This window comes from Prinia subflava, chromosome 5 (genome assembly GCF_021018805.1).
Source record: "Prinia subflava isolate CZ2003 ecotype Zambia chromosome 5, Cam_Psub_1.2, whole genome shotgun sequence".
In the NCBI taxonomy this organism is placed as follows: domain Eukaryota; kingdom Metazoa; phylum Chordata; class Aves; order Passeriformes; family Cisticolidae; genus Prinia; species Prinia subflava.
The window spans coordinates 60416727-60550723 of record NC_086251.1 but is presented as its reverse complement, the minus strand read 5'-3'; the positions used below and the strand labels follow the sequence as shown (position 1 = coordinate 60550723).

Genomic DNA, 133997 nt, shown 5'->3' with positions numbered 1-133997 from the left:
GCAGCTACTGAAATCTCACAAAATCACAGAATATCCTGAGGTGGAAGGGACCCATCATTGAGCCCAATTCCTGGCCCTGCAGAGGAAAACCCCCAAAATCCCACACCTGTGCCTGAGAGCATTGATCAAATGCTCTCATTGAGATCTGTCAGCGTTGGGGCCGTGACTGTTCCCTCAGGAACCAGTTCAAGTGCCAGACCATCGTCTGGGAGAGGAACCTTTTCCTGCTATCCCACCTAATCACAGAATCACAATCTAGTTCGGGTTAGAATGTACCCCAAAGATTATCCAGGTCTAACCCGACTGCTGTGGGTCAGAACACCATCCACTAGACCTGGATGCTCCAAATCCTGCCTGACGTGGCCTTGAACACTTGCAGGGTGTGAAAAATGCATATTATATGGTTCTACGCAGATATTTATTATATGTATTATGCTAGGTTGTAAAGTTATGCTGTATTAACATTTCAATAAAATAGTAAATGTAGTAGTGTAATTAAAATCAAGCTTTAGTGGTTAAAATAGAAACTATGTGTGTGAGATATTCTTTTTTTAGCTCAAGAAAAGGAGAAGAGAATCAAGAAATTCTTCGCACAGAGATAACAATTACAGAGACCCCTAAATTTTCCAGTGGAGAATTTATGGCTCTCTTTATCAACAGAAATGAACTTTTTCAAGCCTCAAAGGCGCCTAGAGATTAACAGAAAGTTTTTGACAAGTACCAAGCGAATTCCTTGTTTTAAATAAAATATGCATAATCATGAGGTTACTCCTCTTAAGGAGTAAATTCTCTTTTAACAGAGTCCTTTTCCTGGCTCACTTTTGTCCAAGAAGAGGTACCCAGCCCAGGCTGTAACTCTTTGTCTTATTAATTGTCCTAACTCTAAATTGTTTAACCTTTATTATTACATTTGTATTACTATTTTTATAACCATTTTATTTTTATTAAACTTTTATAAATTTCTAAAACAAGTGATTGGTGTTTATTACAAGGGGATGGGGCAGGCACAGCTTTTCGGGGCAGCCTGTGCCAGGGCCTCACAGCCCTCACAGCCAGCAATCCCTTGCCAATAGCCCATCTATCCCCCATTCCAGCACAAGGAGGAAGCAAAGCACAACCATGTGCTGCCAGGGAGGTGGCTTTGGGTCACCTCACAGCCACTGCCACTGCAGCTGTGACTAGCAGCTGCCAAGGGTCAAAGCTGAGGCTCTCCAGCCTCTGGCAGGGTGGCAAAGCTGAATCCTGCCCCAAGTGCCACCGCTGTGACTCCAGGAGCTCCCTGTGCAAGCACACAACAGCAGCAGCCCTTCTGGTGCTCTACAGACTTGAAAGGGCACCTGGAGTCCAAGCACTCTGCCAGGAACCAGGACCTCTGCCAAGAGCCCAGGAGTGACAAGGGCTCATTTCCTCCAGAGGCATAAAGGCTCTGCCCAGGGAGCAGGGCTCTGGGAGCAGGAGCAGCATGGCCAGCAGATATGAACTGTATATAAATTACCTGTATCTGTATCTAACTTTAACCAGCTGTGTTACACAAATGTACTTTTATATGTTTATATATATGTGTATATATGTAAAGCTTTGTTTTATATACTTTTGCAATATTAGGCAAAAATCTTGTATAAAAATTGCGTGAGGATGCAAACCCTTTATCAAGTTGCCTGGTGGGGAATCCCCTCTCACCATCAGAATATTCCTCTGGTTTGAAAACCTTACACAGAAGCCCACGCACCTTTGTCCTGCATGAAAGTTTGGTGCCACTCCCTCTCCTTGTTCTATAGAGACAATGGGAAAAGACCCTGCCATCTGCTGATAAGGAGCCCCAAGAATTCAAATTCTTAGGTTCCGCTCCTGCACCCTACTGTATTCAATTCAATTACCATCCCCAAAATAAAAAAGAAAGATACATAGCTATGTGAAGCAATACAAAGAGCAGTATAGTGCATTGGGCCACTCAGGCATTAGAAGAAGGCCCACCAGTTATAGTCAGGAATGAACTGGGAGACTGGCAGCCAGGGTGGAGGTTGGTCCTCACAGCCCAGGGCTATGCTGCCGTAAAAAGGGACAATGTCATCAAATGGTGCCCACTTAAGTCCATTAAACCTGAAATTCAGAAAGAAACTAACAAAAACTCTGAGGTTTTGATTGCAAGGCCCAAGCTTGAAGCGTCCCCATAGTCCATATACCTGGGAACCAGAAGAAGAAGACAGATTGATCAACATTACAACACTGACCAAGAATGCCTCATTGGTGAGACTAAGCAAGGGAAATACTTCTTCTTGCTTTTGTTTTTAGTACTCTTAGCCACAACACGGGCAAAACCAGAATCTTATTCTCACCAGCTGTTTAGGTGGGTTCTAAGATTCCAGGGTAACGAAACAGTGATAAAAGAAAAAATTACAGCAGATGCCCCATCTTGGGAGTTTGACATAGGAGACATATTTGGTCCCCATGTAACCTATTATTGCTGCCCATCTGATAGATCTGTGTGGCTGTACAGGACTTACTGGTGCCCAGCCTCTAACCCTGGGAAACCCTGGTGTAAGTACCCAGGTTATGGATATTGTGGGTACTGGGGGTGTAAAACCATTGTAACTAGTGAGACTGAAGGCGGTTGGCGACCGAGCACGCCCGATCAATTTTTAAAGGTCACCCTTGCCCCAGATGGCTGTAGCTCACCTTTGATAATAGGATATTACACCTGTGTAGATAAAACCAGACAATGCTGGCGTTACAAAGTGACAGTTTTACAGCCAACTGACCCCGGATGGGCCTTAGGTTGAGCATGGTCAGTGTTTATATCAAAAACAAGCTTTAAGAATGTACAAATAATCAAGCTTCAATCACCTCCAGCATTTCAAGCAGTAAGGCCCGGCCTAGCAGTCAAAAGCCCCCCTCAAAGCCTTTTAGGAGCTTTTCCGGCCAAGCCAGACATCACCGGTCTACCACGCCCTGTGCAAACCATGCTCTCCTCGCCCAGCCTTTCGTCTACCTATTCACCCTGTTATGCTGGAAAACCCGACGTAACCATGCAGAGCCCCTTGTTTCGCATGCTAGAAGCTGCCTTTTTATCGCTGAATCAAAGTAGCCCAAGCCTGACAGACTCCTGCTGGCTGTGCATTGATGCACAACCCCCTTTTTATGAAGGAGTTGCTTTAAACACATCACTGGGCTACTCAGTCTTAGACAACACACCTCAGTGCAGATGAGACACCCCCTGGAGAGGAATCACCCTGGACCACATTACTGGTCAGGGCGTATGTTTTGGAAACATGACCCTAGCTAAGCAGAGAGGTGATCTCTGCACAGAAGTAATTACACCCCCAAAGAGGTCCAGTGGATGGGCAATTCCTTCTCCATCAGCGATGTGGGTTTGCCACCAAACGAGGGTCAGTCCATGTGCGTATCTCCCAGCATTTAACAAATCTGCAGATTTCTGCGTGCAAGTTTTTATCGTCCCCAGGGTCCTATATCATTCAGGAGACAAAGTGTACCAGCTTTGGGAAGAACCCCACAGACTGCAGAAAAAAGAAATCTTCACTGGCATAACGCTAGCGATGCTCTTTGGTCTCGGAACCGCCGGCACAGTTACCGGCGTCTCAGCCCTCGTCACCCAGCACCAAGGATTCTCCCAGCTGCAAGCCGTGATTGACGAAGACTTGCAACGCATTGAAAAAATCTCTTTCCTGGAGAAGTCTGTTTCATCCCTCTCCAAAGTTGTCCTACAAAACAGGCGCAGACTTGCTGTTCATGCAGCAAGGAGGACTTTGTGCAGCCCTTAAAGAAGAATGCTGCTTTTACGCCAATCATACAGGAGTCGTCCGTGACTCCATGGCCGAGCTCAGAGAGAGACTCGCCCAAAGGAAAAAGGACCGAGAGGCCAAACAAAACTGGTTTGAATTGTGGTACAATCACGCTCCGTGGCTGACCACTTTAATATCTTCCTTGATAGGACCCCTCACTATAATAATACTTACCCTGCTTTTTGGTCCCTGCATACTGAACAAATTAGTTGCCTTTGTTAAGGACCGCTTGCAAAGAGCTAACATTTTGTTTATCAACCAACAGCAACTGCTTTTATGAATCTCAGCTAGCGTTAACCTCATAAAATTTATACCTGTTCATGTTTAGACAACAGTTATGTGTGTTAACAATTTGTTACGCACCCCGCTGTTACCAAGTTCTATGCCCATGTTTTATACCCCTTCTACCTTAAGATGTACCCTGTTAATCATGACGGGGTGGGGGGAAATGTGGTAGATAGGGTTGCTCTCAGAAGAAATCAGGCTGTCACAGGCAGAGAGGGTCCTTTCCACCTTGTGACCAATGTTACCCAACACCCCAGTTGCTCCACCCAGTTCCACCCAGCCATGTCCATTTGTGGTTGTGCCCAATCTGGCCTATCAAGAAGGGCGTGGCATAGCCAACCCAGGTTATATAACCCAAAGCCCTGTTTCAATAAATGCCATTTGCCGTCCACCACATCAGTGTAAGCGTGTCTGTGGCCTGAATGGCTCGAGTGAGGTCGGGCTGCCGTGCCGGCTCTCGGAACCAGGTTGTCATGCCTTCCCCCAGAAGGCAGCATAGGCCCAGCAGCACAGCTGGCACTGCAAATGCAGGAGCTCCTCAACTGCATCCTGGTGGGTGTAGGCTTTTCCACCTACACCTTTAAAGATGGTTGTGATACCCCTCCTGAACACCCCTGCCATGGTGGCTCAGGAGGGATTTCCTGCTGGATATCTTGGAGCACCTGCACCACTCCCTGGAGAAGACAAACCTTGCCCACTTTGTTGTAGGCAACAAGAGGCTTCCTGTGGAGATCAGATTGTGGCCAGACTTCGGAGTGGTTGAACCACCAAGGCTTTTCCAGCACCTGGTGCATGATCCAGGTGCCCACACTGAGGCCGTCCATGATTACTCTGGTCTGCCACATGGGTTCAAATGACTCCTGTTCTGCAGCCATTGAAAGAGATCTGAGGCACAGGGCTGCCTGATGACAGTGTATATATGAACTGTATATAAATTACCTGTATCTATACCTATCTTTAACCGGCTTCATTACACATATACAGATTTTTTTATACGTATATGTAAAACATATGTTGTTGTGGTGTGTTTTTTGTTATGTTCCTTTGCTTTGTAATGTGCTTTGTAGCCCCCTTTCTATTGTATTGTAGCTTGTCAATACCCCTAATGGTTTGTCCCATCTCTCCTATAGTTGGTTTGACCCTTATTCTCCTCCACCTTGCTGTCAATCTACCCTTGTGCTTACCCTTTACCCCCTCCTACCAAGTGTCAATCCTTCCCTGACCCACCCCTGAGTCCAGAAACTTCTGTTCTACTCAGTGTTTCGATTGGTTAAGATTGTATCTTCCCTCTCTTCTCCCTGATTGGTTTAAGCCTTGTCATCCCACATTGAACCCCACCTCTGTTGCTTTGTTATTGGCTCCTGACCCCAAATTCTTCCCATACTCATTCCCCTTAAAAACCACAGCACAGCCTCTGTTAGAGGGCCTTGCCTCTGCTGTTGGCTTGAATGGTACCACATTTTCTGTTTCCCCAATAAAGGATCCTCAGACCTGCTAATGAGGCCCACTCCGTTCCTATAACGTGCCAATCATCAGGTGACTGCTTGGGAATCTCAGGGCTCCATGAGTAGTGTCGCCCCTGCAGGAGCTCACACCTTTGGAGCTCCTGCAGCACGCTGCTTTGCCACCAAGAAGGCGTGCTGTGATGTGACAGTATGTATGTAAAACTCTGTGTTAGCAAAGTTTAACAACATTAGCCAAAAATCTTATATAAAAGATTGGATGAGGATGTGTGGGAGCACCATGTGGAGGACCTGGCACAGGGTACCCAGGAGCCTACTGATCCTGGCTGGGGAGCTCTGGTGCTTTCATAGTTGCTAGTATTGATTATGTTTGTTCCTCTTTGACCAGAGGTGGGACGGGGCTTTCTGCCTGCCTTGTGAAGAGAGCCCCTGGGGGCCCATTCCCTCCCAGAGGGGCTGCAGTTGGTGGGTGCCACGGCTTTCATTGCTGGGCCCACTCGGAGCCCCTGAGCTGGAGTGAGGACGAAGGGCAGGGCTGGCCTGGCTGTGATGCTTCTGGCATCTGTGACATCAGGGGAAGGTGTCACAATGGGGGCAGCTATGAAAGGTCCCCGCAGGTATCGCTGGCCCAGCACAGCCCGGGGAAGTGGTGAGTGCACACGTGCTGGGGAGCCTGGGCTGGGCCCTCTGCAGGTGTCGCTTCAGCCACCACAAGCTCCCTTGGCAGCCCCACTGAAAGCCTTGTCTCTCCCCTCCTGCAGACCATGGCGTACAAATCAGTCCTTGCCCTGGTTGCGCTGCTCCTCTTCCAGTTCCCACAGCCCGTGGAGAACGGTTTGGATGAGGAGGAGCAGATGAGCGCTGAGAACCTGGAGCAGGCGATGCCGGAGCCAACTGAGCCTGGATGGGGACCCGTGCTGGCGGCAGCCCTGCAGCAGGGGACCTACTGGGCTGCTGCTGAGCTGCTGTTCCTGCCTTTGTACCTCTGGTTCAGGCACACAAGGACAGCCGTGAGGCAGAGAGCAGTGGCCCGGCAAGCTGAAGCAGAGGCGAGAAGGCGCAGGAGAGAAATCGAGCAGAGAAGGCTTCGGTTTAAGAGGACGGCCAGAGACTTGAAGGAAATGTGGAGGATCGTGAAAACGATGAAGAGGAAAATGTCAGGCTGATTGGAATGAGTAGGAAGGTGAGCAGGATGGGGAAGGTCAGCTGGGCAGGCTTTTGGAGGAGCACAGACAGTGGCCTGTGTGAAGAAAAGCCTCCTGCTGGAGATGCTCTTTGGGCTGGCCAAGGCGAGCCGCACATCTTTGTGAGCAGGCAGCGCACAGAGCTGTGCCGGGGCAGAGGCTCAGGGCTCCTGCCAGACCCTGCCCCTCTTCACTGCATCTCTAAACTATATAAATGTATCTTGTGCATCTCTAAACTGTATCTAAAGTAACTGCATCTATTACTGCTTTTCCATGCAGAGGCCTTGCACTTGCTCGAGGATGGAGCCATTTGAAGGAGGATTGGGCGGGATGGATGGAAACTGATTGAAAATCTTGATTAGTTTAGAAATAATTTAGATATTTTAATTACTTTATCTGAAAATCACTTTAGGGTATAGTGCAACTATTGTACAGTATAATAGTTATCATAATAGGAACTAATATTGATCCTGTTAGAACAATTCTACATTCTACTATATAATAATTATAATTCATAGTAATAATTACTGCAAATTCTGTGAAGGAACCACAGTTGAAGTATGTTAAATTTTTATCATAACCAAGTAATTTTTCATAATCTTCTGTATTCAAAAAACTTCATCATTGTATTAATTAATTTATCATTTAGAACAGTATAGAAAAGAATTGTTAATATAAGGATAGTTCTAATTATTATTTGTATTGGAGATGTTTCAAATACATGATTGTTTTTACAAAATGACATTGACTGCCCTCCCTTCTTGGGAGACTCAGTTCCCTCTGGGACCTTCAGTCAATGCAAAGTTGCAATAAAGGCGGTGCTGGAACAAACGCTGTGTCTGTGAGTCTCCACAGTGACCTCCAAGGCCATCCAGTTGTACCCCTCTGCCATGGGCTGGGACACCTTTGGCTAGGCCAGGTGGCTCCAAGGCTCATCCAGCCTGGCCTGGAACACTGCCAGGGCTGGGGCAGCCACGGCTTCTGTGGGCAGCGGGGCCAGGGCCTCATCGCCCTCCCAGCCAAGGCTTCCTTCCCCACAGCCCATCTCAGCCTGCCCTGGGGCGCTGGGAATCCACGGGCCCTGGAGCTGTCCCTGCAGGCCCTTGGACACAGCCCCTCTGCAGGGCTCTGCTGGGCCCCTGCAGGGCCTGAAAGGCCGCAGGAAGGGCCCCTGGAGAAGGCCTTGGAGAGCTCTGGGGCCAGGAGTGGCACCATGAGGGCAGCGAGCGGGGCCTGGCGCCTCCGTCCTTGCACAGGGAGGGCACAGGGCGGGCGCTGAGGCCCTGCCAGCCGGAGCAGGGAGCTCTGGAGAGCGGGCGGCAGAGAGCCGTGGGCTCCCGCAGCTCTGCACCCCTCAGGGCTGAGGCAGCTGCCCAGGCACAGCCGGCTGGGGACACGCGGCCACCCCGGGGCCACCCGCAGGGGACCCTGCTCTGGGGCCAGGCCAGGCTGCAGCAGGGAGCGCCCCATGGGCTGTGCCCAGGGACAGGGCTCTGGCAGCAGGGACAGCAGGGACAGCAGGGACAGCAGGGACAGCAGGGACAGCAGGGCTGGGCACAGCCAGAGGGGGACACACGACTGCAGTCACAGTCAAGGGCACAGAGGAGCCTTAAGGCAGCCTTAAGCATTACACCAGGGCCACTCTGAGTGGCTGAGCCAGGGTGGGGACAAAGGGTGGGGCTGGCTGGGTTGTGATGTGCTGTGACACCTGTGACATCACGGAGAACGTGTCACAATGGGGGCAGCTCTAAAAGGCCCCAGCAGGTAACGCTGGCCCAGCATTGCTTGGGCAAGCGGTGAGTGCGCACGTGCTGGGGAGCCTGGGCTGGGGACAAGGGCTGGGGCAGAAATGCCTCACCCGGGGCTGGGTTCTCCCCCTGCATGCAGGGACAGCCCCTGATGGGACAGCCTTGGGCAGCCCACGGTGCTGCTGCTGCTGCTGCAGGGGCAGAGGGACTGGCCTTGCTGCCTGCCAGCTGTCTGGGGCCCTGTCCTTCCTGCCCTCGGATCCCTGAGCATCCTGCCCTCCCTCCAGCAAGCAGTACTTCCCTCCCTCACAGCCCCACTCAAGGCCTTCTCTCCATTCTCCTGCAGACCATGAATTCCATAATATTCCTTTTTGTGCTCTTGAAGAGCCTCATCCAGTACCCGCAGCCCGTGGGTGATGTCTGGGATGAGGAGACCCAACTGCGCATGGAAGTGCGTGCAAAGCAGCTGGAATGGGAGAGGATTCGGCTAGAGCGGGAGGTGGAGCAGCTCACCCTCAAGCAGGTGCAGCTCTTGCAGCCCTTGGCTGTTGCTGTGCTCGTGCTGCTGGTCTTGGTGCTCTGGTTTATTGGGTGGAAAAGTAGCCTGAGGAGAGAGGAGTTAGAAGAGGAAAACAATGGTGCAGCTGAAGAGGAAGCGAGAAATGTGGAGGCAAATGAAGACGTTGGAAATGAAGAAGACAATGTGAATCGGGAGGAAGACAACAATGATGTGGCAAATGATGTCCAAGAAGAAGGAAATTATATTGATGATAACGTTGGAAGAATTCTAATGGAGCGCATAGAGTGGCCTGTACAGGAGCTGCAGGCAGGCTGCGAATGGATAACTGGCCTCATGGATAACTATATAGCTTACCTTGGAGAGGTCTTATCAAACAGTTTCTACCCAGTCCTGCAGCCAGCCATCGGGGTGGGCAGTGCCTTTGAAGGCTGGAGTCCCCGTGAGCAGGACGTTGTGTATCAGGTGCTCATCCCCATGACTCCTCCGCCAGGCCACAGCTTCCACCTGGAGCTGGACTCTGCAGAGCACAGGCACGTGAGGAACTTTCGTGTCCGCGTGCAGCTGGAGTGCACCTGCACAGGAGAGCAGCAGGGGGAGAACCTGCTGTGCTTCCTGCACCAGCCCGAGGAGGAGCTGAGGAGCAGTCAGGAGCCCAGCCTCCTGGACACCCTGTGCATCGGCTCCTACCTGGATGTGCACAAAACTGCCCGCTGGTTCTGCCAGCTGGTGAGAGCAGTCTGGCCAGCTCTGCCTCACTCACACAACTGGCACTTAACGCTGCTGCCCTCCAGACGCTCCTGCCAGTTCAAGGTGACCAATGGCATTGAAAGCTTCAGGATGGAGATGCTGTTTGGGGTGAGGAGAGATGACTCAGACATCTTTGTGAGCAGCCAGACTGCAGAGGCCTACACCCCAAGCACAACCTGGCCTGAGACTTATGTTGTGGCAGAGACCAAGTTCTTCAACCACATCGCCAGCCAGGCCCCACCTGACAGTCTGCACCTCAAATGCCTGCAGTTCTTCACCCGTCTTCAGCTGGGTTGTGATGTGTTTTCCACCTACACCATGAAGACCATTGTCATGCACCTGCTCAATGTCGTGCCCGTGTCATCGTGGCGCAGGGGAGATTTTCTGCTGCGACTGCTGGACATCATCGAGAGCCTGCACTTATGTGTGGAAGCAAAACACCTCAACCACTTCATTGTGGGGAACCGCAGGCTTCCTGAAGAGATCCGTTTACCCCGAGATGTGCAGACGGGTCAGACGTGCAATCTCTTCCATCAGCTGGCGCAGGAATCGGCCGCCCACAGGCAGGCCATGAGTGAGTACCAGGTGCTGCGAACGCGGTTCGAGAGAATCCTTCTCGGGGAAGACTGAAGGAATGCAGGCACGGAGTCATGGCTATGAGAGCAGAGCTGTGCTTGGGCTGCTCACACCTGGCAGCGGAGAAGCACCTCACAGTCCAAATTTGGTGCTTTAAGGAGAAGAAAATGTCTGCAAAGGCTGTGGCGAAGGTCCCACAGCCTCTCCTGCCGCCTCAGCAGGTGGAGGGCATGGGAGGATTTATTCTCCCTCCTTGTGTCATTTTCCAAAAAAGGGCACCCAGATCTGCATGAAGCCCCGCCTATGTATGGACTCTCCCATTCCAAAAAAAGCTCATGAAGAGACCACACGCCGAACATGCAGGGAGGGCCAAAGTCACCAAAGCCCACCTGGAACGTGCAGTTGTTCCCGGCCTTTGAGAAAGGCTGAGATGTGGACTGTGAAAAAAGCAGGAATGTGGGACAAAAAAAGAAAAAGAAAAAGAAACAGGGCAAAAAAGACCAAGAGGAAAAATCAGCACTGCCTGACCAAAATCAGTCAATGGATGGAGTCTCTCCTTGTCTGCAGACGGGACACCCTTGGATCAGCATTGGACCAACTGTGTTGGGGCTGATCTGAAATTTTGTATATATAAGAACGTAGATTTTTTTTCATACATATATATATTGTGTATAAAGATTATATACTCTAAAGTTTACCAATTATCATATAGAATAGTAAAATAACAAAATAGTAAACTGCTATAAATAATATAAAAGATATGAAATATGTAATTATTATATAATGAAGTAATTCTAAGGAGTTGATTATGTAATTACATAATAATAATAGTAATAGTAATAGTAATAGTAATAGAGCACGTATTTAGTGTCAGTATCTGTTGTAACCCATATTAATGCTGTATACTTAGGGCATTTATGAGTGGCAAGCTGGAAATGGCTTTGCTCTTGTTTCAATAAAATGGAATATTGCAGAATCTGGAGCATGCAGGACTTTATTGATCTCGGCCAGACCTGTGGTATTGATGAATATCACACGTTGTGAATCTGAGCCTGTGAACTGTCTCCTCAAACTCAACCAAACTCACTGTGCTGAATTGGCTCTAAACACAAATTAAACGCAGCCACCTCCAGCCCCTCTGATCACAGAATCACAGAATGGCTTAGCCTGGAAGGGTCCTTAGGAATTGTCTTGTTCCAGCCGTGCTGCCAAGGCCAGGGACACCTTCCACTATCCCAGGTTCTCCAAGGCTCATCCAGCCTGGCCTGGAACACTGCCAGGGCTGGGGCAGCCACGGCTTCTGTGGGCAGCGGGGCCAGGGCCTCATGGCCCTCCCAGCCAAGGCTTCCTTCCCCACAGCCCATCTCAGCCTGCCCTGGGGCGCTGGGAAGCCACGGGCCCTGGAGCTGTCCCTGCAGCTTAGAATTAAGTATATTTTTTAAATTTTATTTAGATAACATTTTTTGTTGGTATCTATTAATACCGTTTAATTATTATACGTACAAGCTAGAAGAAATGTAATACTAGAATTTTGCTGGAGTGGAGTGTGAAAAATGAGGTTCACTGTCTTGGTAAATTTTAAGAAATAGGTTTAGTAAAAAAATAAGACAATTAGTAGACAGAAAGCAAAGGGTTAATGCAGTGGACCTGGCACCTTTACCATGCAGATGTCTTGGCAGTCAGCCAAGAGCACACTTTCTTATCTTGGAGAGATTCTTTAAATACTTTTTCTATTACATTGGCCTGTTGCATATGCATGAATTATTATGCATATTTATCTTTTTCTAAGAACAGTTTAGCATGGCCACTCCTTGGGTCCACCTTTTTAGAGCATGCATGTTTCTTGGCTGTGGTTTTATTATCAGCTCCAGTTTGGGCTGTGGTCCATGCTTTCTTCAGACAGCAAGTGCTGATAATTTGGCATATCAATAGCACGGTCCTGTTCACTTGTTAATTGGATGTTATCCCAACCGAACACTGACAGTTCAATTGCAAGCATAACTCTATACCATGACTAAGCAAAACCATAAAATCTATATCCTTGCAGCAGATTTATTTTAATATTATACATATAACATTCATTTTAATATTTGCAAAAAGCCAATACTGTAATACGTATCTATAACAGGAGTATTAATTTATTAGTCACGAGGTACTAATTTTTTTAGCTTTACAAAAACATTACATTGTAGTGTAATATATGAAATATGTGATATGCATTTTATATCTGATATATAGCGCGGGAGAATTTTACAATAATAATGCACAGGGGTACATTTTAGTCTATTTTATAAATTGTATATTGCATAGTTCATGTAATGGATGCCACAGAATATATAATAGCTATACATATAGGAATTGATAGAAACTCTAGATATTGATATATGGGTACAAATGATACTTTGATTTTGCCATGTATTTCAATAAAGTTGCCATTGCCATATTATTTCATCTGTGACGTTTCACGTGTCTATGTCAACCCTGGGACTCTGGGGCCACCATGGTCCCAGCCCGTCCCTGACAGCCTGAGGGCAATGGCTTCATGTTGGAGTCTAGAACATCCCTCTGGCCACCCTGGAGGGTCTGGAGACCGGACAGGGGGGTCTGGGATCTGTACAAGGGGCTCAGCCAGCCTCACACAGAGCCCAGGAGGACACTGCCTCTGATCCCTGGCCATGGGAGTGAATGCCCACAGTGTGTGAAGAATCACAAGCTGTGAGAATTCAAAATAAGTAGTATTTAGTTTATCATAGAATGTAAATGTAGATTCTAGGATTTTTAGTATATGGGGTTGAAGACACAAGATGGAGGAATTGGGGAGTGGCCCCTGTGCTCCTTGTTCTTGTTCTCGTCCCCCATCTTTTGCTGAGTTGGATTTTAGAGATTGGCTTAGAGTAGAAATGACATGTTAGCATAGGTAGTAGGTATTGGTACAATTTTGTAAATAAAAAATACGTCTCGGACAGTGGTTGGGTCAGGGGTACTGTACATAAGGTGTGGGGCTCTCTGATCCGCCCAGTCCCCCGCATGTCCTGCTCTGCTGGAGATGCCTCACAGAGCTGAGAAAGAACTGAGATAATGTACCCTGCCAGGGAGGCCTGGCAGAGCTGAAAAAGAACTGAGATAATGAAGAATAAACAACCTTGGAAATGTGCACTGGCAGACTCAGCTTGTCTTCTCTACCTCTGGTGTGAAACACTTAGGGCAAAGAGAAGACGGAAAACCTGATTAACTCTGGGAACAGCAACCCAGGGGAAACTCCCAGGGAACAGCAACCCTGGGGGAAAAACCTTATTACCTTGGGGAACAGCAACCCCAAGGAGAATCTCAGGGAAAGATAACCTTGACAGCTTCACTCGGTGCTGCCATGGTCCCGCCCTGTCCCTGGCAGGCTGAGGGAAATGCTTCATCGGTGCCGCCATGGTCCCGCCCCGTCCCTGGCACTCTGAGGGCAATGGCTTCATCGGTGCCGCCATGGTCCCGCCCCGTCCCTGGCAGGCTGAGGGCAGCGGCTTCACTCGGAGCCGCCATGGTCCCGCCCCGTCCATGGCACTCTGAGGGCAGCGGCTTCAGTCGGAGCCGCCATGGTCCCGCCCCGTCCCTGGCAGGCTGAGGGGAATGGCTTCACTCGGAGCCGCCATGGTCCCGCCCCGTCCATGGCACTCTGAGGGCAGCGGCTTCACTCGGAGCCGCCATGGTCCCGCCCCGTCCATGGCACTCTGAGGGCAATGGCTTCACTCGGTGCCGCCATGGTCCCGCCCCGTCCCTGGCACTCTGAGGGGAATGGCTTCACTCGGTGCCGCCATGGTCCCGCCCCGTCCCTGGCAGGCTGAGGGCAGCGGCTTCACTCGGAGCCGCCATGGTCCCGCCCCGTCCATGGCACTCTGAGGGCAGCGGCTTCAGTCGGAGCCGCCATGGTCCCGCCCCGTCCCTGGCAGGCTGAGGGCAATGGCTTCACTCGGAGCCGCCATGGTCCCGCCCCGTCCCTGGCACTCTGAGGGCAGCGGCTTCACTCGGTGCCGCCATGGTCCCGCCCCGTCCCTGGCAGGCTGAGGGCAGCGGCTTCACTCGGTGCCGCCATGGTCCCGCCCCGTCCATGGCACTCTGAGGGCAGCGGCTTCACTCGGTGCCGCCATGGTCCCGCCCCGTCCCTGGCAGGCTGAGGGCAGCGGCTTCACTCGGAGCCGCCATGGTCCCGCCCCGTCCCTGGCACTCTGAGGGCAGCGGCTTCACTCGGTGCCGCCATGGTCCCGCCCCGTCCCTGGCACTCTGAGGGCAATGGCTTCACTCGGTGCCGCCATGGTCCCGCCCTGTCCCTGGCACTCTGAGGGCAATGGCTTCACTCGGTGCCGCCATGGTCCCGCCCCGTCCCTGGCAGGCTGAGGGCAGCGGCTTCAGTCGCGGGCTGAGGGCGGCGCGGCCGCCCCGATGGCCGCCGTGTTCCTGGTTACGCTGTACGAGTATTCGCCGCTGTTTTACATCGCCTTGGTGTCCGTCTGCTTCCTCGTCACCAGCGCGCTCGTCCTCGGCTGGTCAGTGCTCTGGGGCCGGTGGGGCTCGGCCGAGGGGGCCTGGGCTGTGCTGAAGGGGGGCAAGGCCAGGCCCACGGCAGGGGCTTCGAATGGTCCCTTCCAACCCAAACCCTCCTGGGCTTCTAAACGAGCAATAAAAAGAATTTTAAAAAGGAATTATACGTACTTCTGTTAAGCTCGTTCCTCTTTTAATAATACCGAAGTGTTTTCTTAATGTTTTTGGTAATATCATTCATAATATCTGCCAACAATACGTTTGTATTTACTGAGCTCTGTGTGTGTGTCCAGGGAAGGGGACAGAGCTGGGGAAGGGTCTGGAGCCCCAGGAGAGGCTGAGGGAGCTGGAAAGGGGCTCAGCCTGGAGAAAAGGAGGCTCAGGGGGACCTGGTGGCTCTGCACAACTCCCTGGGTGCAGCCAGGGTCTTTTCCAACATAAATGATTCTGTGAATCTGTGAACTGATCTCCTCAAATGTCTCGGGGGGTGGTGAGTGAAAGAGCTTCTGATTGTGTGTGAGGGGATGCTGCAAAAATGCCGCTGTTGCCTTTTACAGAAACAGCTCCGTGAATGTCCCTAACTCTCGGGAGTGGCTGTAAATGTAAATACTGGTACTTGCCAAGAGCAGAGCATTGTTTGGCAATCAAAATCTTTCATGTAGGAATTGTGGCTACACCAAACTTGTGTGGCTTGTGGTGAAAATAAAACTTGAGTTGTTGAATTTCCCCTGATTGCAGATATTCCCCTGAATATCTGCAAAGTGCTGGTGATAAAGGTATCTTTAAAAAAATGATGATACTGAACCATGATTTAGATGAATCTTTATCATCTGTCCCTAACCACTGATCCTTTTGCCAATTTAATCATTATTTTTGTACTTGTAGTAAACACTGACAATCCCCTGTTCAAAAGGTTTTGAAATAGTTGTGTGCTACAAGATCCTTACATGTGCACACCTGTCCACTGGAGTCTTTGGGTGCAGGGTGTGCAGAGGACTGTCCAGAGGCATGTTTTTATTCAGGATCAGAGATTCCAGCTGCACCTGCACTGTTATTGCAGTTTATGGAAATATATGCAGTTTTTTTCTTTAAACAGGAGTATTAAGGGCCTGTTAATCAAGGAGGAGCCATAGCCAGGAGCTCAGCACATACAAGCAGGTGAATGTGTGGGCAGCTGCTCAGAGGTATTTGCTGCTCCCTTGGAATTCTCCTGTGCCCTGGCCATGACCAGGAGCCTCCAAGGGATTTCCCCATGCCTGCAGCTGCAGTTACAGCACAAGTGCTCCTGAATTTGCTCAGGAAAACAGCTCAAGTCCTTCATTTGCCACACAGAGCACTGTAAATGCAAATGGTGTCACCGGAGCACAGAATACCTGATCTGTTGCTGCAGTGGCATTTGGGCTCCCCCATAATTTTCAGCATTAATTTATTTAATGAAGTGTTTGTGGTGCTGTCAGTCAGCCTGAAAAACACCAAGTGTTCAGGAATGTTCACGTTCTCATTTGTCAAGCGTGGCAGTGATAGGAGGAGCGTCTGTTCCTGTGGCCAGCCCTGGATACCTGTGGCTCTGCTCACAGTCCAAGCAGGTTAATGCACAGGCAGCTTCCAGAGCCAGTCCCACAGGTGCCCTGGGCACTGGGAGGAAGTGGAATTTAGATCACCTGCTTACCTGGGCATTGTATTTTTAGTTGGAGGAGAATGCTCCTGTTGGGAGGAGCTGAAGGCTCAGCACCTGTTGGAAGTCTGGTTCTGCAGAAACATTAATTCATTAACTAAACCCTTGGAAAATCCTGCTTTTTCTAAGCCAGTGCTGCTCTGAAAAATTAATTTTCTCCTCTGCCAGCTAATGATCTGGACCGTTGGATCATAAAATAAAAACTGTATTTTTATTCATCCCTCTTACACTTCTTACACTTAAAATTTAAGGGAAACCACACCTTGCTGTGGAACAGAAAGGCCTTCATGCCTTCAGCTGCTGCTAAAACAGTACCAGAGGCTCTTTTATCTTGCTGCTTTTCATGAGGATAATCCTGTTGCTTTCCAGCAGCAAAGAAAGCTTCCAAGGAACAGGGATTTTCCTTCACAATCAGGCAGATTCTGGTGTAAAACAGGACACACCTTTGTGCGCAGCTGCAGAGTTTGGCTCCGTTGAGGTTTGGATATTGAAGAAAGGAAAGAGCTGTCTGGGGAAACCAGGGAAACCTCTGGTTTCTTTGTGAGATGTTTAACTGGAATATTCCCCTACAGCCCCAGGGAAGTCACTGTGGGTGTTTTCCCCTGTAGCAGAGAGAGCTGACCCTCTGTGTGCTCAAATCAAGGAAGGCAGAGAGCCTTGGGTGATGCCACTGGTGAAACACAAATGTTTCTGTGAAAGGAATGGCTTTGAAACAGGCAGAGAGCAGCTGGAGATTGGATATTAGGAAGGAACTCCTGGCTGTGATGGAGATGAGGCCCTGGCACAGGTTGCCCAGAGAAGCTGTGGCTGCCCCATCCCTGGAATTGTTCAAGGCCACGTTGGATGGGGCTTGGGGCAACCTGGGCTAGTGCAAAGTGTCTCTGCTCACGGGAGGAGGCTGCAATGGTGCCCAGCTCGGCAAGACTCAGATGGGAGGAAATTCTGGCCTAATCCTTTACCACTAGAGGGCACTGACAACTCTCATTAATTTTATTCCCTTTGTGGATACCCAGAGCAAAATATTCCCACTTTAAAGATTGCCTGAATCCCTGTGCAGACTCCCACCATCTGACAAAAAGCTGGAGTCGAAATGTCAGGATATATTCTCCATGCATCCTACCAGATATTCGGGAAAGGCAAGCTACCCCTGTTTGTTCTGCTGTTTGTTATTTAGAGCTGACAAAAAAGAAATCAAGTGTGTTAACACTAACATGAACCCACTTGTTCTTCCTGTTTTGTGTCTCCTAGGTTTGGTTTGGGTGTTCCCGTTATTCTGAGGAACTCAGAAGAGACAGATTCCAGCACAAGGGTATTGAAAAAGCGGATGAGACAAGTGAAGAATCCTTTTGGGCTGGAGATCCCTAATCCTGCTGCAGCTTCAGTAACAAGTCAGTGGATTTCTTATATGATTTTTGTCAATTTGCATGCTGAACTTGGTATTTTCCATTTTCTGCCTAGAATCATAGGATGGTTTGGGTTGAAAGGGACCTTAAAGGTCATCATTCTTGCTCTCATCCTTTTTCTCTATCATAATTCTTTAGAAATACACTTCCATTCCAACAGAAATAAGCTTTTACACGTTTATAAACGTGGTGTTTTTAAAAGTGAAATGTTTGGATATGGAGATACAACTTAATTCTCATTAATGGAACACTTCCTGCTATTACAGATCTTTAAGTAACTAAAACATTTGCACATTACCAACCACTGTGGGCGTTTCTATAAATTCCATGGAATTGTAGAATTGTACAGAATTCATTATGGAATATGTGCCACCCACTTAAATCCAAGCCCAGCTCTTCAGCAGTGTTTGGAAGTGCACTATTTTAAATAAATAGATAAATAAATCATCACATTCTTTTTCTATCTGTTCTCCAATGGCAACTGAATTTAAGGATCTGTTTGGATCAGAGTTCAAGCCATCCCTCTCATTCCTGAAATCACACACACAGCAAGTGGAATTCATGGCCCTCTGCATCTCTGGGGAGCAGTGAGCAGGGCTGAGCATCTCCCACCCACACGGATGTGTGGCCTCACAATGCCTGAGGAAAGGCTGCAGCAGATTTCCCCCTCCCTCAACATAAACCCCCCCCAACACAACAAATCCAACAATTCAGGTAGCTGGGATTTTTCAGGAGCTTTGAGCACTCCTGCTCCTCTTTGTGCACAAAGTGTTTAGAAGTTTACAGTGTTTGGAAAAAGAATGGAGAGCATAGATAGCCTTTTTCTACTCCTTCTGCATGATCAAGAGCCTCATTCTTTGAGACCACAGAGAGTTTTGTAGATGAGTGATCCAATTAACACCATTATCTCAGGAGGGAATGGACTTTGGGCTAAGGCTTGTGCTCTTGGATCTGCCAGTGAGTGAGTAAAGTGTTACCAGAAGTTAAAATTTACCGTTCATAAAATGCATGTGGTATTTTTGTGAGCTTAATCAGCCATTTTATCTCGTAACACCCACTTCCTCCTCCCCACTGACTTCCATAAACACTAAGCTGAATCTAAGTCGTTAGATTTGTTTACAGTGATAAATAATTGTTGTTATTTTATCATGTTTATCATTTTAGAGGTGACCTAATTTCAGCCTTTCAGTACCTGAAGGGAGCCTAGAAAAAAGAGATTTTTACAAGAGTCTGGAAGGAAGGACAAGGAGGAATGGCTTCCCACTACCAAAGGGCAGGGATAGATGGGACAGTGGGAAGAAATCCTTCCCTGTGAGGGTGGTGAAACCCTGGCACAGGGTGCCCAGAGAAGCTGTGGCTGCCCCTGGATCCCTGGAAGTGTCCAAGGTCAAGTTGGACAAGGCTTAGAGCAGCCTGGGCTAGTGGAAGTTGTCCCTGCCATGGCAGGGGGTGGAACTGGATGAGCTTTAAGGTCCCTTCCAACCCAAGCTGTTCTATCATTTCAAGGTTCTATGATAAAAATCTGTGACACTTAAGTTATTTTCTGCTTGTAGCTCTTCAAGCATCTAGACCTGGCTATTCCAGGATTCCTTCCTGTGGTGAGTTAATGAAACCCCTCTCCTCTTTCTCCCAGGGGGTGTAACACTCACACCTGACTGCCTGGAGGACTGTGTCCTTACCTGCTACTGGGGCTGCAACGTCCAGAAACTCCACGAAGCGCTGCAGAAACACGTCTACTGCTTCAGAATAAAGACTCCTCAGGCATTAGAGGATGCTCTCTACAACGAATACCTCTACAAACAACAGCACTTGTATCCTTTTTTTGACTTGTTTTGACAAAATGTGTTGATTTTTTTGGCACAGGGAGCGTTGAGGCTGGTGAATGCGCCGCGGATTTTGGCACAACTCGTTTGTGAGCAAGCACAATGAGAAATATTCTTTATGCAAACGTCACATTTGTCTGCAATTGCAGCCGCTGATTATTTTCCTTGACACAGACAAAGCATTAAAAAAAATGACAAGACAGAGAAATATTGTCAGTTACCAGAAGATGCTCAAGTTGTGGATTTTGGCCCCGTGCCTAGAGCTCGCTATCCCTTGGTAGCACTGCTGACGTTAGCAGATGAAGAAGACAGAGAAATATATGATATTGTAAGTAATATCAGAGTACATTTCAGGGTCATTGTGCTTAAGGTCTGAATTTTTCAGGAGAAAGGCTTGAATAAAGCAGCTGCACTTTCCTACTCCCTAGAATTTGGTCCCTCACTTTTTTATTTTCTAAAGTAAAGCAGTTCAAAGCCTTAATTTCTAAACCTCAGTCTTTGAAGAGGCAATGGAGAAACATTGCTTACTCTTTACTTATTCACTACAGCATTTAAAAGATGCTTGTGATTTCCCCAAAGCTTCTGCCTTCCAAAGTCCCTGTGGTGAGAGGAATAAGGGTTGGGGCTCTTTAGCAACCTGTTACTCTGATTTCTGAGATCACATGGGCCTGTGGTGGAGCTCTTGCACTTATGTGGGCTCTTGGATTCTATTGGCAAGGCAGGAGGATTGTTTTTTGTGTCTGGCACAGATATGGAGCTGATTGCTGACTTGGCTGTTAGAAACATAGAAATTAGCTTTCTGTTCCAGGTCTGTGTCATGGTTGTGTCTCACAGGAGCCAACTCCAGGGCACTTACAGGAAGGGCTGAAGGTCTGGCTTGAGGCTGAGATACTCAGCTCCCCAAAAAATGTCTCCTCCTAATCTCTTGCTATTAAAGCAGCCATGTGCTTGCCAAGTGCTGTTTAATACCCTTTATAAACTCTAAATTGATGATCTCTGAATGCTTTGAGACATACTTTATCTCTTATCTCTTCACTGGATTGATAATCTGCTTGCACCAACTCCTTGAACAGTAGCACAACTGAACGCAGAGGCAAATTGCCCAAATCCACTGAACACTTTTCCATTATTTCACCTGCAAGCTGTAATCACACCTGTGCCTGAGAAATCTGTCCCTTTTCCAGGTGATGGCTGTCCCTGGCTTCTTGACTTTAGGACTGCCCTCTTCCCTCCTGTCCCCACTTGAGATGTTTTAATATTTTAATATATTTTTATAGGTTCAGATGTCAGATTAGTTGAACATAAAGAGACTCTAAATGCAATATTTGAATGTATTTGACATTAGCATGGGCATGAATTTGTAACACCTCTCTTCTGAACTCTGACATAGAAGAAAGGTGTGGAAGGAGAGTGAGGGAGGTATTTTTCCTCTGGTTTTGAAGGAGAGGAACACATCTAGAATCCATAAATCCAATCTAGGAGTAACTCCACCTGAACTCCTTGCCAGACAAATGTCAGAATTGTGCCTGGTTTGTTGAAACAAACTTATAAAATAGAAATGGAGTGTGGAAATGGATCTTTGCCAGTGTGGTATTACCATTTTGAATTATTTGGGGGGGTCTGTGTGGGTGTCCATCACTGTGGATGGTGTTCCAGTGTCTCTTTCCTTGGGGAGGGCTCTGATTTTCATCCTAACTGGTTTTGTGGCAAGATCATCCCTACTTGGATTTGTGCCACAATTTTCCTGTAGATCTAGAAAATTAGCATGACCATATATAAAGTTACAGAAATTACTGGAAGATTGTCACGGATAAAGTGGAAGCTTAGATCTCAGGCACTGTGATTTAGAAAAAAGAGACCCTTTTGCCAAGGAATAGTGAATTCAGTTCTTATAAATCCATATGTGTAGGTACATACACATTTGAACTCTGTATTTAATTAGCCATGTGTGGATTTTGAAGTGCAAGTCTAATTTGCCTTTAAATTTCTTTTTAAAACAAAACAGCTTCTATATTTCATTTCTCTTTTGACAGCTTCTGGGAACTACAATAATATTGAATTTCACTTTCTTTTTCCCAGCTTTTTAGAGGCTATTACGTCATTTGGGCAGGGTGGGGGTTGTCAGGCACAGCTTGGAGTGCTTGTATTTCCAGAGGAGTTATCTAAAGTCAGCCCATGGGGGCTCAGAATCCTTTCCAGTGAAATTTGTCTTTTGCCTGCTCAGATTACAAGCCGATCAGTGACACTTCTTAGTGATTTTTGGAATCCAAGAACTGCAGTCTGTGCGTTTGTGAGGGAAGGGGCAGAAAGTGGAGAAGACTCCTCAGGTGTCTTTCCAGTTTGGGGTGTAATTCCATGAGGTGGGAGCAGCCAGAGCAGGCCTCTTCTATAAACTGGCCCAGAAGAGCTCCATAGGGGAGCAGGGTGGGAAGCTGAAGGAGTACAGAATATTGGAACAAGGGCTCTGTTGTGCCACATCCTGTTTATACCTTGTCCAGTGTATTTTTTTTTCTCTTGATCAGTTCTTGAAGTCAACATTGCTGAATTCCCGATTGTCGAAGGAATTAAGCGGGTCAGAAGCTGTACCAAAGTAAATCAGAGAATCATGGAATAATCTGAGTTGGAAGGGACTTTTAAGATCATCTTATTTCACCCTTGGCATGGGCAAGGACACCTTCCACTGTCCCAGGTTGCTCCAAGCCCTGTCCAACCCGGCCTTGGACACTTCCAGGGATCCAGGGGCAGCCACAGCTGCTCTGGGCAACCTGTGCCAGGGCCTGCCCACCCTCACAGCCAGGAATTCCCAGTTCCCAATATCCCATCCATCCCTGTCCTCTGGCAGTGGGAGCCATTCCCTGTGTCCTGTCCCTCCAGCCCTTGTCCCCAGTCCCCCTCCAGCTCTTCTGGAGCCCCTTTAGGCCCTGGAATTGGCTCTGAGCTCTCCCTGGAACCTCCTTTTCTCCAGGGTGAACACCCCCTGTTCTCTCAGCCCAAGTGCTAAGTTATTAAACTTAAATAAAATAGAAATGTTTTTGTTTGTAGATTGCAATGGTGGCTGTAATTCACATTCCTGATGAAAGCTACAGGCTTTCCTGCCGAATTCTGTACCAGTATCTCCTCCTAGCTCAAGGTCAATACCATGATCTGAAGGTAAGCCATGCATGGAGTCTGGTTTCACGTGAATGACAGTGTTAACTTTAGCTTGTGTAGGCTTTCAGGAGCCTAAATTAGTACAAGACTTCTATTGTCATGCAAAGAACTGGATGGTTGTTAAAATTATTTTATCAGTTAAGTAGTGCCACAGGAACCTACTGTACAGAAATATTTTCCACTAAAACATTCAAGATTTCTTGGAGAAATTACCTGCTTCTAATCCAGGAGTCCTAGTGTCCAGTTAGTAAAGCAGTAGGAAGAAAGTCACTGTTGAATGCTGCTTTTTTCCAGAATATTTATTTCCTTTCTTCAAAATTCTGTTTAAATCAGGAAAGCCTCAGAAGAAACTTACTTTTTAAAAATTCCTTTTTCTTGCACTATACTTAGCAGTCATGCCCAGAAGAATTTGCGCTTCACGTAAAATAAGACAAAAATAGGAGTAGGGGATTGGAATATGAGCAAGAGCAGAATGGGTTGAGTGAAGCAGATTTGACAGCGTGGTGGATATAATTTTGGTAGGAATGGATAGAAAATCCCTCTAGGCACAGAGACTGATGGACCAGAAACAAACCCGAGCTGCTCAGAACCTGAGCACTTCTGTTAAAGTTCATGCATGACGTTGATTTGATGCAGCCAAGGTCTGAGGACTTACCTTTAATATTTTCCCGTGTTTTATGTAATTTCATGTTTCTGAAATGCCTTTAACTGGAGGCTGGGCAGCTGCCAGGACCCACACAGGGTCTGGCACTGTGAATGGATCCAGTGGAACCAGCATTGCACCTGTGTGTGTGCAGAGGTGGGGAAAAGTTTGTTCACTCCTAAATATTTGTGTTTATGTGTATTTTAGCAACTCTTCATGTCTGCAAATAGTCCTGCACCCCCCTGCAGCGATCCCTTCCCTGGTGAGAGCAGCACTGACAGAGGGCTGCTGGAAAAGGCTGGGCTGGCTGCAGATGAACCAGAATTGCAGGAAGAAAACAGCAAAGACTGTGTTGTTTGCCAGAACGGCCCCGTGAACTGGGTCCTGCTGCCCTGCAGACACACGTGCCTGTGCGATGGCTGCATCAAGTATTTCCAGCAGTGCCCCATGTGCAGGCAGTTCGTGCAGGAGTCTTTTCCACTTTGCAGCAAAAAGGAGCAAGATGAGGATGAATCGACCCATGTCTTGCAAGATGTTCTTCCTGGAAGAGTTTTTTAACGGGAGTTAAAAATAAAGGACCTGGGGTGTGTGCACTAAGATTAAATGTGGAAGCCAGACTATTTATGGGAGGATATGTAGCGTTATCTTGTAGGATTTTGCTTTTTTTTGTTGGGTAATTTTCAGCTTCCTTATTTTTCCTCGCTCCATATGCTCGCAGGAGCGCTGCTTACCCGTGCAATGTGGACAGGAGAAGTGCGTGGGATAGCTCTGAAGGATGTGATTTTATTTATAACTGCTTCCTAGATTTTCTTGGAGCACTATTGGAGGCTATTTTGACTACTAAATTTAGGCTGTCTACTAAAAAAAGAGTAAAACTTGCAAGTGCAGTTGCACAAGGCTCATTCTATATTTATTGTGTTTAAAATACTAGAGCCGTGTATCGTTTTAACTCGGTATAATTTAGGAACTTAGCACTTTACAGAATGTACCATATGAAGGAAAGTAAATATTCTTCATCGTTAACCCTGTGTGTGTTTATTTTGTAGCTGAAGGTTGGACTGTGGCAGGAGCTGGGGGTTGAAGGTGTGGCTCAGGACACTGTTTCTGCCTGCTTTGAAGGATTTATGTGTGAGGGACTTAAGCCAAAGCCCTTTGGAAAGATTTTTGTTGATTATCCTTGAACTACATGTTGCTGACACTTTCAAGTGTGAGCCCCTGTGATGGCATCTTGAGACACAGACTTGCAGTCTTGTTGGCAGTGCCTGTAAGATCTTGTTCTCCATTCAAATGTTGGTTAATCACTCTCCAGAGTGGTGACAGTTTTGTGGTGCTTTGAGGGATTTCCAGCTCTTCTCATTTGCATGGTCAGCTTGGATGAGCAGTAACAAGTTAACCAGTTACCCTTATCAATAGGAAGTGTACCTGCTCTAACAAGGGAAGAAGCTGAAGAATAGCAGAAAATTATTTCCTTTCACTCCAGTGGTGTGTTGTCAAAAGCAATAAAAATGGCTGTTGAGAAAAGAAAGTGGCTTGTTTCTTTAAAGAGACAAATGAGCTGTCTCACATCTGCTCATATAAGGGAAAATGCTCCTTTAGAACCTGTAGAAATGGGGAGTAGCTGCTTTCTGTCCTCCCTTTTGTTCCCTTGCAGCTTTTCTCCACATCCAATTCCAGGACAGCTGCTCAGGCTCAGGCAGGGAAAGCCGTGCTCCACGATCCTCAGCTCCACTCTCCTGCAGCTCCAGGGCACACACAATGTGCTGCACACCTCCAAACCAGGGAAGGAAGCTTCCCCTACTCAAAGGTATTCCATCTTCACCTTTCCATCCTTCTTTTTTATTATTGTTCGCTGTGACCCTGCTTCCAAACTCCTGGCAATTACCTCTGAGGAAAAGATTGAGGTGGTGCTGTTGGGAAGAGTAATGGTTAGTTGTAAGGACAGATAGGAGTGGGGAATTGATGTCCGTAGCCACAGATTTCCAGGCAGTGATCAGCAGGCTGGTTGTAAGATAATTTATCTGCTCTGCCTAAGGTGACCACCCTGGCCAGGAAGAACTTGGGAATAAACTGCTGGACAAAGCAGGCTGTTGTTTGCACTGTGTATCAATGATACCCTGAGGTGTCTGTGGGGATGGAGCAGTGCTGATCCATGGCAGCAGCTGCTTCCACACCAACAGCTCCCCCAGCGTGTGGGACAGTGGCTGGGCAGCCTGTTATTCCAGAGGAGCAGGTTAATGCTGTGCTGGTTCAGCCTGGAGCTGGGCACTGATAATTAGCAGGGACTTGTTTGCCCGTGGAGATGATGAAGGGAGGTGTTGTTTACTGCTCAACCGCACTAGTCACCAATATTTAATCAATTAATTAAAACCTCCCATCAAACAGCGTGATCCAAACCTGTGGGCTTATTTAATCTCACAGTGAAATGGTATTCAAGTAACCCCACAGAGAGCTGCCTGCTCTGCCTCATCCTTCAATCGATGCCAGTATTAAATAATAATGGTAAGCAGGATGTAGCTGTGCAGAACTGCCAGGCCATGTATTTACCATTAAAGCTGTCCCAGCTTTTCATTTGTTACTTGCTCTTTTAATAGAGCAAGATGATTTTCCAGAGATGCTTAGTTGCTTTCTCTGCTCTAACAAGCTTCCTTGCTGGCCCAAATGAAGGACCTGATGAGAGGTATAAAAAGTACAGTAGGTGCCTGATTACATTTGCCCTTCTTCTAAGAAGCCATGCCAAAATACAGACCAGGTGAGAAGGAAAAGGAGCAGCTCTACGGCTGCCCAGTGTGTCCCTTGGTTGTCTTAAAGCAGGGATTCAAGACTCTAAGAGAGAAATAAAACCTTCCTGTGACCCACAAAAACCCAGTGTATTGACAGAGGCTGTTCTGCTCTGTCGCCCTATTGTAATAGAGGTGATATAACATTCCTTTTCTGATCATTATAGATGATATTTATGGATGTGGTAACATCAAGGAACATGGGAAGATTTCTGGCAACAGCACTGAGTATTTTAGATTTATAATATTTTTTTTGCTGCAGTAGAGTTTGGTTTGATTTGATTCATCAACCCTAATCAGAGCTGAGGCTTCCAAATGCGTTGATCAGACAAAGTGGTGCTATTTAGGGATGTCCCAAGGTGTCTTTCCAAGTGCCAATGGACTGTGACATGGGCATCTTCCTTCTGTCAGGAAAGTTGCTGTGTTGGGATCTTCCTTCCTCCTCATCTGCCTCCTCAGTAGAGGGGAAAATGGTCACAGGGAAAATCCAGGTCAGCTCAGGTGTCTGCTGTACAACTCCCTGCCAGGAGGCTGCAGCCAGGTGAGGGTTGGTTCTTCTCCCAAGAAACAAGGAATAGGACAACAGGAAACAGCCTCTTGTTGTAGCAGGGGAGGTTTAGATTGGATATCAGGGAAGATTTCTTCACTGAAATGGTGGTGAGGCTGTCCACAGGCTGCCCAGGTACATTCTTTTGTTCAGCTTTAAGATGAGCTTCTGCATGAATCTGATTTAAATGCCTCATTTACATGCTAACATCAAACTTCAAGTATGGTAAAAGCAGACAGGAATTGGGGGAGTTTCTCCTGCTGATTTGCACGTTGCTGGGGCTCCCCGTGCCCTGAGGAAACTCTGCCAGGTCTGCAGGTGGCATCTGCCAGGTGAGGGAGGTCTGGGGCTCACATTTGTCACTTGGAGGTCTCTGCAGCCACCAGTCACCACTTGCCCAGCTGTCCTCACATCCAGAGTAAACAGGGACTGGCCTCTGTCACTGCAGCAGACGTGCAGCTCCTGCAGAGGCTGTCCCTGGTGTCCTGTGTGTGTGGCTGATGTAATTAATGCCAGGGATAGCTGAATTTCATCTGCTACAGCAGAAGTCCTCTAAACTGAGCTGCTAGAAAGGCTTGGTGTTGCCTTGCTGGAATATGCTGGGTAGGAAAAAAGAGAAAATCAGGATTAGGGGTTTATTTCTGGATAACTTTGGTATTACTTCCATTCATGATGGCACACAAGGGTACAGGTGCAAACCTGAGCAAAGCTATGAGGCCACAACTGAGCACTAGAGAGTCCCAGGCTTTGCAGGATCTGCCAAAACAGCCCCAAAAACAGGGACAGGAGGAGAAGAAAGTGTCTGCTGAACACTTCCGAGTCACTTGGGCGGCTGTGCAAATTATGTGTTGCTTTTACTCACTTGTGCCTGTGAGCAATGTGAGTAGAGAGACAGGGGCTTGTAGTGCAGTGTGGATATACCTGTAAAAAGGGGCTGCCACTGGTTGGGTTCCACAAATCCATGGGAATGTGCAACACCAACATAATGGGAGTGATTTAAGAGTAAAAATACTGTATGCAGACACAGTCTTAAATGAATCCATCAGCAGAGTTTGATGTCCAAAGTGAGGAGTCTTTGTGTTTCTCCCACAGAGTTTTGGAAATAAATGACATTATAAATTCATGCTGAGTTACTGAGCCTTCATCAGGCTTGGGAAACCCAAAAAAACTCCTTTTGTTCCTTCTCCCTGCACAGTCCTCAGGCACAGAAAGGGCAACACTGGGATGTTTGTCACAGTTGTGACATGAGGATTTGCATTTCTGTCACACTTCTGGAAATGTTCAAGGCTGGACTGGGTGGAACTTGGAGCAACCTGGTCACATGGAAGGTGTCCCTGCCCATGGAAAGGAGTTGGAATGAGTTGATTTTTAAGGTCTTTTCCAACCCAAACCATTCTGGAATTCTCTGATTCCATTCTTTAGAAAACACCTGCACTACCTAGATCCTCCTGAGATTTGAGTGAATCCCAGAACTGCTTCTGTGGGACCACCAATATCAGGACAAGTAGTTGCTACCTGTGTTTTCTATCTTCAATCTGCAGCGACCTTTTATCTGCAGAAGATTTGTACTTAAAAAGCTTTTCTAGGTTTTAAAGGTTTCTAGTTTTCCAGCTTTTTGTCTTCATCAACTGAGGGGCTTGGGCAGTTCCTAACAATTTTCCCTCTCCCATTGCATAGCCACTTCACATGTAATACTTCCTGACAGATTTCTCAGTAGTAGCTCAGTCAGGGGCTGGTGAGAGATCTAATGCATCACTTCTCCCTCTCCTTGTGCTATTTATTCCAGTGTCTATCAGCTCCTCAGGAACAATACTTTGACAAACAGGCTGGAGGGTAGGATTGCTGACTTGTGAATTATTTTGATGGTTACCCTCTTCTTTTTTCGCTGTAGCTCTGCAGATGCTGCTGAGTTTGGAGGCAGAAGAGAGCTCAACCAGAGGTTATCAGGCATCAGTCTGCTGCCAGCAGAACTGAGATACAGATGTTGTCTCTTCCCTGCTCATGTGCAGCACAGACACCGTATTTGGTTTGTTCCAGTTCCTGGGGGTCCTCAAATTCAAGGATTTTCCCTGTAGGGAAAGACTGCAAGCTCAAAAAGCACCAGCTTGGAGAGAGCCTGGGGTGGGATATTGCTGGCAGCAAGGCTGAGGATGATGATGGCAAGTGAGGAGCCCTGAGGGAGTCAATTGTCTCTGCTTGCCAAGGTGAGCACATTCCATTGATCAAAGTAAGACAAGAGCAGTGATCTATGGCACAGCACAGCTGGAAAAAGAATGATTTGCATTCACCAGATGCTGCCACATGTGAGACAAGGTTGCTGCTGCCTTTCCTTTCAAAGCTAGTCTCCTTCCAGGTGCTCAGTACCAAACCCTCCTCTACTGAGGCAGCTTGAGTGACACAAGAACTTACCTTTACATTTTGCTATAGGAGCAAAAGGAGTGTTTGCCAAAAGCTGGTGGATTCCCATTAAAGAAATGACTACAATTTTCCCAGTCTTTCAATCTCTTAAGTGTCTTTCCAGAGACACAAAAATGTGTGAATGAGTCTGCCAGCTCCAGTTTTCCCTTTTGGCACCAACTTCTTAATGAAAAAGTCTCCATCAAATTTCACAGCGTTCAACACTCTGTCATTAGGAGGGCTTGGGCAAGATGCAGAACAGCCCTCAGAGGTCTCAGTGGATCATCTGCATTTCCATCTATTCCAGCTGTGCCCACACATGCTTGTTAGTCCGTGCAGCCCTAGATGTCACTTCCCTGGATTTTGCTGAAGTTGTTTGGAGCCAGGAGCAGGAGCATCAATGAGGGCTGTTTTCTTCCACGTTCATCTTCTGTATTTGGATCCCCTTCCCTTTCACCAAGTGTGAATATTGAGGTTTTGATGCTCCACCCCAGCACCCCGGCTGCATCTAAACCCTCACCCAGCCTGGAAACTCCTCCTCCCTCCTTTAACAATATTCTTAAATTACCCTAATTTTATCAGCTGCTCCATTATCAATAACTAACTAGGAAAACTGCCACAGTGTCAGTGCTGCTGACACGTGTCTTGAGCTGGAACCAGGCTTCCAAAGAGAGTTGCTTGAGTGGTTAGGGCAGCAATTTCCTCGATGGTGCATGCTAATGCACATATCCAAGGCTGCCTTGGAGCTGCTGGAGCCAGGCACTCGAGCAGCTCCACTGCACGGTGCCTCCTTGGGGATCAGTGTCTTGTTCCATCTGCTCCCAGTCCTAGAACAAGCTGCTCTCAGTGCCGGCTGGAAATGGTTGGAAAAATCCGAGTGTTGTAGGTAAACATGAGGCTGGCTATGGGATACAGCCATGCAGGGAGTTATTGGGCTGGCAGGTATTTTTGGGGTGGTGCTGTGCATGCAGAGGGCTCAGAGCTACTCAGGGCTGCAGACCCACACCAGGTATGAGTAGAGTTCTTCTCTGTGCCCGTGCCAATGGCTGGAAAGGGTGGAATGGGACATGTCTCGTGTGCCCCACAATCCAGCACCGATAACCAGGCTGCCCTGAAGGCCAACATGCACAGAGATCTCAGTCCTGCAAAGGCACATTCTGCAAATACTCACTTGCTGTTGATGGGACAATCAGGTGTTGCAATATTTATATTCAAGGGGTTGTTTGAAACTGGCAGAGCCCAGTGAAACCTACAGGAAATCCTTCACATCCCTTTTTGCATCCCCTTCTCCCTCAGCTCCTCTTCATCACCATTTCTGTTGGCATCTCCAGGCATGAGAGCAGCCTGTGATACATTTGCCAGGGTTGGTTTTTTGAGGACTATTAGTTAAGCTGATTTATTTTGTTGGCTCTGTGTCCCCGGGGTCCCTGTGAGCCAACCCATCAAGCGTGCAGGGCAGAGCTGACACTGCTGGAGAGGCGATGTCCGTGCACTCCCAGCATTTCAGGGAGGACATGGGATCTTCTCTCAGCAACCCTTGACAATGGCTAAGCAAATACAACATGAGCAGCCCTTCCATGCTAACCAGTATTTCCTAGTGCTCCTTTCTCCAGGTGTTTGCACCCAGATGCTGCCACTCCTCCTCTTCCCCTTTCAGATCTGTGGTTGCACTCAAGCCAGAGGGTTAAATGTGTTTTTCCTCCCAGCCCTCATCCTCCATCACCCAGTGATCAATGCCTCTGGCATCAGAGGATTCACCCTGTGCTGCTTTCACCAGGATTTGGGCTGTGCAACACTTCATTTTCTACTAACAGGGCCTAAGAAGCAGTGGTTGTACATCCACACTGAGAGCTCATCCATGTGGATTGTCATGTTAAGGCTGAAGGATGATCTTTAAGGTCCTTTCCAACCCAAATCCTTCAAGAATTCTGTGATTTTTTAAATGTTTGCCTCATCCAGTTTGGAAATACAGACCCATATAGGTTTTATTGTTTACTTTTTTAAAAAATATATACATATTTCTTTTTGGTGTGAGTTTGCTCTTCAAAGGGTGTGATTTTTGTGTGAATTTTACAGCCCCACTGCAGCACCCAAGGTAAGGGAAATGCTGCCATCCCAGTGGCCAATTCCCACTCTGTTTAGGAACAAATGGAAGTGATGTTGTGTTTAATTATCTCAGCCTGCTTACCACGGTATTTTCACTAATATTTGGGTTTAATGAGCTAGGAAATCTGGGCCATTGTGTGCTGGTGGATACACTCATCCTTTCTTCAGCTAAATATGTTATCAGATAGCTTCCACAGAGATGAGCAACTGCTTCCTTTGAACTCGAGAATCGTCAGAATTCACTAATTTGCTTAGACCACCTGCTTGGCTAATATTACCACAGGCCTCTTATTTCCCCTCAGAAATGGTAAACAGAAATCTAAATGTTGCTGTACTGACCCTGGAGAAGAGGAGGCTGAGGGGAGACCTCACAGGGCGCAGCTTCCTCCTGAGGGGCATTGGATGGGCAGCTCTGGTCTCTGCTCTCTTTGACAGGGACAGGGAAGGGCTGGAGCTGTGTCAGGGCAGGTTTAGGTTGGATATCAGGAAAGGTTCTTCCTCCTGAGGGTGCTGGGCACTGCCAGGGAATGGGCACAGCCCCGAGGCTGCCAGAGGTCCAGGAGTGTTTGGACAATGGCCTGAGGCGCAGGGTGGGATTGTTGGGGAGTCTGTGCAGGGCCAGGAGTTGGACTCAGTGATCCCTGCAGGTCCCTTCCAGCTCAGGATATTCTGTGATTCCATGGCCCACCCCAGCCCAGCATTTGGCTCTGCTCCAGCCCACAACAACACAGACAATGCACAGCCCCACTCACAGCCTCTGCTTCCTACCCAGGGACTTGCAGCCCAACAGAAACGCTCCAGCTGGATCTGCAAAGATCCCAAGGTCCCACAGGAGTTACCAGATAAAAGAGAATTACCATATAAAAGAGAATTACCCTGCTTCTCCACTCAATCTGCCTTCTGTTTTGCATGGAGTGTCTTTGCTCCCCGGACACGTGGTCTGCACTTTGGATTCTCCATCCTCAGGGAAGAGAGTTGGCCACGGGGGTGTTGGGAGTCCCCCCACTCAGTCAGGGAAGGAGATTTGCTCACAGCCAGCCTGTGGAGCCTTCCATCACACGTATCTGCACGGGCACCCGCCCTGCAGAGCACGGAATGCAGCAAGGAATTTCTTCCACGGGTCACAGATCTGTTTTTTAATTACCATAGAAACCTCCAAACATCAGGCGTGTGCTGTTACGTCAGGGTCTCGCTCCTCCACAGCTGCCTCCTTGGGACAGTCTGGGGAACAGGAACTGTGGGGTCCTAAACGGCAGGTGATTATTTTTGGATTAATTAGTAAGCATGGTCTTGGTGTCTCCTGGAGCACAGGATGGAAACTGTGGCTTTGGTCCTTTTACTCTTTTCATCCATCGCTTCCTGGTGTGGGGAGGCACCATTTCCCACCGCCCTGCCCAGCCCCACAGAGGGATGCATTCGCAGCTTCAGCCCTAAATATCCTTCCCATCGCTGCCGTTCCCGCTTTAGACATGCAAAACGCAAAACCTGGGAGGCGTTCTTGGCACTGCCAGCTTGGCAACCCTTAAATTCGCGGGGTGTGAGCGCTCGGCGTTCCCGCCCGGAGCTCCCGGAGCCTCGCTGCGCGCTCCCGTGCGAGGCGCGCTCCCGGCGCGGCAGATGGGGCATCCTCACGGCTCCGGCCCAAAGCACGCCCCGGCAGCGGAGGGGAGAGGGGCTCCTCGGTGGAGCATTTATGGGGATGGAGCCGGAGGATGAGGCAGATGGCCGGGGTTTGTTGGCAGGGAACTCCTCTGTTTGTTTAATTAGTCACCAGACAGACTGAGAGCTAAAAGCAAACTCCGAGTGTGGTGAGATGGACCATTTGTCTACCTGGTGATCCTCATCTCATCATCCTGCAGTGGGATTGATGCTGCAGCACACGAGACCAGGTGTTCCCAGAGATTTTGGGTGGTCTCTGTTTCCCCACTACTACTTTTCCCCCAAAAGGGGTAGATTCAGACACGTGTTGCTTTAAAAAGCAACTAAAGATGCACAAACATGGGGTTTTCCTTTCTGCAGCCCCCACTAGAGCACCAAAAGCCACTTGTAGGGGATGGATTTCTAAAGCAGCTCCAAGAGAGCTGGAGAGGGACTTTGGACAAAAAGTGGACATTCCGGAGTGACAGGAATGGTTTTCACTGCCAGAGGGCAGGGTCAGATGGGATACTGGGGAGGAATTCTTCCCTATGAGCATGGGGAGACCCTGGCACAGCTGCCAGAGAAGCTGTGGCTGCCCCTGGAAGTGTCCAGGCCAGATTTGATGGGGCTTGGAGCAACCTGGGCTAGTGGAAGGTGTCCCTGCCCATGGCAGGGGTTTGGAATGAAAGGAGCTTTAAGATCTGTGATGCTGTGACTCACTGGTGGAGGGGTTCAGCTCCTCCTTTACCATGATCCTGTCGTGTCTCCCTCCTAGACCATGTCCTGACACCTGGGCATGCCTCCCAGCTCTGAGCTTTCCTGTCCTCCAAGTGATGAGGACTGGGAGATGCTGCAAAGGTAGAATCATGGAATCATAGAATTTGTAGGATTGGAAAAGCCATCTAAGTTAATCATTGAGTCCAACAATTCCCCCAGCACTGCCAAGGCCACCACTGACCCATGTCCCCAAGTGCCACATCCACACAGCTTTTAAATCCCTCCAGGAATGGGGACTCCACCACTGCCCTGAGCAGGGTTACAGTGTCCCTTGTTCCTGAGAATGGATCAGATATTTTGGGGAAGGGATTCCTAAAGGGACTCTGAGATAGCTGGAGAGACTCTTTGGACAACAGCCTGGAGTGACAAGACAAGAAGAAATGGCTTAAAACGGACAGATATTCCCACAAATAAAAAGCCCACAGATAAGAACACTTTACACCTTTATTTTTGCTTTCTAAAATGTTTGATTATGCTCAGTATTTGATGCCTTCTTGCAAACACTTGTGCTTTTTATCCCCCAGTTCCCTTCTTATATATACCTCTATCACTCACCCCTTGCAATGGGATGGAAATAAATGATGAAAATCATAATCATGAAAATATATTAAGAAAATGAAATTATGAAATTATGAATTATGACATATATTATGAGAATAATTATCATTATCAATGGTTTTAAAAAAAAAGGAAAAAAAGAAAGGAAATAAATGAGAAATGGAAAAGGGAAGTAAAATCTGCACAGGAAATGATAACCCAAACATAAACCCCGTCTCTGCACACTTGGTGCTTGACGGGGTTAAATCCATGTATATTTAACACGCATATCTAACTCTGGGCAGAACTCTGGGAAGAAAAAAAAAAAAAAGTTTTAAAAATCACCATTTGGGGACGAGGCCACATTCACCAGAGCCCCAAAGCGGCGCTTTTCCCCCCCAAAAACATCCCCCCCCTGCCATTACCCCGCAGCCCGCTAGAGGGTGGTTTCCTCCAGCGGGAGCGGGGAGGGGAGTGTGTTTTCCAGCGTTCCCCGTGCGGGAGGAGCGCCCAAAATTCCCGGGGGGAGTGGCGGAAGGCGCGGGGGGGACGGAGGGGACACACGGGGGACACACGGGGGACGCGCGTCCCCCTCGGGCTCCCCCCTCCGGCGCGCGCCTCGGCCCCGCCCACCCTCCGATGACGTCACCCGTATGCAAATGAGCGACATGGGGGAGCGGGGGCCCGGCGCGCGGCCGGCCTCAGTCTCGCGCCGCGGAGCGCGCGCGCGCCCCCCCCTCCCCTCTTTCCCTTTTCCCTTTTCCCGCCTCCTTCCCTCGTTTTCCCCCCCCTTTCATCCCATGGACATGGCACGGCCACCTTAAAACGCCGCGCCGCCCCCTCCTCCCCCGATCGCCGGGGCCGCTATGAGTCAGGTGAGTGTGTTTTCGTACGGAGTGTGTGTGCGGGGGAGAACTTTTGGGGCGGAGGGGGTGTGCTGGGTGATTCCCCCCCCATCCCAAATGGCGGTGCTGGATGTGGGGGGATCGCGGTGGCGGTGTGGGAATGCGCGTTGGATGAGGAGTGGGAGGAAGGCAGCGGGCTGGGTGCGAGCCTTCCTCTCCATCCTCCTCCTCCTCGCCCTCCTGCAGCCCCCCTGACGCCCCCTCCTCTCTCCGTTCCAGGTGTGAAGCCCCCGCCGGGAGGAGGTCGTTCCCCTCGCTGGCTGCAGCCCTGACGCTGGGATTTTCCTTTTTTTGGCTTTTTTTTTTTTTTTTTTTTCGGCCCCACCACCTCCCTCCTTCCCTCCCTCGCTCCCTCCCTCCAGGAATCCAGCGCTGCACCGAAGCCAGAAGAGAGGGAGCAAAACCCAGCCCAGGCCGAGAGCTGCGTCCAGAAACCAAACCCGCCCTTCGCGTCGCAGAGGAGATTTTTTTTTTTTAAATCAATATTATTATTATTATAATTATTTTTATTTTTAACACCCCTGACCCGAGCACGGTGGCGGCAGCGGCGCCGGGGCAGGGAGGCTGTCCCGGTTATTTATTCTCTCCCCGCAGAGCTGTCCCTCCGGCTCACCATGATGTTCCGAGACCAGGTTGGCGTGTTGGCCGGGTGGTTCAAGGGCTGGAACGAGTGCGAGCAGACTGTTGCGCTGCTCTCGCTGCTCAAACGCGTCAGCCGGACCCAGGCTCGCTTCCTCCAGCTCTGCCTCGAGCATTCCCTGGCAGACTGCACCGAGCTCCACATCCTCGAAGGGGAGGCCAACAACCCCGGTGAGTGCTGGCGTTCGCTGCCACCCTTCTCGGGCGGTGCTCTAATGCCGTCGGAATTTTAAAAAGAAATGCGCCCGAGAAGCGGGCGCGGTTTGGGAGCCGGCGGCTCCCGCAGCTCGCTTGCGGGAAGGGCTTCTCTGCTCGCGTTTTATTTTCCGAACGGGGCTTGGCTTATTTCAGTTTGCTTTTTCACAGCAAACTACTCCGCTCCATGGCGTGGTGTAACTACGGTAGCATGAATGATTGGTGGTTTTTTTTTTTTCCTTTCCCCCCCGTGCCCCCCCTTCCTCCTTCCATGCAGTTTCCTGTGAAATAAGTAAGTCAGGTCACGTAGAGTCTGGATTTTCTAGGCTTCTTTTGGGCAACGTGGCTTGCTTTGCTCTCTGCAACATGCAGAAGCAGCCCATTGCTACCTCAGACGAACTGTTATTGTATAAAGGTCTGGGCAACTGGGTTATCCTATTTTTTTTTTCCTGTTAAATGTGGCAATTCCTATTTCATCATTCAGATCCTGTTTGGACGCATTTTTTTCCTGCGGCTCTGAATACCCCCTTGTGTTTCAGCAGAGCTCTAAGAAAATATGAGTGGACTGTTTCATGTTACTGAGCGTGCAGGGTGCAGGACAGAAAATGTGCGTGGCTACTGAAAGTGTATTTTTCTTTTATTTATTTGCCATTACAAGTTGCTCAACTCTTCCAAAGTAAATGGGAGTTGGAGCAGGATGGGAATGGCACAAGCGCTGTGCGAATTGCACCGGGTGTTCCCGTGTTTATTTATGGGGGGTGTGTTACAGATTGTGTCTATTCCTAAGTATGGATGTACAACAGGGATGCAAGTTGCTTAAAGTGGAGTTTTTGTAACGCAGAGGGTCAGTAGGGAAGGCAAAATGTCATTTAGTTGCGCAGTTCTGTTTCTCCAGCACCTCTCAAAAAAAAAAAAAAAAAAAAATCCTAAACCAGAAAAATCCCGCAACCCATAAAAAGCAAAGCAACGCCCCCATTCCTAAGCCCCAAAATCCCTGGGGACTGGAAGCTCTCGGGTTTTGTGCGTGGCAGAGCAGTGCCGGGAGAGGCTGCACTCCGTGATGGGTGGAAATCCTGCGGCCGGATCCCGAACAGAGCCCCCGGTGTGGACGGGGCGGGAGGAATGCAGGGTCCTTCTCCAGCTGTTCCCTATTAGAGCACCGAGCCGGCAGGATTTGGCAGCTGCCTGTGCTGCCATTTGATGACAAGGTCCAGCCCAGCGCCGTGTTCCACCGAGGACGGATTTAAGTCCTTCTGCAGGAAACCGAGCCTGGAGCTGCTCCGGCGCAGAGGGATCGGGGCTGGCTGCAGGGGAGCCAGGCTGGAATTGGCCGTTCCCTTATATAGCTCGCAGGAATGAGAGGGAGGAATGCTGCCGAGTGCGTCTGGGCGAAATACTGCTGCTTTTATAAACAGCTGAAGGGATGAACCTCATCCATCCCTTTGGGTGGGGAGGCGCCGAGGGGGGGGCGGGAGGGAACACATTCTCCAAACTCGGCTGCTCCTGGATAAATCTGCAGCTTCCCGTGCCAGCTTCAGCACAGGTTTGCTGCGATTCCCTCTGCGAGGTGGTGTGAGCAATGTATTTTTCATTTTATTTTTTTTATCAGCGTCTCAGCTTCTCGTTCCAGCTGTGGGTTTGGTAGTAGCTGTGTCTCCTCAGTTGGCCAGGGAATTGGAGGGGGGTGATTTGCCTCCCGCCATCAGGAAAGGCGAATTGTGAAGGAAAACAGGGCTCTGAAGTGGTCCTGGACACAGAGTCACGTAGGGCCGCCTGTGTGGTGGCATTTTCTCAATGTAAGCCTGGGTGCAAACCGGGGTTGGGCCCTTCCCGTCTCCACTCGTGCGAGCAATCCCTGCCTGCCCCTGTAATCCCTTTGACCTTGCTTGGCACAAGGATTTCTCCTCGTGCAGAGCTTGGCATCCAGCCTCCTGCCTGGCCCTTGCTGCGTCGGTGGAGCTGCCCGAGCTCTCCCTGCCGTGCCTTCCAAAAATGATCTCTTCCTCCAGGGCATTTGTAACTCCAGTGCCAAAACCTGGATCCGTTGAGTTCCTCTTTCTCACCGAGCTCCCCTCTGTATGGCTTTCCCATGGGATGGACATATCCATGCATCCTGCGGAGCAGGACATGCTCTTTTCCAGGCACTCCTGTTGCAGTGCAGGGAAGGTTAGCTGAGATTTGTAACCAGGCTCAGTTAGGAAATATCTTCTAGTCTCCTGTGTGAGTGCTGCCTTCCTAAAACCACCTGTATTCCTTAAATCACTCCTGCTCCATGCCTGTTTGGCAGTCTGGCACTTGTCACTTGCCTGGCAATGGAATCACACCAAGCCCTGAACAGCAGCGTCGTCATCAAACCTTGCGTTACTCGTTACTCTTTGAGTCCTGGTGTTTGCATTACTAATTTGGGCTTGAGTCCTTCCTGGGCTGGGGCCTGAGCAGGCTCCTGGTACATTTTCCTGGTGTTTGCTGACTTGGAAATAGCGGCTCCCTGCTTGCAGGTGCCCCACTGGTATCCCTGGTGGGGGCTGTAAGGCAGGGCATGTTCCCTTTCCGTGCAATCCGCTGTCTGGGAAGGGATGTCACCAGCTGAGTGCAGCCTGCTGGGCTAACGTACTGGAGCAGTGTTGGGATTACACTGGGTCCTCGTGAGAATTGGGTTGTTTTGTACGTGCAGGACCTGTTGCTTGTGCCAACCCTTTGGAAAGGAGGAGAACTGGAATGTTACCCCTAGGTGATGGCCCTTAGGAGGAGTGGCAGCCCTGCTGTGGTCCATGGTGGATGGGCACCATCCTTGGAAATACCAGCACCAGCAACAGAGGTCAGGAGGGGTCCCAAAGGGAGGCCAGAGCTCAGAGATCCTCTCTGACTGGTGGTGCTGGGCTCAGAACCTTTGGGTGTGTGGACCAGGCTGGATCAGGCATGGAGGAAAACCCATTTCAGCAGAGGTGTCCAGGTTGTTTCTTGCCTGGTAGATTCAAGATGAGAGCTCTGATGAATGGCAGATGTGGTGGGAAAACTCAAGGAAGAAAAATAACTCTTTTTAACTAGTTAATTGCCACACAGAAGCAAGTGTATTTAGTTCAAAAGAGTTATATCTTGGTTTTTTTCCAAGTGTGAGGGTATTTTCATGATGACAGCCAAGCTGTCCTCCTCAGTACTGCAAACCCAACATGGCTCTGCTACACACAGCTGTGTAAGACCCTCAGGAAGCCCTGAGGATCCTCCTGATTCCACATCCCTCCCTAAGCCTGGAGGGGTGGATGTAACCTTCAGCTGTCTTGCAGGAAGCTGTGCTGGTGTCAGGGAGCACAGAGAGGTGTGGGGGCTGCTCAGGTGGCTGCAAGACTACCTGCAACCCAGTGCTTGCTTATAAAGGGAAAATAGGAGGGGGAAGCAATCAGGAAGGACATCTATACATTCTTCATTAGGTGAAATGTCCAGCTCGGGGTTGTCCTAGGCAGTGGCTTCCCTGAGCTTTAGTGGTTTAAACTGGTGAAGGGTGTGGGTTGTTGCTCTTTCAATTTGAGTGTGGATGGCTTGGTCTGCTGAGAAGGAGGAAAATATGGAAACCATATTATCTGTGCACAGAAATAGAAGTTTCAGGTATTGCATAGCACTATTTAAAAGCCTGCTATAACTTCCTTCCTTCCTTCCAGCCTGGCCTTGCTGGGCAGCTTCAGTCCCAGCTGCTCGGAGCCGTCAGGACATGGTGACCTCCTCTGAGCTGCCAGTAAAGGTCAGGCAGGAGTGGGGTGAGAATGGGACCTGTGCTCCTCCTGGAGCACCCAGGGGTGCTGGGTATGGCTGCTCTGTGGGCTGCAGACCCAGTGAGGAGATGTGGGGGCTGTATTTGTGAAATGTGGTCTGTAGGCTTTGGGCATTGGGTGCAGAATGTGCTTCTGCTTTCATCTGCTCCAGCAATCCCTCTGCATTTTTCTCTCAAAGCTGTCCCACATCCCACCCCACCAGCCCTGGCTTCCTCATTCCTGAAAGGTTGACAGAAGTGCCCAAAGACTCCTGTAGGTCCTCCAGGTGTCCAAACACCCACGTGCACTGATGGAAGCAGTGACAGCTTTAAGCTCTTGGCCTTAAAGAACAACAAGCTTTCTCTGGCCTGTGCACAGGACATTAACTGCTCCATGTGTTAGGGCCAAAATCTTTATTTCATTTCAGCAGGCTGTTAGGTATCACAGGGGGAGCATCAGGGTGACCTAGATTCCTCATCCTGGGAAGGACTGGCCAAAGGAAGAGACAAGGGTTGCAGGGAGCTGTAATGTCTTTTATTAGACCAAGTGATGCAGTTGGAAAAAATGGCCAGGCGTGAAGGTGCACCAGCTCAAAGGAGGGCTTGTGTGGTTGTGGGGTGGTTTTTTCCCAACTGTACCAGCTGGTCTATTAAAAGGTATTACATATTCCTGCAGACTTTGCTGCTTATATCCTCAGCTCCCTGTGGCTCCAGCCCTGCATCCATTGCTGCCATCCCAGCCACAGTCTCCCAGCCCATCAGGAAGCTGCTACCCCTGCACTGTGCAAATTCTGTAGTTCATCCCCAGTGACCCTCACTGATGACAAATCATCCCAGTGCCCAGTTTGAAGGTGTTTTCCATTTCTTTTTTAATTTTTTCTTGGCTTACAGTTGCATTGCAATGCTGAGCTCTGGTTTGAATGTCCTTGGTCAGTGTGAGGACATCGCTGGGCTGTCACACAGTGGGACTGGAGGAGCCAGGAGGAGGATGGGGTGTGGAGCTCAGCCTGTGCTTACTGGAAATGATAGGGAATTCTAAGTGCAGGGCTGGACATTGGCATTGTGTGGTCATTCCACAGACTTGTCTCTGCCTGGAGAGGGATGTGAGCAGCCCTGCCAGCTCTGCCCATTAACAGTCAAGAGCTGGGACTCCCAAATGGAGAGATCACAGAAGGGTTGGAAGGGACCTGAAAGATCATCTTGTTCAAACCCCTCAGGCAGGGACTGCTGCCACCACACCAGGCTGCTCAGAGTTCCATCCAACCTGGCCTTAAACACTTCCAGGGATGGGACAGCCCCAGCCTCTCTGGGTGACCTGGGCAAACCTCAGATCTGCTGAGCTTTTAACCTGCCTGCTGGTGCTTGACCTGCTGCCACACATCTTTCCCAGGTTTTGTTTGCAAACTTGAGGGCTAAAAGCTGTCAATGCTGGGATTTTTGAAAAATACCAAGGGGAGGGGTACAGAAGTACAGAGTGGTGTTAGCCAGGGGCTTTGAGCCAGGCTACACACCCAGTGTTCTCTTGTGATTCAAAGCTATTTTTATTTTTAGGGATGCTTTCCAGAGTGGCTGTGGGAAGCACTGCAGGCTGGAGGAAGGTCTGTGGTGTGGCATTACAAAGATTCCCCTTTGCTGTCCCCCTCACCCCAGTGCTGGGACCCACAGGAGACTCTTCTGGGCTTGCACTTTGCTCTTCTGTATTTTCTCCTATTTCCTTAGAAACTCCTTTCCTTGTTCCTGGCACGTGTCCCTTGCAGTAAGAGGAGTAAGGAGATACTCCTGTGCTTGCTCCCAAAATTTTGGCAGCACGAATGACAAGGTTTACTCCATTGGCAGAGCTAATGAGGGCCAGGTCTTTTGGATGGGGGCTGGCAGAGCTTGCCAGGGTAGTAATTTTTTAGGTAGTAATGCTTAAAATGAGAAGGCAAATGTTAACTTATGCTAACAGTCTGTTTGGCTGCCTGGAGCACGTTGTGGTGCAAGAGGGTTACTCATGGGTGGGCTTCTTTCTCCCAGAGACCTTTCCCTATTTTGAGGTGTTCTTTTAACCATTTTCTCAGGTATTTTGTAGCTCAGTGAGGGGCCTCATGCCAGTGTTAATCTCTCCACGGACTTCAGTGGGAAAAATCCCATTGTTGGAGTGCATGTGAAAGATGCAGGAAAGCATTTCATGCATCATCACAGACCTGAGCTGCAGTTCTCTGCCTAGACCAGCTTGTTCCTTGATTCCTTCTGTGCAGGTATCTTGTGTTTGTGCTTGGAAAAGCAGCAGAGCTGAGGTTCTTTCCCACCAGAGTGTGTGCAGGGAGGATGTTGGTGAAGGAAAGGAAGCACACAGAGCACCACTGTCAGGATACAGACTGATGGGAGAGGTCGAGGACAGCTTTAGATCAAGAGTTGAATAGGAACCAGCTGTAGAGCCATCAATTAAAATAATCTAGTTTGTGAATACACTTATCTGCAAACGAGATTAAATGGATGAGTGGGGAAAGCGCTCTGCTCGTAGCTTGGGCTGTTGCTGGTGGGTGATCCTCTGCACAGTTGCATCCTTTGGTGTGTTAGACCTCGAAAGCTGAGCAAAGCTGCGTGCCCATTTCACCAATTACGTATTTGCAATTAGGCCAGTTGCTTTAAAAGTCATTGATGCTCTGGTGAACCAAATTTTCCTGCAGCTTCCCTGAAGCAGTTGAAGATTGTAGATTATGGTGCAAATTCCCATCTTCATACAATTTCTCAAGCTTAGCCCTTTCTTTTTCTCATGTTGCATCAAAAAACCACCTTGATTTCATCTGTGGCCCATGAAAGCCACTTCTTACTGAGCTGGGAGATACGTTTGCAATCAGCATAACTGGAATAACAATTAGTGTGAGCACCACCTTTATTTTAGGATGCATCCGTCAGTGCTTCAGTGCTCCGGCGTCGAGCTCGGGTCTAGTGTTACCACAGACAACTGCAGGGAGAAAGGGCACCCCTGGCACTGCCACTGCACCCCAGCCCTGGGGTTTGATTCCTCAGAGAGGGGAGAGGCTGCTGGACTGCAGTTCTGGGGCTCCCTCCTGATCCACCTCAGTTTCCTCCTCACTCCTTGCCCGGTGCCAGCTGAGTGCAGGAGCCCACACCAAGCACAGGTCGTTGTGTTTGAAGCCTTTTTTGCCTGCAGGAGCACCCCTAGGGTGGTGGGATGAGCCCTCACATGAATTGTGTGTTTGTGCAAAGCTACCTCTGGGTGTGCGTGTGCCCTTTGTATTCCCTGTTTTCACCAAATAAACAAGACCATTACTATTTTACTAACTCTTGGTTACGTAAGAGGGATCTAAAAGAGGCTGCAGGTCTGATGCAAGGGATCCCCAGGCTTGCACATTCATCCCTTTTCCCTTAAAAAATGGTGTGTTTATCCTTCCAGTGCTCTGGTCCTAAGAAGAGACACAGAGACTCGCAGAGGTCGTCACTGAGTGCGAGTTTGGCAATGGCAAGCAGCCAAGCCAGTGGCTTTCCATCTCAGCCCAGTAATTACAAATAAAGTTGAGGTTGGAGTGAGCAGATCCGTTCCTGACTTCCTCTTCCGCAGCAGATGCATTAAGAGGAAGGGCAGGATCTCATCAGAGCAAGGCTGGGATTCTCTGGTGGAGAAGGTGTTGCTGGCTGTTCTTTGGGAGGGATTTTGTGGGCACAGGGGGTTGTGTTTCTGGCACAGTGGGGTTTGCAAGCTTGATTTTCTCTGATGGAGCAGGCCATGGGATGGTCTCATCCATGGCATGACAGCCCTGCAGCTTGGTTTGCTCTGGTTCTGGGTACTGAGCAGAGAATGAGCCTGGTCAGGGGGAGTGGGCCAGCTCCAGGGACAGCAGCCCAGGTTGTTTTGTCCCTGGCTGTGTGAGGCAGGTGCACGGGCTGCTGCTGGCTCTCCATGCACGAGACAAACACATCTGGCCAAAGCAAGAGGAGCTGGGGCTGAAGGATTTACCAGCACCCATCAGATGTTCACAGTGTGGGGTTTATTGATGTATTTCCATGCAGTGACTCCATGGCAGGGCTGTGTCAGGGGTTCTGGTGAAGGTTCTGAGTTTTAGCCTGGTTTCTGTGGTGGGCTCTGGGCAGGTGTGGGTGCAGCCCCTCAGCTGAGGCGTCCTGGGCTCAGCACTCTGCCTGGAGCTTGCTGAGCATGCCTGTGGGTTTCTCTACCGTTCTGCCCTTGGCAGACTTCTCAGGGCATTTGCAGTGCTTGAGCTGCAGTGCAAACACTTCTTTGTATTCTGTCAGAGTAATCCACGGGGCAGACAAAGGTGCTACCACAAATTGGGGGTAATTTTATGTTCTGGACAAGGGATTGTCCAAGATGGATCACACAGATGGATGATACTGATGGCTCTGTTTTACCAAGGGCTGAGCCAGCTCCTGCCACAACCCCTGCAAACCTTCCCTGTTACTTCCAGGAGCTGAATGTGGCCCAGCTTGTTGAGTTATCATGCCTGGAGATGTTATTTTACTTAAAATAATGTTAATATTGAGACTGTTGTCTGCAGGATTCAGCAGCTCTGCTCCACTCTTTGCTCTCAAGCAAGGCTGCCCTGCTTTAGAAGCATGGGGGGCTTCAAAAAGCTTCTCTTCTGTTACTGGTCCTCACAAATAATTAATTCCAGATTGCCTTTTTTAAAATACAACTTGTTTCAGGCAGGCCAAAAACCTGCTTTTCTTTTAACCAGTTAGGTCTGCTGCTCCTTGGCTGTGTTGTTGCCTAGTGGGGAATGGGCATGGGTTGTATTTAGAGTTTTAATTGTTATACGAAGACATTGAGTGGGTGGATAAAACAGGGTTTAACCAGGTTTTGCCGGAAGCAACTTAAAACCCACTTTCCATGCTGCTGCATATTTTCCCTTTTTTTCCCTGTGTTTTTAACCCTGAACATCACAGATCAGTTCTTGTCATTGGGTTTTTCCTTTTGCCCTCTTTCCTCTATCCTCCATCAGCAATGGGAATTGAAGAAGGAAGAAACTGGGGAGAGAGAAATGTGGAGGGAAAAACCCACAACTTTTGTTGTGGCGAAACTTGGCTGATCTGACATTTCCAAGCAGAACGTGGTTTCTGCAGCAGCTGCAGTCTGTGTCCATGCATTTTCCTGCTTTTCAGTTTTCCTGCTGGGGTATTCCTCTTGTTTCTCATGCAGCAAACATCAGTGTAATTTTTCTGCCTTTTTTTCTGACTGTTCCCCAGTGTGCTCAAATTGCCACAGGGTCAGCTTGGTTCTGGGTAGGGTTTTTTTTAAATCTTACAGCTGCAAAGAAGTGTATTATTAAAAAAAAATACAAAGTCCCCTGGCTGTTTCCCTCCAGATAATGCAAACATAGATGAAATGTTGAGTTATAACTACCTGAGTGACTTTTTAAGATAAGAATTGTTATTGACTGGTGGTATTATGTTAAACTGATAAGAATTCTTTTTAGAAGAGGAGGGAGAAAAAAGCCTAACAAACCCTTCAGTAACCATAACAACTTACTCTGCAGTGCAGGGACAGCACACAGCTCCTTCCTGACACTGCTGCTGGGGTCTTCAGGGTGGCACCACAGGGATCCCCTCCAGCAGCTCCTCAGGGAAACCTCCCCAGGGCTCCAGGTTGTGTGTGAGGGATGCCCGAGGTCACTTGGCTGCTCCTGCTGCTGTCAGCTCTCTAAATTTTCATCATCTGTAGGGAATTTTAGCTGGAGAGTTGTGCTGAGGCTCAGTCTGGTGCTGGGGAGGGGAGGGGTGGTTGCAAGGGTGCAGGAAGGATCACAGACCTCCAGAATGGCTTGGGCTGGAAGGGACTTTAAATTAAAGCTCACCTTGTTATAGCCTCTGCCATGGCAGGGACACCTTCCACTATCCCAGGCTGCTCCCAGCCCTGTCCAGCCTGGCCTGGGACACTGCCAGGGATCCAGGGGCAGCCACAGATGCTCTGGGCACCCTGTACCAGGGTCTCCCCACCCTCACAGCCAGGAATTCCTTCTCAATCTCCCATCCATCTCTGCCCTCTGGCAGTGGGAAGCCATTCCCTGTGTCCTGTCCCTCCATCCCTTGTCCAAAGCCCCTCTCGAGCTCACTTGTGACTCCCTGGAAGGGTCTCTGAGCTCTCCCTGGAGCCTTCTCTTCTCCAGGCTGAACAGGGATGATTTTGAAGGTTAAAGGAGGATGCTTTCAATGGTCCTTGCTTAAGAAATGAGGCAAGGAAATCCCTTCTTTACAGTGACTGTGCTGGCAGGGTCAGGGCAGCCCTTGGAGCTCTGTTGGGAGCTGGATCCCATCTCTGTGTCCTGGCAGAGGTGCCAGCTCCTGTTTCAGGCTGTTACAGTAGATCAGGAGTGTGGTGGGAACACCTGGGGACTCAGAGCCTTCCTTGGCCTGGCTGAGCCTCATGTTTGCATGTGCTGCTCCTGGGAATTCTATCAACTTAGAGCAGAATTCACATTTTGGTCACCTTCTGTTATTGAGACTGTTAAAGGTAAAGAAAATCACCAAGAGCAACTGTTCGTTGGATTTTTTTGGTTTTTTTTTTTTTTATTACCTTCTCCCTCCCCATCCCCTTGCACTTGTATTGCCTGTGTGCTGAGGGTTCCAGTTTTCATGGAAAATAAGCTCACAGCTCATTGGGGGGTGAGCCTAAAGGTGAACAAACAACCAACAGCATCCTGGAAAGTGCAGAGACGCTAAAAAGAGAGAGGATAGGCCTGATAAAATACTCCAAATATTTTAGAATTAGAGATGGGAGGGAAAACAATGCATTTGAGTCCACAGCAGAAGAGGCAAAGGTGTGCAACTTTGTGTGTCTGCTCAGGAAATCAATTACTGAAACCTGCTGGGTTAGGAGTCATGGCAGCAGCAGGGAAGCTGTGCAAAGGTGTCTGCTCAGCCCCTGCTTGCCAACCTCTCCTCACATTCTTCTGGGGCAGCCAGTTGGATGCTGAGTGCTTTTTGTAGCCGATGTCAAATCTCGGTCAGCCGGAGAGCCTTTATAAATAAAGGTGTCCGCTGGTATTCAGGCATATGTGGATAATAGCTGCTGTAATTCAGCTGTCCAGCCTGGCTTCCCAGCTTTTATAAATGACTGATCAGAGATTCCACTGAGAATGAGGATTTAAAGGGATGGAGCTGCTGGAAGTGGTCTCTGTGCTGATGAGTTTAGCCAGTCTCTATCCCCGGGACAGGTGGCCAGCATTGCCCTGCCTCCACTGATGTCCCTGGTTTGTGTTTCACACAAGGCAAATGTTGCATTAATAAAACTTGTGTTGTGGTTAGATGGCAGGGCTCTGCAGTCGTTTTTTGCAAGCTGCACTCGACTCTTTGAGTTTGTAATTTTTTTTTATCCTTTTATTTATGGGAGCGAGTAAACACTCGGAGATCTCTCTGGACAAGCCACAGCAGCTGGAGGATACTGGTTTCTCTATGGAGTGGGGGAATTTCATCAGAGGAGCTATTGTTCCGCTGTGTTCTCAGCATTTTGGCAACTGTTCTTTAGATTAACCCTACAGAAAGGGGAGGGTGCTCTCTGCTGGGCCTGAAATAATTGCAAAAATGTGGGCAGATGCTTTTGCATTGTTGGAAATCGATCCTGGTTGGTAGTGGGGAAACATGGTGTGGGATTAGGGAATGAAGAAGCCCAAGTTCTTTAAATCCCTCCTGAAGCCCAAGTTCTTTAAATCCCTCCTGAAGCCAAACTGGATGTCAGCATTGATGTTCAGTTGGTTTCTGGTTTTAAAAAGGAAATAGTTGGTGTCCTCTCCCCCTGCCCTGAGCAGTGATCTCGGGGTGTGATCTGGGGTGCAGCCCACACCCCTGCTGAGCCACTGCACAATCCTCACTGCCTGCAGCATCCATTCCTCTGGCCTGGGCTGGGTTTTGCCAAGGTTTTGCTAGCAGGGTGGTTTCTGTGAGGAGATACCTGAAGAGGCATCTGCAGCTTCCCTGGGCAACCTGTGCCAGGGTCTCACCACCCTCACAGCCAAGGATTTATTCCCAATATCCCAGCTAACCTGCTGCTAGCAAAGAACCCACAAAATGAGTTAAGGGGTTGGCTTGAGACAACCAGACCAGTGTAAATTTGGAGGGATGAGCAATCTGGACAGGGCTTGGAGCAGCCTGATAGCAGAAGGTGTTCCTGCCCATGGCTGGAGGTGGATCTGGATGGTCTTTAAGGTCCCTTCCAACCCAAACCATGCTGTGATTGCTCATCCAGCAGCTGCTGTGGTCCCTTGCAGGGCACCCAGAGGAGAAACAAGCCCATGATTTGTGGCTAAGGGATGATGAAGCTCCTCACTCACCCTGCAGCAGCTTCTCCCTCTGCCAGTGCCTGCAGGGCTGATTCAGCCCCCAGCTCTGTTAGTTGCCAGATCTGCAAAACATAACCAAATTTAGGGGTTTTTTAATCTTATGTGCCTATTTTGATTCAGTTTACCCATGCAATTACACTAATTTGCTTTACTACATGCAAAAAGATTAAAAATACATCTGGCAGAGAGGATTAAAAGCTGGTAATCTGGCTGCTAAGAAGCACACGATGCTTTAGGATTTCCTTTCGAGGTGTGTGGAGCTCTGGAACAAGAGCAAATGTGATCCTTTGTAGTTGGAGTTTTCATAGGGAGAGCTCATTAAAGCTGGTGTGATTGTTTGAGTGAGCGAGAAATGAATGAATTTAAAACATAAGACTAAATCCTACCGCATTAAAGCAGTAGTTGTGATTTAAGAGCTCGTTTTTGGTTTGGGTTCGTGTTTTTTGTGCGTGTAAACCTGGAGCAATAGGGTTGTCTTACCTTTTAAGGGATTTAACAATTCTCTGTAATTTTCTTTTAATGTTGCAGAGCTTAAAAATAATGCAAGGTCAGGCTGAGCGTAACTAATTCCAGTGTGAAAGCAGAGGAAAGCCTGTTTCTCCACAGACTTACAATTAGTGTAGCAATCCTCCTCAGTACAGCCTTTGAGAGGGATGCAGCAGGAAAAGAGACTGCTGGAATCTTGATAAAAATGTGTGCTTGGGGATTTCTTTTCCTTTTTGTTTTTTTCTAAGGAGAAGGGGGAGCCCTCTAAAAACCGAACTTTAATTTAGTTTTGCTTGCTTTCACATGGGCCCCAAGAGGGTTTGTGGTGGGCCAAGGTGTGGTGAAAGTGCCCGTGGATCTTTTGGGGGCTGGCAAACCCTTCTGGGGGTTTTGAGTCCTTATCACTTGGTTTATCTGGGTTTACCCATGGCAGGGTCCCAAGGATGCAGAGAGCTTTTCCCCAGGGTCTGAGTTGGTCTGTGTGAGCTCTGCTGCTCTGTCCCAGTTTGGTGCTGGGATTTTGGGGGGAATCCCCTTAGTGCTTCACAAAATCATCTTGTTGCACAGTCTGACTGGTGTTATCTTCGTCACCTTGATGAAAAAAACCCAAACTTGGCTATTTTCACACAGCTCTGGGTGTGCTGCCTGTCCTGGCCTCCTGTGTAAAAAGAAGCCCAAAGCATTATCCTGCTTTTCCTGCAGCAAGCCCACAGCATTCGTGTGACAGAGCCACACCTGGCTTTGGTCAGGCCCCCCTTGGGGATCCCACAGCGTGTCCTGGCAGCCTCGCTGCTGTGACAACAGCAAAGAGGTGTCACCGTGTCACCTCGCTGCTGCAGGGGATGCCCTGGGCCCTCCGCTGCCATCATCAGAGAGCTCTTTCCCTCCTCGTCCCTCACCACATGTGTTAATTTTGCTTTCCGAGTCTGGATGGCTGCCACAGCCCGTGTGTGTCCCTTTTTTCCGTTCATTGTGGTCTCCTGCTGCTGGAGGTGGCACTGTGAGGGAAGGGGAGTTCCCATGTCCTCACTCCCTTTTCCCTCCCCTTCCCTTGGTCCCAGACTCCTGTTTTCATGGCGTGGAGGCTGCTGGTGGTGGCAGTGAATATTCTGTGTGCCCCAGGGGAGACACTGAGGGCACCAAGGCCCCGTTTCCCTCTTGGCTCCCAGAGAGTCCCGGGGTTGTCCCATCCCTGCCAGGGATGCAGGTGCTGCTCCCAGGGCTGCCCTGGCTCTGCCCTTGGTGGGATGCAGCCAGCAGCTCCCATCCCCTGGGTGCCAGCTGGAGCTGTGCCCGCCCTGGGCATCGCCTTCCTGCTGACAGAAATAAAAAAACCTTTCCTCTCTCCATCCCCTACCTGCTGCAGGATGGGCAGGGAGAGGGGGCTGTGGATATCTCTCCAGGATTTGGGCTGTTTTCCCTCTCCCTCAAAAGGTCTGCACCCCCTGGTTTGCAAACACTGCCTCACTCCACTGAGGTTTGGGGGTTTTTGTTAACTCCTTACGTGCCCGTGGCTGATAAAATTTGGCCTGCTGTAGTAGAAATCCCAGTCTGTGCTGCCTTTTTTTTTTTTCCTTTTTCCCAGAATCCATATGTTGCAGCTTTCAGAAGAGAGGAAAGCAGCATTAACTTTTCATGTCTAGCGGCGCTAATTTAAGGGGTGAGAAATTGGCCTGGGTCTGTTTTTTAAAGAACTGAGCATACACTGATAGTGCCAGTGTTGGTACTGAATAACTCGCTAAGCTGAGGAATGCACCAATATCTAAAATTAAATCTGTTCTTAATTGCTGGGTTATAAATGGCAGCGTTTTCTCCAAATGGAATTAATTTATTATTTTTCATTTGCCGACACGAGTCTCAGCAGCACAAACCCCACATTTTGCATTAATACAATAATAAGGCACTTCCAAAAGGTGTGTTTGGCATTTGTAACATACAGCACAATCTAACAAACCATAAACTATGTCAAAATACTCCTAAAGTGGTAATTAAAACTTTTTTTTAAATGTAGAATAGATTAGTACATTCCAAAATGTGACTTTTCAATGAATCTCTTTCATAAAAAACATTGTTTCTTGCCAAAACAAATTCAAAGGCATTTTTGTAATTTCTGCTGGGGAAAGGAGGAGTGTTTATCCAGCCTTTCATGTTGGCTGGGCTTTTTGACTTTTAAATAAAACTTAAAAAAAGGCACTGTAAAAAAAGAAGTGCTTTTTGTCTGAATGTGCATTAAAGTGTCTCACTCCTGTCCTCTGTGGAGCAATGTGCAATGCAGGCTGGAGCAGGGTGTGCCTTGGGGTGCAAGGCTGTCTTTAGCATCCCATCTGAAGTTCAGTGGTGATGGGATCTCTTGGCTCGTTGTGTTTGGGGCAGACACAGATCCCAGAGTGGTTCTGGTGTGGGGTTCCCCCCTTCTGCAGCCACAGGCATCTACCAGTGCACAAAGAAAAACTGCTCGAGGTATTTATAGCTTTTCCTCCTGATTTTTTTTTTTATCATTTGAATTTTGGACGTGTTTTTGACAGCTTTTACCTGCTGAGTCACCATTCATCCTCATGCACGGGAGCTGCTCCTGACGTACTGAATCCCCGAGCAGCCCTGAGCAACCATCATTTAAAAATAAATCCTGTCAGGGAAGTGGGCATTTTCCCCCTCTTTTTTTTCCCCTCATATCACCAGCTGCTTTTCCCACTGTGTGTGTGCTCTGCGGGTGTTTTATAGATGTGATGCCTTCACGTTTCTAAGGATGGCTTTACCATTTAGCACATCCCACCACTGCCTATCCCATGGAGGAACTGTGTGTTGCAAGCAGATAAGAGTGCAACTTCTGGAGATAACTCTATCTGATCGTGCACTGAGCACTCTGCTTCTCCTGGGATGGAGCTTTTTGGTGGTGAACCACAACTTGAGCACAAACTGATTCTCGTAGCTTGGCTTTATGGATACAGATCCTTGCTTGCTCCGCAGCACGGTGGTGTTACTTCTGGTGGATGGGAAGGGACAGTGTGTCTTTCCAAGGGTAATCCAAATATCCAGGTTAGTTTTCTTGCCCATTTACGAGGTTCAGATGGGAGGTGTGTTCATAGCTGGTTTTGCAGTGTTGCTGAGTGCTTGATCTGCGTCATGTGCTTGCAGACAGCCACCTCTCCAGAAATTGCTTGGAAAGACTTTGGATGTGTGCAACAACACTCCTTTAGGGTACTGAAGCACCTGCCTTCTGGTGCCTTCTGCCCTAAAATGCTTCTCAGATTTGCTTTGCTTTATTATCTCTAATTTTGTGCATTGGGTGGTAAATGACAAGAGCATTGTTAGATCCTTCCTGTTTCTGTGTCCTCACATTCCTCCAGCGTTGATGCTGCAGGTGGAGAATTACAGGAATGGTTGGGTTGGAAGGGACCTGAAAAATCATCTCATTCCCACCCCCTGCCATGGGCAGGAACACCTTCCACTACCCCAGGATGCTCCAAGCCCCATCCAGCCTTGCTTTGGACAGGGATCCAGGGGCAGCCACAGCTTCTGTGGGCACCCTGTGCCAGGGCCTGCCCACCCTCACAGGGAAGGATTTCTTCCTGGTGCTTCATGATGTGTGCAGCTCTTCTGCCTGGGTAGTGTATTCCTTATTTTGTGGGTGCTCCCACCTTCCTCTTTCAGGGGAATTCACTGCAGAAATGAAGTGTTCAGTCTATTTATAAATTTCAGTCTCTGTATTAATCCATCCGTATATTTATTAACCCTCCAGGTGGTTGCATTTCACTGTAATACAGCTGCTAGTGGGACGTTAATCTTAGTGAAAGTCTATTTTAGCTTTCTCCTGATAGTGCAGCCTGCTGTCGTCCTGTGGGGCAAATCCTCCCTGAGGAAGGAGGAAGGGAGGCTATTTAAGGAGGAGCAATTTGTGAGGGAACAGCTGGAGCTGAAACCGAAGCCAGGTTTGGGAGGAGGAGGCTGGGAAGGAGCTATTTCAGGGAATGGTTTGTCTGGCCACATTGGTCTTGGGCATGGAGGTGTCCACCCACTCCTTTGTGTTTGATCAGCACTTGTTTTGGCACAAGCTGTTTAATGTGTGGCTCATTTTTTGCATAATTCAACTTCTCCTGCCCTGGGGAGATGCTGTATTGGTCAGCCAGTAAAATTCTTGAGCTCACATTCAGCAGGACAGCCCGGGTTCCCATGTGGAACCCATCCCTGGAGGTGTCCACCATCCTTGGAAATGTTGAAGAGTTCATTCACATCATGACGGGATGTGGCACTCATCTGGTCTTGCTGAGAAGGTGGTGACAGTCAAAGGTGGGGCTCTGTGATCTCAGAGGACTTTCCCAACCTTTCTGTGGTTCTAGGAGTGGGGTTTACATGTGAATCCCATGGGATATTTTTGCCTCTTGTCCTTCCCCCTGCAGTTTGTCAAGAGGACACAGAAGATGAGAAGCTTCGTGCTTTTGCTGCTGTTCAATCTGAATGAGTAATTCAATAATGAGTAGCTATCAGTTCATTGCTTTCATATTAAGGAGAAATCCTGTGCTTTTAAATCCTTTTTCTAAGGATTGGATTGTGAGGTAATTTCTAATCTCGCACGACTAACGGGTACTTGAACATAAGGCGTCCTTTTATCAGTGCAGTCTCTTTTGTTAGAGCAATCATCAGCATATGGTTTTGGAGGATTTAACATCTCAGACACATGGTGACACTTGCTTAGTCCTCTCTGCACATGCAAGTCTAAAAATGGCTTTTTTTTTTTTTTTTTTTTTTTTTTTTTGTGAGTATTTGAAGCTAGAAAAGAAAACAAAAGGCCCACTAACACCAACAGGTTTTGCAAAAGAAGGTTTCTAAAAATGCATCTTGTTGAGGGGAACATGTGTGTCTGGGCTATAACATAGAACTTGTTGACATGTTTTGCTAAATTTGCTCAGGGTGGTTTTTTTATTTTAGCAGTTGGGAAAAGCTTGTAAAACTGGGGAATGTGTGCAGTGGTTTTCCCTCCTTTCTTAGCCCTGCTGCTCCTTGTTGTGTTCTCCTGAGGCTGGCTGTTGGGTGGGTCCCAAATCATCTTCTTGGCATCTTGAGGGGGATCCTTGTGCACCCAGCCTGGGCACAGCTTCCTTCTTCCATCCTACTTCTCTCTGTTTGTTTAGGGTGGAGATTTTGGGACTGTGGATTTTCCTTTCCTATTTATCAGCCTACAAAGGGACTAGAGGGCAAGTGCCTTGCTGTGTCCTGCATGCCAGGGAGGGAGAAGGGATGCTGCAGCCCCTCTTCTCTCAGGATTTAGGTGTTTTTGGCAGGCTGGAAACACTAAATCACTTTAGGGATGCGTTTAGGGAAATGAGGGCTATGGTGACATGGGCTCTGCATCCTCAATCCTGAGCAAAAAGGGGTTTGTGGTTTCAGGAAAAGCCTTAAGAGTTGTGGGGTGGAACTGGACAGCTGGCTGCTGTAGTTCTCCTCCCTCTGTCCAAAGGATTTTGGTTTCTTCTTAGCTATCAAATAGAGGATGAATTGGGCTGTGCAATATTCCAACTGTTTTGGCAAAATGAGCTTTTTTTACAGTTACTGTTCGTCCTTCCTCTCAGATGTCCCTGTGGCTGGTGATGTCTGGTAATGAGGAAGAAAAAGCAGAGAAAATCCTGCTTAGGGCTAAAGGACAGTGTTGTGTCCCCAGTGCCAGAGCCAGGCAGTGGAGCATGGCAAAGGCTCACTCAGGATTCATTATGGCCACGCATTTCTCTGCTCTGGCTTTTCTCCCATCAAAGTAGAAGCCACAGTAACATCTCATTTTATTGTGTTGCCAAGAGAGGAAGCATTTTCTGTCTGAAATAACAGCTGGAGCTCCGACTTGGAGCAACCTGGTGTAGAGAAAGGTGTCCCCTACCCAAGGCAGGGGAGTTTGAATGAGATGGTCTTTGTGGTCCCTTCCAGCTCAAACCATTCTGGGATTCTTGGGTTAATTTTCCTTTTTTTTCCAGCCCACCACGTGTTCTGTGCATTTATTTCTTTATTCTGGCACACACTGGTCCACGTGCAAGCCAAGATTCCTGGAGAGGGTTCCCCACTGACATCCCAAGAGCACCAGGGTGCATCAGCCTGCATCAGGGCATTCCAGGTGGACCCCACCTCTCCCTCCTTCTGCTCAGGAGAGGGGTCCCCTCTGGCTGTGACCTGGAGTCTTCTGGAGACCCTTCAGGAGAGCATCAGTTGGGGAGACCCTGTGCAGCCAGGGGGGATGGTTAAATTTCAGATTCTGTCTCTGGAAGTTTTCCAGAGATGTGTGGATGTGGCTCATGGGGACAGGGTTCAGTGGTGGCTGTGCTGTGTTAGGTCTCAAGTCTTTTCCAACCAAAGCTGTTGCACAGTTCCAGTGTGGAAGTGGGATGGATGGGAATTCTGGGGGTGTTAGGTGAGGAGGTGCCTGCCCACCCAGGCTTGTGTGAGATGGCTCCAAGGGGACCCTTTGCTGATTGTGGGACCCCAGACTGGGAACTGATGCCCCTGATCCAGACCTCCTAGGGGTGCTGCCGTGCTGGTTTTGGCAGGCAAATGGGAATGCAGGCACTGTCTGGTGGGTGCCTGGGCTGCTCCCCACATCCAGGACTCTGAGAGAAGCTGAAGGGAAGAGTGGGGATGTGTTCCTTCCTCCTCTGGCACGCACACATCCCAGAGGCTTGGCTGCTGTTCCAAAGCTCTCTGGCTGTTTTAAATTTAGGAGCTGGCTCCCGCAGGCACAGGAGAAGTGGCTGTGCCGTGGGGCAGGAATGGGACAGTGCTGGAGCTGCTCCTCTTGCTCCTCCTCCCACCAGATCCACTGCCCTGGGTATTTCCACCTCCCCTGTGGCATCCCTGCTCCCGAGTTAAGTCATCAGGAGTTGCAGGACCTGGGGGGAGATATTCTGATAGTGGGGGAAGAGAAAAGCAGTGAGAGCAGCTCTTGCAGAGTCTCAAAATCAGTGACTCACATCCCTGCATCCCAGATATCCAACCTTGTCCTGTACTTGCACTCAGGTGGTAAAACCTGATCTTACAGGCTCAAAAAATCGCATTGGCATGGACTTGGAGAGCACACAAGCACACAGCTCCTGCCTGGGCAGGCACAGGTTGAAGTCAGAGCATGATGCTTGACCTTTTGTGTGCTCCCTATTGCAAACACACTTCACTGCAGGTCTGGGGAAATGAAATTTAAAAAATACGTAGGGTCAGTGCTGAAGGCAATCCCCGTGGGATAGTTTCATCTTTAGCTCAGGTTTGTTTCTTGGTCCTCTCCTCCCTCTGTAAGAGGAGCTGGGAAGATCAATGGATTCACAGTGAGGTCTTTGGATGGAAAATGCTGCAGTTAGCACAAAGTGTGGTGTGGGCACGGTGCTGCACAGCACTCGGATGGTGCCTTTTAACCTGCGTGTAGAAATGTGCTGATGTCTTCCAGTGGGGCTTTAAAAGGCACCTGTACAGCTGGAAGTGTAAATGCAGGAAGAATATTCAGTCTCCAGCTTTCAAAGCAAATCTTGTCTTTCCCATCCTTCTGTATCAGAGTCCTCATCATGGACTAAACCATCCAGTCACTTTAAACTGACAGGGCAGGTTTCTGTGAGATGTTAGGAAGGAATTCTTTGCTCAGAGGGTGGTAAAGGATGCCCAGAGAAACTGTGGGTGCCCCTGGATCTCTGGAAGTGTCCAGGGCTGGGTTGGACAGGGCTTGGAGCAACCTGGGATGGTGGAAGGTGTCCCTGCCATGGCAGGGAGTGGAATGGGATGATCATTAAGGTCCCTCCTAACCCAAACCATCCTGGGATTCTGCAGTCATGCATTACAGGTCCCTGCTCAGCAAATGCATTTGGAAGACTCTTTATTTTTCCTTACCTGACAGTCACAGAGGATTGCAGCTCTTCATCAGGAGCCCTGACTCCTCTTCTGTCATCAGGCAGGTTTAAGTAGAAGGAAAATTTCTTTGGTTAGGTAAAAATAAATAAAGCTCCACCTGAATTTTTCTGAGTTATTTTCTTTTTGGTCAAGAATAGCTTGGAAACAAGAGCTGAGGTGTCTGAGCTGAGTACAGTAATTTATTTGGACGGAGTATAATAATTTATTTTTAGCACACTGTGGAAGCAGGAGGCTGCAGTGGCTTTGCCACCCTTCATGTGAGTAAAGGAGGGAGAGATGGAAGTGGGGATTTCTGCTTTGGGGAGTGCCTAGACGTGGCTATCTAGGCCAAAAATCGTGAGCCCCCTGTTCATGCTGCATGCAAAGAGCTTTTGTCTCACCCATGCAGATGTGGGTGAAGGGGGAGATGCTCTGCAGACCCCCCTGCCCTGAGGTTTCCTTGCTGAAGGCTTGGAACAGCTTTTCAGCAGAGGTGGGAATTTATTCCTGTAGGAACAGGGCTCTCCTTAACAGGAGATCTTTGAAAATATGTGTGTGTGTGTTTTTCTTCTGGAAAATACTTTCATATCCTCAGATCCTCCAGCCAGAAGGGAGCATGCTGATCCTCTGGTCTGGCCAGACAGTGTCTGTCCCTCCTTCCCAGAGCTGAGCTCCTGCTTTCTGGGCGAGCTGGATTTGATTTCGGCATTTTCCATCAACTCCCTGAAACGGGGTCAGCTCCTGCCTGCTGTTCTTTGCAGTGGGTGATGTGCTCCCACACACATTTCCAGCTGATGTGGCTGGAAATCCTCTCTCCCATGCCTAACCTGGTACATGTCAGCAGCATTGCAGATTTTACCCCGAGGTGAAGGCAGATGGCTCAGCGCTGAGGAGGAGGATGGTTCCTACGTGCTCTCACTGTCCCTTCTCCTGCCCAGTGAAGGGACAGTGATGGTAGCAGCATCCCTCCTCCCTGCCCATTTCCAGTGGGTCCCATCTGCCTCACCAGGAGGGAAAATGAGTGGATTTTGTGGGGGTATCCCCCGTGGAGCGAGCGCCGGCCATCAGCCCGTGGAACACACCAGTTGCACGGACTCCAGCCGGGGCCAGCGGCTTCCCTGTGCCAGGTTGGGTGATAAAGGCCTCCTTGTTAATGCACATTGCCTTAAGCTGTGTTTCCACAGCTTTCCCTCTGTTTACCGAGTGTTTTCAGACATGTAATTCCACCGGATCTGGCTGCTTACGGAGAAGGCTGGATTATTTGTGTTTCACAAATAAGGCCAGAAAACACAAGGGCTGGAGCACTGAAAGGCAGCTCTGCATCACTCCTGATGGGGTTTCTTTTTTGGTTCCACTCTCCTGCCTTTTCCTTTTTTTAACTTATTTCTAACCATAGGTCCCTTTTTCTCTGGCCCACGTGTTCCCTGTTATCCATGTTCTCTCCTGTTCCCTTAAACTGTTTGTGGCTCTACGACTGGATTGTTTTCCTCTGGAAGAGACTCTTACCTGGACTCCCTATTCCCCTTTCACCTGGAGGGTCCTTTTTCCTAGTGTTTTTTTTTTTTTCCTTTCATATGGTAAAACCTTCTTTTGAGAAGAGCTGGGATTATGTGTAATGAGACCTGGGTGCCCTTGAGGAAAGAGGAAGTGATCTGTGGTGAGCCTGGGATGCAGGAGCATCCTTTGGGAAAACCCCTTCCTGGTTGTGGGATTGGTAAAGCTGCTGTTGTCTCAGTGAACTTTTGTCTTCTCAGCTCTTCTTTTTCTCCTCCTGGCCATAAAAGCATTGGAGGGGCTGGTTTGCACTGGCACCTGTGTGAGCTGACAGCTCTGCATCCATCTGCCCTCACAGGGCACAGCATCTCTCCCTCCTCTCCAGGGGAGCCCTGGGGAAAAGCATCTCTGTAAAGGTAAACGAGCAGTTTGGTTAATTAGAGCTCGCTGGACCTTTTCCAGCTGGATACCCAAGGAAGCAGGGGACGGCTGGTGTCCTCAAGCCAGGCACCTGGACCACAGCTCATAGCCAGACACTGCAGGGATGGTCAGGCTCTGCAGGGGGAAAAATAAACCCTGGAGCCCATCTTTTTCATAAAAAGGTTTGTAGTGATCCTTTTGTGGTCCAGCCTGTCCTTAAAGCACCTTGCAGGAACAATTAAAGCAGTGCTGGTACAAACACAGCCATATGTTCATGTGAACACGGAGGTGTCATTTCCATCAGCAGAAGTGTTGGGAGGAACATCTGTGAAGGGGTGGGAGGGATTTCCCAGACCCTCAGCACTGCAAGTCCTGTTCCTGTCAGACCCGTGCGTGGTCTCCAGGGCTGAGCCAGATTCCTCATCTCACTGAGATGCTGCTCAAAAGGATTTAAAAAAAAAAAGAGCATTTTTGCCATCTGCATGGCTGCTTGGGACAGCCGACGTGCACAGGAGCAGCAGGGCCTGTCCCTCAGCCAGGGAGTCTCAGCTTTCCTGAGCTGGAAAGAATTGCTGTGGGTAAACTCTGTGGAGTCTGGGTTTGTGTGGCGGTGCAGTCGGTGAACAGATGCCCCTTGTTTGGTGGAGCTGTGGGTGAAAACCTGATGGCTTTCCTTTGGTTGTAGGGGACAGGGCTGGGGATGCCCCAGGGGTGTGAGCAGCGTGGAGCTGCTCTTGTTTTAGGGCCACAAAGATGATAAAAGGGCTGCAGCACATCTGCATTAGGAAAGACAGAGAATTAGGATTGTTCAGCCTGGAGAAGACTCCAAGGAGACCTTGGAGCCCCTTCCAGGGCCTAAAGGGGCTGCAGGAGAGCTGGAGGGGGACTTTGGAAAAGGGCCTGAGTGACAGGATGAGGGGGAATGGCATCCCATTCCCTGAGGGCAGGGTTAGATGTGATTTTGGGAAGGAAATCCTGGTTGGGAGGGTGGGGAGGCCCTGGCACAGGGTGCCCAGAGAAGCTGTGGCTGCCCCTGGATCCTTGAAAGTATCCCAAGGCCAGGCTGGATGGGGCTTGGAGAACCTGGGATAGTGGAAGATGTCCCTGCTCATGGCAGGGGTAGAGTGAGAAAGCATCAGGTCCCTTCCAGTCCAAACCATTCTGGGATTCTCTGTTTACCTGCTCTGTCTCCTGAGTCTCTGGGACGCTGGGTGCTGAAATTGGGGAGCTAAAGGTGGTCTGTGTGCACCTTGTCTAACTCCTGCCATCCCCATGTGGTTGTGTCCCTTAACTTGCCACCTGCAGGATGCCACATCGATGTGCTCAGCCTGATACGGAATTTCTGCTGGGATCATTGCAAGGGGACGTGTGGGAAATCCTCTCAGTAACAAGGTCTGAAAGTGGTGCTTCATAAACTCTGATTTTCCAAAAGCCCAGCATTTTTGGGGACTTCCTTGGGTCCTCTCCAGACCCACTGTGCTGAGATCTAAGTTTGGGAAACTGACCCCAGAAGCAGGAGAACAATGGGAATCTCTCTGGGCTGCTTCTTTTCTAATGGAAAACAGACTCAAGGACTTTGTGTCGTGTTCTGGGGGAATTAAATAAACGTTTGAAGCTGTGCTTGCTCTCTGTTTGACTTTTCAGCACAGCAATTAATACCACCCCCCATTTTAAATGTATCCTTGGAGAAGAGCACCCACAGTGCTGAACTGTGGGTTTAGGGATGATGGATCATCACAGCCCTGGTGGTTTGGGTTGATGAACTTGGCAATTCTGCCTTTGTTGGTCAGGGCTGAGGCGGGGTGGGGATGGGACTGATCCCACAAAATAAGGAATTCTGAGCTTTGTATTGTCAAACCATCACACAGCTGTGAACTGGTCAACACCAAACTTTTATCTGCTCACTCATAAAATTGTGGGCCAAACTGTGAACCAAGAGAGAGGAACACAAACCCCAAGTCTTGCCCCGGCTTGCTTTATTCTGGCTGTATGCACAGCTGGATCTCAGGTCACATCCCAAGTGCAAGGAAATGTTCAAGTCCATAAAATATTTGCCACCAGAGGTGTGTTTAGGAAGATGTGAACCCCGGGTGAGGGTTTGGTGCTGGTTTAAATTGTGTAGAGCAGCACATGAGCTGTGTAACCAGCACAGTCTTCAAGCTGCTTACATCCAAGAGGCTCCAGATGCTGATAATAAGCAAATTAGACTCTTAGAGTGTTTTCTTGAATGGCCCATGTGATGTTTCCAATGGCATTTTATATTTCAGGCTCCTTGGTAGGACAGTGGTAGGATCTAGAAATATCTGAGGCATCAACAGTGTCTCTGTCTGTCTCCCTTTTCCCATCCAAAGATAATAAGAGCAGCAGGGCTGGCCCTTCCCCCAAAGCTGCAGGGCTTGTGTTGCTTTTCCTTGCATATTTTGGCAGGGAAAAAATAGCCTTGAAGTGTGGTAAAAGACAGAAATATGCTGGAGCATCAGGAATCCAACCAGCCTCTTTGAGGATGTAGAAAGAGAACAGAAAGATTTTTTTTTTTTCCTTCCTTTCTAAAGGTGTTACGAGCAAAGCTGTTGGGTTTGGGGATGGAGGATCATAAAGCACTTTCCTGATCTGGAGAAATGATTCAAACTGACAGCTTTCAAGAGGAAAACAAAACTGGAGAAAAGCTGATTTTTTATTTTTTTTCTTAGAACTGCTGCTTGCACAGCTTAAAAACAAAAACCTGCATTTGCCTCGCAGTTTTGCTGACATTATTTCTCAGGCTGTGCATTAATGATCTGAAGGGAGTGGTAGCTTCTTCACTATTCCATCGGTTTTTAGACCCATTTTTGCTGCATGGGATGGTTGTTTTTCCTTCTTTTTGTGACCATTTACAGCAGAGTGGTCGCTGTGCTGATGGAGGAACTGGCTGTGCCCTAAGGGAGGAGGACCAGGAGCCTGGTTTGGGCTGCCACAGGGCTGTCAGGGTGTCCTGGGGGGCAAGAAATGCAGGATTTCAGTCCCTTTGTGCACGTGCTGGTGCCAGGAAATCTTTCAGCTGTTTGTACTGAAGGTATAAGCATTTTTTACAAGGCATGAGTGATTCTGGAGCTGATGGTGTTGCTCAGCTGTGCACACAGGGCGTGGGGAGACACAATTCCCAAGGCTGCTGCTCCTGGTGTGCCTGTTTCGGGCTCAATGTGGATATTTTTTTTGGCTGATGCTCCTGGGGTGCCTGTTTCGGGCTCAGTGTGGGTGTTTTTTTGGCTGGTGTTCCTGGTGTGTGCCTGGTTTGGGTTCAGTGTGGGTGTTTTTTTGGCTGGTGCTCCTGGTGTGCCTGTTTTGGGCTCAGTGTGGGTATTTTATTGGCTGGTGTGCCTGTTTTGGGCTCAGTGTGGGTATTTTATTGGCTGGTTGCCTGTTTTGGGCTCAGTGTGGGTATTTTATTGGCTGGTGTGCCTGTTTTGGGCTCAGTGTGGGTGTTTTTTTGGCTGTCAGCAGCCTCAGGTCCCCTCTGCCTGCTCCTGGGTTAGGCACTGGTGCTGTGCCACGGCTCCTGCCGCTCCCTGCCAGCCTGGCCCGGCTCCAGCAGCACGGAGCTCAGCCCTGGGGGGGATATGGGATGGACTGCCATGAAGGAATCACTTTCCTGCGTTGTTTATTGGATATTCTGGGTTTTTTCTATGACTGCATCTGTCACCGTGACCCCGGAGTGGCCCCACTCGAGTAGTGAGTGCAGGGATGAACGTCAGCTCTTGGAGTGACCAGGAACTCCCTGTTCTCAACAGAAGCAGCTCTGATGTAAACCAGTGCTCTGCTGGGGTTTTTTGGGAAGAAAAAAGAAGAAATACATGATGTGTCGGTGATGTCTTAATGGGAAAAGAAATTATTTCCAGTTGCAAAGTGGAAGGAATCCGGTGCAGAGCATTCTAGGGCACTTCTTGCCCCCTCTCTCTCTCTGTTTCCCTGCAAACATTCCTGGTCCAGGTTTTCTCCCAGGCAGCTCTGAATCGCGCCTGTCTGCAATTTGTCTTTCTGCAGAAGGATGTTTTTGCCAATTTTAAACCAGATCTTCAGTCTCTCAAAGCTGAGGTGGCTTCAGACGCCCACAGGTTTTGTTGGATTCTTTTTTTTTTCCCCCCCGGCTTGCATGCTTCCAAAAATGAGTGGGAATCCTTCCAGAGATGAGCACTGTAACTCCGAATTTTGGAGAGCTTTTTTTTTCCTACTTCTATACATATTTTCTCTCATTAGTGGTGGCAGAGAGCCTGCAGGTATTTATCACAGCATCAGCCATCCAGTTTCTGTGCAGCAGCTCCCAGCCTTCACATAATGCTGGGAAGCTCAGGCAAAGTGTAGGATGTAAATACAGAATGAAATTCAGGGCAGATGAAATAAATAAAAATTAAGAAATCCCTATTATTTAAAGCATTTTTTTTGGTAAGGAAATAATGAAAATGAGACTTCACATGATGACAACCTGTGTTAGTGTAAAAACATAACCACGATGAGTTGCTGTGCTTCATATTAAATATTCAAGTGCTGCTTGTTTGCTGCCAGTGTTCCAGTCACGCTCCTGGGGCTGGGGAGTTTATAGCAAAGGATCTGTAAAGAGGTTATTGAAGTGCTGAGTTTTCCTCCTTTTGGGTTAAATTGACCAGTTCTGTGCCATGGCTGCTCCCTTAAAAGCAGAGAAAGTCATCAGGGGTGAGACAAGGATAGGGACCCCCAGGCTGAGGAAAGAAATCTGTTGCTTCTAAACTCTTGAGACTAACCAGAAAAAAAAAATTAAAAAAATAATTAAAAAATTTAAAAGCACAATACAAGCAAATTAAGCTTTGATCCCGTTGTTTCCTCCATACATATTCTGCAGTGCTGAAGCCACCTTGTCATTCCACTCTTCAGTTTCCACTTGAGCAAAGTTTAACACGTTGCTGCAGAAGATGAGCCTGTAGTAAATATAATGATTCATCATTCCTACCGTAGTGAAAAAGGGAGGTGGGGAATGTCTGTCAAATTCTCCTGAAGTCCTTGAATCAAATGTGTAGGGATTTTTGAATAATCTCGGAGTTACCAAATAAAAGCGTTAATTTGAGTGTCAAGATGATATTTAATTGAAAAGCAAGCAAAGGGACAGATTAATTTTTAGGCAACTAGCAAAAAAAAAAAAAAAAGGTATAAATACAAAATAAGTTTAAACTAAAGTAATTGGAAATTAATTGAAATTTAATTTTAATTAGGTGCCTGAAATTGGATCGTCTGGATCCCTGGGGTTCCTATCTCTGTCTCTTCCCTTTTTTTTCCCCTCTGTAAGGCAAGTGTCAATTAATATTTTAAAAGTGCTTTAAATAACTTCATGTCTGCAACCTATTGCAAGTCAGTGGGACTCAAGTGCTGAAAGGTTTGGGAGCCAGCGGGCAGTTGTAGTTACAGAATAGCTGCACGGGGAAGGAGGCACTCAGGCCTTTGTGTGCCTGAGATGTCTGGTTTTCCTTAAAAGCAGAAGGAAAAGGAACCTGGCTCTGCAATTCTGCTTTGAAATGTCACCTGAAGTGGCTTTCTCCTGGCTGCAGAGAGGAGGATATGAGGTCAGACCTCTCAGAGGAGATTTTGTGTGTTTTTCACTGAAGCTCTGGACGTCTGGAGATGCCACGTCTCATTTTTCCTGACATCTCCAGCTGTGACAGCACCTTAAGGCTGGGCAGTGCTGCAGGATCCATCCTTTGCTTGGTTTTATGGAATCACAGACTGACTTGGGTTGGAAGGGACCCTGAAGACCATCTGATTCCACCCCCTGCCATAGGCAGAGACAATTTCCACTAGGCCAGGTCACTCAAAGCCCCATCCAGCCTAGCCTTGAGCACTTCCAGGGATGTTTCCACCTTAGCAAGAGTCCTCTTGGGCACCTAGACAGGCTTTGGCTCTCCAAGGTGTCTTGCCAGGTGCTGCCTCTCATGAAGAGCTCCTGGGGCTGGAGGAAGTGCCTGAGCATTCTACTGAATCTCTCCTGCTCCAGGGAATTCACGTGCCAAAACACCTCTTGAGGTGTTTTTTTACTTTCTTGAGAGTTTTTGACTTTCCTGGGAGGATCAGGACTCTGCCCTGGGTGATTTCACCGTGGATCCTGCCCTTGACAAGTGAGGACACAGCTCATGCCAGGCACTGGGCTGATGGAGGGGTGAGGAATGTCCTCAGTCTAGACAGATGGCTGTGGCTCAGGAAGCAGGAGGATTTTGGGCACAGCCTCAGCAGCTCCCTCAGGGCAGGGCTCAGGTGCACCCAGCCACAGTGGGAGGCTCGTGGCTCCTTCAGGCAGCCCAGGACCGAGATGCTCCAAAAACAAGAGGGCCCAGGAAAAGGCCCTGCACCTTTCCCACCCTCTGTTGCATGCCTGGCCTGAGTCCCTGTTGCATCCTTCCTGCTTTGGAATGCTGGCAGCGTGTCCTGGCTGCTCGCCGAGGATGTGTCCTGATGCTTTTTGACTCCAAGGTGCCTTTGCTGTGCTCAGCCAGAGAAGTGATGCCCAAAAGATGCATCTTTAATCTACTTGAGGAGCTGTCACTTGATGGCTTGAGCTGCAAACCTTCTTGCTGTGGCATGAAAAGAAGGAAGGGGTCAGGAAAGAAGGAAAACATGTTTTTTTATCTGTGTGGTGCTCTGTGTGGCAGCTGGTGTGTGTCACACGTGTCACACGTGGGGCACACAGAGGGATGGGAGCAGCGTGTAGAGGAGCCAGTCCATGATCCCCTCACGTGAATTTTGTGGAGTTCCTCCTCCTGCCGTGAGCTCCCAAGCTGATGGCATTTCCTTCCACCTCTGGGAGCTCCAGAGGAGAAGGGTTTCTCTCAGGAAGTCAGAGCGGCCGCGTTATTTATAGAGGCATTATTTGTTTGGATGTGAATAACCTCGGCGTTCATTGGCAGCAAGCTGGAAGTCAGCTTCCCTGTCTGCTGCATTCTGCACCTTTGCTGCCTGGGGAGACCCTCTTGGATCCCAAGGGGTTTTCCTGGGATGGATCCCTTGCTCCCCAATAGCTCTGCCCATCTGGGGCACCCCTGCACCCTCCTGGGAGTGTCTCCTCACTTCTGGCTGTCCCACACCATCCTGATCCCTGATGGTGGTGCATTAGCTGGCACACAGCTCAGAAATCCTCTTTAAAAGCATCTCCCAGGTGTTTTTCAGGTATTTTGTACCCTCAAAAAAGTGGGTAAACCCCCATTTTTCAGCACAGGCTTGAGACAAAGACCCCAGCATATGCTTAGCCACATCTTACTCATTTTGCTGGTTTCCCCATTTCAGCTCTGAAGTGAAATCATCCTTCAGCCTTTCACTAATGGAAAATTGGTTTTGGTGCCAAGATAGAGGCAGCAGAACCTGAAACTATTTTTCCAAAGAGCTGGAAACATTGTGCAGCTCCAGCCTCTGTAGGGGAGGCAGGATGGAAAGAGTCACATCAGGTTGGTTACCTCAGATCCCGGTTTTCCAGAGATAACGTTTGAGTCCCCTGCATTATTCTGCAACAAAACAGGTTTGGTTCTCTTTGCTGTAAAGATTTTTGTGTTTAAGCTAAAACATCTTTTTTTGGCTGACTGAAGGACCCTCAGAAGATGAATGGGTTCCTACTGCACACTTCCCCGCACTCTTTTTCATTGTCAGAGCAATGTAAAGACTCCTTGGAGTAATGAGGAATCTAACCCTTCATTTTCCTTTTCTTTTTTCCTTTTAAAATCAGGAGAGGGGGCTCATTCCTCCTATTCAGCTGAGAGTCCACGTGAAACAAAATCTCCCAGAGTGCAGTGTAGGGTTGGGTAATGTCATGTGTAGCAGGGACTTAAGCATCCCCTGACAGGTAAATGGAGAACAAAACATTTCTTTTTGTCTTTTTTGTCTTTTTTGTCTTTTTTTTTTTTCAGGGATGTGTGGTTTGTTTGTGAAGGCTTTGGAAAACCCTCTGGAGCTCCTTTGCATGTATATGCAGTCTTCAGGCATACTTGCCTGACTGTCCTAGCTGCTCAGTTAAAGGTCACACTCTTGGAGGTTTCCCAGCGTATATCGTCTACCGCGATTATTTTTTCCATATTAAAAAAAAATACTAAATTTCTCAGTAATGTTTAATTATTTTCCAGTTTGTTTAAGCTCTTGTGGAAAGATCTATGTTTGCACTGGTGAGCCAGAGCAGCGTGTCCCACTGGAGCTGCCTCCAGCACTGGGGAAGGGCTTTTTATTATTTTATTTTTTTAAAATTCCTTAAACACGATTTGAATCTCGAGTGCGACGGTCTGACAAGGGGAAATACTGCACCAGAACATTTGCTTGTGGTTTTTGCTCTGCTCTCCCTCCCTTTCCCTGTGTGTGCCTGCAGGAGAGGCAGAGTGAGGGTTTGTGTGGAGGGAGGGGGAGGCACCAGCCAAAATTTTCCAGCAGGGAGCTGCTGGGGCTTGGCACACCCAATACAGGTTGGGTATTTAGAGGGAAGTGGAATAGCTCAAGCTGGGGTAATTGGGGGTTTCTCAACAGGAGCAGCTCTCTGCTTCTCTTTTTGAGGCTTTTTCTCTGACCCTATCCCTCCCCATCTCCTCCAGCCAATGTGGGGCTTTCCTTGATCCCAAGTGGTTTTGTGTTGGGACAGATGGTGAGGAAAGGGATTGTCACTGTGGGATGGGGAAGAAGATTCCTGTAGGGAAAGAGAGCACCAGCTCTGGGGGACCACCCCAGGGTGGATGGTGCCACCTGCAATTTGTCTTGGGCAAGATTGAAGGAAGGGCTGCTTATCTCATTGCCCCAAAGATTAATTAGAGCAAGGAGCAGAAGCCGAAGGAATGAACTTTCTAGGACTGACTCATGCGCTTTGCTCCTCTCTGGCAGGGCAGAGTGGGTGGGGATGTCCCCAGAGATGGTCCCAGAGCGTGACGGTGTCCTTGGACATGAGAGTGGCTTCACCCCAGCTGTTTGTTTCCAGAGCTACGGGATCTGTAGTCAAGCCCATGGCCCTTTGTCTCCAGCAGACTTTGAGGGGCACAGCACTTATGCTGAGCCGTGTTTGTGGTTGGAATTGATGATCTGAAAGGTCTTTTCCAAGCTGAATAATTCTGTGACTCTGTTGTACAGCCCTGGGAGAATCCGGGAAAGTCCCGTTCTGCTTTGAGGGATCAGTTTGGGTTTGGTGTCCAAGGGGAGGCAGAGTTTGCTGTCCTGACCCTTTGGGTAGTGCAGGATCTCCCCTTGGCAGTTCAATGCCTGCTGCCTGTTCGAATTGGGCCATCTGTACCTAATTAGGGCAGGGTATTCTTCCAAGAAGCTCATTCTTGAATGAATGCTGTTGAAAAGTGTGTTCCTTACAGCAGTGCTCATTGTCGGTCCTCCCAGGCCATTCCTGGAAGAGCCTCCAACGCGAGATACCCCATCACCCTCCCACTTATTTCATCTTCACTCCATTCACCTCCCCACCGGGCCACCCCAGCTCTCCCAGCCCCGCTGCTTAAATCCCAAAGGAATGAAAGCTGCAGCTCTCCCCCAGCCCGATTTCCTGTGCTGTGTGGCTCAGAGCGGTGATGTACCCACGAAGGAATGCCGGGGACCGCTGCCGCTCGGGATCCTCTCCCGGCCCACGGAAACTCCGCATTCTTGGGCCGGCCTGCGGCACGCCAGCGCATTCCTGCTCCATGAGGTGGAAGCGATCCTGGTGCTGGGAGCTGCGAGTCCTGGGCTGGGGAAGCGCCGCTTTAAAAAGCCTCTTAATTATCTTCTTTCTCGGCAGCGCATCAGCGCCGTTTTTAGCCCATTACGAACGCCGCGACTTCTCTCTTAAATCAGCCCGGTCGCTGATTGACCCAGTTCTGCTGCTTCTACTTTTTTTTTTTTTTTTGCCATTACAAAATGTTCTATTTTCAGGCACTTCGCAGCCCTTGAAGAAGAAGGAGGAGGGGGGGGATAAGGAGCCCAGCCCTGTTTCATCCCCGTCTCCTCGCTCGGCGGCATTCCGTTCTTCACTTGGAATTACAGATCCAGAGAGAGTCCCTGCACAGCCTGGTTGTAGCTGCTGCTTTGGACTTCTCCCCAATTCCCTAATTCCCTGTGCTGGCAGGACGTGCCCTGAACCACTCTGGTGCTGTGCTGCATCCATCCCTTGCTGGCACCCAGGGGCACAAGTGTGCCCTCGGCTCACCAGGAGCAGAAGGGTGCAGCTCCCTCAGCTGCTGGGCAGGAAAAAACAGGGATCCAGGATGGGGAGGAGATGTGGGAATGCTCATGGAGGCCATGAGGGGCTGTGCCAAACCCTCCATCAAAGGAGAGGAGATAAATTGAATTTGCCACGTGGGTGTGGAGGTGGGAGCGAGGTTTTCACCTCTCTTTGTGAATTTCTCTTCGAGGTTTTTTTTTTTGGCAAGCATTTGAATGGGCTGCCCAGGGCAGTGGTGGAGTCCCCATCCCTGGAGGATTTAAAAGCCATGTGGATGTGGCACCTGGGGACACGGGTTAGTGGTGGGCTTGGCAATTCTGGGGGAATGGTTGCCCTCAATTTTAGAGGGCTTTTCCAACCTAAATGATTCTATTAATCATCGTGCCCTCAGCAAGGAAGGATGGGAGTGCTCTTCCTCCCACATCTTGTAATAAATCCCCTTGCAGCAAAGCCAGGCTTAGTAAAGATGTGGCTGCAGGTTAGGAGAGGCCCAGCTGCTGGAGACAGTAATCTGGAGAGTGGCAGACCTGCTGGTCATCAATTTGTGATCAATGTGCTGGGTGGTGTTTATCGTAATTCCTCCTCTTACCCTTAGACCTGGGAGTCCCAGTCCTGCTGTGCACAGCAGGACTCACCCTCATTTGAATGCTGATGAATTTGAATGGAAAGTTGATTGGTCTGGTTTGCATATTAAGCAGCAGTTCCTTGGAGGAAGATGTGAGATGTGGCCTTTACCAAAGATGTGGCAGGTCCAGGTCTCTTTGGACAGGGATAACACAGTGAATAAAAGATGTGCTGCCTGGGGGATAAATCTGTGTTAGTCCCTGTCAGCAGATCGTGCTCTGGGAGAAGTACTTGTGGCAGCCTGCGTTCAGGGGAATGATTAAGGAAACTCAGTCACTGAGTTTATCCAGGAGGACACAAGGAATTGATCCATCCATGTATAAATACCCACATGGGCGCTCTCAGTGGAGGGTGGTAGCTGCTTTTAGGAACTCAGAGGGTTGGAAATGGATGCTGGAGGTGGGTTTGGGTTTTTAGCTTGTGGAGTGATTAACCCTTGCAGCAGTTTGTAAGGGACTTGCATGGAAGTTAATTTGGGAATGTCAGCTTCCCATGGGGTCCCTGCTGGAAATTCTGCAGGCTGGGGTGCAGGGCTCCCCAAATGTAAAATTCCTCTTCTAATTCAGTCAGTCGGAGTAAGTGACCACAGTCCAGCCCCATCTGAGCCTAATAGTGTGAATAGTCTCATAGTGGGGGGGTTTAATAGGTTTATTTTTCCTATCTCTCTCTCCCCAGACCTGCTGTGTTTCTCCCCTGGGCTCCAGCCTTGTCTCAGAATGCACATTCTGAAAATACCAATCCCTTTTCAAGGGGAAGACGGGATGTTCCAACCTCGTGGCAGGCCCTTAGGTTACCTGGCAGTGGCTGTGATCTCTCTTTCCTTCTTCCCTATGAAATTCCCTTTATGCAACACCTGAAGGGACCTTTCCTGGTGCTCTGAACTCAGCTGTGCATGTTCAAGACAGGTTACACTCTTTTCCCAAGCAGATCAATAACTGGGCTTTCAGTAGGGGTTTTGATCCCTTCAGCCAGGGAAGACAGAGTAAAAGGTGTCACAGGAATCATAAAATCACAGAATTATTTAGGCTGGAAAAGCTCTCCAAGATCATCGAGTCCAACCATTCCCTCAGCACAGCCAAGGCCACCACTGAATCTTGTCCCCAAGTGCCACATCCACATGGAAGTGATGCCCAAGGAGTCTGTCCCAGTGCTGGTCCTGGCAGCAGCAGGCTCATCTGGTCATTCCCTAGGGATTGTCATTCCCTAGGGATTGCCTCTTGTGGATGATGGTTGGAGCCAAGCATGACTCCTCTCCACAGGGTTAATCTTTCCAAGCTGCAGCCTTTGGGAGGTGTGAACAGATAAAACAAAGAAAATCCTGTCAGGAGGGCTCCATCCATCCCCCCTTCCTGGGCTATTCCTGGCCTTGGTGATACCAGGGTGTATTTTTAGAGCCCTGGTCATGTGTCTGCTGTATCTGATGTGCTGCTCTGCCTCCTGCCCGGGGTGTGGGCTTCACCAGCACCTTCCTGTCCCTGCTCCTGCATGGCTGGTTTGAGGAAAGCTAAAAAATAAAACCTTAAAGGTCTCTTAGCAACCTGTTGGGTTTTTAATTGGCCTGTGAAGACAGAAAAATCCCATCTGTAATAATGGATCCTGCAGTAATGTAGTGTAACAGTGCAATACCTACGCTCTTGATCTTCAGAACAATCTTTTCTTGCAAAACCAGTGTATTTATTAAAATACATACCTGCAGATTCATAGTTTAGGTTGGAAAAGGCCTTTTAAGATCATCAAGTCCAACTGCTGCCTTAGGCAACCAACACACTGTAAAATAGTCACCTTTAGGTCACAAGTTGTCAACTATTTCCTGTGCATATGTGGATTTAGAAAACAGGTCCTTCAGCTATTGAAAGGAATCTAAACCATGCAACTTTCCCAGTTCACAAAGAATCTTGGTACCCAAATCTGAATAGGCCGATTATCAAAAAGGGTAACATTCTAAAATATTATATGTGTGTGTGTATATATATATATTTTTTTATATATATATATCTATATATATATATATTTGCCCTGATTCCTCTATTACTGTGTACATGAAATCACTGGGATGGGCACCCTTTTTTTCCCTTTTTTTTCCATGTAGAGTAGTTTTTTTCCATGCAGCTGCTCTCTTACCTGTGCACACGTGGAGATCTTTAGGGCCAGGGCAGTGAGATACAATGAGCATGTCAATAAAATATAGCAGTGGCTATAAACCAGAATAAATCTGCTCAGAGGGATGGAAAATCATTCAAAAATCACTGGGGGTGGGGGTCACACATTGCTGCCCTAGACAGCCTTCCTGCATGCCAGACAGACAGACAGGAGTAGGACATTTGCTCAGGAATAAGAAATGGAAAGACAGCACCCCAGCCTTTGAGTTCTAACTCCTCTGAATCACATTCATATTGACTTGTTTAAAATACGATGCAGGCAAGATCTGTTTCTCAAGAGTGACTTATGCTGGAGTTAAAAAACAGAAAGCAAATTTTGTCTGCCAGCCAAGGAAAACTTGGATTGGCTATTAAACCCAATAGCCAATCCAAGGATTTTGTTGGCTTGGGCTGTATCTGATTACATGAAAGTGTGGGAGCTAATGCTTTCTAAAGCCATTTTTCCAGCCTTTCAGGTGCTCGGTCAGATCACCTACTGTAGCTGTTGAGCAAGACTCCCCTCCCCGCCAGCCCTGCACCTTCCAATCAAACCCTCCTGCTTGAGAAGCTCAGGAAAAGCACTTTTTGTCCTGCTTGTTTGTTTTTAGGTAAACATTGCTGTCTGTGTTGTTCTAGACAAAGGTTCTTTAAAACAATTTCACTGAACTGCAAAGGAGGGGGAGAAACGTGTTGACTGTAAACTTCTAGCTGGCTTCAGCTGCCAGAGGTGAGAAAGTGTCCCCACAGGTGTGAATTCTCCTGGTTTTGTTGAACAGTAGGGAGCTGGAGCCAGAGCTGGAGTCACAGTCCAGGCAAGGAGCATCTCTGCACCTCTGTGGAGTGGAGCTTGACTTCACCTTTGCGGAAGATCCGTGGGAAGATGTTCAGGGATTGTTTAGCTGGGTGAAGAGAAGGTTCCAGGGAGAGCTCAGAGCCCCTTCCAGTGGCTAAAGGGGCTCCAAGAGAGCTGGAGAGGGACTTGAGACAAGGAATAGAGAGACAGGACAAGAGGGAATGGCTTCAAACTGTCAGGAGCAGGGCTAGATAAGGTGATGGGAAGAAATTCTTCCCCTGTGAGGGTGGGGAGGCCCTGGCACAGGGTGCCCAGAGCAGCTGTGGCTGCCCCATCCCTGGAAGTGTCCCAGGCCAGGTTGGATGGGACTTGGAGCAGCCTGGGACAGTGGAAGGTGTCCCTGCCATGGCAGAGGGTAGAATGAAATGATCTTTAAGATCCCTTTGATCCAAACCCTTCTGTGGTAACAGCCCTGCCTTGCTCTGTAGGGGCAGCATCAGTTGATGTGTGCAGGACCCTCAGGAAGAACAAGCAATGGAGATGTCCCTTGAACTGGTTAACTTTGAATTTTCTGAACGAGTGTTTTTATCTTTACATAGTTTATAAAGTTACTGAAAGCATCTCCTATACAGACCTCTGGAAAGAGCACTGAGGTGACTTCTCTGTCTTTCTGCACTAGTGGTGTTGGGCCTATTTGGACACATTTGGCTTCTCTGCTCTTAAACTTGTCCTCTGAAAAAAGGCAGGACAGTTTTCGGTCCAGCACTTGCAAACAAATTTCCTCTGATCTATTAAAGTAATGCTCCTTCCACAACTTTGCCCCAAGCCCTCATTTTCTGGAAACCAATTTGCCATTGCAAGAGAAGGGGAAGTCCCTGGGAGCTGTGGTTTCTGCAGGACACCTGGGGCTGTGGGTGGGACACTGAGGGGGCTGCACGTCTCTGCCTGAACTGGAAAAAATGCTGTGGGAGCTCTGAATTTCACTCTCATCATGAAATATTGCCTTGCTCTCCTGTGTGACAACACACTTGGCATCAGGGAGGTCTGGGCTGAAGCACAGGTTTGGTTTTGCTGCAGTGTTGCAAGGAGGATGATGAAGATCTGTGACACTCTTAGCTGGAGGTCACCAATGTTCAGATGGCTGAGATGGTGATAGCTGGGGAGGATTAGCAAATTTTGGGTTGATACTGTAAACATGCTGTTTATTTTGGGAAATTCAGCAGCAAGCTGAGATGTTTGATTATCCAGTTTATCCCCTGGGCGAGGATTTGTTGGTGGAATACAGGTTTCATCAAGGAGGTGCTACAGGCAAAACCTGAGATCAAAAGCGAGTTCCTGAATGCTGGTTGCTGAGGATCTGTGTTTTCATACAGTGACAGAGGTGTTTGCTGCCTTCTTCCTGCCTGTCCTGTGCCAGCACTGAGGGTTTTCTTGAGTGCTGAGTGTGCAGGTGATGTGATTCTCTGAGATGGAGTGGGGCTGGAGGGGTTTCTCTTGGTGTGGTGTGTGTGGCCAGTGTTGAACCAGAGTCTGGTTTTGGGCAGTGCAAGGCAGCACTGCCCAGCTCCAGATCTCCAGAGTGATCAGGGTGGGCTCTGTGTGTTCTGCACTGAGAGGGGAGCACTGGCCTGGTGGGCTTGGCTTGGGCATTCCTAAAACAGCAGTCAGTCAGATGGGTCCTGTCTCGCCATATCAGCTCAAAGGGCACAGCACTATTTAAAAAATGAATGGTTTTTGGGGTGTACAGAATCGAGGCTCTGATTGAAGTGTGCAGTAAGGCTGACTTTCCTGTTGTTGGCTCTTGGGTGAGGTCCTGGTGCCTGCTGCTGTTGAAGTTCCATGGGAGTTGTTGCTCACAGCTTTGATCCCTGCAGCCAGCTGCAGTCACTTCCCCAGAGCTTGGGTTTTTTTTTCTTTCCCTGTAAGGCCTCACCCCATGTACTGTGAAGGTGCCCAGGGCATGACAGTAGCCACAAAGCTTGTGAAACAGGCCAAGGAGAAATGACAAACACGTCCTTAGTCAGCAGCACACATTGGCTGATCAGATGCTGCTGCCTGTGTCAGCAGCCTCAGCTTCTCACAGAACTTTGGGGAAATTTGTCTGGCAGGATACTCAGAGAGTCCCCAGCATCAGACTGTAGCAAAGGTCAGACACTGGAATAGGCTGCTCAGGGAAGTGGTGGAGTCCCCATCCCTGGAGGGATTTAAAAGATGTGTGGATGTGGCACTTGGGGACAGGGTTTAATGGTGGCCTTGGCAGTGCTGGGTTAATGGCTGGACTGAATCTTACAGATCTTTTCAAGCCTAAATGATCCTTTAGGAGGAGGCTGGAAGATAAACCCCAATGTGAAAGGCTAGGAGGCTTCTGGGGAGAAACAGCCCCATTCACCTGAGTGATCCCAGAGGAGTTAAACTGCCTTGTTCAGGAAAAGGAGGTGAATCTGGGTGTCCTCATCCCACCTGCAGCAGCCCACTTGGGAGGGCACTGCTGTGGGAAAGGCACTGCAAAAGTGCTCTGATGTTACCAATGAATAATGCAGGACTGCTGAGCAAGCAGCACATGTATGGGAAGGATTTGGAAAGATGTTTTATCTTTAGAAGCAAGGACGCTTCATTAATCTCCCTGAGTAATGCCAAGCTATAAATTATATTGGTAATAGACATATCTACGTAATGAAAAGTACCTTCACTTGGTCTTTGCATGAAAAGAGGTTGGAAGCAACTGTGGTTTCAGGCAGCCCCATCATCTGTTAGAAACTGTTTGCTGAGAGTCAGGAATGTGAGACTCAGCTGTGTCCAGAGCCACCTTTGTGTCCTGCCACGTCATGGCTTGTGTCTCTCCCACAGCATCGTGCAAAAGGGAAATCAAACAAAAAAAAGGTTAAGAAAATGGCTGGGACTTACTTGCAGGGAACTTGCCTTGCTTCCAGCATCTGAAAATATTAAAACCAGCAGCCCGTGAAGTCCAGACCACAACAGAATTTAGAGGCTGTGGTGCAAGTCTCCAGGAAGCTGAGTTTGTGTGGTGAGGCCACGGATCTGTAACCCAGTAATGCCCGGCACTGGGAGAGCTGGGAGTGGGCTTGCACTGCAGTGTGGTGAAGTGGTTTGGCCAGGCTGGAGAAACAGACTTTTTATTTTAAGAGCTGGGGGGAAGGAAAACCTCCTTGAGTGCAAACTTTGCATAGGACACAGCAGCTGCTGGGGCTTTGGGTACTTCTGATTCAATGGATTTACCTGGAAAGTGCCTCCAACAAAATAAAAGTAGCAGTGTTTTCAGAGGTTGTTTTGTTTTCATCCAACATTTGAGTGTTGTTTTCCTCTCTCAAATCCCAAACCACCCATGTGTCTTTGCTCCTTTTGCATTCTTCTCCTTGGCTGGGTGGTTTTTGGTCCATGGCTGGAAGGGATGAGTTGCTGCAGGAGCAATTTTGGCTGGTGAACACCTATGTGAACCTGGGCAGGGAGGCTGCTTCCCAATCCCATTAGCAGTGATTCCCAATGAAACACCAGTGGTGGGTGACACCGTGGCAGTAATCCAGGGAATTTCTGGCTGTCACTCTCCTGGAGGCAGGTTTGAGTCACAGGGAGGTGATTCTCCACTGCCTCGTTCCTTACACCACTCATAGCTGGGCTGGTTGGGGGTGAGGGGATGGGTTTGTAAACTGAATTCTGATTTGGTGTAGTAGAAAATCATTGGGACATGGAGCAGTGGGAGATGTCAGTGTTGATATCAAGGAGGACAGCAGGGCTGGAAGAGCTCTGACTTTACCTCTCATCTTCCACTAACGAACTGTCCTGCCACACCCCCTGAAGATGCAAGAAGCTTTAAACTCCTGTCAAAATTACTTGAAAGGGAGGAAAGGCCAGGCTGAGGATAAAGGGAATGGCTGGCTACACCCTTGCAGCCCCATGGCTTTTGCAGCAGGATCTGTCCATCCCTGTCAGCTCCTGCAAGGAGGAAAAGGAGGAATCCTCACTGCTTGTGCTGAGCTCTTGGTGTGGTGGAGGAGAAGAAGTAGTCATGCTGGGAGTTAAAGTTCTCTGGGATACTGGGAGAAATTCTATTCTATTCTATTCTATTCTATTCTATTCTATTCTATTCTATTCTATTCTATTCTATTCCATTCTATTCCATTCCATTCCATTCCATTCCATTCCATTCCATTCCATTCCATTCCATTCCATTCCATTCCATTCCATTCCATTCCATTCCATTCCCATTCCCATTCCCATTCCCATTCCCATTCCCATTCCCATTCCCATTCCCATTCCCATTCCCATTCCCATTTCCTTTCCATTTCCATTCCCATTTCCATTTCCTTTCCATTTCCTTTCCATTTCCATTCCATTTCCCATTCCATTTCCCATTCCATTCCAGTTCCAATTCCATTTCCTTTCCATTTCCATTTCCTTTCCATTTCCATTTCCATTCCATTTCCCATTCCATTTCCCATTCCATTTCCATTTCCATTTCCATTTCCATTTCCATTCCATTCCATTCCATTCCATTCCATTCCATTCCATTCCATTCCATTCCATTTCCATTCCATTCCACTCTCTCTTGCTTTCAGCATCCTGCTCCCATCCAGCTCAGTGTCAGTGACGTGGACAGACACCGTGTGACACAGAGTGGCAGGAGAGGGACAGCAGGCAGTGCCAGCACTGTGGTTCAGGCAGCTCCGTGGCAGCTGCATCCCAGGGGGGGCAGCAAGATGCTTCTCCCAGCTTTGTGCTGCTGCCCTGGGAGCTGATCAGGTTTCACCCCAAACTCCCTCCCTCCTGCAAACAGTGGTGGCTGTTATAAGGCCTGAAAGCTGAGCATGGCCTCACACTGCTTGCTTTATCAAGCCAGGAATTTACTGCATCTCTGATCTCTCCCCAGAAACTGTTTTTCCAAGTTTTTCCCAGGGGTGTGTGGTGTGAGTGGGAAGCCAGGGCTTCTCTCCACCTTCGCCAGCTCCTCCCTGTGCTGTGGTGAACTGGTCCTGCTGGAGTTGGGGTGCTTTCATGCTCTGAACCAATTGTCAGCGTCTGATGGAGAAGCATCTCTGGGAATAACACTCCTTCCTGCTGTGTTTCCATATAAAACCCTCAGTGTTTACTTTGCAGCTTTCCTTGTCACATTGAGAGTTGCAGTTTGTCCTCTGGTGTCTGTATGTGCATATTGAAAGTGGCTGGGCAGGGAATTTGTTCCTGGTGCCCAATTTTCTGCCTTTAACAAGTCCCTTGCTGTGTAGCTGCTTGTAAAGTGGCCCAGAGGAGGAGCAGGGGCTTTGCAAACATTACCTGTGTGAGTGCCTGTCTTGAACAGATTTGCAGAGAGCTGCAGCCTCTGATTGCCCTTTGCTCAAGACATTTCCCTTCCTAGTACCAGGAGGAGACACAGTGGGAAAGCAGAGGAGACAGGAGATAACTCAGAGTTGTGTAAAACCCCAAATCCTGAATTTTCCCTTCACACCACACAGAGCTGGAAACCTGAAGTGTCTGAGCAGTTGCAGGAATCCTTTTGGGCTGGGGGCTTCGCTTTTCCTGTGGGGAGCTGAGATGTGAACCTTCCCCTGCCATGGAGGTTGCAGAGGTAGTGCTGAGTGGGATGAGGCTGTTGCTGTATCACGACGTAGAAAAGCCTTGCCCTGTGTTGGATGGGTGCAGTTTGTACCTCTCCAGACAGGGTCCAAATTGCTGGAGATATTCAGCAATCAGGTCTTTCTGCAGGATTTACCTGCAGCAGAGCCCAGCTGCATGGGGATGGAAAGGAATGGAATAGGAATAGGAATAGGAATAGGAATAGGAATAGGAATAGGAATAGGAATAGGAATAGGAATAGGAATAGGAATAGGAATAGGAATAGGAATAGGAATAGGAATAGGAATAGGAATAGGAATAGGAATAGGAATAGGAATAGGAATAGGAATAGGAATAGGAATAGGAATAGGAATAGGAAGGAAAGGAAAGGAAAGGAAAGGAAAGGAAAGGAAAGGAAAGGAAAGGAAAGGAAAGGAAAGGAAAGGAAAGGAAAGGAAAGGAAAGGAAAGGAAAGGAAAGGAAAGGAAAGGAAAGGAAAGGAAAGGAAAGGAAAGGAAAGGAAAGGAAAGGAAAGGAAAGGAAAGGAATATTTCAGTTGGAAGGACAAGGAGTAATGGCTTGAAAGTAAAAGAGGTCTGGATTAGATAGTAGGAAGAATTTCTTCATGATGAGGGTAATGAGGCACTGGGACAGGGTGCCCAGAGCAGCTGTGGCTGCCCTATTCCTAAAAGTGTCCAAGGCCAGCTTGGACAGGGCTTGGAGCACCCTGAGCTAGTGGACGGTGTCCCTGCCATGGCAGGAGGTGGAACTGGATGGTCTCTAATGTCCCTTCCAACCCAACCCAGTCTGTGAATCAGTGATTTTTTTACCCAGTTGGTGGGCAAACACTGGGACAGGCTTCCCAGAGAGGTGACTGAGGCCCCAGACCTGTCAGTGTTGAAAAGGCAGCTGGACAATGCCCTCAACAATATTCTCCTAATTTTTATCATCCCTGAATGGATCAGGCTGTTGGACCCCAGCCAGTGTTGTGTATCTCTCAGAATTTACTGGATTTCTGCACATTTATTGTTGTGTTGCTGTTGACTGCCTCGGAGCCATTTGAGGCTCCAATTAGCTGGAATCAGTAGCCTGGAGGGTAAGAGAGAGGTCATCAGGTTCCAGAAATCCTGTCACTCCTTCTGTTCATCTCCTCTGAGCTGTGGAGGCTGAATCCTTCCTTGTGAGTAACTGCAGAGTGTTGCTGCTCTACAGAGGAAAACAAGATGTGAGAAAGGCATTTTTCTTCTGCAGGGAGGAATCTTTCTTCTATTCCTCCCCCTCCCTATACAAAAATACAAGGTTTTCATTTTGTTGGAAGTTTCTTCCCAAATATTACAGAATTTGGTCAAGAAAATGAAATCTCAGATTCTCCTCGTGGTTTTTTTTTTTTGATAGCTGAAAACAGACATTTTAGGCAGACCAGGGGAGGAGGATGATTTTGGTTTAGTGAAAACTTGAGTTAGTTGGGAAAGCTTTTCATGTTTCAAGCGCTGACAAGTGTCAGACTCATCATTGCTCAGAGCTGGGGCAGGAGTTGAATTTCTCAGCATAATTCTGGTTCCTTTGATGGGCATCAGCAATTATGGGAGAGGAGCCAGGCATGGCCAAGCCAGGCAGTGGGAATTTGGAATTGCCAGACCGGTGTTCTTTGTCCTTTAAGTTCAATTTTACCTATTTCATGTGTCCTCAGTGGACAGGGATCATGGAAACCTTCCCAGTGAAAAAGCTGTGACTGGGACACATCATTTTAGCCCCCCCCCAAGGAATCTTTACAGCTCCTCGGATGTTTTTGTGAAACACCAATAAAAACCGGGTGAACAGCGGTTTTATTCTGAGGGAACAACGTCGCTCTTTGTTTTGAAGTCCTGCAGCGCTTCGTGGAATATGAGAAAACAAAATGTGAGGCTGGTAATAAAGGAAAGACAAGCAGCTGCTGCGGGCAGCACTGCAGCACAGGGAATTCCTCTGGGAAAGGTGAATTACCCAGGGAAAGGTGCATTTTAACCGGGTGTTTCTGCCTTAGGAGTGCTTGTACAGCTGGGAAAGACACAGGGACTCAGATGAGAGTGGCTGCTCTGGAGAGGCAGCTCTTTGTGCCACTTTTTTTTTGTGGGAGTTTCCTAGAAAAGAGGAGTTTCACTTTGCTTTGACTGTGTCTGTTGTAGATGCAGAGATTTCCCGTCCTCCCTGACTCAGCCCAGCTCTCCCCTCCCTTTTTGACGTTGGCACTTCAGGGCAGGATCAAAGCGGGTGAAATTAGAAAGTCTCCTCCTCGCAGTGACTCATCACTGCCTTGGTCAAGTGCTTTGCTCTGGGTGATGCGAGCAGCAGAAAGGGGAGGGGAGGGGATCTCTGCATCCCCTAATTCCTCCTGGGAATTCACCCCAGCGTGGGGGTGAAGCTGCTTGTCCTCACTTCACAGCCCAGCTAGTGTAGTTTTGTGTTGATCATACCTTCAAAACAAAGCAAAACGGGTCGGTTTTTACCCAGGCAGGAAATCCTGTCAAATCAGAGATCTGATCAGGTCCATGAAGTTACTTTTGCTTTCATTTACTGCAGAGAATTTGAAGCAATGAACAACCAGGTGTTTCCCCATGCTCCTGCAGGGCAGAGAGTTGTGGCCGGCCAAAGCCAGAGCTTGATTTAAACACCCCAAGAATTGCACAGAAATTTTCTTCTTTGAGGTCCTGGGTGTGTTTTCCCTGTGAGAGGCTTGGCAGCATAACAGGCTCTTGCCCTTCAGCCTGTGGGATGCATGCAGTGAGATGGAGATGAGAACATCTCTGTACAGATGTCCTCTGGTGTCTAACACTGATTTCCAGCAATAGGCTCCACGTCCTGCAGCTCCTGGAGGTTCATAACAGAGCTGAGAACTGGCTCAAACCTCAGACTGAACCACAACCTTCCTCATCTTTAAAAAAAAAATCCGTAGAGCTGCACAAGCTTTGCATAATCTGAATTTATATGAAGAAGCCAACTGATTCTGGAAGGGGTTACCTGGAACCATTCTTCCCACCTGTCTCAGACGCTTGTGAAAATCTGAAAAGGAGGGAAAATCAGTGATTTTGTGGCTGGTAGATGCACAGATTCAGCCTGTTATCTCACCTTGTCTGTGTCCTCCCAAGCAACCCAGGATGAGGCTTTGGCTGGGACTCACATTTATCCCAAAAGATGGGTCCAACAGCATCCCAAGAGATGATCCAACACCATTCCAAGAGATGGGCTAAGCCCCTGGCATGCTGGGGTTGCCCATGGCCTTGCTGTGGTCTCAGGGCTTATCCATGTGCAGCTTTGGCTGGGAGCACCCATGTGGTCACCCCAGCCAGCAGCATTTTTTTTCAGCATCTTTATGCAGTATTTTGCTAATTACTGTTTTCCATAATCGTGACAGTGACTTTCATTCACAGCACTTAGATGTGTATAAAAGCAAAACTTTCCTCAAAACTCCCTTTTTCTCCAGGCATCGCTTAATACATGGAAATTACACTATTGGCTGCTGTGGTTCCAGCATTTATTTTTATTTTTACCATTTCCATGTCTGCTGTGGGAAAGGAAGCAACGGTGGCAGTCCTCAGCATCCAAAGATAGGAACCACTTTGTTTTAGCTTTGCTTTGGCCATGTTGAATTTTGCTGAGCACGTCTTGGCCGAGCTCCAGGGTGTTGGACCAAGCCCACCATATTCAGAGAGAAGTGAATAATTACTACTCTGTGGTGGCAACACGGGGAGGAAGGGAAAAAAGTGTTTGCAAAGTGCTTTGAAGATAATGACACCCCCAATCTGACGAGTGGCAGAATATCCTCTGGGTAGCTCGTTAATGCCTGGTGATTAGAGGACCAGACAAGGAATGCTGCTCCCAACAGGGCCTGGTTTGGACTTCCTTTAAGGAGGGAGTGGTGAAAGGGAGGGCTCAGCCAAAAATAAACGAGCATCTCAAAGGCAGATGGTCCTATTCACAGACCTAAAATTACACCAGCGGAGGGGCAGGCAGGATGAAAGGAATTAGCATCTGGTGGCAAAGGGAGGGCAGTGTCACTGAGGGTGGGTGACCAGATGGCCCGGGCACAGTCGGATGTCCTCCTGCAGGCAGTTGCAGCCTTTCCCCACTTGCAGACCTCAATATATTATTTTTATAGTTTGTTGGTTGTTGTTTTTTTTTTTTTCCCAGGGAGGTGCAGATTCCTCCAGAGCAAATGTGGGCTTACTGGCAGCAGGCTCAAGTCTCCCAGTTCCCTTTTATGGCCCTGTTCACACCCTGCTCCTGCAGCCACTGCAGGCCGGGGTGAGCGAGTGCTGAGGAGCCTGCTTGTGGAATCTTCCAAATGGACAGCACTGGGGTAATCCCAGGAACAGGCACATCCAGCCTGAAGGGAAGTCCAGAAAGGTTGAAGCACCCAGTTTCTGAATGAATGTGAAGCTGGTCACTTAATTTCTCCTTGGGAGAGAGGATCTCTTAGTAGCTGAAGTGAGCTTCGTTGCTCACTCACAGCTGGTTGTGGCCACTCTTGGATGCTTGGGGTACTGTCCTCCTGCATCCCAGAGGGATCATTGAATCACAAACCTGTCCAACCTGACCTTGAACACTTCCAGGGATCCAGAGGCAGCCACAGCTTCTCTGGGCACCCTGTGCCAGGGCCTCAGCATCCTCACAGGGAAGAATTTCTCCCCAATATCCTAACTAGCCCTGCTCCTGACAGTGGGAAGTCGTTCCCCGTTGTCTTGTCGCTTAATTTTATTGTCCAGAGTCCCTCTCCAGCTCTCTTGGAGCCCCTTTAGGCACTGGAAGAGGCTCCAAAGTCTCCCTGGAGAACAGCCCCAGCTCTCCCAGCCTGGCTCCAGCCCTTGGAGCAGCTCTGTGGCCTCCTCTGGACTCACTTCAGCAGCTTTGTGTCCTCCCTGTATTGGGGTGCAGAGCTGGATGCCAGACTCCAGGTGGGATCTCACAGAGCAGGTCAGAGGGATGACACTCACCAGGGATCCCCAGAGCAGCACTTGGGAGGGTGCAGAGGTGCCAGCGCCCGTCTTCAGGTTTGTTTTCCCTTTTTGTGTGGAGCACCAAAAGCCTTTTGAGAACCGTGCTGTCACTCCCAATCCAGGTTAGAATGACTTTTTTTTTCGTTTATTCTTCCCCTCACACTGTTGTTTGTGGGTTGAAGGAGGGCAGTGGCCTGGTTCATGGCACAGCCCCACGGAAGGGCTGTGTTGAGGGGTGGGATGCAGAGCCTGGTGCCCATCCTGGCACTGGGGGAAACCCTGGCACCCCATTCCCTGCTGGTCACTCCAAGTGCATTCCTGTAACGTGACTTCAGACAGTATTTGAGAGCTCCTAAGGTTTAAAGCACTGTTGCAATGCAGGAGCAAACCTGAGAACTGAGATTTAAATCCCTCCCCGCGTACACGGGGGATTTGGGGAGGGACTGGATTTGGTCCAGGGTTTCTCAGCATTAACTCTCTGACCATTCTGCAAAGATCAGGGCAGAAATCTCTGGAAGAAGCCACTGGCTGCTGGAGGGAGGTGGGGGTTGCCTTGCTACGTAGCCACCTTCATTTTTATTTTACTTTTGAGCTGGTATTCCAGGAAAGCCCATTAAAATCTGGCAGCAGGCTGCTGGGGGGGAGCAGCTTGGCCGAGGGCTGGGGATGACTGATGGTGCGAGGTGTCGGTGGGAAGGAGGGGAAAAGGGGGATGTTCTCACTCCCTGAACTTCCTTCCTTTGTGTTTCCCATTAAGCCGAGGGATGCGGCTGCTTTCTGCAGCCTTCCAAGCTCCCATTTAACTGGGGATGATTTCATCCCAGCCTTTTTCATGCTGGAGCCAGTGGCCTGCGTCATGCAACAGTGAATTTGGGCAGATTTTATTTGCATGTGAGTCATTGAGCTTTTCCAGCTGAATGTCACCAAGTTGGAATTTTTGTCTGATTTTGTTGTTGTTTTTGTCTCTTGGTGTTTTTCCACCGGTCTTTTTCCCCTGCCCTTTGCTGCCTGCACCCCCCTGGTCCCTTTGCAAACAAGAAAAAAAATAATAGGGGCAGACTAAATGGGAGTTTGAGTTGGCAGTGCAAAAGGAGGGGATTAGGAATGTTCGGGGAGAGGGGGTGAAAAAGGATGCTTTATGTGGCTGGGAGGGAAGGAGTGGAGCCAAGTCAAATTGAGGGCTCTAATTTGGGAGCGGTGTTATTACAGGTCAGAGGGAGTGAGTTACTGGCTAAATTAGGAGAGCTGTCACATGCCAGGGCTGGAAATGCTGCTCACATGGCTGGGGCACACAGGCTCCTGGGCAACTCAGTTTGGTTTTGTTGACAACGTTTTAAAAAAAATAAATAAACCTTGTTTATTTTCCCTCAAATATAAGCTCCGGAGCAGCGTCCCTCTGCCTCCACTCCCGGCCCTCGCTGCCCTTTGCACAGAGAAGTTTATAAATAGAGCAACTCCTCCATTATGTGCAGCTTCAGTCTCTTTATTTTTATACTGGAATCTGTTCAATGATTAACAGTTAAAACCATGTGCTGTATATCAATACCTTGCATACCCTTCATAACTTATTTTTAGTATTATTTTTCCCTCTTCTAAATCCTTTATCCATTTTTAGGCAACACCGTTATGACATTCAGATAATTTTTTATATATTTCTTTTAGCCTTTGAAGGAACTTATCTGCGTTTCAATTAAGCTTTTGGTAAAAGGCTTTTTGCAATTGAAATTAAGAAGTCAGAGGAGTATTGCCTCCATGCCTGTGGTTGTGCCTGTAGTCTCTTCACTGAAAGTCAGGAAGATTCGGGTGTTTTTACAGATTAGGCTCAAAGCAGAGATACAGAAATTGCATGTTTTATTTCTTTGGCTTCCTGCATCCTAGGAAATTCCACTGAAAATCTGGATTTGAGGGCGTGTGGAGGCATGTGAGTAGTACAGCCCTGGTGTAAGTGAAAGCAGGCAGTGAACTCATTTCCCACCTGTACCCCAGGTCCCAGAGGCAGCAAAACCAGCAGCGTTTTCCCGTGGCTGAGCTCACGGGCTCCAGGGAGTGATGGAAACAATCTGCAGCCCCTGTTTAATTATGCTTTTAATCCTTGCTGACCTGTCCCATAGCCGTGGGCCGGGCTCCGGGGGCCGGCTGAGCTCTGCACAGCAGCCAAGTGAAGCCACTTGAGCCAGGATCTGCTCGGGATATCTGTGTCCATCAGACCTGGCACGGCTGCTCTGATATTCCTGTCTCCTCTTTGCATGCACAGGGGCTGATGGATTCCCCTCTGCTCTCCACCAGGGACATGGTTTCAGTGTCATTTCTGCCATGAGAGCTTTCTCAGCCCACCCAGGATGGTGCTGCTGCTTTCTCCTGCTCTTCTGCCCCAATGGGCAGAGGTGGAGCAGCACCTTCCCTGACAGTGTCCACAGTGCTGATGGGGCTTTTGTACCTTTGCATGCTCTCTGTAGTCAGGTGAGACCCTGGCACTGTTTTCCTGGGCTTCCCAAAGTCCACCCTGCCCATCTGAGGTTTGGGAACAGGATGCCTGTGATGCCCAGGGGCTTGGGTGCTCCAGTGAGTGAAGGGAAACTGGCACTGAGCATTCTTGTCCAGTGCCAGGTTGGCTTCACTCTTCAGGACAGCTTTTGTAGGAGGTTGGTTGGTTTGTTTGCCAAGCATCTGTCCTCCTCCTGACCTTGGGGTGAGAAGCAGGAGGTGGCACCCCGTCCTTGCTGATGTCCCCCCTGGCTCTGGGCTCTCATTTCTGACTCTGAACCATTCCCCACGTTTCTCTGTCGGAGCACTGAGCACTTGTTGGATTTTCACTCTAATTTCCCACCCGTTGGCACTGCCACCATCAGTGTAGACATCACTCCACGCTGGACTGGGGGTTGTGAAATCAGTGATGCAAATTCCTCTTTCCCAAGGTGTTCTCTGTGCCAGCGCTGGCCACGTTGTGTTGAGAAGCTCGAATGCCATCATTCATGTGGTGTAGATTCCCTTGGCACCCGTGGGGCTTTTGATAAGGTTTCCCAGCATGTCATCTTTGCTCTGAGTCAGTGAAATGCTCTCAGCATTGGAAATCTCTGCACTAAATTAAAGTCCTGTTGCTAGGGAGTGTTGTGATAATACAGGGTATTATGCTCTGTAGCAAAAGTGTGCAACAGTACAGCCTAGAAAACAAATCCATGAAGCCTCCCATCGGATGCACAGTGTGAAAATTGAGTGTACTTCAGCTCAGGATTAAATATGTCATGGAAAAAGGCTCCCGCTCCTCCTGAATTTCCTGAAAGTCTGCTTTGGGCTGAAAACTGTAGTGGCTGGAGCCAATTTAGAGAAGGAAAAATCCCTGCTCTTGTTGCTGTCTGCAGAAGCTCCTTAATGATTGTGCCATGCAATTCTCCAGTGCTAAAAATACATCACTTCTGGGTTTGTACAAACAGCCTCCTAATGACTGGAGCTCTGGCAAGCTCAGGAGGCAGAGGGGGAAAATAGTGGCAAAAATATGAAAACCTTACTCATTTCTGCTCACAGTGCAGCTGGGCTCTTCTGTCCTTGTGGATCTCAGTGGGAGTTAAGGGATGTTTTGGTGAGAGATATTCCAGTTTGCTCTGCATCTGACCAAAATAATGGGCATTCTGCTCCCATTTGGAGTTTACAAGTTGTGTGGAGGGTGCTGAGCTGCCCTGTGTGCTGGTGGGGTTTCATCAGCCTCTTTGGGGTGACAGGATGGGAAGATCTGATCTAGGCTTGTCCTTGAGCCGGGCTTAAGTGCTGAAATTCCCAACTCCTGCTAACACTTGATGGGGCTGCTGCTGCTTTGGAGAGTCTAATGGAGAGAGGAGCCAGTGATGCACAGCTGAACTTGGTACCCAAGGAGAGCTGCCTTTAAAAGGGCTACAAGTCGAGTTGTGCTTGTGTCTTATCCGATCTTATCCCACACTGGGGTTTTGGAGACAGGAGCAGGGCGTTGTTGGCTTTTAATTTACCCAGAACTTACAGTCATACAGTCACCTCCCCTTGCCTGGTGTACCAAGAGGAATTGCGAGGAATTGTTGAAAGAGTTGCCCAGAGAAGCTGTGGCTGCCCCATTCCTGAAGTGATTAGGGCCAAGTTGGATGGAGTTTGGAGCAACCCGGGGTAGTGGAAGGTGTCCTTGCCCATGGCAGGGGGTTGGAACTGAGTGGTCTTGAAGGTCCCTTCCAGAATTCTCTGAAACTGGCTGTTCTTCCAAAATGAAGTGCAGCAGCCCATGTGCCTGTTGACACCCAGTTGTCCTGACAAACCCATCCCTCCTGCCTCGGCCCTGGTGGTGGACTTGCCTGTTGCACACAGGGGAGTGCTGGGAGCCATTGCAGGAAGGCTGTGTCTTTGGAACAGAATTGGTTTTGCTGGTTAAATATTCACTGCTGCATTTTACAGGGAATACTGGGTAGTTAATTTACATGGAGCTTCATAATCTTGGTAATTAGGAATGGAGGAGATGCTCCTTCCTGAATTATTCCGTGCTCCTGTCAGTGCTGAACCACAGAATCACAGATTGGTTTGGGTTGGAAGGCACCTTAAAGATCAGCTCATTCCAACCCCTTGCTGTGGACAGAGACAGCTTCCACTAGACCAGATTGCTCCGAATCCCATCCAGCCTGGCCTTAAATCCTGGTCTGTAGTCAGAAACACTTTGCTTTTCATGGTTACGTGGCTCTTGCCCTTGTTTTTCCAAGGAACCAGTGTTGCCTGAGCGGGGATTTCCCCAGCCACCACCTTTTGTGGGATGTGCTGTGCCCATTGCTCCATTTTTTTGCCTCTCTTTCCTGCATCCACTCCAATCCGTTCACCTCCCCTCCCACTTGGAGTTTCTCTGCAGCAGCTGCCCGGGTGGAAAAGAAACATTAAGTACTTTCCCAATGTATTTTTAGCCTCTTAGAGTGTGATGTAGCTGCTGGAAACACGGAGGGGAGCCAGCACCATGTGAACCCAGAGGTTGCTGTGCATCTCTGGCAGATTTTCCGTCGCTCTCCGGTGCTCCTGGCGCTGCGACAGAGCCGGGGCGTGAGCTGGGATGTGGCTGCTGGAGAGAGGAGATGCTGCCTGTGCCTTGTGTGATGTCTGTCTGTCCTGCCCTCGTGGGTGTTGGTGGGCAAAAGGTCTGTCTGTCCTTCAGAGAGGTTGTCCACCCTTGAATTTGCTCAGGAAAGTGACCCATCAGGGAAAGGGGAATTCTGTGGTTGCCTTTTTAATTCTCAATACAGACCAAAGATGCTGGGGCAGCGCAGTGTGTTAGACCTGGGGGTTCAAAGCTGTGGGATTGGGTGCTCAGGAGGGGAACTGCATAGCCCTTAATCCCACACACAGCAGTCCCCAAGCCCTCCTGGTCTCCAGGGCTTTTTTTGCAGGCTGCTCCCAGCTCCTAGCAAGGCTTGTTCCACAGCAAGAGCTTCACCACTGCTCCCCAGTTCCTCCGCAGGCTGGGCTGTCAGACCTGAGTGGAGGGCAGTGACAGCAAAAAGCCAGCCACGGGGGTTTATTGGCTTTCCCTCTGTCACATCCCGGGGTTTTGGTGCTCTCTGGGGTCAGCAGTTTTGGTGCCCTCTGAGGAAGCTGTTCCAGGATGCAGCGCTGGAGTGCGGGAGGTGCCAGGCAGCCGCGGATCCGGCGGGCCTGGCACGGCTCCCGCTGCCTCCAGACGTGTGGGATCAGCTCCTCCCTCCCCGCCGAGGTCAGCACAGGCATAAATCCAGGCCTGCAGCAGGGGGAAGGTCGGCAGGGTTTACCCACCACAGCCTTGCCGGCCTGGAGGGGCTGGGAAGCGCCGCCGGTGTCTTCTCCCCTGTGCTGGCTGTGATTTTTGGGGAGATGAGGGGCAGGGTTCAGCTTCACCAGCATTTCAGTTTCTCTCTGCCCCGTGCAGCTGGCAGGTCTGCAGTCACCTTTATCGTCGAGATGTTTTTCCTTTTAATTAGAGTCGTTTGCAATACCGAGGAGGCACATGCTGAAATTCTGATTATTTGGCCTCTGGTGGGGGGAGAAGGCTGCCAGGTTTAGCAGTGAGGGTATTGATGTGCTCTGGATGGGGTACAGAGTGTTTCCAACGGGGTTCTCGCTTTGTTTTCCTTAATGTTGGCCTTTTGAGTGAGGCTGATTTACAAAAGGAATGATGTAAATTTGCGCAAACAAAGTATTGTGATTGGGCCGACATGCAGGTGCTAATTGCTGCAAATAATAATTTAAATCCCTTCAGCTGGAAACACTTCGTGCTTCACCTTCAATTGAGCTGCTGCAGCAGGAGCCAGGGCAGAGGTTTGTGTCTGCTGTGCTGTTGGAGAATGGATTTCTATGATGGGTGGTGGGGAGCTGGACCATCTCACAGACCAGTAAACCCAGTGGTGGGAAGGCTGGGACTGGCAGCAGCCTGGCCTTGGTTGATACACTTGGTGCAAATTCGGACTTGGGGGTGAAATCTCCAAAATTTTTGCTCTTCTGCTTTATCTTTGCAGCAAACTACCCTGTGTGAGGGGGGCTTTTTCCACTCCACTTATAGAATCACTGAATGGTTTGGGTTGGGAGGACCCTTAAAGATCATCTAGCTCAGAATCTGAACATGAATTCAAGCATAAAACCAGATAAATTCAACTAGAAGTGAAAGGAAACAGAAGTGCTTGGGAGAAACTGGAACAAGCAGATGTAGAATTCAGGTTTGTCTGATGATGGCCACGCACTGGGAGATGCTGCTGTGGCCAGGCAGAGGTTTTTGGGCTGTGTTCATGTGCAGGGTTGGGTTTCTTGAGCCCTTTTGCCCTGGTGAGGGCATCCAGGCAGCTGGGATAGGTGTGAGATCCCAGGGCTGGCTGGAGATGACCTCGGTTACTGCAGATCTGGAGGATTTTGATGGAAGTGCAGCATCTCCCGTGGATGTGTGGAGAAGCTGGTGGGTCGTGGTGTGCTGCTGGGTGTTTGCACAGCAGGAGGAGTCCAGGTGCTGATTTTTCTGCCTCTGACAATAAAAAGTGGGTGCCTTCCACATAGCTCTGCCCATCACCCAGATCCAGGTTCACATTCACAATCCAGGAAACGGCGAACAATGGGAACCTCTTCTGGGAGCTGCTGAGGAAGCCTCTTGAAAAACCTTCCTGCAAACCCAGAAATAGCCATCTCTTGCTCTGTGGCCACTGATTCCAGGCTCACTGGAAGCAGATGCCAGCTGCCTAAGCATGGATTGGATTTTTCCTTTGGTGTTGGCCATGCAAGACATGAAAACCTCGGTGTTGTCCATCCCTAGGAAGGTTTGATTGCCCTCCAGGAGCACCCAGTTCCTCTCTCCAGTCCCTAATGCTGCAGTATGTCACTTTACAAGACCAAGGATCCCAACCTAAACTTTTCATACAAATTCCTGTTTTTTCTCCCCAAATACATCTGAGAGTGCAGTTCCTTTCAGCCCTGCTGGGAAGCTTGGAGGGTGCCCTTCAGATCTGAGCATCTGGTTAATGGTTGGACTCAGTGATCTTAGAGGTCTTTTCCAACCTTAATGAGCCTATGATTCCCTCTCTTAGTCATTTCTTGCTTGGGCAAATTATCTGAATGGGCTTTTGAGAACTTTTTATGGAAAACTGAAAACAAGGGCATAATAAAACAGTAATTTAAGAGCAATTTGCTGACAACCAGAGCCCTTAAGTGCACTGACTTAGCACTGGGGGGGCAATGATACCAAACCTCCTGTGTGAATGTCCTCTTTGTCACTTGGAAGATCCTTGGGCAGTTTTTAAAACGCTTCCAGTCTTTAAATTGGTGTCCTTGTTGCTCAGGATAAGCTGTTGTCTGTTTCATAAGTTACACATCACTCATCTCACTCACCTAACCAAAATCACAATCAGCAAATCCATGGAATCCTGGAATGGTTTGGATTGGAAGGGACCTTACAGATAATCTCATTACAATGTCCTACCATGGGCAGCGACACCTTCCACTATCCCAGGTTGCTCCAAGCCCTGTCCAACCTGGCCTGGGACACTTCCAGGGATCCAGGGGCAGCCACAGCTTCTCTGGGTACCCTTTCCAGGGCATCACCACCCTCACAACCAGGAATTCCTTCCCAGTATCCCATCCAGCCCTGCCCTCTGGCAGTGGGAAGCCATTCCCCCTCATCCTGTCCTTCATCCTTTGTCCCAAGTCCCTCTCCAGCTCTCCTGGAACCCCTTTTGGTCCTGGCAGGGGCTCTGAGCTCTCCCTGGAGCCTTCTCCTCTCCAGGTGAACATTCCTGACTCCAGAGCAGAGGGGCTCCCAGCCCTTGGAGCATCTCTGTGGCCTCCTCTCACCACTTCACTTCACTATATACAACTTATTTCACTTGTGAAATAAGTTGTATATAGTAACAGGAGGAGAACCCAATGTCAAAATGAAATGGTTTATCTTGGATGGGTTTGGTTGGGTTTTGGGTTCCTTGAGAGTTACTTGGCATTATCTTTGTTCCTTGAAGAAGTTTCACCTGGTGAGACCCGCACGTTCTTTTCCTTTGCTGGCAGCTGCTCTTGGCCATCCCTCTCAGCAGGGGTGGTGTTTTTAAACTGGAATCTCCTGGCCCAGAAGTCTGTTTGCAAAAATCAAAACTAGAATGCAAACCCCTGCAGTTTTGTCCTTCGGGGTTTGTAAGTGCAGGCACCTGTGTGCCGCTCGTGTTGTTTTCTGCAGGGGTTGTGTCTATCCCTGCCTTTGTCCATCTGGTCTGGATTTAATTTGGAAAACTGTGACTGTTCCCAAGACATCAGGACCATGAGCCTTGCTGGTGGCTGAAACAACCCCTTCATCCCTCAGGAGGCAGATTCAGAGTAAAGGCAGGAGGGTCCCTCGTGCAGTGCAGCTTTAAAGGTGGATCCATCACCACTGCACATGGTGGCAGTGAACAGTTTGCAGGGATCCAGCAGTGATTAAGCAGATTTGTGACAGAGAAATCCCTTAATAGCTTAATAAATTGACAGACTTCACCTCTATTTCCAGCCAGAAAGCCCCAGTTTTGGGGATGGTGTTGGTCCTATTCATAGCACAAGCACAGGTTTCAGTCTTGGAAGCAGGACCCGACTATATTTGGAGCTGGATTTATCCACAGGCATGCTGCACAGGCATCAGCTGGGCTGTCTAGCAGCAAAACCCTGTCAGTTAAGTAATGCTTCAGTAGAAGGTGGTTTCACATCCCACCTTCATTCAGCTTCTCATCCAAGAAAATGTCCCATAATAAAAGTTGGGATTTCCTGCCTTGGGGGTACCAGCAGCTCCCCTCCCTTCCCAGTGCAGAGCTGGCCAGTTGTTATCTTACCTCCTCTCCAAAAGGAGATGGCAGTTCAGTGGCAGCAGTGGCCAGGACAGGGATTTGGGAGTTTCAAGGCAGCAAGGGGGGGATTCTAGCTTTGGGGCTTTCTCGATGCTCAGGTTTGCCAATAGCTGTGCCATTCCACAGAGCAGTGAAATCCTCATAATGGCAAGCACCAGGCATTCCTGAAGCAGCATCCAGGGGAATTAATGAGGCTGTGGTGTGATTAGTGCCTGTGACCCACCACAGGTATGGTGTCAGGACCCCGGGATGTGGGATCCCAAAACACATCCTGATCTCAGCTTCTTCTGAGTGCTCATTCTGGCAGTAAAGGATGATATATCCCAGGTGGCCACGAGTGCTTGGGAGCAGGTGAGGGGCTGAAGTGGGGGCTCCTGTGTTCAGGCAGAGGCTGCAGAGGAGCTTTGGGGTGTTGCCAGCCCCTTTCCCCCTGCCCACAGGCAGCTCCAGCTTTCCCTCTCTGCACTGCCCTCTCCAATCCTCTGTTTTCTGGCAGATAGGATTAAGTCTGACCTTCCGCCCCATCTCAGAGAGAGCCAAACCTCTTTCAGATCTAATTATTTTCCGTTTTTGTTTAATTGTGCACATCCTGCTGGTGGCTGAGAATGAGACCAGCTCCTGCCTGGGCTGGGGCTGGGAAGGGCACCCAGCCCTTCATCAGCCACAGGCTTTTGGGTCACTGCTCCATCTTTTGGGGTTATGGTTTAAACCCCCAAATCTCTTGAAAGGCCAAGACAAAGTTCCCAAGAAGCAGCTCTGGTGTTGTCCTGTGTTTTTCCAGTGGGGACCTTCATGCTCAGCTCTCCCCCGTGTGAGGAGGAGGAGTCCAGCCATGGCCACCTGCCTCCCTCCTCCTCCTCCTCCTCCTCCTCCTCTCCTGCACCCTGTTTACGCCAGGCTCTGCTTTTTCTGTGTGTATTTTGCTCCTGTGTTTTAAGTGGCAGTGATTTTTTTGAGCAGTGCATTGCAGGCCTTTTTTTTTTTAATGATCTTTGATTTCTCAGTTTATCTGAGCTGCTACAAAATCCCAGCTGGTGCCAGGCTGGAGTTTGGCTGTGCCAGCCTGAAAGTGCTGCTGAACCACCACGAGAGCAATGATGAAATATTGGGGTGTGACATCCCTCTCTGCAGGAGGATGGGAGAAAATAAGACATGTTTTCAACTCACCAGGCAGCTAAGAGAGAGGGGACAGATAAATCAGATTCATCCCAACAGGAAGCCTTGCCTGGAGGAGGGACATCTGCAAAATACTGGAAAATACGGATATGCTGTGGTGGGTCTTAAGTCCTGCTCCACTCGTGTATCCTTTACAGCATCAGTTGTACTGAGTGTTGCTCTCCCAAATCCCATTTTTTTAGCACCAGAACAACCCCTCAGCATTCCCATAGGCCCAGGAGCACACCCAGAGTACCAAAGGTCCCCTCTCTGCAGTACAGCAGTTCCTTCTCCACCACAGCCGTGCCACATCGTGCCCCTTGCTCCTTTCGGCACAGGGCACGCTGTCACTGGCTCAGGAGGTGCCTCTGGAGGAGGGGAGGTCTGTGCAGAAGTAAATACCAGTGCAGAAAGTTCCAGGGAGAGTTGCCAGCGTTTCCAGCAAGCCATCTAGTGGCTTCCTATTAAAACAGGAAGCCTTGAGACTTGGGAAGGTGAAGCTGGAGGGGTGAGAGCTGCTCACCAGCGCAGTCGTGTCAGGAAACTGGTGCCCAGAGTTTGGTGCTAACTGGGAGAAGGTGCTGCTTTAACAGCTCTGTTCTGGGACAGGGGTGGTGGGAGGGCTGGGTTAGCTGCTGGCTGGCAGGGTCATACAGAATCACAGGATCATGGAATATCCTGAGGTATATATCCACAGGGAACGTAGGGTCCAGTTCCTGCATCACAGAACATCCTGAGCTGGATATTGATCTGCTCTTGTGCCTTCCCAAGAGCAAACCTGATGAATGATCCCACAGGTGGAGATGTGGGTCTGCATTTCGGTGGTGTGGGTTCAGTTACCCTAGCTCAAAAACACACAGAGGCTGTAGGGGTAGTCAGTGATTTAGAGCAGCTTTCTGTACAGAATGGATTGAGGACAGCAGACAGGCAGAGAGAACGTAAAGTTTTGGGGGATTTTTTCACCATTTCACCTGATGGAATTTTGGGCAGTGTGTTCAGAGCAAGCAGGAGGGAGTATTCTCCACCACACGGTTCATTTGTGGCTCCTGTAGCACAGCCTGAGACAGGAGCTGGAAGTTTGGAGGCTTTACAGAGGGGTTTGGTCAGCACTGGAGCAGAGACTGTCCTGGGGCTGGGAAGTGTCAGCTGGGTGCTCTGGGTGGATTTGCTGGTGTTTGGAGTTTGTATGAGCTCTTCAGAGAAACCTGTGGTGATGGAGATCTCACAATGTCTGGGCCATCCTGCCCTACAGAAGGCAGTTTCATCATGTCCAGCCTCACTCATCTTTGCTGCTGTTCAAGTCACAGAATCATAAAATTGTTTAGTTTGGAAAAGCCCTCCAATATCATTGAGTTCAACCATTCCTCAAGCACTGCCAAGGCCAACACTGACCCATCCCCAAGGGCCACATCCTCACGCCTGTTAAATCCCTCCAGAGATGGTGACTCCAGCATTTCCCTGGGCAGCAGCAGATGTGGAGAGCAGCTTGTCCATGCCAGTGTTCACCTCTCAGCCAGGTGTCAGGCTGGCTGGTGCAGCTTTTCTGTGCAACACGGTGTCTGGCTGACGTGGTGCTTCCCAAGTCATGCAGGTTTGTTCCCACCTGCATGCAGATGTTTGCACCTGCTTCATGCAGATGTTATTCCACATCTCTCCAAGTCTCACAGAAGCACAGACTATCCTGAGCTGGAAGGGGACCCACAAGAACATCGAGTCCAGCTCCTGGGCCTGAACAGACACCTCACCAATCCCACCCTGTGCCTGAGAGCACTGTCCAAATTCTCCTGGAGCTCTGGCAGGCTGGTGCTATGACCAGTCCTGGGGAGCCTGGGCAGTGCCCTGCCACCCTCTAGGGGAAGAACCAATTCCTGATCTCCAGACTAAACCTCCTCTGTCACAGCTTCATGCCACCCCTTCGAGTCCTCAACATTGCTTGACCTCTAGTCCAGTTTCCTGGGGTATTTTCCTGTCTTTTAGCACAATACCTGCATGCTGATCACGTTTATCACATCACCCTTATCACCAATGACATGCTGGGTGGTGTCAGGGCCAGGACAGATCTCCTTGCCCAGCACATCCTCCCAGTCTGACAGTGAATCAGCACCACCAGCTCCCTCCATATGTTTTTTGGATGAGTTGTGTGCCCACATTAGAGCAGTTCCTCCCTGCTGTGCTGCTGAGGGAGCCATGTGCAGCAGCACTTAATGAATATCAAGATATACAGCACTGCCTGTTCCTCCAGCTATTCACAGGCCAGTTGCTCTGTCGCAGAAGGAAATCAAATTGCTCTTGACAAATGGGTGTCGGCAGTCACTTATCATCTTGTTATCTTCTAAGTGCTTACAAATAGGTTGTTTCATTATTTGTTCCATCAGTTTTGCAGGAGTTTCCTGTTAAGTGACCAGTTTGTAAATCCCTGACGTTTCCTTCTGCATATTGAAATCTAACCCCTAGGTTTCCTTTTTTTTCCTGGTCTCCTAAAACCTCTCCTATTTGCTGTGATCCAGCAGAGGAACAGGAGCTCTGGGGTTGCTTCAGCTGAGCCCTTCCCTCCTTACCTTTGGGGCCGGTGGATGCACCAACACCCTGGCTGGATGATTGTGTTCCTGCTGGAAAGCTTCTTCCCTCTCTGGTTCTCACCTGTGTTATCTCCTTTGAATCTTCACCTTTTCAATTTTCCAACCAAGTTCTTTTGAAAGGTTACCTTTACCCACTGAGTGCTTTTGTGTAGTATTATCTGTAATCTGCAACAATATGGAAAATTCGGGCCAGATCGTGATTTTGATGAAAATAAGCACAGCAGCAAAGTAGAGTTGGGTGTAGTTTGGTTTTTTCAGTGATTTTCAGGAGCATCTGGTAACTTTTGGCATCCAGTTTGGCCGTGGCAATGGTTTTGGAGGGTGGTGACCCCCTTGCCAGGGAGATGCTCATGCTGTGGTACCACACACGTGGAAATCCGTTTGGTGCGTTTTATTTACCCCACCGGGGCACGGTTATTTCTTTTTTAGCTGTTTCTCAATTTCTCAATCATCCTTTTTTCGTTTTTTTTCCTCCCCCCCGTTCCTTCCACAGGCATCATTAACCAGTGGCAACAAGAATCCAAGGACAAAGCGATCTCCCTCTTGTTAACCCACCTGCCCTTGCTGAAACCCGGCAACATCGAGGCGAAAGTCGAGTACATGAAGCTGCTGCCCAAAATCCTGGCGCACTCCATCGAGCACAACCAGCACATCGAGGAGAGCAGGCAGCTGCTGTCCTACGCCCTGATCCACCCCGCCACCTCCCTGGAGGACAGGAGCGCCCTGGCCATGTGGCTGAACCACCTGGAGGACCGCACCTCGGGCGGCTTCGGCGGGCAGGGCCGCGGCCGCTCCGACTCGCTGGACTACGGGCAGGCCCACTACTATCACCAAAGACAGAACTCGGATGACAAGCTCAACAACGGGTGGCAGAACTCCCGGGACTCGGGCATCAGCGCCTCCAGCTGGCAGGACAAGAGCCTGGCCTGCGAGAACGGCCACCTGCCCCTCTACTCCTCCTCCTCCGTCCCCACCACCATCAACACCATCGGCACTAGCACAAGCACCAGTGAGTACCCCTGCCCCGTCCCACTGGGAATTACTGCTCTTAGCAGAGGGGCTAAACTCATCTGGGCCATAGAAAACTCCTTTTATTTTCTTTTATTTCTGTCTCCTTTCCTCACCTGCTTTTTTTTTTTTATTTCCTGCTTGCCTTGTTGGGGTCTTTTTTCCCCTCTAGTGCTGTGGGATTTTAAAGACCTGGGAGCTGGAGAGGAGGGGAAAAACAGCAAAGAGTAAGAAAAAGTTCTCACTTTTTCTCACAAAAATGCGTTACTGAAGGGAACCCCTTGTATTTCGTGTAGCTTTGTGTAGATTTACAGTTCATGTTTCAAGAATGCCTAAAGCAAGCAGGAGGCTGATACTTCATGTCCAAAAGTGAGCTGGGGGCCTTGAGGCAAGTCCAAAAGTGTGCTGAGGACTTAGTGAGAAGAAATGGGATTGGGACCATGAGTGCAGTCATAAGTTTTGGAAGCAGAACTGGAATCCACTAGCTTGAGGGTATCTGAAAACATTCCCTTGTGTTTGCACTGCAGAGGTGTGAAGCTGGTGGGGATTGAGGAGTTTAGGTGGACAGTCCTCAGTGTTTTCCAGGAGAGCTGCCTGGTTCTTCCCCCGTGGAGACCTTGCCAGGCTTTGCTGGATGGTTCAGAGCCCATCCCAAGGTTGGACACAGGGAGAGCTCCGTGACTGGAGACCTCACACTGGTTTTTGTGTGAAGCTGTGGTGCAGCTGTAACTGGTGTTCAAAGCAGCCCTTGATCCCTGTGAGCCCTCTCTGGGAGAGCAGGAATGCATCGTCCTCTCAGTGGGATCCAGAAGCTCCCCTGCCCACCTGCTCGCTCTGTGGAGGGCTGTCACACCTTTGGGTGACTGTCACTGTGTCACCTGCAGGGCTGCATGTCCTCCTTCACGCTGGCATATTCAGGAGTCTCTCCAAGATGCTTTATCAGCATCTCCTTGAAGTCAGGGATGCAGAGAGCTCTTTGGGGAGGAGAGGCTTCTTGTGGCAGCAGCCCTGGTTTCTCTATCGGAGTGTGGAAAGCCACAATTAAATAGCTAAAAGCTTTAAAATGGTCACTTAGGGCTTCTGGGCTTTTCTCTCTCCTGTAAAAATGTCTTTTTTTTTAAGTGGTGTTTCAAATCAACAGCAATCCAAAACACAGCTCTGAGGTCATTGCTGTAGCACCCTGTTCCTGCCTCTCCTGTGTCCATCCTTGCAGGCATGTGAGGATTTAGCAGAAGGGTCTCAGCTTCTCCACAGACTCTAAACCATCCTTCCCACCCAATCCCCTGTCTGTGAAGCCCCCAGCTCCTGCTGCTGTGGGGCTGTGTGATGTTCAGCTTCTCTGAGAGCCAGGCCCTGTGCTATGAAGCTGTTCCAGGGTGACTGAGCTGCATGGAAGGGTCTAACAAGGAGGCAGGGTGAGAAAAACCTGATTCATTTACTCGCAGTCAGTCTGTTAAACTTCTCCAAGGATTATTTTTTGGGGAGTTTCCCATGTGGTTTTTGCATGCCTGGTGGTTCAGAGGCTTTGCACACCATGGAAGCAGTGGGAAGAGAGGCTGCAGAAGGGGTCTGGTTCTTATGTCAGGATCTGGAAGCTGGGAGGTGTGGTGGCTGCAGCAGGTATTTAATCACTGACAGTGCCTGGAACTTTGCAAGATGCGTTAGGTCTTGAAGGACTCTTTCCACAACCCCCTGGTGGCCTTTTGAGCCTTTCTGTGCTCAGACTGAGCTCTCAGCAGAAGCACTGACCCACCCCTTGCCCATTGTGGTCCCCAGGTATTGGCACAGGATGCCAAAACTGACACAACAGCTGAACTGCTCAGCAGTGCCTGAGCTGCTGCAGTGCTGTGTTTTTTCCTAAATTCTCCAAGAATTCCGTGTGTTCAGCAGCAACTAGGACAGGAACACCTGTGGGTCTGCCAACAGCCCTGCACTTCACATTTTGCTTGGATTCCTCCTCAGTCTCTGCCACTTGCTTGGCTGCATCATCCCCTCCTAGTGATAGTTCAGGCCCACGTGTTAAGCTGTTGTAGCTCCTGCAGACATATTTTGGTGGCACCATGCTCAGACAGCCGTGGGCTGAGCTGGAGGTGACCCAACCACACTTCATGTGTCAGTTCATAAACTTCCTTAACACAATATTTGGCTTGGGCAAAAGCCTAGCAAGTCCACAGATAGATGCTAAAAGATAAACACGGCTGTCAGCCTTTGTCCCAGCCCCTTGCCTCAATCGATATGTTTATTAATCTTTTATTCCAAAGTAAAGCCCTCAACTCCTTTGTGTTTGTTTAGGTTTTAGTGTTGATATTAGTTTTAAGTTCTCCCTCTTACTCAGAGGTGTTTATCTTTGTTTATCTGGCTTTAATCCACAGCACCCTGCAGGGCACAACCTTCCCTGTCCCATCCCTGCAAAGGCACTCCTGTTCCTGCACCAGAATGGGGCAAAGTCTTTCCCAGAACAGTGGTGTGGTGGTGTGGTGGTCTTGTCTGAGCTACATTCTTCTGTTGTGGCACAATCAGGTTTAATGTATCATGGCACAGGCCTTAAATACGGGTGGCTGAAGCTCATGAGGTGTTTTGCTTTGTGCTGTCTTTGACTTTGGCTCAACCTGGACTCCAGTTTTGAGATTTGGTTCAGGACTGGTTCATCTCCAGCTCTCCCATAACTGCACTGACAGGGGTTAGCCAGGGTTTAGCCAAGGCTTGAGGAAGTGTTGCAGGAGGGGAGTGTGGATTGCTCTGAAGGAGTCACTCTGGATTTACCACAGTAGTGGTGCTCCAGGAGTGGGAGCAGTGTCCTGAGTGATGCATTTGGGTCTGGAGTGATCAGAGGATATGGATTCAGCCCAAACAATGGAAGCTGGCCCAGAGAGGCTGCAGCTGTCTCATCCTTGGACGTGTTCAAGGCCAGGCTGGATGAGTCTTCAGTCTGGTCTAAGGGAAGGTGTCTGGCCCATGGCAGGGGAGTGGAACCAGGTGGGATTTAAGGTCCCTTCCAGCCCAAACCATTCTGGGATTCTGTGATGTTCGTGTGCTCCCTCCCATCCACTGCATCAGCAATTCCTGCAAAGCTTGAGATGCAACTTTAGGCCAGGCTTTAGCATGCTGGGAGTCCAGGCAGCCTTGCCCTGGGCCCGGGAGCACAGGCAGGGAGGAGCTGCCTGTGGGGGACGGGGTGAAGCCCTGGCTCTGTGGCCAGGTCAGGCAGCAGTTGCAAAATGTTGGGGTTGCACAATGCCTTTGTGACAGAGACATGGCCTGGAAACTCTGAAAGGACAGAGGAAAGCAGCTTGTTTCCAAAGCTGCCAACATCTTCTTGAGTGGGGCTCCAGCTCCTTCCCTACCCCTGTATCTGGCTCCAGCCAAGCACGGGCTGATGGCATGACAGGATCTGTTTCAAATGGAAGCACAGCTTAGCCCTGTGTTTCCCACCCTCTTGGAAGGGAATCTGTGCAGGGGCAAAGGAGGAACACTCATTAGCTGTGCTGGGGAGGAAGATTGCAGATACACTGCTCTCATTTGGACCATGAAGTCACAGGTCAGTGAGGGGTAGATACAGTCAGAGGCTTGCCAGGGAATGTCCCACAGAGCAGGAATCCCAGGCGTTGGCACTGTGTTCATCCTGGAGGGATGTTGCACTCTTGGGTGTTGCAGTGTCACTGCACTGCCTGGGTGCCCCTGAGAGGGAACAGAGAGATCCTTAGACCAGCAAAGCTTTTGGCAGTCTGGAGCCACCCTTCCTCTCCTGCACAAATGGGAAAGGTGCCGGGTGCTCAGGCCTGCTACACCCTTCCCATGGGAGTCTCTGCCAGAAAACTGGTGCTGTCTGTCCACAAGGAGGAGAGCGAGCAGAGCAAGGGAGGAGAAAGACTCACCTTTACAAATATCATGTCCTGAAAAAGAAAATCCTCCAGCTTGTCCTAGAGCTGAAGAGAAGTAAGTCAGGGTTCTTCCATGCACCCCAGCCCGGGTTCAAACTGACAGAGGGCAGGGTTAAATTGGACGTTGGGAAGAAATTCCTCCCTGTGAGGATGGCGAGGCACTGGCACAGAGAAGCTGTGGCTGCCCCATCCCTGCAAGTGTCCAAGGCCAGGTTGGGCAGGACTTGGAGCAACCTGGGATAGTGGAAGGTGTCCCTGCCTGTGGCAAGGGATTGTACTAGATGATCTCTGGGGTCCCTTCCAACCCAAACAATTCCGTGTCTCTGTGATCCTGCCCTCCAGGCAGATCTGCAGCTGCTGGACTGTGTCAGAGCATGGCTTGTGTGTGTGTGACATGGCTTGCAGGATTTTGCCAACATTTGCTCCAGTTATGGAATCCCCAGTGAGAGGGCAGATGAACATGCTGGAGCTCTCCCTGAGTCATTAGGAAACTGAGGTGGAACAAACAACACCAAGAAAGCACTTGCCATGAACAGAGTGTGTGTTTCCTGACTCTTCTCCCCTACCCTGCTGTGCAATAGCTCACTGCCTACCAGTGGAGACAACCCTGTTGCCATACCCAGTACCCAAACTGAGCTGGGTAATGGAATAATTGCATGTTTTAACCCACCCTGATCTGTGTTGGGTTGATGGGCAGCTTGGAAGTTGTTCTCTGTATAGATTTCAGCAACATCTGAAGGGAGGGCACTGTGTGTCCTCAGCCTGTGTTTGCCTCACACATTTCCTCCCATGCAGACTTAGCAAAACACGTCATGAGAAAATGAAAAAGTCTTGGTGAGGTTACAGCAGTGAAGCAAACAAATGTCCTGTTCTTGCCGGGGGTGGATTAGCTTTTGGAATTGCCTTCAGAAAATTGTTCCTCAGTTGGCCTTGCTGAGACTTGGCACCCTGCACTCATCCTGCCAGCTGGGGACACCTCTCATGTCTGCTTTTCTTCTCTTTAACTGATAGACTGAGAAAAGCTCGTTGGCCTTTATTACACTTGAGCTTCTCAGTGGTGGCAGACAGGGGCATTTGTTGTCTTGCTCATGCCCTCTAGTGTCACACACAACGGGCAGAGAACACTTCTAGAAGTCTCACACTTTGTCAGGTTCCCAGTGCTACAAAATCTTGCTAACCCTGTAGCTTGAAATCAGAATCGTTGTATGAGAAGATCAGGTCTGAGCAGAGTTATTTGCTGGAATCCATGTACATCAATACAGCAGCAAACAGGACTGTGAGTGAGAACAACATAGAATCATGGAATCACTTAGGTTGGGAGAGACCTTTAAGATCATCAAGTCCATCCCTAATCTTCTACTCCAGCACCAAACAGCAGATACAGATTTTCTGTCCCCTCTGTAAATTCAAAGTTCTTTGTCCCTGGGAGGCACAGTCCACAGCTCTGCACACCATCCCTCAGCCAGTGAGATGAGTGGCCACCCACCTCATCCTGGAGGCCATCGAGCACTGGAGATGGAAGTGGTGGTGGAGATCAAGAGCAGTGTCCTTTTGAGGTGTCAGCAATGCTGGGAAAGGTCTGCTACTGCTCTTGAGTGTGTTTTATAGCCAGTGTCCCTTCCTGTTCTAACCTCGAGACTTCAGCTTAGCTGCCCCTGCTCTTTGGGATTCTCCTTTGAGCCTGTTTGGCACATTCCCTTCACTTCTCTGCTCCCAAAGGATCTCTTTTCTCACTGTGCCTGTGGCTGAAGTGACAAAGGTCCATGTGATGTTGAGGTCCCACCTTCAGTCATCTCCACAGGGATTCTAGGCTGACACCCAAGCTTGTCACCCTATCTGTCACCTTCCAAACATCATAACCTGCACTGGGAAGGAGGAAAAGACAGATTCACAGGGTGGCTTAGAGAACCCATCAGCCACTGAAGAGCACTCAGCTCAGGCTGTGTGGAAGGGGGATTCTCCTGTTGTGTTCATTCAGGACTTGCAGAGCACAGGTAGCTTTGCTCATGGGGCTGCCTGTCCTTGCATGGGGCAGAAGCTTCTTATCAGCAGCTCTTGGCTCTCAGGGCATGCAGGTGGCCCTGGGAGGGTATGGATAGCCCTGGGAGGGTATGGATAGCCCTGGAGGGTATGGATAGCCCTGGGAGGGTATGGATAGCCCTGGAGGGTATGGATAGCCCTGGGAGGGTATGGATGGCCCTGGGAGGGTATGGCTAGCCCAGGGGGGATGCAGATGGCTCTGTGGGGATGGGGTTGGCAAGGCAGAGCTGATGTTACCTGGGGCATCAGACAGCACAGAGACAGAGCAGGGTCCTCGCTGCCATGCCTGCTCTGCTCTCACTTGGGAACAAGTGACAGCACGGGGCATATGTGCAGCCTACAGCTTCTGGGATGTGCTGATCCTGCTGTAGCAGGGTGTGGAGCAAGTGAGGGATCCCTGCTTGCCAAGCAGAGGAGGCAGCAAAGGGAACACGTTTCCCATGGGTGTGCTCTGCCAAGTGGATTTCACATGGACAGCGGGATAGAGCTTGTGGCTCTGCTTGAACCCCCATCAGCCATGGTGCTTGGAGGCAGAGGTGTCACCAAAAGGGAGAAGGGTCCCCAAAAGGAAGGAGGAGCCCAGCCTTGAGGCTGGGCTCGGTGGTGACTTGCACCAGGTGATGATACCGTGGGTGGCTCATAACCGTGTGTGGAGGGTACAGACACACGTGGGTGCTCCTGAGCCAGCCCTGCTGACCCCAGATGATGCTCCTGGGCACTTCAGCAATCCCTGGGCTCTGGGCTGCCTTAGCCCTTGCAAACTGCCCTGTGTTGGGTAAGCATGGAGCAGGTGGTGGTTGGTCTGCATGGATGGGGAGGAGGAGAGGGAGCGCTGGGTGCCAGCCAGAGACTGTGGCTGTCCCCAGAGTGGGCATGTCACACGTGTGTCCTCTGGGATCACACAGTTCCTTCCTCCAGACCTTCTTCATGCAAGGTTTGGTCTGTATTCACACATGGAAACAGTGTGAAGCTGTCTCAGGGGAGGTTTAGGTTGGATATCAGGAAAAGGTTGTTGTCCCAGAGGGTGGCTGGGCACTGGAATAGGCTTCTCAGAAAAGTGGTCACAGCCCCAAGCCTGACAGAGGTCAAGAAGTGTTTGAGCACTCTCAGGCACAGGATAGAATTCTTGGGATGTCCTGTGCAAGGCCAGGACCTGGATTCAGTGATCCTTATGGGTCCCTGTGCATCTTCTGATTCTGTGGTCTTACAGAATTCACAGTCACAGATTCTGTGCCCCCAAATTCACATACCCTGCTCACAGAGCAATGGCCCTGCAGCTTCCTGGCTGGAACGAGGCCACCTAATTTGGGAATCTATTCCAGCAGCACCTGGGGATGTTCCCAGCCTCTCAGCTTGTGAAATCCTAGTGCAGTCAGTGACTGTAGGTGCTGAGGGCAGGGAATGCCTGCCATGGGTTTGCTGGTGATGTGTTCCTGTCCCTTGACAGGAGGGTGGGACACTATTCTTGATGTGCAAGGATATCCTTGGGGTGGGGGGAGATGGAAGCCTGTGGCTCTGATGCCACCTCCACTTTCCTTACAGCAGTCTGGGTGTCTCAGGGATGGATGTTAGGAAGCAGCAGCAGTGGTTTTGTGTGTATCCTGCAGTCCCTGGGACTCCTGTTGCCAATAAATGGTGATTCTGGCCTGGAAGTGGTGCAGAAGCTCCAGGGCAGCTCATTGATGCTCTGCAGGTTGTGGAGCAAAGTCAGGCAGCCCCAGTAATTCTCTCAGACCCCTTGGCAGTCTCCTCTCTCTGGGAGCTTTTGTTGGTGGATGGACCCCCCTAGACCTGTCAGGTACAGGCACAGACCACAACAGGCTGTGGTCACACTGTGCATGGGAGCTTGCTGCTCTCCTGAGAGAAGCTTTGCTCTTCCCATCACCCCATAAGCACCTGTGGGTTCCTGTCTGCACTTTTTATCACCCCTGGAGCCATCAGCAAGGGACTGAGGGCTCTGTCTGGGAGCCAGGGATGTTCCTCAGCACCTCCACTATTAACTTACATCTGTTAAGGGCCTTGTGAGTAATTCCCTCTTCAAACCTTTCTTGCATCTCTGTGACCTCATCCCAACACTGCCATTCCCCAGCCTTCTCTCAAAGCATCACTAAAATCACATTTGTGATGTTTTCCTGAGCATCTTCATGCAGCAGGAAGCCCCTGGAGAGAATCCCATTCTGGAGAGAATTCCTGTTGCTCACCCTCTGAATCCGTGCAGCCCTGGGCTTTGGCAAGGAGAGGAATGGAAAGAGATGAGCTCTCCTTCCCCTCACCATCACACAGCATGTGCAGAGAGATGGCAGGAGGGCACAGAGGAGGGATGGCAGTGCTGTGGTTTGGATTCATCTGGGGCATCTCCAGTCTCCTTCCCCACTGCGCTGGGACTTGCTGTGTTCTCCTGACTCAGTAACACACTGCTATTTAATTAACTTTTGACTTCTGGTTTAAAGGAGCGGTGCACAAAATAGTTATTTGCTTCATTTGGAAATTCTTTTATTTGTTACCATAATTATAGCTTCCTCCTCCCTTTTTTTTTTTCTTTTTTTTCCCTTTTTCCCCCTTTTTTTTTTTTTTTTTGGATATTTTAATTAGCAGGGGAAGGGAGGGAGGGGGAATATTTGCTGCTCTCCTTGTGGTTATCACATCCTTCAAATTACTAAAAGAGGCTGGGATAATAGGTCTGGTGATTATATATAGGCACCATCTGCTCTGTGGCTGCTTCCTATCAAAGTGCAGTTAGGAGAGTGCAAGGAGGATATTTTCTCTCCAGCTATATTAAGACTGTTTCCATCTCGGCTCCAAAGCAAAGCTCTCTGCATGCAAATGGATCAAATGCTCTGTAATCAATGGCTCAGTTTTGGCAGCCTTGAAGCTGGGGTGGTTTTTTTTTAAATTTTGTTTTATTTTCCCCTCAAGTTTTGCCGTTCCCATCCGTTATGCAGTTTTATTTCGGGCTGGTTGTTCTGCATTTGATGTTTTCCTGTAAGCACAGCCCCCCCTGTTTGCTGAGCAATGCGGTCTCGTGTGAGCTGGCGCAGGGATCTGTGTCATAACTCGAATGCGAGGCAATATCTGAGCAATCAGGAATGTTTTGGAGGATGATGAAGGCAGATTTTTAGGATGCATCTGCTGTGGGTATGTAGGGGAGGTGGAAAGCTGAGCTGAGTGAGTTTGGAGCAATAAGGGGAAAGAATGAATGCTTGGTGTGTGACAGCAGCCGTGGGTGTCCCCTTGCTGCTGGGGATTGTTGGGGAGCGTTGCAGGGCTCAGGATTTGGGAGTCATGGAATTTTAGAATTCCAGACTGATTTGTGTTGGAAGGGACCTTAAAGAACATCCAGTTCCACCCCCTGCCATGGGCAGGGACACCTTCCATCATCCCAGGCTGCTCCAAGCCCTGTCCAGCCTAGACTGGAACACTTCCAGGGATCCAGGGGCAGCCACAGCTTCTCTGGGCACCCTGTGCCAGGTGCTCCCCACCCTCACAGGGAAGAATTTCTTCCCAATATCCAATCTGACCCTGCCCTCTGGCAGTGTGAAGCCATCCCCCTGTCATGAGGTGTCCCTGGTGGGCACCATCTTCTGCATCTTCTCATGTGGAGAACTGGAACTGCATTTGCCCCTTGGCGGCCTCAGAGACCCTGCAGCCTCTCTTTCCTCCTGGAGCTGGTAAGATTTTATGCTTTTAAAAGAGAAAGATGAGGAGGAATGAGACATGGCCAGCCCAGATGGAAGGGGAAGGTGCTCAGGGTGGGGTGTGTAAGTTCCCAAGAGGTGGAGGCCAGAGGAAGGTTGAAACACTGAGGCATTTGTCTTGCAAAATTCATGCCATGGTGCCTACAAGAGAGGAGGACTAGGTGGCTTTTTTGAATGAGTGAAAGAGGCAAAAAAGAGGTAAGGGAGGAGAAAATCCAAAATGAGTTGGCAAGGATGGAAAAGGCTGCAGGTCTGTTTCAGTCTGGGTGATGACTGTGGGATGTACATCACACAAGACACTTGTTTTCCTCATATATTTTGTCACTGCTAAAGACACTCTGCCTCCCTGCTCTCACTCCACAGCTTTTTAATGACTCTAGGGATTATTGGATCCCAGTTTCTTGGGGCAGTTCCAGAGGTTTCACATTCACCCCTTTCACCTGACTGGTTTAAGTCCCTTTAGTTTCTCACTCCTGGTTTTCCACAGGTTGCACTTTGGTGTCTAAAGGATGCACATCCTCCAGGTTGGCCTCCTGAAATGGTTGTGACTGGTGGAGGGGTTTCTCCATCTGGATTGTAACATGTGGTGGAAGCTGATGCTGTTGGAAGGCTCAGCAGGGAGATGCTCCTCAGACCAGGGATTGAGGCAGTGGGGAGACCTGGCTGCTGCTTGAGCAAAGAAAATGTTCTTGGTCGTCCCTTTTGGGTGGAAAAGGGCTTTGGGAAGGAGAGTTTCTGCATCCCAGTGCTGTTTAGCTGGCTTCATTCGTGAGCAGGGGAGGAATTTCTCTCAGGAGCCCATAGCAAAAGCCATTTTCCAGGATAATTAGGGAGGCTTGGTTCAGCACAGCAGCATTTGATATTAATGGACCGGGACTCCCCAGGGACAAACACTGATTTTCTGTGGTTTGTGTATAGATCTAGAAGAAAAAACACATTTATTGGCCTGGACATTGGGGCATTGTGTTTACCCCAAGAGACTTGTGGTTTATGTTAGCACCTCCTTGCAACATACCCCTAATCCTCCATCCCCACCCATTCCCACCTCCCTGAGTCACCATTCCATGCATTCTTTTGTCTGTGAGTTAAATCCTGGTTGGATTCACATCTGTTCTGTCTTGCTCCCACCTTGCTGGATGCTCTAGTGGAAAACAAGGACGTTTCAGTACTTAGAAGGGGCTCATAGAGAAGAGGAAAAGGGAATTCTTACATGGGCTGATAGTGATAGGGCAAGGAGGAAAGGTTTTAAATTAAAAGAGGGGAGGTTTAGATTAATTTTCAGAAGAAATTTTTGGCTGTGAGGGTGATGAGGCCATGGCACAGAGAACCTGTGGCTGCCTCTGGATCCCTGGAAATGTTTCAGGCCAGGTTGGACAGGGCTTAGAGCAGCCTGGGGTAGTGGAAGATGTCCCTGCCCATGGCAGGGGTGGAACTGGATATTCTTTAAGGTCCCTCCCAACCCAAACCATCCCAGGATTCCATGAAGGAGCTTGAAAGCAGCTCCTGAGCTCCTGCTGCTCGGTGAGACGAGCTGGGCTCCCTTCCAGGAACGCATCCCGTCGGATTGCTGGAGCCACCAGGGTCTGAATTTACACATCTTTAGATGCAGCCCCGCTCCTGCTGCCTCACAAATGAGTAAATAACAGCCACAGCAGTTCCTGCTGGAGCCAGGCAGCAGCTCCACGTGTGTTTGTGCCATGCAGGGAATTTCAAAACCCCCTGGGAGGGTTCCTTCCCCGCTGAGCCTGGCTGGGGCCTCGCACGCTGCTCACAGAGAGCAGCAACAAACGGGTTATTGTTTCTCTGTCCAGTTTCTTGAACAGGAAACTCTGTTTAAAAACACCATTTCTTAAAAAAGGTTCACTTGACAGTCTTTTTTGCAGTCTGTGCTTCTTCCCATTTCTCTGCTCAAGGCAGCACTCTGCTTGTAGGGGGTTTTTTTCCTGATCCAGAGGTTAATACCACTATTTTCCTAATACCACTATTTTCCTAATACCACTCTTTTCCTAATACCACTATTTTCCTTATACCCAGTGGCTTCTTGCATGTAGGACCCTGAATTTCACCTCTTCACGGGTTATATCAGCCCATGGTTCAGAGGCCAGAACATGGATTATCCAGCTCCTACAAGCTCAGTTGAAGTCACAGCCACAGAACACAGGGAGATTAAAGGAAAAAAGCAGGCACAAAGGAGAGGCTCCAAGGGTTAGGGGATGTTGAGCTGAAAAATGTTCCAAAAGGTTCTGCCCTGGCCGTGCTGGAGCTGCCTGGGGCAGCGTGGTGAATGGGTGCCCAGGAAGGAGGCTGGGTGCCAGCTGGGCACTGGGACCCACTGGCAGCTCTTCCCAAGGGTTCTGAGCAAAGAAACCCTGGAACAGCCCTGGGCAGTGCTGTGCCAGCACGGGGAAGCCTTCCTGCAGGAGAGGATGTGTCGTGACTGGGATAGCAAGGAGGAGGCCGAGGACTGAGTTGAACTTGTGGTTTGCTTTGTGAGGGGGTTGCTCGGTGTTCCCTCTCCATGGGGGAGCTTCCAGGCTGCACAAAACCTTGTGTGGATTAAAAACATCCCCACTTTTTGGGGTCAGGCTGCTGCTCCAGGTACGACAGACCAGGAAAGGAGCTGTGTGTGATCAGATGCTGCCTGAGGACACATCTGCAGCTTTGCAGCCAAGAGGTACCATTTTTAATTAAAAAAAAACCCAAAAGAAGGTCCCAAAGAGTTCAGTATGCACCTTGCAGTGCTTCTTCCTTCTGCAAGCACGAGGAAGATGTTATTTGGAATTGTTACCTGATGTATGGACCCTGTGCTGGTCCTTTGGGTGTCAGGGGCATGGAGGGGACTGGAGACATTCTGAATATTCCAGTGGTGGGTTTGGTTCTCACTGGAAGCTCTCACTCGTGTCAAGGACTTTTGCAACACTCTAAGCCAGATTTCATGAAGGGCAGAGGGAGAGTGAGCACCTTTCAGCCATCCCACGCTGTGTGGAGGAAGGTCTGCCTGCAAAGCCCAATTCCTCAGCTCTTAATTACAGGAATGGGTGGCTTTTCCCTTCTCAGGCTGAAAAAAATTGGCCCAAAACCCTGAGAAACCACAACACAAATGTCTGACGCTGTTCCACATGGTCCTCAGCGAACAAAAACCCTCTTGAAATCAGGCCTTGCCTCCCAAAATAGGCAGCACCACTTCAAAAGGGAAGAGAGGGGGAGAAAAAAATCCCAAACCCAAGGCTTCAGGGGGTGAGAGCTCTTGCAGCCTCAGAGTTTCTGTAAGTGTTTTGTGGTGCCTGCCAGCCCAGCCAGGGTTTGCTCTGAGATAAATCCAGATTTGCCCAGGGAGGGGGTGGTCCCACAGGGATGCTCCCAGCGTGGTCAGCAGCTGCCTCCTGTGTTGGGGAGCTTTGTTGCCATCACTCCTTCTCCATCCTCTGCTTTTGATTTTTCACCTGGGAATATTACCCTGAGCTTGGTCCCAGTCTGGAGGTCGTGGAGAGGTTTCTTGCAAGGAAACCTGGTCTGGTGTGGGCTGTGCACAACCCTGGCTGCTCAGAGCCGTGGTGGCCGAGCAAAAAAGCAACACCACAGGGAAAACCATGGTGTGCTCCAAGCCCTGTCCCACTGGACACCAGTTTGGAAGGAGCTGGACCAGCCAGTGTCTGCGTGGAGTCTTGCAGCACCTGAAGGGCAGGAAAACACATCTAAACCAGAAGTGGGGCACTCCTACAAGCTGTGGGGGATCTGTGTGCCATCATGGGGTGCCCTTTGGAGCCGTGGTTTCCCCTCTTCGTTTGCCCAGCTTGCAGCATTCAGAGAGGCAGCCATGCCCACCCACCTCCTGGGAGCTTATCTTGCCCCACAACAGCATTTTAGATTTCCTTTTTAAATTAAAGCTTAATATTTTTGTAGTAAAAGAAAAAGAGGCTTGAGTGTAAGGTGATAAACTCACACTTGGTTTTCTTCTGCTGAAGTTGAAGCCCACGAGGACCATTTATTTTAGCCAGGAGCAGCCTTGCATCCACCTTGGACCATGCAAAAAGCACACAGAAGGGTGAAATTCAGGTCAGGACCAACAATAAACTGAGACTTCGTAAATAATTAGCTAGTTCCTCTTATTTCAAGAAACTGAAGGCATGACCACAAGAAGCAGCATTAATAAATATTATTAGTAAATGTAATAAGTATGGGCATTGATAAATCCCTTGGAGGATTATTACAGACTAAAAGAAGGGTGCCATCCCAGGATTCTCAGTGTTTTTAGGGCTGATGGAATTGGGTAAGAGGGTTTGCAAGAAACCACATTATCACCAATGTCTGTTACAGCCAGAAAGGAGACCCCAAAGTTAGGCCAGTGCTAAGAGCCCTTAAATCATCCCAGTCTGGTCCCCAGAGTGGCTGGGGTGGTTTCAAAGAGCTGGGGACTTGCAGCATCCTTTGCAGAGGGATTATCCCTGCTGCATCTCAGGGGATGTGTGACTGACTCACAGTTCAGTAAAAATTTGGCTTAGTAAAATGTGTTCCCTTGGATGCAGTGTTGCGTTATCTCAGGGCAAGAAGTGGAACTGATTTTTATCTGTTGCACTGGATGGTTTCTAATTGTCCCTGGCCATCCTTTGGAGTTCATTATTTCTCCTTCAGCCGACACCGGCTTCTAATTAGGGGACATAAAATTAAGATGGAAGAGCAGCAGTTTGCAGGGGTATTGCTGCTCGTGAAGGAATCCGGGCTGGATTTATGCCAAAAATACCCTCTTGTGTGCAGGATTTTGCTGGGGAGAGGGTGGTGTAAGCACTGCTGGGTACCAGTGTCTGCTCACACCCTGTAGGAGCTGGATTAGCAGAGCAGCTCTTCACCTCCTGGAAAAGCACAATTAACTTCAGTCCTCCTTGTCATTTCTCCTGCAGCTCTCCTTCATCTAAGGGGCATAAATATTTCCTAAATCAGAGTTTTTCCTTCAGCAGATTCAGGGTGGATTCTCTCCCCGTGGCAGAGTGACCATGGCTGGGGGCAGCAGGCACAGAAGGGCTCTGGGTGGTGCAGAGCCAATGCTCAGCCCTGGTGATGCATTTTAACCAATTTATCCATTTTTTTCCCTATAATTCTCCCTGTATTTTGGGGAGTTTTACGTCCTATATACAATTTCCCCATGGGAGGGTGATATGGCATCTACAGATGCTGTTTTGGAAGTACAATTGCAAAGCCAAGAGCTGAAAAAGGTTGACCAAGACCCTTTGAAATCCATCTATTTCCTCATCCAGATGCATCACATCACAGCTTTAGGAAGCATAACATTGCTCTGGAGGCAATCTCAGGATCTCATTGACGTCCTTTTCTGCCAAGAGACTTCTGCAAACTGTTTGTATAGTTTTTAAATGGGAAGGGAACAAATTCTTCCCCACAAGCCACCCCAGTGCTTCCCTGCAGAGCGTGGTGTCAGTGTTACATGTTGGCACAAGAAAACCCTTTCAGAAGTAGGAATTATTTAAACATTACAGAAATCCACAGGTTTTTTGGCCTCATCCAGCAGCTGCCTGTGGTACCAGCTGCTTTTTGCAGGTGGTTAATAAATGCAAATGTGCTCTGGTGTTTCCCTCTCCCTCCTTTTGTAACCCCACTACTGCCTCATTTTTATCCCGCTCCTGGTCAGCAAGATGGCTTTGATGGTGGCTTTTCCCCCAGGCTTCAGCCGGGATTTAAGCCTGGCTTAACCTTTGCAGCACAGTGCACCTGGCTGGGGGTTTTCCACCAAGACTCATTTATATTAAATAATAACATGGACAGGAGTCAGTGGTTTCGGTGAGCTGCTGTAAATGCAAAAAAAGGGGATTAAGGAGCTTTAGGGCTTTGGTGCTTCTGATGGAAAAGCCTTGAGAACAATGAATTTCCCCCAGGTTTTGTGCAGTTTAAAAATTCGGTTTGGAAAGAAAAATTGACAAGTTTTTGCTTCTGTTCATTGTAGGCTGGAAGGTCATCCTAACCCCTCTGCCCTCAGATTTTCCTGGAGCAGGGAAATTTTCCCTGGTTTGCATCCTAAATCTGTACATTAAATTACATACACTGTGTTTATGGTTAAACCAGTAGTTCAGTGGCTCTGAGTGATGGAATTTGAATTTTGTTAAGCAAACGGAACAGTCTTTTAATACTTTTTTCAGTGCTTAAAACAGAGATAGTCCTTGGAAGGGTTTAAGGGCAGGTTGGACAGGGCTTGGAGCAACCTGGTCTAGTGGCAGGTGTCTCTGCTCATGGCAGGGGGTTGGAATGAGATCTGTAAGGTCCCTTCCAAAGCAAACCATCCCATGACCCTGTGATTTTAGTAGAACTTAACAAGGCTGAGACATTCCTGTGGATGAGAAGTACCCTTGCAATGATTTTGGGAGATGTGTAAGTGCTCCTGCTTTGGGGCACAAACCAGGTCCTAACCCAAAGGGAGAGACAGAGATGCTTCCCTTGGATCTCTGTGGGGACATCCCCATCCTGGGGATTTTTAGAACTGCTCAATGGATGTTTTTTCCCTAGAGATGGAATCCACCCAACACCTTCCCTTGAGCAGCCCACCGTAGCTTGTGTGACCCCATCTCCTTGCAGGTTCTCCCGTCCTTTTTGCTTCCCAGGAGGCAAAGCAGAGAGCTCAGGGCAGGGTTCAGGGGTGCTGCAAAGCCATCAGCCAGGCACCATGGCCAACCACCACCACACATTTTATAATTTCATTTGGTTATTATTATTAATTTTTTTTCGGGGGACTCTGCTGCATTCCCGGGCCGCGAGGGGGGAATAACCTCTTTGATTTTATTTTTTTTTCAGTTCTCTCAGGCCAGACACACCACAGCCCTTTGAAACGCTCTGTGTCCCTTACCCCACCCATGAATGTGCCAAACCAGCCTCTAGGACATGGATGGATGTCTCATGAGGACTTACGAGCTAGAGGACCCCAGTGCATCCCTTCCGATCATGCCCCCCTGTCTCCACAAAGCAGTGTAGCCTCTTCGGGAAGTGGTGGGAGTGAACATTTAGAAGATCAGCCTTCCGCTCGTAACACATTCCAGGAGGAAGGGAGTGGGATGAAAGGTGAGTGACAAACCAGACCCCCACCCCCCAGCACGCAGAGGCAGGAGGGGAAGAGCCCTGTTCTCTGGGATGTGTTGGGTGAGGATCCTCCTCACCAAACGGGGCCTCCTGGCGTCTTCTTCCCGCCTTAGGAATTTAGGTTTAGGGGAATGCGTTGGGATTTCTTTAAACTAGCAGCTGGTCCTGGTCTGACGTCTTGCACTCGGGTGCCAGTGGGCTGGTTTTGCCCCAAAATCCTGTGAGCTGCCAGCTTTCCAAAAAGCTGGATTTTTTCCATAGCCTGTGGCTTTTGGCTGCGAGTGGTGCTCTTTTTTCTCTTTCTGTTTTTTATGACGGTGAGAAATAGCTTAGAGCAAGCTTAGCAAGCCACGTGTGATTTACCATCAGTGTTTGGTACCCACCAAGTATTTGGGGAAGTTTTGGCTTGGGATACTTGTTTGCAGTGGATTTAACCTGTGTGTTTCGGTTGGTTTTTCTGTTATACCTACATTTCACAGAGATGTTGGCAATAAATGTATGTGGTTCTGGTGGTAAACAAGGCAGAAATAAATCCCACTTTCTGCAGACAAAGATGCAGAGCAAACTTCGGGCTGAGGAGGAATAAATAGATAAAAACTGGGCAAACACACGGACTGTGTGTTCCTGGGGACAGACTGAAAATGACCCTGCAGCTCTCAGACTGATTTAAACAACTCCAATTTGCAATAATGCGAAGCAGCTCTATTGTGTGCAAACCAGTGGTGTATCAGAATAGGGAAAAATTGTATTTTTTAACAGTCGCAGGGTCTGATTTTAGTCCAATTACAGACAAATTGAGCTATGGATTAATCTGTGTGATGTGGGACTGCGTTTGGCTTGGCTCTGGATGGCTTTGATGTGCATGAAATAAATGCATGAAAACCCCCTCACGGTTCCAAGGAATGTAACAGAGGCAGGTCGGGTCCTGCAGTCTGTCTGGCCAGGCAGAACTTTTTGGGAGCAAGTGTTTCTGGGGGAGGCTGTTTAACACTACATTTCTCCAGGTTTCTGCAGACAGGAGAGCACGGGGAGCTTGGCTCCCTGTGATCCACAGCTGCAGCTCCAGGGTCTGTGTGGATAGAAACCTCCCAGTGCTGTTCAGCAACCTGTGTGGCCAAATCCACAAATCCCAGAGGCTGTCCCCGAGCAATGATCAATTAAATAACCCCCACATATTAACACATCTTGCTGCTGCGTGCAGCTGGGATATGTTCACCCTTCCTTGGGCTGTCCCTTCCCAAATTTCTAAACATGATTCCCCCATTGCTGACTCAGCCAAATGGCTTTTGTCCCCCTGTCCAGGGGTGTGCAGAACAGATGTTCACAACCTCTGGTGTCTATGCCTGCTGTGTCCTCCCCCTCAGCTGGGTTTTCTTCAGCCTGAACCATTCCAGTGCCTTGCCAAATGATGTTTTCTAAACTTGGGGTTGTTCCTGCTTCTCTCCGCCAGTTTGTTTGTTTTTTTTTTCCAAAAAATCCGCATTTTATTGAAGGTGTGTTGCCCAAAACCGGACTTGGAAGCAGAGCAGAGGCTCCTTTGCCTCCAGACAGCATTCCTGTGGCTGTGTAGCTCATCGTCCTCAAATAACAAAGCACTGTGGGCTGCCTATGGCCCATTGTATCCCCACAGCTTTCCTGAAGAAATAAAACAGGGGACTGCCCGTTCCGTGCACTCGGATCGTGCCGCTGCTCGCTGCTCACAAACAGCTCCGTGCATTTTTATGGGGCTGCCTCGTGTTCCATCCAGAGCAGCTGCTCGGGCTGCCAAGTCCCTTCTCTGCACTGCAGCCACGTCTCCCTGAGCGTGGGGACCTCCTGTGGCTGGGTGTCCCCCCTGCTTCTGGTGCCTTCTGTAACCCCCTCCGGGGCATCCAGGGGGATCCAGACCCACGGGATCTGCAATGTGGGGAACCCATGACAGGTCCCCATCTGCCTTACCAGTTTATCTCCCCAGTGTCAGCAATTTCTTTCCTTTCTGTTTACCTTTATGCTCTCAAGTCTCCCATTGCTTTTTTTTTTTTCCATCTGTCTTCATGCTGAAGGGAAAATGCCCTTTGGCTTTATCCTAGCTCTTATTTCTCCAGGGGAAAATATGGACACTTGGTTCTCCACGGAGCCCATCTGTCTGTCTGTCCCTTCCTGTGTCCCTGCCCATGGCAGGGGGTTGGAATTAAATAATCTTTAAGGTCCCTTCCAACCCAAACCATTCCAGGATTCTGTGATTGCTGGGGCACAGCTTGGGGAGCACCAAGAGGAAGGTCTGGGTAGAGCCAGGGCTTTCTGCTGGGATCATATCCAAGGTGTCCTGTGTGTAAATACGGCAGGGTGAGCTGTTTTCCTTCCAAATTTCCTGACGGCCGTGCCATGACTTTGCAATTAGCTCCTGGTAATTGCTGATTAAAGAGTAGCTCTGCAGGCGGGTGGTTCACCCATCCGTGGAGAGCGCTGGCAAGTTTGACTTTCCAAGGACCATGAAACCACCTTGGATGTCCTTGCACCTCCTGGTTGCCTCTTCCCTGTGGGAAGGGGGAAAACTCCACCACATACAACACATCCTCTGTGTCCTGGGGTGGCTCCTTCTCCCCAGCCTGCTCCCAGGATTGCTGTCTCTGCTGGCAGCAGGACTCTGAGACCACCACTCTCCCCAAAATTAAGGCATGAGCCAGCCAGGCTGATACAAAGGCAAAGAGCTGCTTCTGCAAAGGTTGGAGATGGGTTTCCTGCAGGGTTCAGTGTGTACATGAAGTTACATCTCTCTTCTGGAAGTATCCCTGTGGGCTTTGCCATTGTCACAGACGTTTACCAAAGCCAGGTGTCCCACAGGGATGTGGGATCAGGGAGATTTCTAATGTGCTGTCATTAGAATGGTGTGGGTTTTGTTAAAATTATGTTGAGATTTGAGCCTGTGCTGGAAATGGGGCTTTTTGCTAAGAGGTTTTTATTTATTTTAAACAGAAATCAGTTTAAGAGAGTGCTGGTAGCAGACTTCAGGACTGTTTCATGTCAGAACTTTTGGAAAACAGCGAATTTCAGCCCATCTGTGCTCAGTAATTGCTTTTCCCCATGTTTGGTGTGGGGGGGTCGATCTCCTGTGCAGCACTTGAGGAATTTCACTGACACGTGAATCCTGATGTGTGTCTGGGATTTGGGGAGTGTGAGCAAGTCGCAGCATGTCTTGGATTGTTTGCATCCTCTGCTTGGATGCAAGGTGGGTTTGGGGTCAGCCCAGGCAGCAGGAGACTCCTGGCAGATGTATGGATTGCCTTAGGGAGCCAAACCAAGGCTCCTCCTGCCCTGTCCCTGCCAGTGATGAGGCCTTGGTTCAGGAGAAGGTCATGGACAGTCCTTGGCTTGCATGTGGTATTCAGCAGTGTGGGACTGTCTGGACCCACGCGGTGAGATGGATGTCCCAGCAGTGGGAATGAGCTCCTGAGTGTCTCACTGCTAGGGAAGGGGACAAGGTCTTGCTGGGAGCAGAGCACATCAGCTGGGAGGGCTTTGGCAGAGCTCCTGTTGGGCTGTAGGTGCTAAATAAAACAGGTCTCAGTTTGGCAAAGCATTTGAAGGCTTTACAAATGAAAAGTGTCATCACTGCTGCAGCACAGACATTGCAGGGCTCCCCTCCCTTGTGGGGTGTCACCACAGACCCCCAGACCTGCAAAACCCTGCGTAGCTGCTTGTTGTCACATTGCCTTTGCTGTGAAGGACACCCCATCGTGGAGTCATGGGGTTTTGATTGTCACAGAGGAAGGAGTCCCCTCCCAGGTTCCTCACTGTGAAACCATGCTGGTGTCAGGAGGATAAATGTATTTTTGGGTACCCATCCAGCTGGGCATAGAGGTGCTGCACGGCAGGTAAGGACTGGGAAGGAAGAAGTCACTTCAGTCAGTGCATTTTAGATCCCCCAGTCACCCTTTTAAGCAGGATGTGGGGCCATCTTTAATGGCACATCATTTTTCTATCCCAAACCCACCTCTAGTTTTGTTTTAGCAGCATTCCATTTTCATCACATGCCAGCATCCCTCATGCCATAAATCAGTGTCCACCATCCACAAAACAGCCCTTTGCATGTCCTGAGCTCAGCCACTCCATGAGCTTCAGCAGTTCCCATGTCTGGGAGAACAGCAGTGAGGACCATGGCATGCCGTGGCACAATGCCAGCTCCCCATGGGCTAATTCCCAGTGGCTTTAACACAGAAACCCAACTTCTGAAGATGTGTCCTCATCCAGGGGCTGGTCCCTTGTCCCATCCACAGCCCTGTGTCCTCATCCAGGGGCTGGTTCCTCCTCCCATCCACATCCACAGCCCTGTGTCCTCATCCAGGGCCTGGTTCCTTGTCCCATCCACAGCCCTGTGTCCTCATCCAGGGGGTTCCTTGTCCCATCCACAGCCCTGTGTCCTCATTGATAGGTTGGATCCTTGTCCCTTCCACAGCCCTGTGTCCTCATCCAGGGCCTGGTTCCTTGTCCCATCCCCAGCCCTGTGCCCTCCCAAAGCTCCGTGAAGCTCAGAGGTGTCCGTGGGATGCCGCTGGTGTCGGTGTTGTCGCTGTTGCTCGTGGTTGTGCCAATCCATGAATTCAGCAGAGCTCTCCTGTCCTTCCCTTTGTGCTGCAGATGTCCCAGCCTGGCTGAAGAGCCTCCGGCTGCACAAGTACGCCGCCCTCTTCTCCCAGATGACGTACGAGGAGATGATGGCCCTCACCGAATGCCAGCTCGAGGCACAAGTACGGCCTGCATCGCTCGGGGGGTGACAGCTTCCAGAGCCCCTTTGTGTGTCTTCCCGTGGGTGGGAAGCAGAAAAAGGGAAAAGTGGGGTCTTGGGGAGTGAAAAAAACTCAGGTTGTACCTAAAGAAAGCCTTGTCCCCTACTGGAGTCCCAGCAGGGAAGTCCCATCACTGGGAGCTGCGCTTGGGGTTAAGTTCAGGAGTTTCAGGGGTGCAACCTGTGGTAACCAACTCCCTTAAAGTCACTGGGGCTTTGATGGCTCACTGCCTTTGAAAATGCCATAGAATCATAGAATATTGCTGGTTGGGGTTGGAAGTGACCCTAAAGATTATCTGGTTCCAACCCCCCCTGCTTTCAGGTTCACCTCTGCATTATCCCTGGGATAAAGAGGAATAGGAACACTGTGCTTTCCATGGGTGAGGTGCACCAGGGAGGGACAAACTAGCTGGAAGTCTCTATCTTCAGCAAGTCTCTGGGTGATTTTCTATGTCCCTCACAAATCCCTGCATTCAAAAATGCAATTAATTTCTAGCAACCCTTTCTGTTTAGGAAAGGAGGGGTTTGGGTTGAGCCAGCTGCCCTGTGGAAGTGTTAACGTCAACTTTTGTCCTATTTTTGCAGAATGTTACCAAAGGTGCGAGACACAAAATAGTCATCAGTATCCAAAAGCTAAAAGAAAGACAAAACCTGCTCAAATCTCTAGAAGGGGTAAGTAATCACAACCATTTTTGTATTTCTTGTGTTTTTAAGAAGACAGGAATTAATTCTGGGGTGAAGCACTCTTTGCTTACACCTATTATGGCGATCTGATGCAGGTTTTATTTCACAGAATTCCAGGGTGGTTTGGGCTGGCAGAGACCTTAAAGACCATCCAGTTCCAGCCCTCTGCCACGGTGGGGGAGATGCCTTCCACTGGACATTGCTCAAAGCTGTATTTTGCAGAGTGGTCCTGATGCATCTCCCACACCTCACATAGATGGAGTGGATGTACCCTGTAGCCCTGGCCAGCTGCAGGTGCTCAGAAAGACTTGGGCTTTCCTGGAACATCATATGGGCACCCTGTCCCCAGATAAAACAGTCAGTGCCTGAACAACATCGTGAATTTCCAAGGAGAATAAATAAAAACTTTTTTATCACTTCAACAAAAGCTTAAACCCTGCAGAATGGGCTTATGGGGAAGTAGCAGCACCACCACAGCCTAGCTGGGAGCAGCTCACCCAACCTCTCCCTATTTATTATCGCTGTATTATATTATATTTAATTGCACCATCTTCAAACAGCAACTTGCAGAGCCTCCCACTAGGGGCTTTTAAATACTTCTGTGGTGTGTTGCTATTTATTGGTGTTTTCCTTAGCTCACTGCTTCACTATTTATTTATAATATGGGCTTGTGCTCAGAGTATGGCAGGAGCTAATAAAGCCATATTTACCTCTGTTATTAATAATAACTATTAAATCCAAGAGCTGGATGGAGCTGGCTGCTGCTCTGTGTTTTCCAGGCGATTGCACAGCCTCTTCCTCCACTTCTCTGCTGGGATTTGGGAATTTGGTGTGGATTGAGTGGTGCTGTGTGGGAGCAAGAGCCCAGCTCGGCTGGCACAGCCAGCAGGCACGCAGTAAAATACAGGAGGAAAGAGGCAGGGAATGGTTTGGAGCCCTCCAGGGGAGGCTTTGGGCTGTGGCACTGTGACCCTGTCCTGCTTTCCTGGGCCTCAGAGCTGCCTGTGAGCTGCTTTCCCTGGGAGGAGGTGTCTCTGGTTTTCCAGCCTTCCCATCCAATTTTTGCTAAACAAGAGCATGTGTGGGACTTGGTGTTTTTGGGCAGTGTCTCACTGCTAAATACTGCTGCTTTCTTGGAAAGAGCTGCTCCACCCCTCTCTGTTAGTTAGCATGGCAGGGTTTTGTCCCAAAAAAATAGGGCCCAGCAGACTGACACCAGATCTTTGAGAGAAATGGAGTTGAGATGTCCAAGAGTGAGCTGGGAATGCAGCAGGAATTCGAATCAACAACCGTTTCAGGGCTTGCACACATCCCATGTGCCCACTTAGTGTCCCTTCCTTCAGTTCATCAGCATTCACTCCAAAAGTTGCCTCTTTCCAAGCACTGTCCCATGAGCCAGTCTGTGTGGGAGCCTGCAGTGAGCTGTTCTGGTCCAGGCTACATTAAAAACAAAGTGCAGTTATTTCCCATCAAGGGAAAGGATCTGACCATGGAAATTGAGTTTTTGATCCACACCAGGAGTGAGGCTGGGGTGCACCCAAATTCTCCCCCTCCTGGGTGGATCTGCCCCAGGATCTCCAAGCTGAATGGTTTTGCTGTGTGGGAGCATCAGTTCAGTTTGTGGTATCTCCTTCTGTGTCTGACCACAAACCACCTGCTCCCCTTGGAACCCTCCCAGTGCCCTCTGCATCCACTGCCCCAGCCCATCCCAGAGTGGACAGGGATGTCCCTGCTGCTGCCACAGGACAGGCTCCTGCATCCCAGCGTGGTCCTGGGCTCTGAGATGATCCCAGAGCACGAGGATGCCATGGCAGGCAGTTCTGGGGCAGAGCAGTTAATGGGAGCCAGCCTTGAAGGCAGTGCTGGAAACGGGAAACGAGCCCATGTTAATGTAATTCCAGTGAAATAGAGCTGAAATGTTGGGATTGTAGGACTGCTGGGGAACCAACAAGATATTTGCTGCTCTAGGCATTGAAATCTCCCAGGCTCAGTCACTTTCATGGACTCGCCATTTCCCTGGTGGAAATGTGGGAACATTCCACGTGGATTGTTGTTGGGTTTGACGTGGTTGACGGGGGCACATTTATCTCTGGGGACTCAGGTCTGAACACATCCATGGATAATTAGGCACAATCCCTGCAGCACTCCCCTGATATAAGGAAAAGACTTGATGAATGGAATGTGGCTGTTGTCTGTGGAATGCAGCAGGATCCTGAAGCAGGATCCAAAGCTGGGAATTCTCAGGGGGTCACAGGAGGGGTCTGGTTTACAGCTGATGTCCCTGCAATGACAAACCCTCTCCGCTTCGATCCGCAGGACATCCTGGAAGGCGGCAACTTGCGTGTCCCACTGCAGGAGCTCCACCAAATGATCCTCACCCCCATCAAAGCCTACTCTTCCCAAAGCTCGAGCACGGAGGAGCACAGCCGGGACGTGGACTCGCACCACCCCTCCTCGCTGCTGGCCTCGGACAGCCAGGCCTCCGAGGGCAAGGACTCCGCGGCGGCCGGGATGCAGCAGCACCACCTGCCGGGCTGCGAGGGCGAGTCCGGGGGCGCCCCCCTGCCCGAGGGCGACCTGCCCGGGCAGTTCACCCGAGTGATGGGCAAAGGTGAGCAGCTGGCAGCTCCTTGTGACCTGGGGCTGTCACTAGGGAGGGTGCCTTGGGGCAGGGGGTGTGGGGTGGCTGCCGCCTTTCCCTGAGCTCCTGCAGGTCCTGGTCTGAGGGGTGATGTTTTTTTGAGGTGCTGTCATGCTGGGGTTACAGGTGAGAAGATAGGAGAGGTGGGCTGTGATTTTGGGGAGGGGCAGCAGTGGCCCAAGCTTCCTGCCCAATGTGGATAGTGTGCATGTCAAGCCCCAGGTCCAAGGTGGAAAGCATCCTCTCCCTGCCCCAGGTCAGAGGAAGAAATCACAGCTTTTCCCGAGGTCAGGAGTGGAAGGCATCCTCTCTCTTCCCATCCAGAGCCCTGGGGTCATTCCGCTGATCCAGAGGAGTTTTGAGCAGCATCCCTTGGACTTGCTGTGCTTGGAGCAGGGTGGCAGTGGTGCGAGGGCTGGACATGAGCCATTTTGAGTGCAAATCAGTGGCTCCAAGCTCCTTTTTATGCCCCAGCAGGACCCTGGTGCCATTCCATGTCTAGTGCAGGGTATGCAGCTTTGCATCAGGGATAAGACACTGGGAGGTAACAGGAGCAAGCTGAGGTGGGGACTGACCTCCTGTGCAATATTCAGGGCTCTTGGAGCAAATCTCTGTGATCCTAAATGTGCCCTAGCCCTTCCTGGTGGCACCTGAGGTGTCAGTGCTGGCTGCATGGAGGGAGACCTCCCTGGGGAAGAGGAAGGGAACTCTCATTTGCAGGAGACTGGGAACAGAAAGAACCTCATTGGGATGCCACAAAGAAATACCAGCCTTGTCTCTGTTTCCAACCTTTTTTGGCTAAAAAATAGCTGAGATGTTTCCTATACAGAAACCTGGTGCAGAATTTGTCCTCAGCTGGTTGCCTGCAGAAACAGGCAGGGGCTCCAGCCCCATTTTATTCCTGTGACAAATGCCAAAGTGTGGCACAAGCCCTGCCAAGCTGTGGTGTCCTCCTGGACCCCCAGGCATCCTTACCCAGGGGTTTACAACAGGAGAAACTCATTCCTCTGTGAGCTCATTTCAATGACATTCATTCCAAAAGAGGTTAAAATTCGTCAGGGAAGGTGGGAATCTACCACTCTGCAGTGGGGGCAGATTTTGGCTGTAGGAACAGGAGCTCTCTTGCCTGTGAATAGGGATTAATCCTGTGCCCCTGAGTTGCTTAGGTCTAATTTTGGGGACTCCAATGGTGTTACTCAGGATTTACACTATCATAACAGAGAACAAAATCTGGCCCTAAATATAGGAAGGCACGGCAGGAATTGGGGAAGGGCATTTTTTCTCACTGATGAAAAACCTATTTGTGGTTACAAGGGAAACAGGATGTCCAGGGACCCCTCCTAGGCCCCATCTTGTTGTCCACATCCCCATTTCCCTTTTCTTCTTCTTTTTTTTTCCAGTCTGCACACAACTTTTAGTTTCCCGACCCGATGAAGAGAATATAAGTTCCTATTTACAGCTCATAGACAAATGTCTAATCCACGAGGTGAGTCGTGTCGGATCATCTACAACTGTTGTTCTCATCACTTGGAAACTGTTCCCAAAGTGTCTGTTTATGTAAACCTTTTGGTTTCTAACACAAATATTTTTGGGGGGTATTAATAGTAATTCTGACAGAACAGGCTTGGAGCAGGCGGTGGCTCCAACGTGGTGCGTGGAAATGTTGCTTCCCCCCACGCTGGTTTAATTGCCAAGGCCTGGAGCTGGGAAATTCATCTGGCTCGTGGCAGTCCCATCCCAGCTGGATGAAGGGAAGAGCCCTGGGATGAACGTGCAGCGGTTTCCATCAGACAGACCCGGCCATGCCTTGGCGTTGCCTCCTCCCGTTTTGCACCACGTGCTCTTGGGATTTTGCAGCAGGGATTGTTCATCTGTTCCTGCTCCCAGCGGATCTGCCTCAGCCAGGGATGGCTTGGGATGGCCCAGACTGTGCCACGGGGCTCTGGCACGCTCCTGCCTGGTGGCAGGGAGGGGTGGCCGGTGTCCCTGGTGTCCTGCAGTGTCTCCTACCTGTGCTGGCGGTACCTGGAAGGACAAGCTGCTTCCCTCACCTGCCCAGGGGCCAGGGAGCAGAAGTGGTGGAAGCTGTGGCCAGAGAAACAAAGCCAGGAGGACGTGGAACTTTTCCCAAAGTGCCTGCACTTTTCCCACCAGACCAGTGCATGTCCCAGGACCACCCTCTGCGCTGGCTCCGGCATAATCAGCGCCAGGAGAGAGCATCTCCTCCAGAGTGGTTCGGAGCAATCAAGTCAGGCACTAATTAGCCTCCAGATTGTCCTCTGGAGACTCCTGCTTCTCTCCAACAGAGACCTTGGGTGTCTAAAGTTAGCAGTGGGTGGCACGTGGGTGTCCCTGTCACCCACACCTCCTGCCTGGAGCTCTGGGAGCAGGTCTGTCCCTGCCAGGGTGACCTTTGCAGGGAGCCCGGGTGGGTGACAGGCTCACCCTGGGTGACCTCCCCTGTCGGTGCCAGGATCACAGCCAAGCTCTGCCCAGCCCTGAGAAGGGGGGATAGGATGCAGGATGCCACTGGGCAGCTCAGCTTTCCTAATCCCAGTTTTGCCCACCCTGGCAGCATTTCTAGAGCCACATCCAGGTGACAAGTGTCACCACCCGTCAGGACCCACCGTCAAACCCCCGCTCTGCCAAAAGGAGTTGGCAGCCTTGAGGCAAAGCTGGGCTGTCACTCTGGGACACAGGGAATGCTGCCAGAGCATTTTCTCCACCTGAGATGAGTAAATCCTGAAGAAAGAGCAGTGTTTCCCCCTGGACTTTCTGATGGGGCTCAACTCACCCCATCACTTCTTCCAGCTGCTTTTGTTTACCCACACACCCACATGCACATCCCTGCTCGCTTTGTCCAGAAGACAATTCATACATTTCCTATTTTTCTCTCTCTGTTTTTTTTTTTGGGCAGGCGTTTACAGAGATCCAGAAGAAGCGGCTGCTGTCATGGAAACAGCAGGTGCAGAAACTCTTTCGGTCTTTCCCTCGGAAATCCCTCCTGGAGCTGTCGGGCTATCGGCAGCAGAGGAGGTACGTGGGGTTTGGGGAGGGGAGGGATGGATGCAGGGCCAGAGCAAGAGCACTCCGAGTGGGAACAATGCCTCCCAGAGGGAGGGATGGGTTCTGCTGGGTTCAGAGCCGTGTTTAGGGAAGGAGGAGGGTTGGAAAAGCTTCAGCAGTGAGATCCCAGGCGCTGGCTGGGAAGGGAACACGGCAGGCTGTGTCCTTGTGCATGGCTGCTGCCTTTCCCTCTGCTCCCACCCTGTCTCCATGGCTCCAAACCCAGCACTTCCCAGCTGTGCAGCGTGTCCCCAATGCTGGGCTCTCTCCCTGCTGCCCTTTGGGGATGGCATCAGCACTGGAGTTTCCTCAAAAAGCTCTCAAAAGCTTCAGAGGGTGCAGAGCCAGAGGTGCAGTCAGAGGGCTGGGCAGGGCTGTGCTGGGAACACGTTTGCTCATTTCCAGGGTGATCCTAGAAAGCATAGGGGTTGTGCCAAGGAAAAAAGGGGTTTAAATCACTGATGTAATAACATCACCCCTTTGTTTCGTTCTGCAAAGCCTGGTTTGTTACAAGTTCTTTATTCCCAAAAAAGACTGTTTTGGAGATAACTGGGAACTTTCAGGATGGGATTTCAGAAAAACACCTTTAGCTCAACCCTTCCTAATAAAACCTGGATTTTTTTAGGTCATTCTAACCAAATTTTACAGAACTTGAGAAGTCTCAGAGATGACCATATTTGTAAAACTAAAGCTCCTGGAAGGGGAGAAAGAAAACCCAACAGCATAAGCTGAACTTAAATTAGACAGTGGAGAGTCCACTCATGGGAAATCTCAAAGAAGTCAAGTTCCCGGGGCATTACCTGAATTATTTTAGATTATATTTAAGAACAGACCCATTCTAGAGGAGTAAAATAAGCTTTAAAGAAAACCACTGTGGATGTGAGAACTGAGAAGGGCGGGAAGGCGACTGGCAGACGGGAAGAAGAGAGGGTACTACAAACCCAAACTGCCTCCTTCCTGCTGAAGGATGCAGGATGGAGGGACCACCTCGGTGGGGTGGGAGGGTCAGTGTCCCCTCACGGCGGGGTCAGTGTCCCCTCACAGGGGTCAGTGTCCCTCACAGGGGGGTCAGTGTCCCCTCTCAGGGGTCAGTGTCCCCTCTCACAGGGGTCAGTGTCCCTCACAGGGGGGGTCAGTGTCCCTCACAGGGGTCAGTATCCCTCATAGGGGTCAGTGTCCCCTCTCAGGAGGGTCAGTGTCCCCTCTCAGGGGTCAGTGTCCCCTCACAGGGGTCAGTGTCCCTCACAGGGGTCAGTGTCCCTCACAGGGGGGTCAGTGTCCTCTCACAGGGGTCAGTGTCCCCTCACAGGGGTCAGTGTCCCCTCTCAGGAGGGTCAGTGTCCCCTCACAGGGGTCAGTGTCCCCTCTCAGGAGGGTCAGTGTCCCCTCACAGGGGTCAGTGTCCCCTCTCAGGAGGGTCAGTGTCCCCTCACAGGGGTCAGTGTCCCCTCACAGGGGGTCAGTGTCCCTCACAGGGGGTCAGTGTCCCTCACAGGGGGATCAGTGTCCCCTCACAGGGGGTCAGTGTCCCCTCACAGGGGGTCAGTGTCCCCTCACAGGGGGTCAGTGTCCCCTCACAGGGGGTCAGTGTCCCTCACAGGGGGATCAGTGTCCCTCACAGGGGTCAGTGTCCCCTCACAGGGGGTCAGTGTCCCCTCACAGGGGGTCAGTGTCCCCTCACAGGGGGTCAGTGTCCCCTCACAGGGGTCAGTGTCCCCTCACAGGGGGGTCAGTGTCCCCTCACAGGGGTCAGTGTCCCCTCTCACAGGGGTCAGTGTCCCCTCACAGGGGGTCAGTGTCCCTCTCAGGGGTCAGTGTCCCTCACAGGGGTCAGTGTCCCCTCTCACAGGGGTCAGTGTCCCCTCACAGGGGTCAGTGTCCCCTCACAGGGGTCAGTGTCCCCTCTCACAGGGGTCAGTTTCCCTCACAGGGGTCAGTGTCCCTCTCGGGGGGGGTCAGTGTCTCACCCCCGGCGCTCTCTCCGCAGCCGAGGCTTTGGCCAGTCCAACTCCCTGCCGACAGCCGGGTCTGCGGGGGCAGGGCTGGCCCGGAGGAACCCCCGGCAGTTCCAGATCCCCTCCCGCAACCTCCCCACGGCCCGCCTGGGGCTGCTGGGCCCCACGGGGCTGCTGGGCACCCCCCAGCGCAGCCCTGCCGCCAGCCCCGCCATCCTCAAGCAAGGCAGACAGGTGGGTCGGCGTTTCCAGCTCTTCCGTCCCTTTCCCACGAGTTTTATTTGCTTTTCCTTCTCTAACTTGTCTGGATCCCCGCTTTTTTCCAAGTGGTTTGCAGGCGTTTGGGTGGTGCTCGCCTCTGTGCAGTGGGATGTGGAAGTGGGAGCAGTGGGAGGGTGACAAACCAAGCAGAGGAGGGGGAAAGCTGAGTCCTTAAAGTGGCTTAGAGAATAAGGAGAGGGGATTTTGACAGGAGCGGGTGGTGGTAGGAGAAAGGGGAGGGTTTTTAATTGGCAGAGGGGAGATTTAGATGAGATACTGGGAAGGAGTTCTTCCCTGTGAGGGTGGGGAGGCCTTGCCACAGGGTGCCCAGAGAAGCTGTGGCTGCCTCATCCCTGGAAGTGCCCAAGGCCAGGTTGGACGGGGCTTGGAGCAGCCTGGGACAGTGGAAGGTGTCCCTGCCCGTGGCAGGGGTTGCAATGAGATTATCTGCAAGGTCCTCTTCAACCCAAACCATCCTATCATTCTGAAGTGGTTATGAACCCATGGCACAGAGGGCTTTGCTTTGCATCCCACACTTTGTGTTTGCTCCCCACAGAACCTGTGGTTTGCCAACCCTGGGGGCAGTAACAGCATGCCCAGCCGGAGCCACAGCTCGGTGCAGAGGACGCGCTCGCTGCCGGTCCACACGTCCCCACAGACCATGCTGATGTTTCAGCAGCCAGGTAGGCAGCAGAGGTGCTCTTCCTCTTACCCACAGCCTGGTGAGGTGAGAGGAGCTGTGCTGTGAGCCTGCCCTCACCCACACACAGTGGGTGTGTTCCCACTGGGATATCTCTGAATTCCTGGGTTAACCATAGGCATCGCTGGAGGGATTTTTGACCCTACATGTGCCGTCTTGACTCTGTGTTACAGTGCTGGTGCCTTGCCTAGCTGGCTTCTGAGGGGCTCCTGTCAGCAGGGAAGGTGGTAGCTCATCCATCACTTTTTCCTCATGGATGGACACGGAGCCCCGGTGCGGAAGGACTGCCTTCATGCACTCAAGGGAAATTCTTTCCACAGTGCGTGTGAAGGGAAATGGTGCTGTGTCAGTGCTTCCTTCCCCAGCCCTGCCAAAGTGCTCCTGTGTACAGGAGCATCCTCTGATTCAGGGAGGATCCCGCTGACCTTGGACCCTGGACCTGGAGCATCCTGGCCCTGAGGAAGCCTGTTTGTGTGTCCCTTCCTCAGCCTTTGAGCGTGCCTTTTCCTACCAACACACCATTTACACCTCGGGACAGGGAATCCATCCCCCAGTGAACTCAGCCTCATCCCTGCCCTCCTGCTGGTTTGGGCTGGCAGCTCCCTGGCCTCACACAGCAGCGGTGTTAAACTGCAGCATTTGGGCAGCAAATGTTCCGTGCAGCAGGAGCAGCAGCTGTTCCCTGGTATTGATTAAACACCGGGACAAGGGCACATTTCTCAGGCGTTGGAGGAGAATAAATGGGTTTCTCTCCGTGCGTCAGCCTGCGGTGGATGAGGGCGTAGGAGGGTTGGGGAGCCAAAGACGTGGATTAAGTCGCAAGGAAAATAAGCAATGATGTGATGCTGGGCTCACAAACCACTGTTTGCCAGGCTGTGGGGGGACCTCAGCCCTCCTGGATCTCGTCCCGTGTTCCTGTGAGCCAGTGGAAAGCGGGAGATGCCGGCCAGCACAGTAGCACAAGCTGTATTTGCAGGTTTTACTGCAGGCTGGGGAAAGTCTGCTGCTGTTTAGATTAGGACAGGGGTGTTGGAATGCTCCAGACTTCATGTGTGTGTCCCCTTTTTTGTGCTCACCCCTCCAGGGATGTGGCAGCGATGACGTGGGCGACTGAGTGGGAGCCAAGCTGGTCCTAGAGAAGCCAGACAGTGGCTCTGCTATCCCATGTCCAAGCACTAACCCTGCCTGCATGGACAGCATCCATCCCCAGGAGATGGCCAGGGCTGGCCGTCCCTGGGTGGGGTTCTGCTCTTGCTCCTGCTGCCCCTGACATCTCCTACCAGCACCTGAACCCCCCTCAGATTCATCCCTTATGGATAACAGGGGGTGATGGCTGCTTTTGTGTCTCTTGCTGAAGATGATTTTACTGGGAGTAAAATCAGTAAAATCAGACCCTCCTGGGGCATTTTTCGAGTGGTTTCCCCACACAGAGCAGGGGAAACTGCCAGGTCCCTGACCAGGATCTCCTATTCCCTTCCTCCCTGCAGAGTTCCAGGTGCCGGTGACTGAACCTGACATCAACAACAGGCTGGAGTCCCTGTGCCTGAGCATGACGGAGCACGCACTCAGCGGTGAGCATTCCCTTCTCCTGGGGCTCTTCCAGCACGTCCACGCCGCCTCTGCTGAGCCCCCCAGCCCCTGCCCCTGCCCCGTGCCCCCCAAGAGCTGGGACAGGCTGTGGCTGTGAGAGCGGGGCCGGATGCGGGGATGCTCCCGGGGGCGTTCACATGGGAATCCCGGCTTCTCCCGGCGGCGTGGCCGGGGCAGGGGGTAAAGCCGAACGCAGGGATCGCACCAGCACTAGTGGAGTCTCCATGCTAATTAGCCACTCGTCAGCTTGCTAATGATAATTAGTGTTAGCTCGCTACTCTCGTTAGCTCTGTAAAGCCCCTGCCGCCGGCGCGCTGGGATGGGCTCAGGCTTTGGAGTGCTGTGCCCTTCCACCGCCGGAGCCCTCGTTGGGCTGGGGGTGCCCCACGGCTGGGGGCTTAACCCCTGCCACACACGGCTGGGGTGCCAGCGGATAACGGCCACGGGGAGGGAGGAGGACCAGGGCAAAAACAAGCAGGGAAGACGGAAAAGGCAGCAGCAGCAGCAGAGCGACGGAGAGCCTGGTGCAGCACAAAGCACCAGCACCAGAAGCTGCTCCCGGTGTCCCTTGGCGCCGCTCCGGACCCCCAAGCACAAGGGATGGCCCCAGCGAGGGGACGAGCACGGCCCGGTTCCCGAACAGCAGCTCGGGTCTCGCCGCGGAAATCCTGGACTGTGGCAGATGAGGAGCCCTTGGACAGGACAAGTGCCACCAGGAGCCCTCAGGGACGACGAGTGCCACCAGGAGCCCTCGGGGACGACGAGTGCCACCAGGCTCCCTGCAGATGCGACAGCCCTTCCCGGGGAGAGGAACAGGAGAACAAGGACTGTGGGAAGCAGCAGGGCCCTGGCAGCATCCCCGGCTGGGAAAACAAGGACACTTCTGTCACCCGAAGCGTTTCTCCGGCGTGTGCCCAGCCGAGGCTTAGCTGTCTTGTTCCTCTGCAGGGTACTGTTCCTCCAAGTTATTTTTTCCAGGTCGCATTCCCTGAGCCTCTCCAAACTGGTCGTGCTATAAATAGCTCTTAAAAAAATAAACCTTTCGGGGGAGAAAAAAAAAAAAAGGCGTAACAAACCTGTTTGTTTTTAGTGTGGAGGAGGGAGGTGGCTGTGGTGCCCCAAGTGGTAACAGGGAATTCTCTGTTCTGCAGCCACTCTGGGAGCTGCCTCCCGCCGCTCTCAGTCCGGGGATGGGGTTTGGGATGGGGGCAGGGGGTGGGATCAGGGCTGGGGGGCTGGAAGTGCTGTTGGGTGCTGATTTCTGCCCGGGGGGTGGGGATGGAGCTGCTGATACAGGGGTCAGTTGTGAGGCTTTGGGGTGGGTCACGGACTCCTGGGATCAGGCTGTGGCTGGATGCATCCCTGCTGTCACGGGGTGCTGGGAACAGGGGCTCTGGGGAGTCAAAAAGGACTCCTGGGGGCTTTTGTCCCTTCCATGATCCTCCGATGGAGGAAAATTTTGCATCCTCTGCGGTGCAGGTGTTGCAGGGCTGGGTGAACTGTGGGCATGGCAGCCCCTGGGACCAGCTCTGTCCCTGTGCCCTGCACATGAACTTGTCCCACTGTAGGAGAGTCCCAGACTGTCACCTGCCCTGTGACAAGTCCAGGCTGCCCAGAAACCCCCTCTGCTCCTGGGAAAGCTGTCATGGGGTTGTGGCAGAAGGCCTAGACCGGTGTTGGGACAGCAACCTGGGGAAGCTGCTGTGGGGTGGGGACAGTTGGTGGCACAGAGGGACCAGAAGAGCACTGACACCCCAAAACTCTTCTGCACCCCTTGGGGAGATGGGAGGTGGTGAGGGTGGCCCTGACACTGCCTCGCTGTAGGGTCTGGGGATGCTCTGGGGGATCCATCCCCTGAATCCACAGCTTGGGGGGTACAAGTGCTCACAGGGGCTGCTCCTAATTCTCCCTTCCTGCTTGCAGATGGTGTCGACAGAACCTCCACGATCTAGAAGGCGTCGCCACGGGGACGCTGGCCGGGACAACAACTGCTGCGGGTCCAGCGGCGAGGTCGGGGCTTGAGGGAGCCTCAGCGATAGCTTGCATCCTTTCTCCTCTCTCCTCTCCTCTCCTTTCTCTCTCTCTCTCTCTCTCTCCTGTTTTAATTTTGTGAATGTGTAGATTGTCCTTGTGAACATATCATTAGACTTGGAATTTGTGTTGTCATTTATTACATCCATGCTAAGGGGGGGGAAAAAGATGGCAAAAAAAAAAAAAAAAAAGCTCAGCGACGATGATGAAGCAGCATGGGGAGGTTGGGGGGGACACGGAGGAGGAGGAGGAGAGTGCTGACAACGGAGGGTTCACTGGAGCACCCTGGGCAAACCCTGTTCCTGGAGGAGGATAGCAAGGAGCACGGAACACCACGCGGGGGTGTGTGACCAAAAACCCTTGGGGGAGGATTTGCCCGCCCTGCCGGGGCTTCGGGGCCGGCGGTCCCGCCTCTCGAGTTTCACCATGTTTGAGCCCAGATTGGAACAGGAATAATAAAATAAGCCCAGAAGTTGCTTTCAGTTGGGCCAGGAGAGCTTTGGTGTGCTCAGGGCAGCGCAGCGTGGGCGGGTGCCCATCCCTGTGCCCCGATAGGAGCGGGTACACCGCCCCCACAGGAGGGTCCCGGGGGGAGTCTGCAAACGGGGACACTGGCAGAGTTTCTGTGTCTCTTGCCTTGCCTGTGCAGGTTCCAGGAGCTGCTGCATCCTGGCTCCACACATCTGGCCCAGCCTGCCCAAATCCGGCTCTAAGGGGCTTTTCCAGCATGGCCAAGGAGGGATGGAGGAGGCCCTCAGTAATACCCAAGCCACAAAGGGCACCAAAATGCAGCTTCACGGCCCTGTTTCCTTGGCATTAACTGTGTGCCAGGCAGGAAATGGGGATGGCTGTGGCTGGGCTGCCCCTCACCCACCACTGCTTTTTGTAACAGGAGCTAAATTTGGTGTCAAATCGGTAAATCCGACCCAGCGCTGCTCAGACCTGCAGTGATGCTCCCACCGGTCCCAGTGCTGCTCTGAGTCCTCCGATGGGATAATAAAAAATGTAAAATAATTCATTCAGCTGATGGGTTGCAGCATATTCCCAACTGGGCTGTGAGGACGTGGGCACCGTGGTGTGCAGAGATCGGAGGGAGCAGGGCTGGGGGCTGAGGGGAAGCCCGAGCATGGGCAGGGCTGGGAGATGTGTGAATCCTTTTGTCATGCAGCGTTTTTAAGTTGTTTTTCTAAAAAAAAAAAATTATATATATATATATATATACACACATATATATATCCAAAAACCCAAGTGCCAAATGCAATGTTTTATGTTTGCTGTTCCTTGGTGTCCTGCTTCCCGGCAGACAGGAGCTTGAGGGGGTGATGGGGAGGGTGGAGAAGGGAAAACCTGAAGGCCAGGGAGGTTGGGAGGAGGTGTGAGGAGGTGAAGGCAAAGCGGGGTCGGCGCTGGGGGCCTGGGTCACCCCCGAGCACCCCCAGCTTGTGAGGTGTGAGCGGAACCACCGTAGCAGGAGCCTCCCTCAGGGAGACTCCAGTGTATTTACAGAGCTGAAATTCTATTTATTCCTTCGCTGACTACGGGCACGGAGGTTTTCTGATTGTTCAGAGAGATTATTTTGGATATTTTACCTATTAACTTGCTATGGCTGGGAACCATGATAATGTCTGTTATTAACAACCACCAAATAATTCAATTGTTTTATCATTTTGATGTTAAAGAAAAAAAAGCTTATTTTCCATTGACAGTGTAGAGGTTATTAACGACTTAGTTGTGTTTGCTGTTTCTTGTTTTGTTTTTCGAGTAAAAACAACAAAAAAGTGGCTTCAGTTGCGTTCGGGAAGTGCTGCCTGGCTCTGGCTGCTGCTGCCAAGTGCAGGCGGCAGAGCTCCAGGAAAAGAAGCTTAAAAGGGGAAGAAAAAAAAAAAAGAAAAAAAGCTTGAATCCTAAAAGAAATAAAAGTTATTTATAGAAAGAATAAAATAAAAAAGGAAACAAAAAAAAAATCCCCACCCCAACAGTTGCATGAGTGAGGCTGTGAAGACAAATATTCAGTAATAAAGCGGCAGTGCCTTTCTTTTTGTATCCCCGCTCGCCCCACTGCAACTGTCCCCTCCCTGCCTGTCCTGCCGGAGGTGTCGCCGCCGCGGGGTCCCGGTGCCCCCCTCCAGCCCCGGTGTCCCCGGTGCCCCCGGGACTTTTTCCTGGTGCTGTTCCCCTGAGAGTCCCCGGCCAGCCCGGCACACACAAGTGGCCTTGGGATGCGACACCCGCGGGGACACAACCCTGTCCCCATCCCCGGGGACACCCCGAGCTTGGCTGGGCTGGAGCTGAGCTCTGCCTCACCCTCGTGGAAGGGTTCAGAGCCCGGGCAGCACCCAAAGTGATTTGGGAAAATCCCAAACTGTGATGAAAGCTGGGTCAGCACTTAGGGAAATTGCGATTTCTGTTGTCACCTTTCTCCATGTCGGGTTTGGCTTTGGGAATGTGCCTGGTGGAAAGTGGGTCCCGCAGACGTCTATAATTTGCACACAGCGACGATAAACACTAAAGTTGATTTTATACGAGTCATCAGAGTTTGCAAAAGTGAGTTTTATTTTTTGTATTCCTTTATCTTTACTTAAAGGTGAATGTGTATTCCTCTGGGAGGAATAGGAAGAAAAAAAAAAAAGAAAAATACATTAAAAAAAAAAAGGAATGTTAATAATGTTAAACAGAATACTTCCTCCCTTATTAATATATATAACCCTGATGTATTTATGCCTATTGTAAGCTGACTTTAAAGAGCTTTGACCTCTCTTCTGTTGCATGCCGTTCCCGGGCAGCCTCTCCTTGTCCATGCATGCCTTTTGTCCTGGTTTTTCTGTACAAAGTTAGTGCACAAAAGAACTATTTTTGCCTAGTTAATGTTGCCGAGCAATGCCTATTTTTTAAATTTTAATTTCTTTTTTTTTTTTTTTTGGTCATATATGGCAATAGCATGTTTGTTACATGTA

The 133997-nt window shown here is 49.9% G+C and overlaps 3 protein-coding genes across 9 annotated transcripts; all 3 read left to right on the top strand.

The window, feature by feature from the left end:
- The first annotated feature begins 8613 nt into the window (after window positions 1-8613).
- LOC134550661 (inositol 1,4,5-trisphosphate receptor-interacting protein-like 1) lies at window positions 8614-10889 on the top strand. The gene is made up of 2 exons (XM_063397392.1): window positions 8614-9098; window positions 9141-10889. The coding sequence occupies exons 1-2, from the start codon at window positions 8614-8616 to the stop codon at window positions 10375-10377; spliced, it is 1722 nt and encodes a 573-aa protein (XP_063253462.1). The 3' UTR covers window positions 10378-10889.
- A 3768-nt stretch (window positions 10890-14657) lies between these two features.
- Window positions 14658-24567, top strand: CGRRF1 (cell growth regulator with ring finger domain 1). The gene is made up of 6 exons (XM_063399658.1): window positions 14658-14855; window positions 17774-17913; window positions 19562-19739; window positions 19932-20079; window positions 22794-22901; window positions 23752-24567. The coding sequence occupies exons 1-6, from the start codon at window positions 14752-14754 to the stop codon at window positions 24100-24102; spliced, it is 1029 nt and encodes a 342-aa protein (XP_063255728.1). The 5' UTR covers window positions 14658-14751; the 3' UTR covers window positions 24103-24567.
- A 10478-nt stretch (window positions 24568-35045) lies between these two features.
- SAMD4A (sterile alpha motif domain containing 4A) lies at window positions 35046-133678 on the top strand. 7 transcript variants are annotated; one of them, XR_010080665.1, is made up of 14 exons: window positions 35046-35198; window positions 35448-36038; window positions 96143-96658; window positions 113069-113332; window positions 117968-118077; window positions 118701-118787; window positions 121116-121410; window positions 122841-122926; window positions 124358-124476; window positions 126494-126695; window positions 127279-127405; window positions 127596-127741; window positions 128910-128993; window positions 130936-133678. XR_010080665.1 is itself a non-coding variant. In XM_063399656.1 (13 exons), the coding sequence occupies exons 2-13, from the start codon at window positions 35843-35845 to the stop codon at window positions 130962-130964; spliced, it is 2115 nt and encodes a 704-aa protein (XP_063255726.1). In that variant the 5' UTR covers window positions 35046-35198; window positions 35448-35842; the 3' UTR covers window positions 130965-133678. The 7 variants fall into 7 exon arrangements, 3 of the variants coding, with proteins under 3 accessions (XP_063255726.1, XP_063255727.1, XP_063255725.1); XR_010080663.1 differs by lacking the exon at window positions 127596-127741 and having other exon boundaries at window positions 128910-129961; XM_063399656.1 differs by lacking the exon at window positions 127596-127741.
- Window positions 133679-133997: the final 319 nt, after the last annotated feature.

Bases quoted from the DNA above. Each gene is read 5' to 3' on its own strand.
- LOC134550661 (XM_063397392.1), top strand. From the start codon at position 8,614: ATGCAGGGACAGCCCCTGATGGGACAGCCTTGGGCAGCCCACGGTGCT. The intron at 9,099-9,140 runs GTTAGAAGAGGA...AGAGGAAGCGAG, and splicing joins AGTAGCCTGAGGAGAGAGGA to AAATGTGGAGGCAAATGAAG.
- CGRRF1 (XM_063399658.1), top strand. From the start codon at position 14,752: ATGGCCGCCGTGTTCCTGGTTACGCTGTACGAGTATTCGCCGCTGTTT. The intron at 14,856-17,773 runs GTCAGTGCTCTG...TGTGTCTCCTAG, and splicing joins AGCGCGCTCGTCCTCGGCTG to GTTTGGTTTGGGTGTTCCCG. The intron at 20,080-22,793 runs GTAAGTAATATC...TTTTGTTTGTAG, and splicing joins ACAGAGAAATATATGATATT to ATTGCAATGGTGGCTGTAAT.
- SAMD4A (XM_063399655.1), top strand. From the start codon at position 35,843: ATGATGTTCCGAGACCAGGTTGGCGTGTTGGCCGGGTGGTTCAAGGGC. The intron at 36,039-96,142 runs GTGAGTGCTGGC...TTCCTTCCACAG, and splicing joins AGGGGAGGCCAACAACCCCG to GCATCATTAACCAGTGGCAA. The intron at 124,477-126,493 runs GTACGTGGGGTT...CTCTCTCCGCAG, and splicing joins GGCTATCGGCAGCAGAGGAG to CCGAGGCTTTGGCCAGTCCA.